The following is a 144,179-nucleotide window of genomic DNA, read 5'->3' as shown; positions in this document are numbered from 1 at the left end:
TTACTCAAGGCTATAGGAGCGTGGATGACTACCACAAGGAGATGGAGATTGCCATGATTCGGGCAAATGTAGAGGAGGATAGAGAAGCTACCATGGCAAGGTTTTTGAATGGGTTGAATCGTGACATTGCCAACGTAGTGGAGTTGCAGCATTACATGGAGTTGGAGGACATGGTGCACATGGCAATAAAGGTGGAACGACAGCTTAAAAGGAAAGGAACTCGGTCATTTCAAAATCTGGGCTCCTCTACTTCATGGAGGTCAAATGGGAGGAAAGACGAAGAGGCTGTTTTCAAGTCCAAAGCCGAACCACAAAAAAGGAGAGATGAAGCTCCCGCATCAACAAAGGTAAAAATGAATCCCGCACTCGTAATCGTGATATTAAGTGTTTTCGTTGTTTTGGGAGTAGGTCATATTGCTTCACAATGCCCAAATAAGAGGACCATGATCGCACGTATTGATGGAGAGGTGAAACCGAAAGCGAGGAAGATGATGACCGCATTCCATCACTTGAGGATGCTTGTGATGAGGAAGTGGAGTATCCAGTGGAGGGCGAGTCACTTGTGGCTAGGCGTGCTTTAAGTGCCCAAGTCAAAGAGGATGACATGGAACAACAAAGGGAGAACATTTTTCACACTAGATGCCACGTCAACAACAAGGTATGTAGTATGATTATAGATAGGGGGAGCTGTACTAATGTGGCTAGCACTACTTTAGTCGAAAAATTGAATTTACCTACCTTGAAACACCCTAGACCATATAAGTTGCAGTGGTTGAATGATTGTGGAGAAATTAAGGTAAATAAGCAAGTACTGGTTTCTTTTTCAATTGGGAGGTACAAGGATGAAGTACTTTGTGATGTTATTCCAATGTAAGCGGGTCACATTTTATTAGGCAAGCCATGGCAGTTTGACAGGAAAGTCAATCATGATGGGTTCAAGAATATGTATTCTTTTGTTAAAGATAATAAAACCATTACTCTTGTACCGTTGACTCCGAGACAAGTGTATGAAGATCAAGTGAAACTGAAAAGAGAAAATGACCTGAAAAATTGTGAGATTGAGAATGCAAAAAAAGATGATGAAAAAGAGAGTGAAAGAATAAAAGAATGTGAACAGAAAAAAGAGAGTGAAAACATAAAAAAAAAGTGAAAAGACAGTTGAGGGTGGAAAAAATGAGAGAAAAACAAAAAAACAAGGGAGTTTTTATGCTAAGGCAAGTGATGTCAAGAGTGCTTTTTATACAAAACAGCCTATATTTGTACTCTTGTACAAAGAGGTGTATTTTAATACTAACGAACTTGATGAATCTTTGCCTAGTGTTGTTGTCTCTTTGTTGCAGGAATATGAGGACGTGTTTCCTAGTGATGTTCCTAGTGGATTGCCACCTATTAGAGGAATGCGTCAAATTGATTTTGTGCCAGGTGCGACAATTCCTAACCGACCAGCCTATAGGAGTAATCCGGAGGAGAAAAATGAACTTCAAAGTCCAGTTGAGGAGTTGCGTACTATAATTCAGAAGAACTTGAAAAATTGGGAGGATCGTTTACCATTCATTGAGTTTGCGTATAATCGGAGTGTTCATTCTTCTACTAATTTTTCACCATTTGAGATTATTTATGGTTTTAATCCACTAACTCCTTTGGATTTGCTACCATTACCAGTTAATGAAATGACTAGTTTGGATGGTCAAAAGAAGGCTGAGATGGTGAAGAAACTCCATGAAAGTGTACGGCAGCATATAGAGAAGAAAAATGAGCAATATGAGACCAAAGCCAACAAGGGCCGTCGACAAGTCCTCTTTGAACCGGGTGATTGGGTTTGGGTGCATATGAGAAAAGAAAGATTTCCAGGTCGTAGGCGGTCTAAGCTGCATCTTAGAGGGGATGGTCCATTTCAAGTCCTTGAGAGAATCAATGATAATGCATACAAGTTGGATCTTCCAGGTGAGTATAACATTAGTGCTACATTTAATGTTTCTGATCTTTCTCCTTTTGATGTAGGTGACGATTCGAGGACGAATCCTTCTGAAGAGAGGGGGAATGATGAGAATCAACAAGCATTCAAGGATCCATTGCATGTTCCAGTTGGGCCTATTACAAGAGCAAGATCCAAGAAGCACTTAATGGGCTGATTCAAGAGATTTGGGTTGATTCTAACGCAGGACATTCCAAGCTTGGCCCAAAGGAAGATGAAAGCGTAATAAATTTAATTCAAGCTATTTAGGGCTGATCTGGTTTAATTGGGAGTGATTTATGGCGTGAATTAATGGCTGATTGACTTTCCAGCTCTATATCAGTTAAGACAGATTTTTTCCTATTTTGGATCTGTTAATTTCAGACCAAATCAACTTTTATTTAGGGTTTTATTATTTAGTACGTTTTTTAGGTATTTTCCTTATTTTTAGGTGAATTTAATGCTTTTTAGGTCAAACTTGATTCCTGGTATGGTAAGGTATCAATTAGGAGTTATTTTAGAATATATTTTCTTGTCTGTCAAGTTTTATGGAGCCCTTAAATAGACTCTGAAGTTTGTAAACGTTTTTTATTATATTATTGAATAAAAATCAGAAAATGTGAGGCTTTGCTCTCTTTTGGTTTTTCAAGAACTGTGAACTTATCAAGGATTCTTCCTTGTGGCGTTCAAACTTTATACCTTTGGTTCGTGATTCTTTATAATCATTGGGTCAAGGTCAACTTATACATTTGGTTCGCGTTTCAATTATAAACGTTGGGTCAGGGTTTCTATCAAAAATCTGAATTTTAGCTTTCTTGGGCAAGTATTCCAATATTTTTGTTGGGTCTCAAAGCGTGTCGATTGAGGTTCGCATCAATGTGCATTGATAATAACTTAATTTTGCATATTTATATCATTGTTAGAAAGCATTATCATACTCATTTTAAGGTAATTCATGCATTTTATATTTGGTTTTGGAATAATGGTGAATAATCAATTTTGTGCTTAATTGAATCTTATTGCGTGAATTTATCTTTTGTAGGAGAATGGAATTAAATAAGTGGATTTGTGCAAAGAAGAAAGCTAATGGACTTTACTTTTACAAGGGCCATGATGAAGTTAAAGAAGACCAACCCAATTAAATTTAAGTCCAATTGGAGCAGGGAATCAAAGGAAATTTGCATCAAATGCAAGTTTAATTCGGATTAGGATTCCAGCCTGCATATCAGTTAGTATTTTTGGCATAACTTTCGGCTCAAATGTCCAATCGAGATGATTCAAGTTGGGTTGCAAATTTAATTTAAAGGGCTACAACTTTGTAGTTTACCAAAAGTTCTAATTCTGACGTTAAATGGGCCAAAATTGTCAGTTAAGTGAAGCCTAAAAATCTGAAATTTTCCTTAAACGGAAATTTAACTTGTAATAGGATTCATTGACCTATTTAAAGGCTCTTTAGGGCAAAATTCAAGGGAGGCCAATGCTAGGGCTAGGGGCTGAACATAGAGAGTGCGGTTACTTCTTTGGTTTTCTTCCATGACAGTTAGTTTTTATTTTATTTGTCTAGTTTAATGTTTAGTATTTTATTCTTGTGTTTTATTTTAATTACTATGAGTAGCTAAATTTATAATTAGAGTTGAGAATGAAACATTGTTAAAGATTATTAGTAATATTTATGTGATTTGATTTTTCCCACAATAGTTGTTCTTTAATGATTTAAATTATTATTGCTTCATATCAATTGACTAAGATGAGATTCTAGATATGAGTTCAATTATGTTTTTCTCATGATTTAGGATTTGTCTTAATTAATTGAATGCTTGGTTTATTAATTCTTGATTATAAAATTGGATATCGTTTGTGATTTATCTGTCAATGGATACAATTTATGATTTGATTTTTAGAATTGGATATATCTTGTGATTTATTTGGCTATAAATACAATTGATGATTTGATTTTATACTTAAGAAGCGAAGAAGAACATGCTTTTGATTTTTAAAATAAGGATTTTAATGAGAATATTTTCCATGATAGCAAGATTGATTTCTAGATTATCATGTAGTGAGTTGGGAAAAATTAATGATCATAAATATATGCTGATATGACTTACAAGGCGGATTCCAAAACCTTAATTCATTTCCCTTGATTGTTTACATCTTTTTATTGCTTTATATCTTTTGCTTAGTTTAGCTATATGCTTAATTTTATTATTTGCTTAGTTTATTTACTTTCAAAACAACCAATTTTTATTAAACTAGATTAGGATTAATTTGGTTAAGATTTAATTAATTTTCCTACATTCATTCAAGTCCCTGTGGGTTCGACCTCGTTTTTGTCAAACTATACTTCGGTACGGTTCATACACTTGCGAGTATTTTAAAATTTCACAACAATGGATCTTTGGGACTGTAGGGGCGTGTGTTTTGAGAAGAAAACTCCAAATTTTGCCTTATTCAGGCTTTGGCCGGACCACTTGCAATATTTGTCTATGCACTCTACAATGGTTGTAGCATTCCTCCTGGTGGCTTTTGAAAACAAGACTATATCGTCGGCATACATGACATGCGTGACTGCCAGGGCATTTATACTTGCTTTAACACCATCCAGATTCTTGATGGCAAGCTGGTGGTCAATAATTCTCGAAAGAATCTCCTGGTTGATAATGAAGAGGTAGGGGGAGAGGGGGTCACCTTGTTTTAACCCTCTTGCTGGCTTGAAATGAGCTGATTTTCCACCATTCACCAACACTTCGAAAGAAATCGAGGTAACACACGCCAGAATCCAACTAACAAACATATCACAGAACCCAAACTTTGAAAGCACGGATTTGAGGAAAGCCCAACTGACCCTATCATAAGCCTTTTGGAGATCCAGCCTGTTGCATTCACTCTAAGAAAAGAGATCTTCTCCAAAAATAAATAAATAAAACACTGCAAAAGGAGTTATAGTAAATATTCCATTACCTTAACAACACAAGTATAAATATACATTACTTATGTAATAGTAACAAATTAAAAAAAAATGTCCATAGTCCATCAACTTCGCACTAAAAAATGGGTGGTGAGTTGCATGCAGATTTGGTGTTGGAGTGTGAGTATATTCCCTTATCTCATCCCCTTCTCCTATATATATATATGTGTGTGTGTGTGTGTGTGTGTGTGTGTGTGTTTCTCAAATTTAAAAAAAAAAAAAAAAAAGGGTGGCGAGTCTTATCATCATTTTCAAACAATTATGGCTTTAGATTTATCAAGAGTCCTAAATCGCCACCTGCTCACACACAGTAGCCAAAATGTTCTAGTTTCTCCTTGAAAAGCCAAGGAGTTAATTCGTCTAGTTTTGTTCAGGAAGAATGAATTTTATTCTAGGATTTCATTCCAGATTTTAACAAATATATTTAATTGATTGAGCCTTCTGCTCCCAATCGCAAAAGGACTTGAGTTTCACTTCAAAAGCCCAAAGCGCAAATTTGACCAATGTTTGCTCCAGCACAAGAAATCTATCCTGGACTCCATTCTGATCAATAATACCTAAGAAAATGTTTCTTGAGCCCTAAATTGCTATGGACTCAAATGGGCTTGAGTTTCTCCTCAGAAGCCTAGAGAGCAAACTTGTCCAATTTTTGTCCATGAACAAGGACTCTTGCTTGGGACTTTATTCCTGAAGCTTACAACTTCAACTAGGGTCACAATTGGGCTCAATTTTGAGGGGAGGGCTTCAACATATGAAAGAAAAAAAAAGGGGAAGTTCAATTTAATGGAACACCGAACATCTATGGAGAATTGTAGTGCAAAAATTGTGTAGTTAAAGAATTGTTTTTGCTCCCAGTTTTTCAACAGTCTGACCCGGTTTTTAAAACTATATATATGCCTTCCCAATTCAATCAAAGATTGCAAATTGATGGGGTTCAAGTAATAGTTAGTAGTGATAGTATTTTTTTTGTGAGACATCATGGTTATAATTCTAACCCCACCTTCCACTCCTTGTTGTCTACCTATCTCAATTGACTCTTAATTGAACTCCTACAAATATCTTTTAGAGTTGGCAATTTATTTAAAAATTGGGATCTAGATTTGGTACAATAGTTAGGGTTATTTAGGGGTGGAAAAACCAAGGAAGTCAATCTTGTACCGGAGGTTGTACCGGTTTGGCCAGCAGAATGATATATTTTGGTACCGGTCAATACCGGTGTACAGTTTCGGGTTTATCGCTATTTATTTTATATATATATATATATTATAAATGTGCTACGTCCACAATATTTTCTCAATACTTTTACAACAAATCATATGTGGCTATTTTTTATTGGTTCTAATTTAAACCTACCACTAAAATAACTTTTTTACCTCACTAATAAAAACCCATAACAACTTAAAACTAAAAACTTGTTGTGAAATTGTTGTAAAAATATTGTAAAGATTTTTTTTTAGGTACACGTATCTCAATTTTCCACTATCCTTTGCCAACAATTTTTTTTTAATAATTCACTTTTTTTTACCTCCACTCATTCTCTTTTACTTTTACAATTTATCTTTCTTTATTTTTTTCTTAATTCTATCTCCTCCATATGTTTACCTCCACTAAGTCTTGTCTCATTTCAAATTTCAACAAGCTCCTTACCTTTGGTCAGTCATCACGTGGGCACCCAAAGCAAGACTCTCTGAGAAACACTTAAGACAAAAAAGTGAAGAGGAGGAAGAAGAAGAAGAAGAAGAAGAAGAAGAAGATTAGAGGAACACAGAGGCAGAGACCACGAAGAAAAATGGAAAGCTAAGCAGAAAAGAGACCGAGATACAAGAGATATGCATCAGATCGTTAAATTTGTTAAGAAATTATCTTAGGTGAGTGAAAAACTACAAATAAATCTGTGTTTTTGTTTTGGGCCGGTATCTATTTTCTGGCCAAAATTCGGTATTTTTGCCGGTACAGCCAAAATGCATCCGGTACTACCGGTATTTGAACCGGTACGAAATGAGGATGTTTTTGTACCGTTTCAGGCACAAAAACGGAAAATATCGGCCGTACCAACCGGTACGGTACGAAACTGACTACCTTGGGAAAAACCAACCCAAACTCATTTGCCCACCTAAACCCACTCCACCCACTTAAATAAGACCCAAACCCATCCATTAATTGGGTTTTAAGTAGGTATCCAATTAGACCCAATTATGACCTTAGTATCATTTCTACAAAACATCTAACTCTAAAATACCTCAAAACCACTAAAAAGACCAAAATACCCCATGAAACCTCAAAAATTACCAAATTCCCCCAAAAACTAAAAGAAATGACATAAATACACCTGAAACCTAAAATTTAGCAAAATAGCTCCTAAACATAAAAAATGACCAAAATACCCCCTAAACTAAAAATTACCAAAATACTCATTAAACCTAAAAAATTACCAAAATACGCCCAAAGCCTAAAAAAATGACAGAAATACCTCTATAACCTAAAAATGACCAAAATACCATCGAAGGCTAAAAAATTGACAAAATACCCCCAAAATCTAAAAAATGATTGAAATACCCCAAAAACTTAAAAAATGATCAAAATACTCTTAAAACCTAATTGAACTAAATACCCCCTATCGGGGGCGAAAAAGTTTTCCTTCTGACAAATGAGATTTATATTGGGTCGGGGGCCTAAATCAAAACTTGACGATGGGCTCGATGCACAGTCCTAAGGCTATTAGTGAAGATCCAAAGAATTCACTGTGTTTTATGCCTTAGGCCTAGATTGAGATTGATAAGAACGGCCCATAAACAATCCATACAGTAGACACGTCAGCGTGATTAAAAAGCATATTGCAAGAAATAGCCCAACAGTAAAATGTTTATGCAGAAAATAGCCCAATGGTAAAGTGTTTCTGCCGAAAATAGCCCATCAATAAAATGTTTCTACAGATAAGTAACCCAACAGTAAAATGTTTCTGCTAAAAAGTAACCCAACGGTAAAATGTCCCAGCGGTAAAGTAAGACAAAACAGAATAAACTTCTAGCTGTTAGCTATTTCACTTAAGGAAAGTATCCACATTTTCAAACTCATCATCCGTTAGCTCTGGAGAAGAGTATTCTAATACAACAATATAAGGGAAAAATTCTATAGCAACAGTTACATCATAACCTTCAATAGTAAATGAATAAGTAAATATCATGGGTTCCATTATAACAAATAATGAGGAAAACTTAGTGTGAGATGAAGGGAGAGAGGGAGAGAGAGAGATTCAAGCTAGTGCAACAAGATCACTATGGTGCCAAGACATGCTCGTGGATATAGTATAGGTAGTGAGTAGAGAGAGTCATTTGTGAGTAGTATGAGTAATGAGTGAGAGTGTATAGTAAAGCTGATGGGACTTTCTGCTAGGGATAGATAAGTGTTTGTGAGTAGAGCTATGAGGGATGTTCGTGAGTTAGGAGCTGGAGAACTTAGTTTCTAAGCTTGGAGCTAAGAACTCAGTGACTTAGGACTTTGCTGGAGCTTAGGGAAGGCTAAAACAAAGAGGCTAAGGACTTTACTAGAACTTAGTGTATATTGGTCCCCCCCCCTCCCTTTTGTGTTAATGGAGGGTTTTTCTTTATAGTTGAGTTTTTGGGGGTAAATAATCTCTGCTAAATCTTTCTCAATCTTCAGAAAATCCTTAAAAAATCGTTTCTAAGATTTTAGCTAAAAGTGGTAAGCTCAACTTTTAGAAGGTTCTTACTATTTTGGGTAATAACAGCTGGGATTTTGACTTAGCATTGAATGCTGATTGGCCTTGGCTGATGGGATTAAACCATGCATTAGGCTAATGATCTTGGTTATGCTGCTACTAGAATCAGAGCTCCCTAGGGCAAATTGTATCACCCCAAGCTGGGTGTCAATCTTGGAGCCCTTGCTGGGAACTCTGCTGGGATCCCCTTGGTGCCCTCCAAATCACATTTCCCTAAGTTTTATCATTTAGGGTTCATGTGCTTGGTCCATGAACTAGAGAATACCCATTCTTGGTATGAAAATAAATTGATTTCAAGTTGTTTCAGGAGCTTTCATGGCCTAGTCATGGTTGCTTTTGGTTCTTAACCGAATGGGCTGGAGAAGAAGGAAGGGACAGCTGGCTAAAGCTTCCCAACTTTTTGTCATGTCACTTTCAGTTTTATGTCACATGAGAAATGATGGAATTTTAGCTTGTGAAGGAAGAGTTTAACTTTTGATGGACACATGTCCTCTTTTGGTCTAATTGAACAAGTTGGAACTTGATGGCAATGGGCTCCAGCTGTTAAGTTGTGCTGAATTTTGGCTGGTCAGCTCACATGAGCTTTAGCTACTGGGATTTGTGTGTGGGCTGGGATGGCTCAACTGGGCTTTGTAGCTGAACTTCTTTGGGCTTGGTTATCCCTACAAAATTAAGAGTTTTGCCATGGGTGATATACATGGGCTTTTGTAGTAGTTGATTATGGAAAAATAGGCATAGTTCCCATAAATTTTTTTGAGAGAAATATTCTTGAGAGGTGAGTAATTTATATTTCCCATGATTTAGGGATCTTAGTATATATTTTGCCAAGAAATAGTTTTGGGCTTCGACCATAATGTAATTGTTTATGCCAAAATAGTATCTGGGTTTTGTAAAATAATGTCAAATTAGTATTTTGGGCTTTGTGAAATAATGCCAAAATAAGTATTTGGGTCTTGTAAAATAAGTGCCAAATTTGTATTTGGGCTTTGTGAAATAATGTCAAATTAGTATTTTGGGCTTTGTAGGATTTTGTAAAAATATTGCCGTGTAGCAACGGGCTTTTAGAGGTGTCATATCGTAACGGGCTTTAAAGGTACGATATCGTAACGGGCTTTAGAGTGTCGTGTCGTAACGGACTTTAGAGGTGTCGTATCGTAACAGGCTTTAGAGTGCCATATCGTAACAGGTTTTAGAGTGTCGTGTCGTAACGGACTTTAGAGGTGTCGTATCGTAACGGGCTTTAGAGTGCCGTGTCGTAGTGGACTTTAGATGTGCCATATCGTAACGGGCTTAAAGGTGTCGTATCATAACGAGCTTTAGAGTGCCATATTGTAACGGGTCTTAGAGTGCCGTATTGTAACGGACTTTTGAGGTGCCGTATCGTAACGGGCTTTAGTAGTGTTGTATCGTAACAGGCTTTGTAAGAAGGTTTTGTCGGGCTTTTTGGGTTTTGCCTACAAGGTAAATGATTTTGGGCTTTTTATAGAGATTGTATAATTTTGTGGCTCAATATGTAGTGATATGGTGAGTGTTTTTGTGAGAACCCAAGTTGGATAATATGTGGGATATAGTGGGTAATATTTGTGAAAGGGCCCAAGGCAATTTATGGGCTTGTGTGGGTATTTTTTTAAGGAGTGGGCAAATGAAATTAGGGCCTGAAAATTCGTACCTCAACACCCCCTAAACCTAAAAATTAACCAAAATACCACCTAAACCTATAAAATGATGAAATACCACCAAACCTTTATAATGACCAAAATACTCCCGAAACCTAAAAATGACCAAAATACCCCTTAAAACTAAAAAAAAGACCAAAATACCCCTAAACCTTTAAAATGACCAAAATACACCCAAAACCTCTCAAATGACCACAAATAACCCAAAACCTCTAAAATGACCAAAAATACCCTAAAACATCTAAAATGGCCGAAATAGCTCTAAACCTCTAAAACAACCAAAATACCCTTTTAAATATCTAAAATGACCAAAAATACCCTAAAACATCTAAAATGGCCGAAATAGCTCTAAACCTCTAAAACAACCAAAATACCCTTTTAAATATCTAAAATGACCAAAATACCACTAAACCTATAAGATGAACAAAATACACCTAAAACCTCTAAAATTACAAAAATAGAGGTTTGGGGTATTTAGGATGTTTTGAGGGTATTTTCGTCAAATTAATGGTTCTAAGAGTATTTTGATCATTTTGTAGGTATTGAGGTAATGTTTGTAATCTTTTAGGTTTTAGGGGTGTTTCATTAATTTTTAGATTTTGGGGCTATTTTTGGTAATTTTCTAGGTTTAGGAGGTATTGCAGTTACTTTTTAGGTTTTAGGGATATTTCAGTCATTTTTTAGGTTTTGGGAGTATTTCGGTAATTTTTTAGGTTTCGGGGTATTTTGGTCATTTTTTAGATTTCGTGGTATTTCAGTCACTTTTTAGGTTTAGGGTGTATTTTTATCATCTTATAAGTTTTAAGGGGCATTTTTGTCATTTTCTATTTTTTGGGGGGTATTTTGGTCATTTTATAAGTTTGGTATTTGGCCATTTTTTTTACGTTTAGGAGATATTTTGGTTAATTGTTAGGTTTCAAGGGTATTTCGGTCATTTTTTTAGGTTTAGGTGGTATTTTGGTTAATTTTAAGGTTTTAAAGGTATTTCGGTCAATTTTAGGTTTCGGAGGTATTTTGGTCATTTTTTAGGGTTAGGGGGTATTTTGGTAATTTTTAGGTTTCGGGAGTATTTTGGTCATGTTCAGGGGGGTATGTTGGTCATTTTTTAGGTTTCCGGGATATTTTAATCATTTTCTAGGTTTAGGGGGTATTTTGGTCAATTTTTAAGTTTTGGGGTTTTTTTTGTCATTTTTTTAAGGTTTTTAGGGTATTTTGGTTATTTTTTAGGTTTAGGAAGCATTTTGGTAATTTTTAGATTTTGTTAATATTTTGGTTCTTTTTTAAGTTTCGAGAATATTTTGGTCAATTTTTTTTTAAATGTTTATGGGGGTATTTCGGTCATTTTTTAGGTGTTGGGGGTATTTTGGTCATTTTTAAGTTAGAGATGTATTTTGGTAATTTTGTGGTTTTTGAGCATATTTGGTCTTTTTTAGGTTTAGGTAGTACTTTGGTAATTTTAAATGATTTTAGGAGTAATTTGGTTATTTTCAACTTTTAAGGGCATTTTGGTAATTTTGATTATTGGGTAATTGGGTGGGTTAGGATTTACTCAAAATAATTGGGTTGTGTTGGGTTGGATTGAGTTTGGGCCAGAAGTAATTAGTTAAATAGGTAATAAATGGGTAAATGAGTTTTATGTATCCAACTCAATTATGCCCACTCCAAACCCACCAATTTGACACCTTTAGGGTTATTGCATCAATGCATCATGCAGTAGTGAACTAATGAATGAGATTGAAAGTTGAAAATTCATTTCACTGTAAGCCCTTAAATTAGACAATTTCTTAACTTTTCAACTCTTTTACTTTTTTACCTTTTAAATTTTCGCATCTCACAATTAGTATTACGTAGTAATTGCACCAAGTAATTATTGCAGACGATCCAAATCTTAAAAATTGTATACTGGTTAGAATGGCGTGGCATGGATGCAAATGGAACGTCAAGTTTGATGCTACCCAGGGGTGTAGCCAAAATTTTTTACTTGGGGGGCCAAATTGTAGTATTAATATATTAACCATAGTTCATATTGAATACAAAATTATTAATTTTGATATATTGTTATATTCTTAAATATTGATCAACATACAAAAATTTTATAGTTTATTATAGACAAATGCAAAAAAATAATCCAATAACATAATAGTTCACATAAAAATTATGCCTAACGATCTTTAATGGAATAAAGATAGCAATACAAAAATGTGAACAACAAAGTCTTAAATACCCATATGCATATCAACACACACATAGTGGCAAAAGAAAAAAACAAAAATAGTACTAATGGTAAATAACAATGATGAGAGAAAGAGAGAGAGAAGAAAATGTATTTGCATATTCACTTCTTTAAAGAGTCAAGAAGATGATGTTACACTAGGATAGAAAGTGGATTAATAAGAGCATTTGCAGCAGTGGAGCTAAATAGTTATATAGCTATTTTAACTCCATCAAAACACAAAAATCAGTCATGCATTAGTGGAGCTAAAGGTGTTTTTTTTTTTTTTTTTATACCTTCATTGCTATAGTGCACATCTATCTACAGTGCACATCTATAGATAGATGTGCATTGTAGCTGAGAGCTAAAAAAAATAGTTTTTTATTCTCACTTCCTATTAAAAATATTATTTATTTGTTTTTTTTCTTCTTTTTTCCTTTTTCGTTCAGAACTCTCAACTCTCTTAGCTCTCTCTCAACTTCCTCTCACCGCTGCCAACCCACCCCCACGCTGCCGACCCACGCCGCCAACCCATCTCGCCCTTACTTGGTTGCTTTTTTTTTCCCCCCTACTGTGGTTGTGGTGTGGTGGTGGTTGTGGTTGTGTGGGTAGATTGGTGTCTGTGGATGGCTGGGTTCGTTGGCATCAGTGGGCTGTGGGTGGGTTTGTGGGTAGATCGGTGCGTTCGTGGTGGTGGGTGTGGGTGTTGCTTGGTGGGTCTAGTGGGTGTGGGCTTGGTTGATTTTTTTTCTTTGTTGTGGGCTGTGGTGGTGGTGGTGGTGGTGGTGGTGTGGTTGTGTGTGTGGCTGTGATGGTTGTGTGCAGTAGTTGTGTGTAGTGGATGTATTATTTTATTATAGTGAATATATTATTTTATTGTGATGTTTTATATTATTTTATTGTGTTGAAAGCTAAAATAGATCTATTGCTGCAACATATGTGTAGGTAAAATAGATAAAGTAACTTTTTGTGATGCCAAATAGCTAAATTTTTAGCTTCGCTGTTGTGGATGCTCTAATTTTGGTTGAGATTGGAGTTTTTGTGTTGAGAAGAAATAAAATGGGGCAATGGGCTGGCATTAGCAGCTACAACAAAGCTTTGTAGGTACCTAAAGATGAAAAGAAATTGAGATTATGTTGGAAAATGGATTGTCAATGATGATAGAGAGTGAATTATTATCCATTGGATTAATTATAAATTTTTTGGATAGTTGAGAAGATCAACTGTTAGTCATTATCTTGTGGACTAATTATAAATCTTAGGAGTAACAATTGAGAGTCCAACTAAAAATCCATTGGACTAACTAGAAATCTAAAAAATAATTGGGGAGAGCGGTCCTAATTTTTTGGGAGGGCTATATCCTATTACGTATAGTTATAGGAGAAAAACAATTTTAGGAGGGCCAAAGAGCAATGTAGCTCCGCCCCTAATGCTACCAAGGCAGCAACAAATTTATGTAGTTCATTGAAACCATTATGGATATCCCCCACCAACTCTAGTAGAGTTTTTTTTTAATAAAAAAATTCACATTTTTTGGGTAGTAATAACTCTTGACATTATTTGGAAGTTAAGAAACCAAGTCTATTATGGATGAAATAGCTATGATGCACCGACGTGGCAAAATGGCCACCAAACCCATGTCTGACATGGGATGCGGCGGGCAACGCCGTTGCCTGTGCGTCAGTGCCGTGTCCTTTTTTTTTTCGTTCCCGATACGCACCAATTCAAGCCGACTTGGGCCAACTCACGCCGAATCGATCGAAACCGCCGAAACACATTGTACCGGTTGATTCAGGCCGAAATTAAAAAAAAAAAAAAAAAAGGTGCAAAATGCACCGTATGGCCGAAATAACAAAACCCTAAACTATCTCACCTGATTCATTCTTCAATCTTCAGCTCTCTCTCACTCTCTGTGCTCCACTGCTCCCCAGTCTCGCTTGCCTCTCTGCTCTCCATCTCCCCTCTCTCATAGATGCACTCAGTCACACAAACTCAGTCTCCTATTCTTCAATTTCTTTGCATTACTCTTGGACTCAGTATTAAACTCACCTCACCTCACTGACCCACTCTCAATTCAGGTATCAAACTAAAGCTTTCAATCTTGGTTTTTCAATCTCAAGCTCATTATACTCTCACATGCTCTGGCAATTACTCATTGTGATTTGTGAATCTGTGATCTGCTTTTTTTAATTTTTTATATAAACTGTAGTGTTGTGACTTGGGTTTGATTTTTTATTTAGTTAATAGTTATTACCCATTGTGATTTGTGAATCTGTGACCTGATTTTTTAAAATTTTTTATATAAGTTGTACTGTAATGTTGTGACTTGAGTTTGATTTTTTATTTAGTTAATAGTTATTATATATTTGTCAAATTATTTACAGGTTAAATTGAATCTATTGAAATTGCAATGGATGAAGTTACTAGCACAAAAAGTTCACCTTCATTTAATGAAGAAGTGCTTTGCAATATATTAAAAATATAAATAAAAATATTTTTAATGATTTTTTAATTGCCGCACCGGCACACTACTTTTTCAAAAATTACCGAGTCCCATACCCACACCCACACCCACACCCACACCCACACCCGGATCCGGAAATGCACCCGTGCTTCATAGCGAAATAGTGCAGAAATTAGAGAGTGGTGATTGATGAGTAGAATTGAGTGAGTAAAATTGTGATGAAGCCATGTGCACAAACAAGGCTTGTCTAGCTATCATTACAACAAATTATATAGGCTAGGAAATTAAAGCTTGGGCTAAAATCATTGGCAAAATGTTCACCTAAAATGGTTGAAGCTCAAACTTTGAAATGAGTTGTGTATGACTGTATCTCTAGCTGGTCAAGAGGGATTGTCAAAGATTGTCATTCAAGGAGATGCTATATCACCATCTTGTAGTTTTTGTCAAAATGCTCTCAAATTTCTTTCTAGTCTTATGCCTTGGGAGATTGATGCTTAAGTAATAGGGCTGGCTCATAACCAAGCTTTGTTTAGTAACATTGTCTTAACAAAACAACATGAGCTTAGCCAATATTGGGCCAATTATTCATCTTGTTGTGGGTTCTTATGGTAGAGGAATCTCTCTCTCTCCAATTAGCTTATATCATGATATGAAATATGAATAGATGGGCCATGTTCAACATACTAGTTTGAACTTATAAACCACATGAACTATACACTAAAAGTTTCATTTCATAAAATTTAAAAAAAAAAATGTCAGTTGGATGGGCCGGATTGTGATTGGGCCGTATGTTTCTTCAAGGGGTTGGGTCTGGGCTAAGAAAAAGAGAGAGGCGGCCGACGCCATTTTTTTTTATGCAATGGTTGAGTCCCACGGAATTGCAGAATTGCCCACAGTATTACAAATCCGACAAGCAAAAAAGAAAAAGTAATCAAGCTTATTGGTTTTTAGACTTTAGACTTCGGATGCAATTTCTTTCTAAAGCTTTTACATAAAAGTTTATACTTCGAATTGTAGACTGTTTTTTTTTTTTTTGAAAGGAGAATATTCATTTAATTAAAGAGATGAAAGATCATAATACAAAGCATCTATTGCTGGTGGGGGAGAGTCCTCCATCCAGTACAAATCCTCATCTAAAATATTTCTAGCATGTTGGGCCAAAGCATATGCTACACGATTCGCACCCCTCCAAATGCAGCAAACGCTAAACCATTGCAATCCCCACATCAAATGACGAATATCATTCACAACATTGCCAAATAGTAAAGTGTTTACCACTGAAGACGAGATGACATGAATAGCATTGATGTTGTCACCCTTAATTATCATCCTTGAAAATCCAACATCCATTTCAAATTTTGAGGCTCTTCGGCAAGCAAGTAATTTAGCATCATCACTTGTACACACCTTCAGCCCACTAGCAACCATAGCAGTCATAGTAGACTATTATTACATATTCTACTTCTTTTTTTTTGAAATGAAATGAACTACATAAGATTTATTGTAAAATTATTATAAATATATATCACGGACTCATATTTTCACTTCTCTCTCCTTTGACTCATAATAAAGTATAAAAAAGACTATTGCAAATTCTACTTGCTAGTTTTGAACTGGCGAGTAAAAACCGAAAACTCGAAGTCCTGAACTGGCAAATTTCATATAATAAAAAAGAGAAATAATATATTTATAACATTTTTATAACAAATTTTAGGTGTCAAATTGTTACATGTTATTATTGTCGGGAGAAAATAGTAATTTTAGTGTTGAGTTGAAATTTGTGATAAAAATATTTTTAAACCCAGAGAGTCAGGCGGCCTTTTCTTTTCTTTGTTGATCCCCATTCCATCTTTTTCCTTCTTTCTTTTGGGGTTTTTCTGGAAAATAAACCTCAAGTCAATTTTCTTTGCTTAACTTGTTGCAGACTCCTCTTTCTCTCTTTTTCGGTCTCTGATTCATCAATCGACCACTCATGACTCTGATGACTTCTCCACCGTTAGATGTAATTCCCAAATCCACAACTCTCCCTCTATAAATAATCTTTTCAATTCAAATCAATTTTGATCCATAAAGTCACAACTCTCTCTTTCGGAGCTCCGGATCCGAGTACTTGATATTGAATTCTTTTGTTTTTTTTTTTTTTTGCAGCAACAGCAGCCTCAGCCGCAGCCGCAGCAGCAGCTGCAGCCGAAACAGGAGGATGATGAGATGTTAGTTCCGAACACCGACTTGCTCGAAGGCCCTCAGCCCATGGCAGGTTCGATAAGTTAAACGCGATTTTTGATTTTTAAAAGTATATATAAGGGGATAGTGTGACATATTGAATTAATCTAATTAACTCTCGAATTTTGAATAAAAAATGTAATTTTACGATATGTTGTTCATTTTCAATAATCCAAATCAATCTTGTCGTTATCGTTATCGTCGTCTTTTAATTTATAGTTTTTGAATAATCTTTGACATTTAGTCACTTCCTACTCCTAGACTTACTTTTTTTTTTATGAATACAATGAATCCTCATCCAATCCATTAAATTAAATGATCGTAACGTGGATTGTTTGATGACATTAATACGGCGTGCCTGCCACACGGTTATAAGTCACGTTTTTCATTTCTCACGATATAGTCCACAAAATGTGTAAAGGCGTAGCCTTTCAAGCTTTTATAGACTTACACCCCAAAGCAAATTGCACAAATGTATTTGGCATAATTAGGGGTGTCCACGGGTCGGGCTGGGTCACGTTTGTGCCCAACCTGGACTCGACCTGAAACTTTCGGGTGGGTGAAAATGGAACCCAAAACCGACCCGGAGTGCTAGTCAGATCGGGCGGTTCGGGACTCGTCGGGTTTTGGGTTCTATTGCTGGTGATCGCCGGATCCATCAAGATCTGGCCGGATCATGACGAGATCTCGCTGGAACTGGACTAGATTTGGACGAGATTTTGTCGGATCTGATGGGATTTCAAGTAATCTTTGCTGGAGAACTCCAAATACCGCTGGTTTTTGTAAGTTTTCGTCGAAAATCCTTCGAATATCGCTGGAAGTTTTTGGTTTTATGATCGGGTCGGGTGGCTTGGGTTTTGGGGGAGGAAACCCGCCAACCGACCCGAAGGTGTTGGGTTTTGTGGGCGGCGACCCGCAACCAACGTCGGAGTGGTCGGTTCGGCCAGTTTTCGGTTCGGGTTCTGGCGGATTGCTCGAGTTGGTCGGTTTTCCGGGTTGGGTGGATAGTCCTAGGCATAATTCAAGAAACTACAAATAAAACGAATGCAAAGGGCCACAACTTTGTAGCCACAAATGATCCTTGTCCCTCCATTAGACTTACTGGTGGGATCTTAATGGAAGTAGGAGATTTGATATTCGGTCTTTTTATCATAAGATTTGAAATGCAGCTCCTTCCACTTTTCCTTGGAAGGGCATTTGGAAAGCTAAAGTTCCTTAAAGGATGGCTTTTTCACGTGGACAACAGCTCATGGTCAAATTCTTACCTTGGATAACCTTATGCTTCGTGGTCTCCCTTTGGCGAATCGTTGTTGTATTTGCTACTGTAATGCGGAATCTGTGGATCACCTGTTACTCTTTTGTCCGATAACTCATTCTTTGTGGATGTATATGCTTTGACTGTTTGGGATTGATTGGGTCATGCCAGGTTCAGCGGCGGACTTATTATTTTGTTGGTATAATTGGCTTGGGAAGCATAGTTCTGATATTTGGAATTTGGTTCCAGTCTGTTTATTATGGACCATTTGGACTAAACGGAATCGGCGGTCTTTTGAAGATGAGGGGAAAACTGTGGTTCAGTTATTAGAGCTTTGCCAACGGACTCTCTTTAATTGGTCTCGTTGTTAGGGTTTCTCGGATTGCTCTACCCTTATGGATTTTCTTTTGTCTATTAGAATATGTTAGGGGCTGTTTCTGTCTTTCTGTTTCTTTTCTTCCTTCATTCACTACCGTGAACTCCTTGTATTTTTCTTGCTTTTATTTTATTAATAATATTCTCTTCTTACTTATAAAAAATAAAAAAAAAACTACCCAGCACAAACTCATAAAGATGTTAAACCATGTTTTAAGCTCCTGGATTATATTACAAAACATATTGCCAGACTTTTAGGAAAAAAAGAGGAACCGATGATTTTAATGTCTTCAAGAAGAAGTACAAAAGATTCAATATGTATTGTTTGATGTGTGTTTATTGTCTGATACTAACAACTATGGTTGCTAAGTGAATTGATGAAATCAGAGAACTATATATTTGCAATGTAGTCATTTAAGTTATTTTGGCTATTAGTCCCTTTTGTTGAGTACAAATTGCTACAAGGTTGAGGATTTTATTCTTGTATTATAATTTCTAGGTGATGCTTTCTCCAGAAATAATTGGGCCGATGGTGTTGATATTTTAAGTGTGTGTTTAGATGTGGATTAAAATTATAAATTATTTCACTATTCAACTTATTTTTGCTACTATTCATAGCCCCACTGCATTTTTTGGCATTATTCATGGGTCTCACTGTACTATTTCAACTAACTTTTACCTTTATTTACAGTACTTTTAGCAATAAGTTTTCAATTTTAGCAAAATAAGTGGCATCTAAACAGATCCTAAGGGTTTATATTTGACTTTTTATTTTTTTAATTAATTTGATTGAAGTATACCCTTTGTTTAATTGATCCAAATACTCTAAATGCATCAATTTAAATCTTTGTACCAGGCTCAACTAACACTAGTTATTGTATAATACAATTTTTGAGATGTATTATCTTAATTACTTTTGGCTTTGTACTTTTCTTTGCGTATGAATCGGAACTTGGTGTTTGATTAGGTTTTTTATGTGAATTGTTTTAGTAGCTCAAGCAGAAACCACAAGCACAGTGGAAGCTCAGGCCGTAAATGATCCATCATCTGTGAGGTTCACTTGGACAATTGATAATTTCTCAAGGCGTAATAGAAAGAGGCTCTACTCTGATGTTTTTTTTGTCGGAGGCTACAAATGGTATTTGGATCTCTCCATTTGTTACAGCAATTACATCCATATCCCTTACGTTGGCTTATGTTTGTTAACTGATTGTTATGATCTGCGTTTAATTGCCCTTGGCAGGCGAATACTAGTCTTCCCAAAGGGGAACAATGTCGATCATTTGTCTATGTATCTAGGTGTTGCAGATTCAACGAATTTGCCTTATGGCTGGAGTAGATATGCCCAGTTCAGCTTATCTGTTATCAACCAGATCCATAATAAATACTCAATTAGAAAAGGTATACTCTCTCCACTGTTCTCATATAGAAAATTGGTTTTTATTTAGTATATTGATAAAATTGGACACTACTGTGTTTTGTCCTTCTATGATCTTACTATCATATCCTGTGCTAGTGTAGAAGTACTTTGCATACTTGTTTTGAACCTTGATGAACATTTTGGAGAGGATTTAGGATGGTATCATACAAATTCATTTTCTGTGGTTGGTTGGGGCATCCGCTCTTGTAAATGGGTCATCGTATACTAAAGAGAAGTTTTTGTGTGGGCACGAGTGTTCATGAACTGGTGTGGCTTTATGCATCAAATATGGTAAGTATATTAGTGGTAGAAAGAAAACCTCATACAATTGCAACATTCTGTATAACAATGCCGCCCAACTGTTTAGGATGCATTGCTCCAATGTCAATGAACTGTGATTTGATCTGCATGCCTTTGTTTATTGTCTTTTCTACCAATTGTGAATGAAAAAGCATTGTGTCCTCTTGTCCACTTCTTTAGTGTACTTGGTCTCACCAATATTGCCTACAAGACCCACTCAAAAAATATCCCTAACCCAATATTGAAATCCTAAATTAACTTTGAAATGAAGCAATGCAACAAGAATAATAATTTTATTAAGGTGCTGGTGCATTTACCTTTCAAATTGCAAAGATTGAGGATTTCTCTACTTTAAAAAAAATTATGAATGTCGAGGTTTTTCTCATGTGTTCAATAGTAGACCATTTGTTGTCGTTGATTTGAGTCTTTTGATGGTGAAGGTTGTTGGGCTACTAGGTTGAGGGCAGACTTGTCTGAGTTGTTGCCTTGGTGGAGGCTTCATTGGAGGAGAGAGCTGGACATTTAGGAGCTGATGAGATTGATTAGATTTTTGAGAGTAGAGGGGGACAGTCTTCTTTAATGTGCATCCACTATGGGAAACTGGTGGTTGTAGCTCTTTGTTGTTGTTGTTGTTTTTTTTTTTTTTTTGGGAGGGATAGATTTTAAAGATATTTAGTAATGAATTTATGCGACATTCCTAATGTCATTGATTTTACTGATTAACACCTGTGTGTGTGTGTGTGTGGATGGAGCTTAAGGATGTGTTTCCGCTTGCATGCACAATTGGATGGATCTGAACGATATGTAGTGTAAATAAATTTATGCTGCATTCTTTTGTCATTGGTTTAAGTAATTGACACCTCTCTTTCTCTCTCTAGATGGACCTTAAGGATATGTGCGTGCATATGCATGTGCATGTGTGCGCACAATTTTTATTTCTTTAGACCATTACTGTCTTCAAACAAAGCCTTGGCTTGTTTGTTGTTAGTGATTGGTTTTGGTGGGATGACTTCAAAGTAGTTGCCATAAATTGATATAAAGTTTAAAACTTCTTCCCTTTGGTGGCTTCATTTTGAGCATTCATATCACTAGTAGTTGTGAAGTTCATGGATATTCCAATGGAGGGAGGCAGCTTCACATTGTCTAATATTCATTCAAGGTCCAGAATGTATAAATTACTGTTCTCCCCCATCTTTGGAGGATAATGTCCCTCAGAAAGTGCAATGAATACTGCCATGTTGCTTTCTGATCATTTTCCTATTATCTTGGAGTGCGGGTTTATACAGAAGGGTAGGAGTCCTTTTGGGTTCAAAAATATATGGTTAAAAGCTGAGAGGTTTATAGACAAGGTAAAGATGTGGTGGGATTCCTCTAATGTTCATGGCTAGTTTTGTACTTATGAAAAAACTGAAAGCACTTAAAGTGGATCTAAAGAAGTGGAAAGACAAGGAGTTCGGTAATGTGGTAGGGAAGAAGAATTGTTTATTAGAGAGCATCCAGATGCTGAATGTGATCGAGGACAAAGACCCCTTTTAAATGCTGAAAGACTAGGCAATTGTAGAACTTGAGTAGAAGATCTTAATGGAGGAATTAAGTTTTGAGGCAAAAATCTTGAGCACTATGGATTATGGAAGGGGATAAGAACACTGTTTTTCCATCACCATATGCTGTTTATTTGTGGATGGGGAAGTGTTCTCAACTGGCTGGAATTAATGCAAAGATAGTACAGTTTCATCAGCATTTGTATGCTGAAGATGGAGTTAGGCGCCCTTTGTTGGATGGGTTACATTTTTCAGCTATTGATGAAGAGGAGGCAGGTTGGCTTAGATAGACCAAAGTTTGGATAGTAGACCGAGGATTGGCAAGTCAGGGGTATTGTGTGAACTAGATTGGGAAAAAGCCTATGATCATTTAAATTTGGATTTTCTCATCTATATGTTGTGATGGTTTCTTTTCAGTGCTGCGCGAGGGAGGTGGGTTTATTATTGGTATATTTACTCTTTTTTTCTGTACAAGTGAATGTTAGTCCGAGTGGTTATTTCCACTGTTTATGAGGTCTGAGATAGGGCAACCGGGGATTATATTTCGGGATTCACACTTAGGAATTCATATGATACTGTGTTTATGACCTAACATCTACTCCTGTGGATGATATGTTAATAGTTTGAGGGGCTGAACCAGAAATGATGTGGCATTTGAAATGTGTTTTTGTTATTTCAGGCTATTTTAGGTTTTAAAGATAATCAGAATTGGTCTTGGTGGGCAACGCAGAATGTAGAAGCATTGGTAGATATTTTGGGACGTAAAGTATCGTTGTTGCCTTTCACATACTTGGTTCTCCCGGCTTTCAATGAAGTTATATTACTTGTCAAAAAAAGGGGGGGGGGGGGGGGGGAAGGAGGTGCAATATTTCAAGGGTCAAAGAGCAACTTGGCCTGACATTATTTACATCGGGTTGTTATAAAGAAAATTAAATGAAATAGAATAACATATTCTCATGCTAGCTGGATCCCTAATCTGATAAATCCCCATCCACACTGATACTGAATGTGCCCAGCCGACTTTCAATGAAGTTATATTACTTATCAAAAAAAAAAGGGGGAGGAGGTGCAATATTTCAAGTGTCAAAGAGCAACTTGGCCCTACATTACTTACATCGAGTTGTTAAAAAGAAAATTAAATGAAATAGAATAACATATTCTCATGCTAGCTGGATCCATAATCTGATAAATCCCCATCTACATCGATACTTAATGTGCCAAGCTGACTTTCAATTAAGTTATATTACTTATCAAAATACAGGGGGAGAAGTGCAATATATCAGGTGTCAAAGAGCAACTTGGCCCGACATTATCTACATTGGGTTGTTAAAAAAAAGAAAAAAAGAAATAGAATAAACATATTCTCATGCTAGCTGGATCCCTAATCTGATAAATCCCCATCCACTGCTCTCCAACCTCCTCACTTCAAATGCAGCAAGAAAAATCCAACCCACCATTATCCTGCCTGTTTGTTTCAAAGCCTCCCCACTACCTGCCCCAAAGGCCAGGTTCTACTCTTAAATGTCGCTTTTGTCTGTTTCACCACTAATAGGACTTCTCACAACCACGTTGCAACCACTCAACAAACACTGTTTTTAATTCATGCTCTCATTGTGGGAATTGTGGCTTAGAGGCTGTAGCAGTGGTGATGGGTGGTCTTCGATGAGAGTAGTGGTGGGCTTGGCACATTAAGGCAGTGATAAATTTCCTTTAATTTTGTCACAAAGATCTAAATGGGGGATGGGTGATTGGGTTAAATGCAATGGTGATTTATTTTGTAGAATGGATGGTGCTGATAAGTTTTGACAATGGTTGAATTTTGATGGCACTGAGATGAGCTTGATAGTGTAGGATTGGTTCACCAACAATTTTTTATAGGAAAGGCAAGACAGGCTTGCACCTTGATGGTCTTGGCTGACTTTTTGATTGAGGATCTAGTTTTAGCTTCTTCTCTGTGTTTCTTGCTACACATGTAATTTGATTTTTATTTATCAGTGTTCTATCTTTTCTTTTTTGTATCTTCTATTTATTGCGTGGAAATTTAAATTTGTGACATTTCTGTGGATAATAGTGTATTGAGCAAGGAAGATTTTGTCTTAGAGGTTAGTTGCAAGATTTGGTGCTGTCTTCTTTGTTTTACTTTTTTTGCAAGAGCCTAATAATCAAGTGTTCAAAATTTTAAATGTGTTGAATTCAACCAGAATTTACCCAAGTCTTTATTTTTATGATCTGATGATTGGATAAATGCACTTGGAAGCCTTCAATGTAATGCTTTTTAAAATTCTCTACTTTTGAACCACTTAAAAGATTCTAATTTCTAAGTGAAGTATGTATATATGGCATATGTACTTGTGCTCTCTCTCTCTCTCTCTCTCTCTCTCTCTCTCTTTATATATATATATATATATATATATATCTGTCTATATATATATATATATATGTTTGTATATAATTTCGATAATTATATGAAGTAAAGCACCATAGAGACAGTGACTTGGTGGGTTACATAACTAATTTCAGTATAGCTCATTAGCAAACCTATAATTAACTGAAAAAAAACAGATATTGTTATATAGTAACTAAAGCTGAGATCATGGCATGGTGACAAGGTTTGTGCATGACAAATACGTTGAATGTAATACCAAGACATTTAGGATGCCAAGGACAAAAAGTAATGATTATTTTGCGTGTGATGAATTTACCTAGGTTTTGAGAGCCCTCTCCTAGGGTAGGGTTGTGCTTTTTATTTCAAATTTTATCCATAGTGACAGTTACCCTCCTTTTGCATCTTGCAGAAACACAGGGCCAGTTCAATGCACGTGAGAGAGATTGGGGTTTCACTTCATTCGTGCCTCTTGGTGAACTTTATGACCCTGGTAGAGGTTATCTTGTGAACAACACATGCATAGTTGAAGCTGCCGTACGTAGAGTTTTTAACAAGTACATTATCAATTTGTAAAATAAAAGTCAGTTAAAATTCTACTATAGACAAGCCCAAACAATATATAATGACTATGGTAGTGTTTTGAAATCTTCCAGGGGGCTAATATTTGTTCTATGTCAGTAGAACTGGCATACAGCCATGTCTGGTTATCGTTTGACTCATGCTTAACCAGCTTATGTATTGGATTGGGTTCTAGTTTACACCATTTTGTTGGTTCATAATGATGTTTTCCCGGTAAGTAACTTTTTCTTTTTTTCTCCCTTTTGACCTTTGACAGGTTGCAGAATCTGTTCCCCGGGCTCAAACCAAAACAAAAGTCATTCCTTCCACCCTAGAGGCTTCTATACAAGAAATGACTTCTAATAAGGAAACTGAATCCAATGCTAAAAGGGGATATTCAAATGGGGTGTATGCCGAAAATCCTCAGGAGAAAGAAGACTTTGCAGAAGCTACTTCCAAGGACCAAGAGGGTGAAAGCACCCAGACAGACTCTGATCCATTGTTCTCATTGCTTTCTCCTGATTTGAGAGCAACATGTTCTCAGTTGCTCTCAAAATATCCTGAGACGATGAAGGATGCTAACAAGTGGACACTGTCTCTTAGGGGCTTTCTTTTGGGGCAAATTGGGTTTGTAGTGTCCCAACTGCAATCAAAAGGCAAAGAGAATTGTCTAGCTCTTCCCCTTGATGACTTCCTTTCCACACTGAGTGAGGTCGAGGGCTTAAGTGTCAATGTCGGCTGGTTAAAGAGCCGTGTCACTGTATTAAGGGATTTAAAGAGGGCAGGACCCTCTATTCATGCTTCCTTGTCCTCACTCCGCGAGTTGAGAGCTAAAGAAAGCTCTTGTATCAACAAAGTGAAGGAAACAGTGTCAGCTTTAGAGGTACACGGCACTTCAATCGCTCAGCTTCAAGTGGAATTGGCATCCAAGCAAGAAGTCAGTTCTGCCCTTCAAGCTCAGTTGGAAGATGTCACAGTAGAACGCAGTTCTTTGAGGAAAGAAATTGAAAAGTTGGAAGGCGAGTTAGGAGCTCTGAGCCACCCAGACTTCTCTTTTGAAAATATTGGTTTTCTCACAAACATTATTTAATTTTCAAGTTGTAATATTTTATGGTCTTAAAAGGCTACATGATTGTATTATAAATTTTTCTATGCTTTATTCAGTTAGAATATTAAACTTTGCTTGCATATCATGAACAATAGAATATAAAGTAACTGAATAAAAAAAAAACTTTGTTTCTAATGATTATAACATCAGTTTAACATCATGGAAACAAAAGATATTTTTACAAGATTAAGCATGGTATTTCTTAAGGTGAGCTCTGCTAATGGGGCTATATGCCTTTATACTTGCCTAATCTTTCAGCCAATAATGTCAACTCTGATGTGCTTCTTCCACTATGTGAGGTCCTTCCCATTTTGGGGAAAATTTGTATTTGGCAGCTCCAGCCACTTCTTGTATATGAGGAGCAGTTTTCCAAACAAGTTCGAGGGTATGTTTGGTAATTATTTTTTTTATCAGTTGTCTGTTTTCAAGGGCTATTTTCTGTTTCTAGTCACAAAAAACTTGTTTGGTAAGCTCAAAACTACCATTTTTGTTTCTAATTTATAAAGAAAAATGAAAACAACCAAAGGGCTCTTTTCAGTTGTGTTTTTTTAGGCTTGTGAAAACACGGGAAAAACATGTCATTTTACAACTTTAGTGAACCAGCTCTCTGGTTTGAACTGTGCAACTAAACTTACTTTGAATTTTATTTATTTATTTTTTTCTCTTTGCCGCTACTTCACATAATTTTTTCTCTCTTGGCCGCTACTTTCTACTAAAATTTCCCACACAAATCCTGCTATATATATCTTATTTTTTGCTACGCTTCCAATTCATCACAGAGAGACTAGAGAACGAAACCAAAGATAGGGGTACCAGGTATAGTAAAACCCACTCCCTCTCTCTCTCTCCCCGCCAGTTTTATTCTTTGTGCCTCTAATTTATCTCTGTCTCTCTGTCTCTCTCTTTCTATTCCTAATTTCATATTTCTATTTTCTATTAGCAGATTTACTAAATCTTTTACAGCTTTTGGTGATCCATCAATCAAAGGTACACATCTAAAATAATATTTTACCATTTATATAAATAAGACCAACTATAACTTCGAATAAACTACTATTACAAGGACAACTAGCTTTCCAGAATCCATCTTAGGGATTGATGTGATAGAATACTACGTTTGGTTTATTTTATAGGTATATAATAGTATTAGCACATTTGGTTTATTTTATAGGCATATAATAGTGTCCTAGTTTATAGGATTCTAGTTTTATGGGTATATAATAGTGCAATTGCAGTGTAAGATTTAACAGGTGTCGTATGGTTCATAAAAAAAAATAGGTGCCGTATGAAACACAAAATATGTGAGATTTAATAGGAGTCGTGAAACACAAAATATTGCAGTTTTTTTTTTTTTTTTTTTTAATTCTGTGATATGTTTTTGTATTGTAATGAATTTCATAACAAGGTGATTTCACATAATAAGCTATCCTTGTGCAGCAACTATGTAATGGTTTAAGTTTGTTCTCTTTTTCAATAGTTTATAAAAATTGTATCTAAAATTTAATGTCAATATCTCCTTTTATTTTTGTATTTGTTGATCCAGTGGTTTGACATTTGTTCTAAGGTTGTTCCTTAGTTGTTTCCATGTTTCATTGTATTATAATAGATGAAAGGAAACAATTCAATTGATGACGATAACCTTTGGACACCACAACTTTGAGAAACTATTTATTGACATAATTTTAAAAGACATCAATAAAGGAAATATGGTAGATGGGCAATTCAGTTCCGATACTTGGAAGAAAATGTTAACTACATTAAATGAATTGGGTAAACGGAGTTTTACAATGACTCAATTCAAAGGGAAGTTTAATAGGATGTGTTTATTACACCACGAGTTTTCTACACTCATTAATCAAACTGGTTTTGGTTGGGATGCTGAAACCAACACTGTTAATGCACTTGAGGAGTCATGACAAAATTATTGTCAAGTAAATATCTTTGAATACAATACAATGTTTTATTTTGACACGTTATACCCCATCATTTTTTTTTCTCTTATTAGATGTCTTTATATTTTTAGGCACATCCCAAGGCAAAGATGTTTCGAACTAAAGGACTTTCAAATTATAATCTTCTTGGACTTATATTTAATAAGTCTACAGCTACTAGGGTCCTACACTGTGCATCCATCCAAGACCCTCCTAATTCAGATGAAGAGAATGCATTGGAAGACAGACTCATTCAGGGGGGGAGTTCATGTTAATTTAGAAAGTCCTACCTAAGACCCTGTCATGGCAATCCTTGATTCTAACATTACAACCCAATTAAGCAAGCATCCTAGTGATAGTTGTGATGAGCGTCCTAGTAAGAGTAGGCGAGATATAATAAGCTCCCAAATGAATGATGCCTTACAATTAATGGCTGAGGCCTCTAAGGCTAGGATAGAGGCATCTAAAGCATAGACTGAGAGGTATAAGAGGTATATCATTGATGAAGTTAGTAGCAATACTGTACCTACAAATGACTTCTCCTTAGGCAAGTGCATTAATTTCCTTGAGACCATGGAAGAAGTCAAGGATGAAATATTTATGAAGGTTGTTGAGAAGTTCAAGCAAGATCCTGATGATAGAGAGATCTTTGCTAACATGAGTCTCGCTAGGAGGATGGTTTGGTTGGGTAGGCTATAAGGGATTATGTCAAAACAATAATTTCCTATTAAATTATATTTATTTTAATGTCGTTGACTATGATTTGGTACTGTTTTATTGTTATTTAATCTTGTTAAATGATTGTTTATTATTGTTTTATGGTAATATTTTTTATTTATGTTGATTATGTTAATAAAAAGCACTATTTGAGATCAAATTTGCTGTTTAATTGTCCAGGATGAATGTTGAATCAAATTATAATAGCAGTTCATCCTCTTCAGATGAGGAAGAAGACGATGATATGTTCTTCCTGCTAATGTTTGTTGAGAATAAAAACAACTATACTCCTAAGGAGCTTCAACGAATCTATATGTTGACTAGTGATGCATTTATAAAAGAGATATTGAATGGCAATCCTCGAACATGTTATGAGTTATTCTGCATGGATAGACCAACATTTACAAGTCTTTGTAACTATTTGAGAACACATAAGTTCTTAACAAACTCACTTTGGATCACAGTGGAGGAGGTAGTTGGTATGTTCCTATTAATAGTGGGACATAATGTGAGGATAAGGCTAATAGCAAATTGTTTTCAACACTCAACTGAGACAGTGGACTAGCAATTTAAGGAAACTATAAGAGCAATATGCTGCTTGGGAAAATTCATTATACGTCCTTCTCAAAGCAATGAAGTGCATCCACATATTGCTAACAATACAAAATTCTTTTCATATTTCAAGGTAATCCCAAATTACTGTTCATTTTATCATACAAATATTATTTGCTCGCATGTGTGAATACTTGTGTTTATATTTTATCTAGAAATGTATAGGTGCAATTGATGGAACATATATCAGTGCATAGACTCCAGCATCAAAGTAAGTCAGCTATAGGATTAGAAAGGCCATAATCGCCCATAATATAATGTGTGCATGTGATTTTGATATGAAGTTTACATTTGTTTACACGGGTTGGGAGGGTACAGTCAATGACTCACGAGTTTTTTTTTTATTTTTTTTTATGGGAACTCACGAGTATTTTTTAGATGCACTTCAAAGGCCAAAAAACAATTTCCTATGGCCTCCATCTGGTAAGATATATTGTTTCCTCACTTACATATTTACAATTTTCAAGTTTAATCCATTCACCATGTCATACTTCACTCTATCTTATTATATTTTTTGTTAGGTGGCTATTATTTAGTGGATTATGGTTATCCATGCACCTTGGGGTTTCTACCTCCATACCACACTGAGAGATACCATCTACAAGACTTTCGAGATGGGGATCATCCTGAAGGTGCTAAAGAGCTTTTCAATTATAGACATTCCTCTCTTCGTAATGTAATTGAAAGATGTTTTGGCGTTTTAAAGGCACGATTTCTAGTCTTCAAAATGATACCTCGTTATAAACCATGTCGACAAGGGAATGTGATGAGAGCTTGTTGCACAAGTCATAACTTCATTCGAATGGCAACAAGAAATGATCACTTGTTTACTCAATTCAATATTGATAACCTTACTATTGAAGGTGAAGGAAGGAATAATTCGGGTGAGCCATTGCACACTGTTGACTTAACTGATCAAGCAGCTGAAGCTATGGCAACTTACAGGGATCAAATCGCAAGATTGATGTTGGCAAATAATAGGCATCATTGATGCCACGTTATTTATTTATTTATTTTTGAATGAAACTGATTCCTTGGCAATGATGCCATGATGTAAACTTTAGTTATTGATTATCTTTTATAACACTTGATTAAAGTGTTATAGTTTTAGTCTTACTTATATGATTAAAGGTTTAGGCTTGAATGTTATATACAAAACATTTGATTTTATAATTCTTCTAGGTGTAAGGATTTTAAATACTTTGGAGCAAACATTTTTTTGAATTAGAATAGATATAATTAAAAAAAAAAATTAACCAAACAAAATTCAACTTTTTCAAAAACAACTATCAAACAAATTTCCTGAATTTTGTTTTTAGAAAATGTATTTTTCCTTTCAAGTAACCAAACGTGTTTTTCATTTTGAAAACAGAAAAAAAAATTGTTTTTTTCTTTTTCCCTTGAAAACAAGAAAACGAAAATAGAACACGAAAATAGTTACCAAACATGGCTTAAGGTGTCGATGTCGTGTGAGAGATGGAGTACCATGCTGTCAAGCGGTGTACATCCTTATTCAGGAATGGTGTGTCATTGTCAGAAATAATTTACTTGGTACCCCAAAACGACATATTATATTCTCCCTCAAGAAATTAGCCACTGAGCTACTTGTTGCTTTCTTGATGGCCACAGCTTCCACCCACTTAGTAAATAGCTCAGTGGTTACCAATATCCATGTACATCCTTCAAAAGGGGGATTTAAAGGACCTATGAAATCCAGCCCCCAGCTGTGGAAAGGATGTGGAGCCACAGTTGGATGTAGACTTAAATGGCTAGTGTGTATCTCATCACCTCGCCTTTGGCATTCATGATACTTCTTAGCAAAGTGACAGAAATACCCCCGAAACCTATAAATGGCCTAAATATGCCCTAAACCTGAAAATTGACCAAATTACCCCATAAACCTATAAAATGACGAAATACCCCCGAAACCTTTATAATGACTGAAATACTTCCGAAACCTAAAATTGACTAAAATTACCCCTAAAATAAAAACAAATGACCAAAATACTCCCTAAACCTAAAAAATGACTAAAATACCCTTGAAACCTAAAAAATAACTGAAATACCCTCAAACCTACAAAATGACCAAAATACCCCTAAACCTTTAAAATGACCAAAATTCACCAAAAACCTCTCAAATGACCACAAATAACCTAAAACCTTTAAAATTACAAAAAATATACTAAAACCTCTAAAACGACCGAAATAGCTCTAAACCTCTAAAACAACCAAAATATCCCTTAAAATATATAAAATGACCAAAATACCACTAAACCTATAAGATGAAAAAAATACACCCTAAGCCTCTAAAATTACCAAAATAGAGATTTGGTGTATTTTGGATGTTTTGAGGGTATTTTCGTCAAATTAAAGGTTCTAAGAGTGTTTTGATAATTTTGTAGATTTTGAGGGAATGTTGGTAATTTTTTAGGTTTTATGAATGTTTTATTAATTTTTAGATTTTGGGGCTATTTTTGGCAATTTTCTAGGTTTAGGAGGTATTTTAGTCATTTTTTTAAAGGTTTCGGGGATATTTCGGTCATTTTTTAAAGGTTTTAGGGGTATTTCAGTAATTTTTTAGGTTTCAAGGTATTTTGGTCATTTTTTTAGATTTTGGGGTATTTTGATTATTTTTTAAATTTTGGAGGTATTTTGGTCATTTTTTTGGTTTAGGTTGTATTTTTATTATCTTATAGGTTTAAGGGCCATTTTTGTCATTTTTTAGGTTTTGGGGGTATTTTGGCATTTTTTTAAGGTTTAGGAGGTATTTTGGTCAATTGTGGTTTTTGAGCATATTTGGTCTTTTTTAGGTTTATGGAGTATTTTGGTAGTTTTAAATGATTTTAAAAGTACTTTGGTCATTTTCAGGTTTTAAGGGTATTTTGGTAATTTTTATTATTTGGTAATTGGTTAGGTTGGGGTTTACCCAAAATAAATGGGTTGGGTTGAGTTTGGATTAGATGTAATTAGTTAAATGGGTAAAACGGGTAAATGAGTTTTATGTACCCAACCCAATTATTTGCACTCCAAACCCACCGAGACCCACCCATTTGACACCCATAGGGTTATTGAATCATATAGTAATGAAATTAATTAATGAGATTGAAAGTTGAAAATTCATTTCACTATAAGCCCTTAAATTAGACAATTTCTTAACTTTTCAACTCTTTTACTTTTTTTAACTTTTAAATTTTCACATCTCACAGTTAGTATTATGTGGTAATTGTATCAAGTAAATATTGCAGACGATCCAAATCTTAAAAATTGTTTACTAACCACCGTTCCCCCTTGGTGCGATGGTCACTCTACAAATATAAATACTTGTGGAGTGTGAGTGGCAAGGGCCGGGGTTCAAGTCTCCAGGAAGAAGCTTCACACACATATATACTTAGATTAGGCTAGAGTAGAAATTCTATCTTTAATAAAAAAAAATTGTTTACTAGTTAGAATGGCATGGCAAATGGAACATCAAGTTTGATGCTACCAAGAGCAACAACAAATTTATGTAGTTCATTGAAACCATATGGCTATCCCCCCACCAACTCTAGTAGAGTTTTTTTTTTAAAAAAAATTCACATTTTTTTTTTGGGTAGTAATAAGTAATAACTCTTGACATTATTTGGAAGTTTAAGTTAAGAAACTGGTGGGTTTCAGTTAGTTCAACTGAAAAAGTCTCTGATAGTTGTATAAGAGATCTGAGGTTTAATCTCCGCCTACACTAAAAACTGATTGGTGTCTTGGTCTGATGATAAAAAGCTATTATTAGAAGCGGGAGCCATATGTTGAAACTCTTAAAAAAAAAAAAGAGTTAAGAAACCAAGTATATTGTGACACTTTGCCACTAAATATATGGACGAAATAGTTCTGAAATTAGAGAGCGATGACTAATGAGTAGAATTAAGTGAGTAAAATTGCGATGAAGCAAAATTGTGATGCAGCCATGTGCACAAACAAAGCTTGTCTAGCTATTATTACAACGAATTATATAGGTTAGGGAATTAAAGCTTGGGCTAAAATCATTGGCAAAATGTTCACCTAAAATAGTTGAAGCTCAAAGGTTGAAAAATGAGTTGTGTATGACTGTATCTCTAGCTGGTCAAGAGGGATTGTCAAAGATTGTCATTGTAGGAGATGCTATATCACCATCTTGAAGTTTATGTCAAAATGCTCTCAAATTTCTTTTAAGTCTTATGCCTTGGGAGATTGATGCTAAAGTAATTGGACTGGCTCATAACCAAGGCTTTGTTTAGTAACATTTTTTTTTTGATGCGTAGTAAGATTGTCTTAATAGAACAACATGAGCTTAGCCAATATTGGGCCAATTATTTATCTTGTTGTGGGTTCTTAGGGTAGAGAAATCTATTTCTCTCCAATTAGCTCATATCAATGATATGGATTAAGTATAGATGGGTAAACTATTTGCTCAAAGTTTCATTTCAAAAAACAAAAAAAATTGTCAGTTGGATGGGCCGGATTGTGATTGGGCCGTGTGTATCTTCAAGGGGTTGGGTTTGGGCTAATAAGAAAAAGAGAGAGAGGCGGCCGACACCATTTTTTTTATGCAATGGTTGGGTCCCACAGAATTGCAGAATTGCCCACAGTATTACAAAATCGACAAGCAAAAAAGAAAAAGTAATCAAGCTTATTGGTTTAGACTTCGGATGCAAATTTTTTGCTAAGACTTTTACATATATATATATATATATATATATATAAAGTAGACTGTGATTACAAATTCTACTTCTATTTTTTTTTGGAAATGAAATGAACTACATTTACAAATTAGAGTTACTGGCTAAAGATTTGGTGAGTAAAACTAAAAAATTATAAGTCATGAACTTGCAAAAAAAAAAAAAAACCACTACAATATTCAATTATTCACAACAAATATGATGTGGCACATTTTATTGTCAGTTCTAATCTGAACTATAAAATTATATTTTTACCCATTAATAATGGCTTTCCATGTAAAATCTACCTAAAATTATTATGAAATTATTATAAACTTATATCACAGGGTATATTTTTACTTTTCTCCTTTGACTCATAATAAATTACAAAAAAAGGAAGACTATAGCAAATTCTACTTGCTAGTTAGAGCTGGCGAGTAAAAACCGAAAACTCGGAGTCCTGAACTTGCAAATTTCATATAATAATAACAATAATAAAAAAAAAATCGTCGATTAGTGACTGGCCTTTTTTGGATAGTAAATTCCGAAAGTGTCCTCTGTTTTTTTTTGGTCTCGAACTAAACCCAGAGAGTCAGTCGACCTGCCTTTTCTTTTCTTTGTTCATCCCCATTCCATTCCATCATTTTCTTTCTTTTCTTTTCTTTTGCATAACTTGTTGCAGACTCCTCTTTCTCTCTCTCTCTTTTTTTTCAGTATCTGATTCATCGATCGACCACCGGTCATGACTCTGATGACTCCTCCACCGTTAGATGTAATTCCCAAATCCACAACTCTCCCTCTATACATAATCTTTTCAATTCAATTCAATCCAATTCAATTTTGATCCATGAACTCACAACTCTCTCTTTCGGAGCTCCGGATCCGAATACTTCATATTGAATTCTTTTGTTTTCCTTTTTTTATTTATTTATTTATATTTTTGCAGCAGCAACAGCAGCCTCAGCCTCAGCCGCAGCCGCAGCCGCAGCCGCAACAGGAGGATGATGAGATGTTGGTTCCGAACACCGACTTGCTCGAAGGCCCTCAGCCCATGGAAGGTTCGATTTCTGATTTTTGATTTTTAAAAGTATATAAAAGGGGATAGTGTGACATAATTGAATTAATCTAGTTGATTCGAATTTTGATTGAAAAATGTATTCGCTATATGTTGTTCATTTTCAATAATCCAAATCAATTTTTATCGTTGTTATCGTCGTCTTTTATAGTTTTTGAATAATCTTTTGACATTTAGTGTCACTTCCTAGACTTAACTTTTTTTTTTTTTTGATGAATACAATGAATTTATTGATTAAAAGATAAGCTAGATTGTGCTGGATGTGTAACCAACTAATCCTAAGCTATTGACATCAAAATTCAATAAAATTATTGAATCCTCATCCAATCCATTAGATGGGATTGTTTGATGACATTAATACAGCGTGCCTGCCACACGGTTGTAAGTCCACAAAATGTGTAAAGGAGTCAAGCTTTTATAGGCTTACACCCCAAAGCAAAATTGCTCAAATGTATTTGGCATAATTCAAGAAGCTATGAATAAAACGAATGCAAAGGGCCACAACTCTGTAGAGCCACAGATGATCCTTGTCTCTCCACTAGACTTACGCATACAACACCAATCCAATATCATAATGCATTGCTTTTGCAAATTATCAATAGTAAATATCTTTATCGCCAATGAGTTGTAGCTCAATTGACACATCTCCTCTACTTATAAGAGTTAAGAGGTGGGTGAAGTCGTGGGTTCAAGACTTGTAGTGGTTGGAGGCTTTGGATGAGCTGTAGTCTTAAACATCCTAGGTTTATTCCATACTATGAGTTCTCCTAGATTACTTGATACACGATTCTGGCAGGTGGGGTTGTGCATGCCCCTCGGGGCACATTATAAGGATTCATCAATTTGGAATCCTATTATAGAAAAGATGGAGAAATGGTTGGCTGGATGGAAAAGACTCTATTTGTCGAAAGGTGGTAGGCTTACTTTGTTAAAGAGTACCCTATCGAGTCTTCCCACCTACTTTTTATCGTTGTTTACTATCCCTCAAGCTGTGGTAGCAAGAATAGAAAGGATTCAAAGGAATTTCCTTTGGGGGGCCTTAGAGGATGTGTTTTAAGTATCCTTTAGTTGCTTGGGATAAGGTATGCTTGCCTATTGAATGTGATGGTTTGGGAATCCGGAGGGTTGGGTTGTTTAACAAGGCTTTGCTTGGGAAGTGGTTGTGGCGGTTTGGGAAAGAAAAACATAGATTATGGTGTCAGGTTATAGTAGATAAATATGGGGAGGCAAGAGGAGGCTGGTGTACTAGAGGGGTAAGTGGTGCCCACGGGTGTGGGATGTGGAGGAGTATTAAATTAGGAACAGAGAAGTTCTTTAGCTAGATTCTGTATAATGTGGGGGACGGTAGCTGTGTTAGTTTTTGGCATGACCGATGGTGTGGGCCTACTCCTCTGAAGGAACTATTTCCTTCTATGTATGATTGCTCTGTCTCTAAAGAAGCATGAGTCTCTGACTTGGTTGTATCAAATTCAGAAGGAGAGAGGAGCTAGAATTTATTGTTCCGACATGGTCCTTAAGATTGGCAGGCAACCACTGTCTATTCATTCTTTGAGTTTATTTATTCCTTTATGCTGAGGGGTGAGGGAGATGATCAACTGGTCTGGAGATTGACTACATCGGGTGTTTTTGATGTGCGCTCTTTTTATAAGCTATTATCTAGTCCTACCACTGATGCCTTTCCTTGGGAGTGTATATGGCGTATTAAGGTGCCTAAACGGGTGTCTTTCTTCTTATGGACAGCAGCTAATGATGGGATATTCACCATTGACAACCTTATTAAGAAAGGTCAGTTTTTGGTTAATAGGTGCTGCTTATGTTGCTGCGATGGGGAATTTATGAATTACCTTCTTCTTCATTGTAAGCTCTCTCATGTCTTATGGTGTGAAGCTTTTGCAGTGTTTGGGATTCAATGGGTAATGCCAAAGTCAGTGAACTCTTTTTTCTTTATTTGGAGAAACTGGTTTGGAAAGTATCGTTCAACCATTTGGAATAGGGTCCCGGCATGTGTAATGTGGTTAGTCTGGCAGGAATGTAATGCCCGGATTTTTGAAGATAAGGCGAGAACGTTGGAACATCTAAAATGTCTACTTTTTCGTACTTTGTTTCTTTGGGCTTGTGTTTGAGGGTGTACGAGTTGAACTGCTTTATCTGATTTTTTAGTTTCTATTTCCTTTAGTTCTTGATTTTCTTGTATTTGGTTTATTGTTCAACGTGTTCACCATCGTGAACATGATGTTCAATTCTTTTCAATAAAAGTCTTATTACTTATTAAAAAAAAGAACTCATCTCATTAACTAAGGATTCCAGTGCCTCACTCCATTGCCTCTCATTCCTCTTAAGTAGGATGTGACTAATGCATTCTTGTTTGATGATAAGACAAACAAATAAAGGAACAATCTTTAAGGCAAGAATCCCTTCACCGTATGTCATACCAAAATTAGATTTGTGGGCCATTCTCCACCACAAAATTAATATGCCTAGGGAAAGATTCCCACCCACCTCTAATACTCTTATTAAGGCTGACCCGACTCACGCCATCTTTGTTGATTAACTCGCCCCATCCTCCTTATATCTCCATGAGTGAGCCTTTTCCATCCCAATCCTCCATAGCCATGTTCCAAGAAGAGGTTGATTAAAAGTGCCCAAATTGTGAATACCCAAACCATCCTCCAATTCACCAAATGATACTTAGAAGTATCCCCTGCTCCTTCCCTTAAATAGTCTCCAATATTGATGTCTAGGGTTCAAAGACCCCCCTCTCCCATAAAAAGCACACTTGTGCTGCATTCTCATCTTCTTCCCCCCCACAATTCATTTGGTGCTTGTTCTCTGCATCCTTTTTCAAGACTTGTTTCATTATAAGAAGGGAGATTTAATGCCTTACTATTAACAAAGGACTCTTAACTAAATGAGAGAGTAAAGCGTGTCCACTGTGCCAAATCTCAAGTTTTTATTTTTGAAGATCCTTTATGAATGGGATCGAAGTCCTTCACTCCTCATATTCTTTGATGGATTTTATAGACACTATATATTTGTGCTGTTATTATTACGGCTGGTTTCATGTGTTTCCTTTTCTATTCTTATTTTTAGCTTGCTATTTTTTTCTTTGATTTGTATACGTCCGGTATACTCTTATGATTTTTAATAAATTTCAATTCCGTATTAAAAAAAGAGAGAGGGTAAAGCATGCCTATTAAAACCTAGAAACATGCAAACAAGTTGTGGTATGATCCTTCACCTTAGAAGACAGGGATGACACCCAGGGTACACATTCAATCATACAGGGACTGCAATATATGGTCTTTGGTTACATAAGTAGGACACCCAATTCCATCAAATACCCTCTTGTTTCTTTCATTCATCAGATTTCACATAACACATAGAGGAATGGCTTCCCACAGCTTAGCTGTTATGTGGCAATGAAATTATCTTTGCCAACACCTCAAAAGCTCCACACAGATTTAGGCATCAGCCAAACTAGCCCAAACATTGCAAAGATTGACCAGAGATTTGTTGCCAAAGAACAATGAAGTAGCTGGTGATTAATAGATCAAAGCTTCTTTTTCACGTATAACGCCAATCAACCACTGCCTTTTGTGAAGGTTATCAATATTCAAGATTTTCCCTAGACCTGCACAAAGAGTGATGACACCTTTTGTGGGACCTTGGCTATCCAAATGCTCTTTTATGGAAGGAAACCTATGGAACCCCTAAGTGTATTATAGTAGAAATGAACCTCAAGCAACCTTTTTTTTTTTGGGATTTACAAGGCTCGGTACCTACCTGGCAAAGAAGAGCAACTCAGACAAAGAAGCAACTGATTCCAGTTCCCAATCTTGAAAAGTCCGAATGAAATGAGGATTCCAATGTTGAATCTCACCATTAGAAGGGTTACTTAGATAAGATGCTACTTAGCCCTCCTCAAGCTCAAGTGTCTCATGATTATTAGAGTTATCCAAATGAAAACTACCTTGCACAAACTCATAAAGATGTTAAACCATGTTTTAATCTCCTGGATTATATTAAAAAACATATTGTCAGACTTTTAGGAAAAAAAGAGGAACTGATGATTTTAATGTCTTCAAGAAGAGGAAGTACAAAAGATTCAATATGTATTGTTTGATATGTGTTTATTGTTTGATACTAACACCTATGGTTGCTAAGTGAATTGATGAAATCGGAGAACTATATATTTGCAATGTAATCATTTAAGTTATTTAGGCTATTAGTCCCTTTTGTTGAGTACAAACTGCTACAAGATTGAGGATTTTATTCTTGTATTATTATTTCTAGGTGATGCTTTCTCCAGAAATAATTGGGCCAATGGTGTTGATATTTTAAGTGTGCGTTTGAATGTGGATTAAAATTATAAATTTTTTCATTATTCAGCTTATTTTTGTTACTATTCATGGGCCTCACTGCATTATTTGGCACTATTCATGAGCGCACTGTACTATTTCAATTAACTTTTACCTTTATCTATAGTATTTCATGGTATCCAAATAGACCCTAAGGGTTTATATTTGAATTTTTATTTTTTTAATTAATTTGATTGAAGTATACCCTTTGTTTAATTGATCCAAATACTCCACATGCATCAAATTTAAATCTTTGTACCAGGCTCAACTAACACTAGTTATTGTATAATACAATTTTTGAGATGTATTATCTTAATTACTTTTGGCTTTGTACTTTTCTTTGCGTATGAATGGGAACTTGGTGTTTGATTATGATTTTTATGTGAATTCTTTTAGTAGCTCAAGCAGAAACCACAAGCACAGTGGAAGCTCAGGCCGTGGATGATCCACCATCTGCGAGGTTCACTTGGACAATTGATAATTTCTCAAGGCTTAATATAAAGAAGCTCTACTCTGACGTTTTTTTGGTCGGAGGCTACAAATGGTATTTGGATCTCTCCATTTGTTACAGAAATTACATCCATATCCCTTGCGTTGGCTTATGTTTGTTAACTGATTGTTGTGATCTGCGTTTAATTGCCCTTGGCAGGCGAATACTAGTCTTCCCAAAGGGGAACAATGTCGATCATTTGTCTATGTATCTAGATGTTGCAGATTCAACGAATTTGCCTTATGGCTGGAGTAGATATGCCCAGTTCAGCTTGTCTGTTATCAACCAAATCCATAATAAATACTCAATTAGAAAAGGTATGCTCTCTCCACTGTTCTCATATAGAAAATTGGTTTTTATTTAGTATATTGATAAAATTGGACACTACTGTGTTTTGTCCTTCTATGATCTTACTATCAGATCCTGTGCTAGTGTAGAAGTACTTTGCATGCTTGTTTTGAACCTTGATGAACATTTTGGAGAGGATTTAGGATGGTATCATACAAATTCATTTGCTGTGGTTGGTTGGGGCATCCACTCTTGTAAATGGGTCATCGTATACTAAAGAGAAGTTTTTGTGTGGGCGTGAGTGTTCATGAACTGGTGTGGCTTTATGCATCAAATATGATAAGTGTATTAGTGGTAGAAAGAAAACCTCATACAATTGCAACATTCTGCATAACAATGCCGCCCAACTGCTTAGGATGCATTGCTCCAATGTCAATGAACTGTGATTTGATCTGCATGACTTTGTTTATTGTCTTTTCTACCAATTGTGAATGAAAAAGCATTGTGTCCTCTCGTCCACTTCTTTAGTGTGCTTGGTCTCACCAATATTGCCTACAAGACCCACTCAAAAAATATCCCTAACCCAATATCAAAACCCTAAATTAACTTTGAAATGAAGCAATGCAACAAAAATAATAATTTTATTAAGGTGTTGGTGCATTTAACTTTCAAATTGCAAAGATTAAGGATTTCTCTACTTTAAAAAAAGAATTGTGTATGTTGAGGTTTTTCTCATGTGTTCAGTAGTAGACCGTTTGTTGTCGTTGATTTGAGTCTTTTGATGGTGAAGGTTGTTGGGCTACTAGGTTGAGGGCAGACTTGTCTGAGTTGTTGCCTTGGTGGAGGCTTCATTGGAGGAGAGTGCTGGACATTTAGGAGCTGGTGAGATTGATTAGATTTTTGAGAATAGAGGAGGACAGTCTTCTTTAATGTGCATCCACTAGGGGAAACTGGTGGTTGTAGCTCTTTGGTTTTTTTATTTTTTATTTTATTTTTTGGGAGGGATGGATTTAAAAGATATGTAGTAATGAATTTATGCGACATTCCTAATGTCATTGATTTTACTAATTAACACCTGTGTGTGTGTGTGGATGGAGCGTAAGGATGTGTGTCCGCTTGCATGCACAATTGGATGGATCTGAACAATGGTCATTGGTTTAAGTAATTGACACCTCTCTTTCTCTCTCTTTAGATGGAGCTTAAGGATATGTGTGTGTGTGTGCATGTGTGTGCACAATTTTTATTTCTTTAGACCATTACTGTCTTCAAACAAAGCCTTGGCTAGGTTGTTGTTAGTGATTGGTTTTGGTGGGATGACTTCAAAGTAGTTGCCATAAATTGATATAAAGTTTAAAATTTCTTCCCTTTGGTGGCTTCATTTTGAGCATTTTTATCACTAGTAGTTCATGGATATTCCAATGGAGGGAGGCAGCTTCTTGTTGTCTAATAATCTGTCAAGGTCCAGAATGGATAAATTACTATTCTCCCCCATCTTTGGAGGATAATATCTCTCAGAAAGTGCAATGAATTACTCCCTTGCTTGCTTTCTGATCATTTTCCTATTATCTTGGAGTGCGGGTTTATACAGAAGGGTAGGAGTCCTTTTGGGTATAAAAATATGTGGTTAAAAGCTGAGAGGTTTATAGACAAGGTAAAAGATGTGGTGGGATTCCTATAATGTTCATGGGTTGCCTAGTTTTGTACTTATGAACAAACTGAAAGCACTTAAAGTGGATCTAAAGAAGTGGAAAGACAGGGAGTTTGGTAATGTGGTAGGGAGGAAGAATTGTTTATTAGAGAGCATCTTGATGCTGAATGCGATGGAGGACAGAGACCCCTTTTAAATGCTGAAAGACTAGGCAATTGTAGAACTTGAGTAGAAGATCCTTTCTTTTTTGATAAGTAAAAGTTTATTGATCTCAAAAAAGGTGGAACACCCTAGCACACAGGGAGTGTACAAGGAGTCAAACACTCAAGAACAAAAATTACAAGAATCTAAGAAATCAAGAAAGGATGACAAGGATTGGTTCTGCAAGGCAGCCAACCAATCCATTAAAGTTCTAAAGAAAAATAGCTTGAGGTTTGATATGGATCTCTCATTATCTTCAAAGCATCGACTATTTCTCTCCCTCCAAAGGCACCACAATAAGCAATGGAGAACCATAAGCCATATATACCCATTTCGATGGCGGCCAAAACTACTTTGCCAACATGCTAGAATCCCCACTACAAATTGTGGCATAACCCAGCTCACTCCAAACAACCCGAACACCATAGCCCACATATCCATTGCAACCAGACAATGAAGAAAAAGATGATCAACCGATTCACCATTACACTTGCACATATAGCAACAGTCCAATATCCAAACCCTCATTCTTCGTAAATTGTCAATCGTTAAGCATTTCCCTAAAGCAGCAATCCAAACAAAGAACGCTACTCGAGAAGGAATCTTCTGCTTCCAAATGCTTTTCCAAGGAAAGCAATCGTCATTAGAGCCTACTAAGAGATTGTAATAATCCCTAACCGTGAAACCCTTCTCTTTATCAGATTTTCAGCACATCTTATCCTCATCAAACCCTCTCACTGATGCACCATATATGGTATCCATGAAACTGGCCAATGCCTCTAGTTCCTGAGCATGCACACCCCTAAAGAAACTTACATCCCAAAACAGGATTCCGTTGTCAAACTTCATACCCTCAGCCACACTAACTTCTTGATCTCGGCAAAATCTAATAATTCAGGATAGCTGACAGCAAGAGATGTTTCACCACACCAACGATTTTGCCAAAATTTCACTCTAGACCCATCCCCGATATCATATAGAATGTGGCGAGAGAAAAAAGGCCATCCCCGACTAATATTTTTCCACAAGTCAACACCATATGAACCATTAGTAGGCCTAGTACACCAATTACCCCATCCACAACCATATTTCACGGCTATCACTTGCCTCCAAGGGGCAGCCCTCTCCATCCCAAATCTCCATAGCCACTTCCCAAGCAGAGCTTCATTAAAAAGTCGTACCTTTCGTATCCCCAAACCACCCGAAGCAATGGGAGTGCAAACAGTAGCCCATTTAACCAAATGGAATTTTGGTTCATCACCAATGCCACCTCATAAGAAATCCCTCTGAAGTTTCTCAATTCGGTTAGCTAAAGAAGCAGGAATAGGAAATAAAGATAGAAAATAAGTGGGTAAATTAGATAGAGTGCTTTTAATTAAAGTGACTCTACCTCCCTTGGATAAGTACAAATGTTTCCATCCTGCTAATCTCTGTTCTATCTTCTCCAAAATTGGGTTCCAAATTGTCTTATCCTTGCATTTAGCTCCCAAAGGTAGGCCTAAATATTTCATTGGAAGGGTACCTTGTTTACAACCAAGTACATTAAGCAATAAGTCAAGATTATGCACCATACCAACAGAAACCAGCTCTGACTTGCCCAAATTTATCTTTAGACCAGAAACTACCTCAAACCAAATGAGAATCATACAAAGAAACAAAACCTGATCCAAATCTGCATCACTAAAAATTAAAGTGTCATCCGCAAAGAGCAGATGTGACACCTCCAAGGATCTTCCCTTCAAACGACCTACACCAAAGCCTGACATGTGACCATCATGAACAGCCTTATCCAACATTCTCCCAAGGGCTTCCTTCACCAAGACAAACAACAAAGGGGACAATGAGTCACCTTGTCTCAACCCCCTAGAGCTCTCAAAAAACCCACAAGGAGTGCCATTTATCAAAATAGAGAAGCGAACTGTAGATATACAAAAGAAAATCCACTGCCTTTATTTAGCAGAGAACCCACTCTGTTCTAGTAATTGCATAAGAAAACCCCAGTTGACATGATTAAAAACCTTCTCAACATCTAATTTGCAAAGTAACCCTGACAAACTAGTTTTCACTTTACTGTCGAGGCATTCATTAGCAATAAGCACAGGGTCAAGAATCTGCCTGTTCCTCACAAAAGCATTTTGAAAAGAAGAAATTATATCTTCCATGACCGTGCGAAGTCTGGTGGCTAAGACCTTAGCAATGATTTTATAAATCCCCCCAACAAGACTAATGGGGCGAAAATCCTTGACTTCAATTGCTGGATTTTTTTTAGGGATGAGAGTGATGAACGTTGCATTCAAGCTTTTCTCAAATTGATCTTTAGCAAAAAAATGGTGAAAAACAGTCATAAGATTAGTTTTAAGAATACCCCAACATGCTTGGAAGAAGGCTATTGGAAACCCATCTGGTCCAGGCGCTTTGTCACCAATAAAATCTTGCACTATCATCGGATATCCTAGGAAATACCAAGACTTAAGGTCGAACAATTTGCTGCTCCAAGTATAAATTCATAAAGAATTGAGTAATACAATCAGCTATCATACCTTGATCAGAAGACAAGATTCCATCAACCATAAGGCTTTCAATACCACTATTTCTTCTATTGGAATTAGCCATTCTATAAATTTTTTTTGTACTTGCGTCCCCCTCCCTCAAGTGTTGCACCCTAGACTTCTGCCTCCAACTAATCTCATCTAAAAGAGTAAGCTTTTCAATCTTGGTACGGAGATTAGCTTGTTCTAACTTCTCCTCATCTGTTAAAGGTTGAGTCTCCTCTTTAACATCCAAGTCATTCAATTTGTTCCATAACTGCTGTTTCTTTAAAGTGATATTGCCAAACTCCGCTTCGTTCCATTTTTTTAGGTCCAACTTCAAAGCTGCCAACACCATATGCTGTTTATTTGTGGATGGGGAAGTGTTCTCAACTGGGCGGAATTAATGCAAAGATAGTACAGTTTCATAAGCATTAGTATGCTGAAGATGGAGTGAGGCGCCCTTTGTTGGATGGGTTACATTTCTCAGCTATTGATGAAGTGGAGGCAGGTTGGCTTTAGATAGACCAAAGTTTGGATAGTAGACCGAAGATTGGCATGTCAGGGGTATTGTGTAAGCTAGATTTGGAAAAATCTAATGATCATTTAAATCTGGATTTTCTCATCTATATGTTGTGATGGTGTGTTTTCAGTGCCGCGCGAGGGAGGTGGGTTTATTATTGGTATATTTACTCTGTTTTTCTGTACAAATGAATGTTAGTCTGAGTGGTTTTTTCCACTGTTTATGAGGTCTGAGATAGGGCAACTGGGGATTATATTTTGGGATTCACACTTAGGAATTCGTATGATACTGTGCTTATGACCTAACATCTACTTCTGTGGATGATATGTTAATATTTTGAGGGGCTGAACCAGAAATGATGTGGCATTTGAAATGTGTTTTTGTTATTTCAGGCTAATTTAGGTTTTAAAGATAATCAGAATTGGTCTTGGTGGGCAATGCAGAATGTAGAAGCATTGGTAGATAGTTTGGGATGTATAGTATTGGTGTTGCCTTTCACATACTTGGTTCTCCTGGCTTTCAATGAAGCTATATTACTTAACAAAAACAAGGGGGATAGGAGGTGCAATATTTCAAGTGTCAAAGAGCAACTTGGCCTGACATTATTTACATCGGGTTGTTAAAAAGAAAATTAAATGAAATAGAGTAACATATTCTCATGCTAGCTGGATCCCTAATCTGATAAATCCCCATCCACACTGATACTTAATGTGCCCAGCCAACTTTCAATGAAGTTATATTGCTTATAAAAAAAAAGGCGGGGTGGAGGTGCAATATTTCAAGGGTCAAAGAGCGACTTGGCCCGACACTATTTACATCGGGTTGCTAAAAAGAAAATTAAATGAAATAGAATAACAGATTCTCATGCTTGCTGGATCCCTAATCTCATAAATCCCCATCCACTGCTCTCCAACCTCCTCACCTCAAATGTAGCAAGAAAAATCCAACCCACCATTATCCTGCCTGTATGTTTCAAAGCCTCCCCACTACCTGCCCCAGTGGCCAGGTCCTACTCTTAAATGTTGCTTTTGTCTGTTTCACCACTAATAGGACTTTTCACAACTACGTTGCAACCACTCATCAAACACTATTATTAATTTATGCTCTCATTGTGGGAATTGTGGCTTAGAGGCTGTAGCAGTAGTGATGGGTGGTCTTCGATGAGAGTAGTGGTGGGCTTGGCACATCAAGGCAGTGATAAATTTCCTTTAATTTTGTCACACAGGTCTAAATGGGGGATGGGTGATTGGGTTAAATGCAATGGTTATTTATTTTGTAGAATGGATGGTGTTGATAGGTTTTGACAGTGGTTGAATTTTGATGGCACTGAGATGAGCTTGATAGTGTAGGACTGGTTCACCAACAATTTTTTATAGGAAAGGCAAGTCAGGCTTGCACCTTGATGGTCTTGGCTGACTTTTTGATTGAGGACCTAGTTTTAGCTTCTTCTCTATGTTTCTTGCTACCCATGTAATTTGATTTTTACTTATCAGTAGTCTATCTTTTCTTTTTGTATCTTCTATGTATTGCGTGGAAATTTAAATTTGAGACGTTTGTGTGGATAAAAGTGTCTATATTGAGCAAGAAAGGTTTCGTCTGAGAGGTTAGTTGCAAGATTTGGTGCTGTCTGCTTTGTTTTACTTTTTTTGCAAGAGCCTAATAATCAAGTGTTCAAAATTTTAAATGTGTTGAATTCAACCAGAATTTACCCAAGTCTTTATTTTGAAGATCTAATGATTGGATAAATGCACTTGGAAGCCTTCAATGTAATGCTTTTTAAAATTTCTCTATGTTTGAACCACTTAAAAGATTCTAATTTCTAGGTGAAGTATGTATATGTGGTGTATGTACTTGTTCTCTCTCTCTCTCTCTCTCTCTCTATATATATATATATATATATATACATATATGATTTCTATAATTATAAAAGAAGTAAAGCACCATAGAGACGGTGAGATTATGGCTTGGTGACAAGGTTTGTGCATGACACATACGTTGAATGTAATACCAAGACATTTAGGATGCCAAGGACAAAAAATAAAGATTAATTTGCGTGTGATGAATTTACCTAGGTTTTGAGGGCCCTCTCCTAGGGTAGGATTGTGCTTTTTTATTTCAAATTTTATCCATGTTGATAGTTACCCTCCTTTTGCATCTTGCAGAAACACAGCACCAGTTCAATGCACGTGAGAGTGATTGGGGTTTCACTTCATTCATGCCTCTTGGTGAACTTTATGACCCTGGTAGAGGTTATCTTGTGAATGACACATGCATAGTTGAAGCTGATGTTGCTGTACGTAGAGTTGTTGATTATTGGTCACATGACTCGAAGAAGGAGACTGGTTTTGTTGGACTTAAAAACCAGGGAGCTACATGCTACATGAATTCTCTTCTTCAGACACTGTATCATATACCTTACTTCAGAAAGGTTAGCATACTTGGTCTTTGTAATTTGTCTTATTGCTGTTATTTCACAGTGATACTTCATATTTAATATAAATCTATACTTTTAATTTCAGAATGTGTATCATATGCCAACCACCGAGAATGATATGCCGACAGGGAGCATCCCTCTGGCTTTGCAGAGTTTATTTTACAAGCTCCAATACAGCGACACTAGTGTAGCAACAAAAGAGCTGACAAAGTCTTTTGGATGGGACACATATGATTCTTTTATGCAGCATGATGTGCAAGAACTTAATAGGGTTCTTTCTGAAAAGCTGGAAGATAAAATGAAGGTATACAGAGGTTCCATAATATTGAACTTCTGCACTTTTTCTTATATGTTCACTTTGGTGGTTATTTGAATTTGAAATTGTTTTGTTAACCCAGGGAACTGTTGTGGAGGGTACAATACAGCAGTTATTTGAAGGGCACCATATGAATTATATTGAATGCATCAATGTGGACTATAAGTCAACAAGAAAAGAATCATTTTATGGTACATATTTGGGGTTACAGCGAAGTACCATATTATCATAGATGGATTTATGGACCTTATGGAACTTTTTCATATATTAATTGTAGATCTTCAGCTTGATGTCAAAGGTTGTCGGGATGTTTATGCTTCTTTTGACAAATATGTGGAAGTGGAACGTCTTGAGGGTGATAATAAGTATCATGCTGAACGGTATGGTTTACAGGTAAATTTCTCTGATATATTGTTGTTTCCTTGTGAATTTTTGTTTTAATACATCTGATTTTTCTTGCGTTAACCTCTACTGTATAGTCTGTATTCATACCCTTCTTTCGGATTTCTCTAAATGTAGCTGGCATTTGTTCTTCTTGAATTGGATCACCTAATCCATAGATGTGTTTGCCTGAATGAAAAATCCTAGAGGATTGTTTTTAAAGAATGTTTCCAACTTTTTGACCTTTCAGGATGCTAGGAAAGGTGTTTTGTTCATTGATTTTCCGCCTGTCCTTCAACTTCAGCTAAAAAGGTTTGAGTATGATTTTATGCGGGATACCATGGTAAAGGTGAGTAGTAGAGTGGATTCAAATTATTTTAACTTTCATGGTATATTCGTTTGATTCCTGTATATGCTTTGCAATTTTGTTTTCATGAGTAGTTTTGCACAAAGAAACTTAGGTGTCCAAATGCACAAAATAGAAAGAAAGAAAACAAGGGTATGCCCCCGGGGCATTTCAGTTCCTACAGTTTGCTACTGGATGTGCATACTTGAATATTAGTTCACCATTATATTCACATGAAAATTTACTTGGCTTCTGTACTGTAGTTGGTATCACTGACAAAATCATATTCTGGTTCATAATCCTCAAGCCACACGTCTTCAGGGCCACATCATGTCATTTAATTTAAAAAGATAACCGAGTGGAAAAAAGTCATACTCACCATACTTTTTTTAATTTTTTTTAATTAGTAAGAATAATTTTATTGAGGAGAGACTTCTTTATGAAAAAAAAAAATGAAGTAGCCTAAAGAATTGCAATTGAAGAATATTTACATATGAATTGACTCTATAAAATTTTGAACCGAAGTACTATTTGTGAGACCCAAAGCAAAAGTCCACTCATATAGAGAACCAATGAAAGATGCTAGCAATTGAGTTGCTGTGCACTCCACATCTTCAAATGTACATCCATTTCTTTCCTGCTAGATAGTCCATAGCACACATAAGGGTACAAGGTTCCACACAGCTAACAAACTATTAGGGCCTTCCCTTGGAATATGATTCCAGGCTGTTTGATGTGGGTTGTGTGGACAGAATGAAATTGTTGTTCCTTTGAGAACATTGAGAAGATGTTGGTAGAGGTAATAGATCTGTGCTAGCGTGGTCTTTTTGATTGGTCTTGGTGCTAGGGTTTTATGGATTGTTCTTCTCTTTCAGAGTTTATGTCTTCTCTTAGAATAGCCTCTTGATTTCTTTTTCTTTGTTGTCTGTTTTTGTTTTCCTGTGTTCATCATGAACACCATGTATTTTTTTTTTCTTTCCTTTTTTCGTCAATAATATTAATCTTATTGCCTATCACAAAAAAAAAAAAAAAACTATTAGAGTCTTCATTCCGCCATCCACTTAATGAATCATGAACCTTCTTCGGTAATGCCCGTCGAATCCCAAACATCCAAAAAACATAACACCATAAACCTTAAGCCACAATGCACTGTATTAAAAGGTGGTCCACAGCCTCCCCATTGCATTGACACATGCAACACCAACTTGCCATTGTATAACCCATCCTCATAAGATTATCACAAGTAAGAATTTTCCCTAAAGCTGCTGTCCACACAAAAAAGAAACTCCACAGAGAGCCTTAACCCTCCATATGGCTTTCCAAGGAAAAGGCATTGAAGATGAACCCCGCAAGGTCTTGTAAAAAGATCTCACAAAAAATTGCCCATTGCTTCTTAGTTTCCATCTCATCTGATCTTGCCCCTCCCTATTGGGAATATCAAATTCTAGCAAATGGAGGAATGAAGCCACCCTATCAATCTCCCAATCATTAAAATTTCTCATGAATTCCACACTCCAACTCCTCCACACCACCTTTTTTTTGATAGATAATAAGACTTTTATTGAGAAAAAATTGAACATCATGTTTATGATGGTGAACATTTTGAATAAGAAAACAAATACAAAAAGATCAAGAGCTAAAGGAAATAGAAACTAAAAAATCAGATACAACACAGTTCGTACACCCCCAAACATGAGCCCAAAGAAACAGAGTACGAAAAAGTAACCATTTTAGATGTTCTAATGTTATCGCTTTGTCTTCAAAAATGCGGGCATTACGTTCTTGCCAGACTAACCACATTAAACATGCCGAGACCATATTTCAAATGGTTGAAAGATGCTTTCAAAACCAATTTCTCCAAATAAAGAAGAAAGAGTTCACTGACCTTGGCATTACCCACTGGATCCCAAACACTGCAAAAAACTTCACACCATAAAGCGTGAGAGAACTTACAATGAAGAAGAAGGTGGTCCATTGATTCCCCGTTGCAGCAACATAAGCAACACCTATTAACCAGAGGCTGACCTATTAACTCCTCCACACCATCACCCCCTCCCCCTCCCCCACCTCCTGTATCTCTAACAAAGATTCCATAGAAGCATCCTTATCCAATGCAGTTTCAAATAGCATCAGAAATCTCATCTTCAAAGGTTGATCCCCACACCAACAATTGTGCCAGAATTGGATTCAACCACCAGAGCCCACCTCAAAATGAAGGCAGTGTAAAAATCAATCTCCCCACATTCTGATACTTTTTTTTTCTTGGATAAGCAAAGAAAATTTTATTCATAGTCTTAAGGAGTCACCCAAGTATACGAGAAGTATATAGCAGGGGACCAAAACAATTAAATACATAAATTACAAGCATCCATCAAATCATAGACCAAAAAAATAGAATGACTTCCTATGATAGACATTCAATTGGATAGAGTTTTAAAAAAGAACAGTTTAAATCGGCTATACTGCTAGACTCTTTTCAAAATCTTCTAAAACACCGGTTGTTTCTCTCTCACCAAATGCACCACTTTTTTTTTTGATAGGTAAAAATATGTGCATTCAAAAAAACACTACCTTATGCAAAAGACATAAGGCAGAGAGATAAGTACACAGGGAAGAGAAAAAGAAAAAAGAAAAAAGAGGAGAAAAAACTAAGAACACATAAGAGAACTAAGAAACATAGGGAGAGATTCACTAGAGGTGAGTCCCCAAGCCCTAGACCAATCAAACAGAGTGCCACTAAGAGAGGCCAAAAGCTGGTCGTCTGAGCTTTCCATGTCCTCAAACGTCCTCCTATTGCGTTCCCTCCAGAGACACCACATCAAGCATAAAGGAGCTAAATTCCAAATGCTAGACGAATGCTTTCCAAGCCAATTCTACCAACTGAATAGAGTATCCGCAATCGATCTAGGCAAGACCCAGGACAACCCAAAAGATCTAAGAACCAAACTCCATAGTCTAGAAGCCTTTCCACAATGTAATAACAAATGATCCGCCGTCTCCCCATTACAGCGGCACATGATACACCAATCGACAAAATCCAACCCTCTTCCCCTCAAATTATCCCCTGTAAGGATCCTATCCCAAACAGCAGTCCACACAAAGAAAGAGACACGCCGAGGAGTCCTAACCTTCCAAACCCCTTTCCAAGGGAAGATAATAGGCGCGGAGCTTCTCAACTTATTGTAAAACGAACGAATATCAAAGACCCCGTTCTTTGTCAACTTCCATCGCATACGATCTACATTTTCGGTGTGAGGAAGATTGGAGCCCAATGTTTGAAGAAAATCATCCACTTCACGCATCTCCCAATCATTAGGACTCCGAATAAAACGAACATTCCAAACCTTCTCCGCTCCTCAATCCCCAACCGTTCAAGAGAAGAGGCCACCGATGCCTCTTTATTGGATGCAATCCCATACACGCTCGGAAAAGACAACTGAAGAGGAGACTCCCCACACCAATGGTCAGTCCAAAGCTTCACTCTATCCCCCACCCCTACCTCAAAGTAAGTATTCTTGCTGAAATCCTCCCATCCCATTCGGATACTTCTCCACAAGCCACACCCATGCGCCCCTCTACCTAGCTTGGACTTCCATCCCCCCCAATCTTCCCCAAACTTAAGGGCTATGACTCTTCTCCAAAGCCTTGTCTCCTCAATCCCAAACCTCCATAACCACTTCCCTAGTAAAGCTTTATTAAAGGTAGTTAATTTCCTTACCCCTAACCCACCATTTTTCAAAGGTGCACACACCTTATCCCACCCCACCAAATGAAGCTTGGATTCCCCCCACAAGAAATCCCTTTGCAACCTCTCAATTTTATTGGCCACATGCGTAGGGATGGTAAAAAGAGACAGATAATAAGTGGGAAGACTAGACAAAGTGCTTTTAAGCAACGTTAGTCTTCCACCTTTTGACAGATACAACTTCTTCCAACCGGCCAACTTACGCTCAAAATTCTCCAAGATAGGATTCCAAACAAAGAGGGGACTTGAAGGACGCCCCCACAGGCATACCAAGATAGGGCATAGGCAAAGATCCAATCCGGCATCCCAAAAGCTCTGCTAAGACATGGATATTAGGAACCTCCCCAATAGGAACCATCTCACTTTTCAGCACATTAACCTTAAGACTGTCACACGTTCGAAAACAAAGAAGAAGCATCCGGATATAAAGAATCGCTCCTCATCGCATCGCAAAACGAATCGTGTCATCCGCAAACAATAGATGCGATACACAAACCCCTCCCCTCGTCTACCGTGAGCCCTAAAACCTCGAATTAAACCAGCCCTTCAAACTCTTTGTAGCATCTTACCGAGAACCTCCATCAAAACCAAAAACAACATGGGCGACAAATGGGTCCCCTTGTCTCAACCCCTCGAACTCCCAAAAAAATCAGCCGGGGTCCCGTTAAACAACACCGAGAATTGGGCCGTAGATATGCAAGTGCGGATCCCCCTACCCCACCTCACCCCAAATCCCATTCTCCTCACCAAATCAAGAAGAGTCTCCCAACTCACATGATCATACGCCTTCTCAATATCTAATTTGCAGATAACCCCTTGAATCTTACTTTTAACCCTTATATCTACACACTCATTAGCAATGAGAACCGAATCAAGAATCTCGTCTACCACCCACAAAACCTGCTTCCGAGACTCGCATATCAACCGATCCAAAACCTCTTTCATGCGATTTGCCACACCTTGGCCAAAATCTTGTAGACACTCCCTACCAAACTAATAGGTCTAAAATCTCGAATATTGGAAGCACCATTCTTCTTAGGGATTAAGGCTAGGAACGTTGCATTTAGAGATTTTTCAAACTTACTGTGTTGATAAAACTCTTCAAACACAAACTCTAGGACATCTCTTTCCACAAGCCTCAACAACCGGTGATAAAAAGCCGAGAGAAACCATCGTGACCTCGGAGCTTTATCTCCTTCCATCTCTTTGACAACTCGAAGGACCTCCTCCTTTTCAAACCTCCGTTCAAGCCACCTCTCCAACCCCTCTATCCGAACAAACTCCAATCCTTCCACGAAAGGCCTCCTCCACTCCTCGCCCTTGTACAAATTTTTATAAAACCATGCCTTGGTCGGCCATCTCGATTCGTCTTCATAGGTAACCCCATTCACTTCCAACATACTAATATGGTTATACCTTCTCCGAGAATTGGCCATCTTTGTGGAAAAATTTGGTATTGTTATCTCCTTCCTTAATACAAAGCATCCTCGATTTCGTCTCCACGAAATCTCTTCCAAAGAGAGAAGATTCTGAATTTGGGATCTCAACCCACCTCTCACCTAACTCCACTACGTAAAGACCATGCTCCCTTCCCTAACGTCCAATAATCTCAAAGCCTCCAACAATTCTTTTTTCCGACGCTCTACATTTCCAAACTCACTCCGGTTCCATCGAATAATATCTCGCCTTCAATGCCTTCACTTTCTTGGCAAGAACAAAGCTGGGGGTACCTGAGATGGAGTATCGATTCCACCAAGAATGAACCCTCTCTTTGAACCCATCCGACTTTAGCCACATGTTTTCGAACCTAAAAGGACTTTTCCCCCTTACAATCCGTCCTGCCTCCACTAAAATGGGGAAGTGATCTGAAATAGGACGAGATAAAATCCGTTGGGTCACATCCGGGTAGTGATCCTCCCAATCGAGGGAAACCAGAGCCCTATCTAACCTAGACATCGAGGGCTGATCCGAACCACTCGACCAAGTAAAACTCCCTCCTTCCAAAGGCAAATCTATCAAGCTAAGCTCCTCAATGAACTCAGAAAAGTTCTCCATTGCCGGGGTGAGACGAGAGCCCCCCAACCGTTCACTTGGGAACCTAACAATGTTGAAATCCCCTATGTAACACCATGGGACCTCCCAAAGTTGCTGAATACCAATCAGTTCATCCCACATATGCCCCCTCAAGTTATTATCATTCGGACCATAAACCCCAGAGCAAGCCCAAATAAAACCGTCCCCCAAGCCCTGCCACCGGATTGAAATGGAAAATTGACCCACTAGAACCTCCAACTTTTCTAAAACCCTCCTATCCCACATCATCAAAATCCCACCAGCTGACTGATCCGCATCCAAAGCCACCCAATCTACATAGGCGCTCCACAACCGCAGATCAACCGACAATCCATGCCTGCGAGTTTAGTCTCTTGAAGGCAAACAACATCACAATTCCAATCCCGTAATAAATTTCTAACTACCAAACGCTTCCGCGAGTCGTTCAAACCTCGCACATTCCATGACACCATTCTTAGTTTCATTAAAACTAAAAAACTCCCTACTGCAGCCTCAGACAAGCAATCAAGGAAAATAAAACTATCGTCCATCATAATTAACCAAGGAAATCAAATTCCTCAACGCACTCTTCCCTTTTTTCTTGGAGGCAACTTTTGGTTGAGCTACCTCTTTCCTGTGCACCAGCTTGGTTGCCTCAATCTCCGTCTCAAGTCTTTGTAGGAGCATAATGCACCTCTTCTCATGTCGACCCAAAGGAAGCCCCATCAACTTACTGAAACTGGGGAGTCTCTGTTTCACCCAATTAGACACCGCCAAAGTGTTAGCCAACAGCCTCACCCTCGCATTTTTATTCAATTCAGCAAATACAACCACCCCTGTGGATTAATAGACATCAAGTGGGGAAGAGCTCTCTCGCTTCACCTGTGGCCTCAACCGCAAAGGCCGTTTCGACCTCGACAAAGCCAATACCGATTGATTAGCCTCAATCCCAACTCTCGGTGGACTTAGGACAGAGGTAGATAGCTCGAGACCTTTAACGTACCTTACACCTCTCGTTTCAAAGATTACCCAAAGTGAGCAGAGACTCAACGGCACTAGGCCCACCGTAAAAGAGACTCATAGCCATCGCCATAGTCTCCGCAGACAACCCAAATGCTCCGAAGAAGAAATGTGACACCAAATCGTGCCTCATGGTGTGAAGAAGGCCAATATCGGCCCTATCCTGGGCCCGCCGTGAAGCCCCGGCGAGAGACCCATCGGAAAAGAGTCACCGTCCGCCACCGAGACGGTCGCCGGCCCACAACTGGTCTCGGTTTGGGTCGCCGCGCTCGTCGCCGTCGTCGGAGCAGTTGTCGCACTGAGGTGACCTTCTCCGATAGCTCCGGTGACTCCTCGGCAGGGGCGAAGTCAACCCCGATGGCATCCTGAGCCTTCGTAGCTTCGTATGATGCTCGGACTTAGCCAAAACTTGATCTTTCGTACTTAAGAGACTCGGTTTCTCCTTGGTGGGCTAACACTCACTTCCACTTACTTGGGCCATTGGGCTCGAATGAAGGCCCACTTGGAACCCATCTTTATCTAAGTCCACAACAAATATTAGCCCGTGAACCACAAGGCTCCCTCTCGATCTCTAGATACACATAAGGAACTCCTCGGACCAACTTTATGCCACGCCACCCTCCTTTTTCCTTCGCAATCACTTCTATGGTCAAGCCGTTACCTCGCCCACACAAGCTTTCCAACACAAAATTTTCCAAAAGCATGTTCGTACCCCTTTGATTTGAAATTCAGCCGGGATTTCCTTTGAATTCCTACCGGTTTTGTTATACCCACATTAAATGCCTCTCCAGACCGCTCCGAGAACTCCGCAACTCTATCTTCTAAAGTCATCGGACCAGCCAAGCTCACCGGGTTCTCGTTTCACAACCGGGTTTTGCTTCTCAAAATGATTTTTTCTTCTGACCTGCACCTCATGCCCACGCACCACATCGGCAAAGGATGTAGAAGATTTAATCCCTGAATTATTCTTAAGGTGCTGAGCCACAAATTTGTACTGCCCAATCCCACTATTCGCATAATTATCGGGTTCCAACATCTTCCTTAACTCTAACCCAAACACCCTCCATCCATTCTTAGCTCTGCCTACTGGAATAATAATGGACCTCCTAGACCCGCCCACTTTAAGTTCCGTCAATCGTAGGAACACGCCAAAAGAATTGGAGCTCCGTTGAAGGGTATAAGCGAAATCACCTTCCCTGAACGAAAAAAAATACTTCGAACTGGACCCAACGACTAACTGTTCTAAGCTCTTCATCAGCCATTGTGCCACTGTTTTACCCATGAAGACCGACTTCATGAAGTACCTACACCGCTCAAAAATCCTTAAAGAAAAATACCGTCCCCCTTCCTCTACAACCAGTTGAAAAAGTTTGGATTCAATAAAAAAACTACGAACGCCACCCATGATCAAGGCAACTACAAACTCTAAGCTCACAATAAGACTGAAAACTATGCTACTCTTTTTTTTTTTTTTTTTTTTTTTTTTTTTCAAACCAAATGCACCACATCAAAAAATGAGGGACAACCATCCAAATAACACCATTAAGATGATGACCAAAGTTTCCTTGCCAACATGTAAGGAGCTCAACCTCAGTTTTTGGCATTGTCTAGTAGTACCAAACAAGGTGAACACCATAGACCACAACTCAAAAACGATAAGAGAATGTAGTAAAATATGATCTACTGATTTCTCCATTACTTTTGCACATATAACACCAATCTAGAATCAGCACCTTCTTCTTACTTAAATTATCAATTGTCAAAATAGTTCTCAAAGCTGTAGTCTAAACAAAAAACGTGACTTTGGAAGGAACCTTTTGCTTCCAAATACTTCTCCAAGGAAAGTACTGAGTACATACACCTAACAAAGTCTAATAATAATTGCTTACCTCAAAGCCCCTGCTCTTAGCGAGGGTCCAACACATCTTATCCTCACCAATACCCCTCAGCGAGACTCCATATATAAAATCCTAAAAAACAGACAAAGATTTTGATTCCCTATCATGAATTGCTCGCAAGAATTCTAAGTCCCAAAAAAGAACCCCATTAGGAAACTGCATGAGATCAGCCACATAAGCCTCCTTATCATTGCTGATTCTAAATAAAAACACACTCAAAGTATTATCCCCACACCAAACACCATGCAAAAATTTCACTCTAGTCCCATCTCCAATTTGGAACTGAATGTAGCAAGAAAATGTAGACCAACCACTACTAGTAGTTTTCCATAAACTTACCCCATAGGTGCCTGGAACATAATTAGAGCACCGATCTCCCTCCTTAGTTCTGTATTTAACCCTTATAACCCTTCTCCATAACGCTTCTTTCTCATACCGAAATCCCCACAACCATTTTCCCAAAAGCGCTTCAATAAAGTATCTCAAATTTCGAATTGCTAGACCCCCTGAATCAGTTTCAGATTTTGCAAGATCATTAGAGCTTCTTGTCTTAGTATATAGGAGCTTAGAATATACAACCTCTTATAGTTTTGGGCTCCATGGATGGTTTTTCTTTTGTCTCATATTTCTAATTACTTGCCTGTGAACACCTGTAATTGAAATTGCCTGTTCCACTTTTTGGTGACAGATAAATGACCGCTATGAGTTCCCTTTGGAACTTGATCTTGATAGAGAGAATGGCAAATATCTATCGCCAGATGCAGATAAGACTGTTCGCAACCTCTACATACTTCACAGGTATTAATATTCTCAGTTATTGGGTTTGATAATATGTCCTTTACTTATTGGGAAAAATCTTTGATTTATTTGGTAAAATTTTTCTAGACAGTTTCATAGATATATGAAGTAATTCTTCTGTTGGATAACATCTCATGGGAATATAGTCTGGAACACTGATGAAATGGATTAACGACATTCGTCAGTTTGTTTACTCATTAATTTGTTCTAATGAAATGAAAATTGCCCATCTTATTAGCAGTGCTTCTTTCAAGCATTCTTCTGCCAGAAGTCCGAGAAGGGTATTGTTTAAAGTTTGTTGATTCACTCAAAGTTCTCTAGACATTTGAATGTATGATCTAGATTGGTTAGCTATTAGATGGAGAGTTTCATCTATATATTATGCTAAGATTGAAATACTAAAGTGGTGGTTACTATGTGTCTACATATAATTTCTTTGCCTGTTCTAGTATATTATTAGGTAATTACTTGAACATTGCTACCATGATGCTATGCCCCTCGCCAACTCTGATTAAACATTTTTCTCTCTATTAAAGCAAGTGAAGCCAATGTGGATATGGATCCATCTTTGTAGTAGTAGATCTATCTACATTCTTAGATAGTGACAGCTAAGAAGCATGTGCACTCCAAACTATTTGTCATATTCGTGTCAAACACTCAAGGGACACTATTCCATGTATGTTCTTAGTATGTTGGGAGATTTTTAAAATTTTTTATTTATAATAATTTCTGTTGAAAGATTTTAATAGTTGTTATTTATTTTGAAAACTTAAAATGAAATTGTTCTTAAATATATTAATTAATTGTTGTATCCCCACCATGTTGCGTCCTATTTTTTCAAGAATTGCTGTGTCATTGTGTCTTGTGTTGTGTTGTGTTCATGTCCAGGTTTTTTTAGATTGACAGTCATACTATTGCAGGTTTTGGTGACTAGTCTGTAGACTCTTTCTTTGTTGATGACCTTACCTATCTCTGTTGGAATGACATTTGTATAATTTTAAAATTTTTTTAGAGGGTACTCTTTTATTTCTGATTAGTTGTTATTTTTTATTAGTTTTACCTAGAGTTTCCCATGACTAATGGATAAAACATAAAAATGCAACAGCGGTATATGAAACTTTTGTGCTATTTCTTTCTTTGATTACTTAAAATAATATTCATTGATGCATTTACTGATCGTAACATCCACTATTCTTTCTTTACAGTGTTTTGGTTCACAGTGGTGGGGTGCATGGTGGACACTACTATGCATATATCAGGCCAACCCTATCTGATCAGTGGTAATGCATATCGAAAAATTTTAACTACTTTCAACACTTTCAATACTAATTGTTATCTCAATAAACTTTTGTTTTATATTTTTGTTTTTGCAATTGACCTATTGACCTTAAAAATGTTTACTCAAGTTTTGTTTGTTAAGTGGTTATGGAAATTCAATGAGGAGAGTCAACATTTTTGGAGACTTGCTTTTGATAAAAAAATATGGGGAAGCATGTGGTGACTAGACCTTTGAAGTGGTAGTAAGACCTTATAGGTGTAGCCTGTGAAAAGGTGTAAGACCTGATGGATAAATTTAATGTCAATATTTCTTCTACTGTAGGGTTTTGGCATTACTGGACCTCTGATTGCTAAGGACAGAGATGTATCTTCTATATTGAATTCAAGATGGGAGGATGGACCATGTTATTGGAATTTGAGATTCATTAGCGCTAAACTTACACATAAAACTTCAATGGATTTTTTGTACTCTCATCTCAATTTTGATAGTAGAGCAGGTCATATTAGATGGGATTTGAACAAAAATGGTAAGTTTTGTCTGTTCTAACTATGCAAGGTTGAGGGGTACAACTTTTTTTTTTTTTTTGATAAGTAACGATAAAAATATATTAGAGAAGAACACAGCCCCGTACATAGGAAATGTACTAAAGAGGCAAAAAATCAAGAAACCAAATTACAATGATCAAGCAAAACAGAAAGGGGAAGACAAGAAAAAGATGGTAAAACTAAACACCATTCCAGAAGAGTAAAAAAGAAAAAAGACTTAATCTCAAGAATGGACCGATCGTGACCCTCAAAACTTCTAGAATTCCGTTCCCGCCAGATACACCACATCAAACAGTGCGGCACCATCCTCCAAATCACTATATTGTGATGACGCCTGAAATTGCAAGCCCAACAATCCAATAGATCCACTACCCTTTGCGGCATCACCCAACAAATACCAAATAAGCAAAAGACCATACTCCGCATCTCAAAAGCTATAGGACAGTGAAGGAGGAGATGATCAACAGATTCCCCACACCTTTTACACATATAACACCACTCAAGAACAACAAAGTGCCTTTTCCGAAGATTATCAATAGTAAGAATCTTGCCTAGAGCAGCAGTCCAAGAGAAAAAAGCAACCCGGGGGGGAACCTTCGATTGCCATATCATTTTCCAAGGGAAGGGAGTGGCAGTGGGGGGAGGGGAAAGGGAGTGATAATACCCACTCACCACAAAACCACGGCTGCTAGCTAGCTTCCAACAAAGCTTGTCAGAACCTACACCCCGCACCTTTGTGGAATAGATTAAAGCCATATACGAATCCAAAGAGTGTGACTCTTGATCATTCACAAAACGGCGAAATTGTAGGTTCCAAAAAATACTCCCATTTGCATAGCACATAACCTCAGAGACCGAACGTAGCTAATTGAAAGAGCATTTGGGGTAGCTAGTTGCCTACGAACGTAGATTTTTTTTATATTTTATTTGTAATTTAATTTCAAATTTTAAATTTTTTATGGACAACTACTTTGGTTAAAATTTAAACTGGGCAATCTTATTAGATGGAATGTGATTATGATCCATTGAAGCTGTATGTGTAAGTTTAGCAGTCTGTGGATCACTTGTTGCTACATGGTTCGTTTGCATATGAAATGTGGTCTTTTGTATTCCTTGCATTTGGGATTCAAAGGGTGATGCAAGAGAAGTTGATAGATATCTATGCATGTAGGAGAGGGCTTTTTGGATGCTAAGTCTGATTTGGAAGGTGATTCACTGCATTATGTGGACAATTTGGGGATAGGAATAATTAATCTTCGGAAGGAGTAATGAGAGCTATTGTTGAGATGAAATCTATATTTTTACATTCTTTGTTCAGAGTATTATGGATCAAGGTTTGCAATAAGGATTACTTTAAGTTCATATCTCTTTGCACTAGTTAAGGATGAACTTACTAGACTGATTCAAGATGAAAGACCCTTGGTGTATGCTTTTTACAGATTACAGTCTTAGTGAATGAAAGTGAAACTAGACATGGAGTTGATACCAAGCTGGAAATTTGGAGGGATGCTTTAGAATCTAAATGTTTTTGTTTAAGTAGATAAGAGTACATGGGGACAAGGATGGAGAGGTTGTAAAATTTGATGGTCAAGAGATAACGAAGAGTAAGTGTTTTCTATATCTTTGATCAATGATTCGTAAGGATGGAGAGATCGAAGAGATGTGAATCATTAGATAAGAGCATGGTGGATAAATTGGAGAATTGCATCGGGACTACTGTGTAATTGAAGAATACCTTCTAAGTTATAGGTAAAGTTTTACAAAAATGTTACAAGACCAGCTATGCTATATGGGTATTGAATGTTGGGCTATCAAGAAGCAACTTGTTCATAAAATGAGCATGTGCAAGAAAGAAAATATAAAAATAAAATGAGCATAGTTGAAGTGAAAATGTTAAGATGGATAAGTGGAAATGCATAGAAAGATTAGATATGAAAAATAATAAAATTCATTAAAGATGGGTGGTTTATTTTGATTTGTAGATCCATGAGGGAGAGATATTGGAGATAGTTTGGTCATGTGCAAGGGAGGGGAATTAATGCACCGATAAGGAAGAGTGGTTTGATTCAAGTCGAGCCAACTAAAAGAGGTAGAGGAATGCCTAAAATAACATTAGTAGAAGTAGCATAAATAAATCGGCACTCTTTTGAGGATACTGAGAAATCCTTGGTTCAATAACAAGCTCTATGCCAGAAGACTTTATTTGATTGGTCTAGGTGTTGGGGTTTCTCGGATTGCTCCACTATTGTCGAGTTTATTTCTTCTCTTAGTATTGCTCTTTAAGTTTTTTCTTGTTCTTTGTTGATATTTGTTTGTTTGTTGCTTTCATTGTGTTCACCATCATGAACACCTTGTATTGGCTTTCATTTGTTTTCAGTTTGATTTAATAATATTCTTATTACCTATTAAAAAAAAAAAGTTAATTAAGGTGGCAATAGAGACTATGATTTTGGATAAGAGAAAATGGCAGAGAACAATGTATGTGCAGACCTTGATTAGTCTATTGAGGACCTATAGTTGACTCCAAAGTTTTGGGCTATTTCTTTGTTGTTATTTGAATATTGTACTATGTTTTGGTTATCTTATGATTCCATGGATCTCTTTGATCTTGGATTGTATTTCTTTAGTAGATTCTTACCATCTTAGAGTGTTTTTTTTTAAATAAAATCATTCATTACTTATTAAAAATATGGTTTATGAAAGTTTTCAGCGACAGCCATTCTCATTCCTCCATAATGCTTTATCTGTGATTTACTTAAAATGAAAAAGTTCTTATTGATTTATTGCATTGCTTGCTATGCGACTATACTAAGATGATAGCAGAGCAAATCTACCCCCCTCTCTCTCTCTCTCTCTCTCTCTCTCTCTCTCTTCAATTGAAAGGGAAGATAATCTTTGCAGTGTTACTTCTTTTATCTTCATTTTTCCTAGTGACTTCTTTCAGTGCTGGGTTTTAATTGGTTCAAGGTTTTTGTCATTGGTAAATGAAGTGAGCTGTGGATTCTTGGAACTGGAGTGATTGAAGATCATTCATGTTTTTTGATATGTAGTCAAGTAGCTTTGGTTTCCTTCTGTCAACGATCCTCCCAAATATTTCTTGATATTTCCATTGATTTGTTAGATGTAATACGCCATGATTTGTTGCTCTTAGGTTTAAATTTGATGATGAACGAGTGACAAAAGAAGATGTTAAGAGGGCACTAGAGGAGCAGTATGGTGGTGAGGAAGAGGTAATGTTTTTCTCCACATTGCTTTTATGTAATTTGTATATTAGTGTATTCTAATTTTTTATTGATTTTTTAGTTGATGCATTTTCTATTATTTACTACGTGCAACAGTTGCCACCGGCAAATCCTGGGTTCAACAACTCCCCATTTAAGTTTACCAAATATTCAAATGCATATATGCTTGTATATATACGTGAAAGTGACAAGGAGAAAATAATTTGTAATGTGGATGAGAAGGACATTGCAGAACACCTTAGGGTAAGGTGTTTGATACACTTATTTTTGACTTGAATGTTTTAATACTTATTTTTTTAACAAAGTCTTGCTTTGAACATCACATACCAGATAAGGTTGAAGAAAGAACAAGAAGAAAAGGAGCAAAAGAGAAAGGAAAAAGCAGAGGCGCACCTCTACACCATCATAAAGGTTACAGCTTCAGCTTTTGAAAATTCCTGCGTGTGTTTATACTACATACATACATACTGTCCTCTCTCACAGTTGCTGCTTTTTTCTGTTTATATGTATATACGTCACTCATGGAACGTTATTCATTAGTTCCATTATTGCCTGTAGGTTGCACGTAATGAGGACCTAATTGAACAGATTGGAAGGGATATATATTTTGATCTTGTAGATCATGACAAAGTTCATAGTTTTCGTATTCAAAAGCAGATTTCGTTTAACCTTTTCAAGGTACTTTGCGAATTGTTATTTTTTATTTTCTACAAAAAATGTAATTCTTTTTGAATAGATGGAGTTATGTCTGCTCTGTTTGGGTTATGATGTATTTTCGTTGAATTTTAACTGTATTTGGCATCATTTTTACATGTAAACAAACACACACACACGCACGCATATATAAGTAGTATGACTGTGCGACACATGGGTCAATACAACATCATTTGTAAGTTAGAGTGAGATTTCACTAACACCATTGAAATTGAACAATAAATAGATAGTGAATTAGAAGAATCAAATTTACCTAAGTTATATGACAGGAAGCATATCATGTTACACTGAAAGGTCATCAAAACAAAAATTTATGGTAGATTAAAACAATATTAAAAATAATGAATTTTTTTAATCTCTTGAAACTTTTGATAAGAGATATATAATTGGAGTAGTGTATTAAATTTCTTGGAACTTTGATAATAGATTTTCACATGAAGTGAATTATCTTAAAACATTTAATGTACTTGTAGCAAGCCACATTGTAGCATGACATAAGACTCAACTTTCATTACATACAACATCCTTTCAGTCCCTGTAAATGACATTTGGTGAAGTAAATTCCATTATAAATATTGATGCTTTGATAAATAAATCTGCTTATAGTAGTTTTCAACCCCTGTAGGCTAAGAGTTCGTTTGGGAACAACTTATTTAGCTGAAATTGAAAACTGTTTGCTGAAAGTACTATAGATAAAGCTAAAAGGTAGCTGAAATAGTACAGTGAGACTCATGAATACTACCAAAAAGTGTAATGGGACCCATAAATAGTAGTAAAAATAAACTTAATAGTAAAAAAAGCTGGCTTTTTAAGCCAATGCCAAACGCAACCTAAGTATGGGGTGGTGGATGACTTGATTCTAAATTGTTCTAAAAAAATTCATGCAATAGCTCATTTTTAGATAAAGTTGAAACTCTGTTTTACATGTTATAATTTTTGGAGTAGATTTATTCCCTTACTCCAATAGTAGATTTTTATAAGCTAATTCTGGTTAGATTTGGGGATCAGTGTAGTTTCCTTCCCCTTTTGTAAGCAGGAGGTCTTGAGTTTGACTCTTAATTTGGCATTGGACTTTACTGATAATAATACTGATTATTGATAAGTAACATTTTTTCTTTCTTAGATCTTATAGTTGCTTATCATTATTCTGGATTTCTAATTGAGGTCAATCTAGAGCAACTTTTTATTTTTATTTTTATTTTTATTTTTTATGTTGTTTTGAATGAGATCCATACTAGATATATGTTTTTCTCTCATAAAAAGAATATTCAAGATTAAGTGCAACAAGATATTCTATAGATATTGTGATTAACTACCGCTTGTCTCAAAAGCTTAAAATGTTAGTAAATGGGGAATTTAATCATTTATCCATACTATTCTAACATTATTCCTCGCATATGGGCCCAACCTTTCCCTTAATAAGTGAGGTCCAACACATGAGATTTTTAACCTTTTAAAATGGGAGGCAGTGTGCAGATGAAGTTTGAACACATGGCCTTCTACTCTCTACCATGCTAAGCTACCACTTGTCCCAAAAGCTTAAGTTGCTAGAAAATGGTGAATTTAATCATTTAATCATATTATTCTAACTGTTACTGTTAAACTACCTTTATTTTTTTCAAATTTTATTATTAGATTATAGTATTCTTAATTTTTTTTCTTATGCTATGTTAAGCTACCACTTGTCTCAAAAGCTGAAGTTGCTAGAAAATGGTGAATTTAATTATATTATTCTAACTGTTATTGTTAAACTACCTTTATTTTTTTCAAATTTTATTATTAGATTATAGTTCGTTCTTAATTTTTTATATTTTTCTCAGGAAGAAGTTGCCAAGGAGTTGGGTATACCAGTGCAATTTCAACGGTTTTGGCTTTGGGCAAAGCGCCAAAACCATACATACAGGCCAAATCGACCACTGACACCTCAGGAGGAAGCACAATCAGTAAGCACTTGTTGACTTTTACCTTCATGTGTCATGGATTACACTTGAGTAATGTTTTTTGAGTTGTGATTGTTTATAAATTTGTCGCTTGACCTCTTTTTCATCTGCTTAAAGACTTAGGATATAGCTCAGATACATAAAAGAGTATGAATCTAGGAAATATTGTGGGGCGTGATGTGGGCATATTGGGGATTAAATCTCTTTAATAATGATTGAGGACACCGGAGATGTCTAAGGAATGGAGGAAAACTGCTACAAGACCAATGAATTAGAACAAAAGAGATATTTGAAGTTGTACCAATTGTCATGGGGTAAGATTTATCACACTGGGAAGGTTTGGGTAACAATGAATGTGTATAGTTTAAGGATCGCCACTGTTGTTTATCCTAATCATGGATGTACTTAGTAAGATGGTTAAGAAGGCAATATTGGAAGGAAGGTTGTTGGGGTTTATGGTTGAGGGTAGAAGTGGCAGTGTGTTGAATATGTCACATTTTCAGTTCATAGATGATACTATTATCTTCTGTGGAGGTGACATGGAGTGTGCAAGGGTCTTCAGGTGTATGCTGCTATGTTTTGAGTCAATTATGGGGTTGCAGTTGATCTTGAGGAAAAGTGAGATAGTTCTAGTGGGGGTTGTTCAAAGAGTGGAGGAATTAGCCATGGATTTGTGTTGCAAGGTGAGCTCGTTGCCCATGAACTATTTGGGTTTACCATTGGGTTCTTCCTTTAAGGCTTGAACTGTGTGGAATGACATTGTAGAGAGGATGAGAAAAAAGATTAGCTGGGTAGAAGAACCTATATCTTTTTAGGGGTAGCAGAATCACTCTTCTGAAGAGTGAGAGGATGGGAAAAAAGATTAGCTGGGTAGAAGAAACTATATCTTTTTAAGGGTAGTAGAATCACTCTTTTGAAGAATATGTTACCTAACTTACCCATTTATTTCTCTCTTTATAATGTCAATTTTTGTTACCTCATTTTTTATTTTTATTTTTTATTTTTTATTTTTTTTTTTGTGGATAAGTGAATAAGCTTTTTATGAACTAAACTACTTTGTGGTCAAGAAAGTAGACATGAAGAAGTGTAAAGAACAATAAAAGATTATGTACAAAAAGATAATGATACTAAGAACTTAGGAATTGAATTGCTATTAGTAAAACCCTACATCCAGGACCAATCAAAAAATGATATTGAAAATCTCAATTGTATCCATGAAGATTCCACACCCTCAAATGTATGATGATTACATTACCACCACAAAGTCCAAATCAAACATAATGGGACCATGTTCCAAATATATCCAAAGACTGTTTGCCTACCCAATTTTGCCAATCAAACAAAAGGTCAGTGACTGTTCTGGGTAGCACCCTATAAAATCCAAAGGAATGAAACACAAAACTGCACTACACAAATGCAACACTACAATATAACAAAATATGCTCCACTGTCTCCCTGCTATAGTGACACATACAACACCACCCTCCTAATGTGTATCCTGACTTAATGAGATTATCACAAGTGACCCATGCTACAGCCTATTTTCCAAATAAAGAAATAGACCCTCCTTAGAGCCTTAATGCACCAATTACTCTTCCAAGGAAAAATCATAATACAAGGGGCCCTTATGGCAGTATAAAATGAGTTTACATCTTTTTCCTTTCAGTCTCCATCTCAATTGATCTCTACCCTTCCAATGAGCATAGTTATCAAAACCGAATTGGAGATGAACTTGAGTCACTCAATTGAAAGACCAGTTCATTGGTTCACTATTTCAACTAGTGGTTCATTGGTTGAATTGTAAGTTTATTAATTAACTAATTAATATATCTATAATTATAAAATGTAGCTAAAATAAGGTAAAAATAGACCATTCATTTAAATTAAAACTAAAAGAAAAAGATATCTTAACACTACAATTTGGAATAATCTGTATCACAATTCCCATCCATTAATAATTTTAATTGTATAAAAAAATATATTCCAGAATAAAATAAAATCATAATTTATAAAATATAAAATAATTTTAAAAAAGTTTATGAAGCAAGAAAAAGTACTTGTTAGAAGAGATTAATGGACAATGGAGAGACAAAAGTCTTGACAAAATTTTCTTCATCGTCCTGTTTGGTCTATGGTGTGGACTCTATTTGGTCTTCTATGGTTTATACCGCGAAGTGTTACTGATTTACTTTTGAGTTGGCAAGGTTCCTTCGGTGGACATCAGAGCATTGATTATGGAGGGCTGTACCACATTGTGTCTTATGGTGTATTTGGCGAGAACGGAACTCAAGATGTTTTGAGGGGAAGGAATGGTCTATTTTGGAACTTTAGTCTCTCCTTTTCCACACCTTGCTGGAGTGGATTTCTTCCTTTAATCTTTTTCCTTGTTCTAACTTTTTAGAAATGCTTGATCATTGTAATTTAAGTGTTTGATGTACTGTTATCCATTTACACCCCTGGTGTACCCGGATTTTTGGTTAATACAATTCCGTTATTCATAAAAAAAAAAAAAAGGTCTTGACAAATTGACTATGCATGTCGGTCAGTGGGTGGGCAGTACAAATTGACTATTTTACCAGGGTAGAAGCTAGTTACTATAGTATTAGCCATTAGGCACTCTCAAAAAGTCAAAAAAAGCATCCGACACTTCTGAAAAGTTTAAAAATTTGTTAGCAGCTTTTAGATTGGTTGGCTATTTTGCGAAACCAATCATTCTCTTCCTTTCTTGATTTTCTTGATTCTTGTAATTTTTGTTGACCCCTGTACACTCCCAGTGTACTAGGATGTCCCTTTTTGATATCAATAAAACTTTGGACTTATCAAAAAAATTTGTTAACAGCTTTTGTTTTCCTTACCTTTAGTTATCCTATATGGCAATCCTTACCCATCAAAAAAAATCCTATATGGCAAGCCTTTTATCCGTGGGTCAAACCAGTTGCATTTTATTTTGCAGTTACATGGGTTAAAGTGGGATAATTGTGTAAACTGTATGAATGTGTAACCATTTCGAGATATATCAGGGATCACAAAATTTCTGGTTAAACTGATGGTACAGTTCGGTTTAATAACACTGCCAATGAGAGAGATTAGAGTAAAGAAGATTGAATAAGGACACTACCACCTATATCTCTCAATCATTAAAATCTCTCACAAAACTCACATCCCAACTCCTCAGTTCCCTGTCACTGTAACAAGGAATTAACTGAAGCATCTCACTATAATGAACAAATGTACAAGTCAGGAAAGGCCATCCTCAATAGTTGGTCACCACACCAACTATCATGCCAGAATTGGACTCGGCTACCCTCCCCCACCTTTAAGTGGATATAGTGTAGGATCCTTTTTGACCCCATGCTAATACCTTTCCATAAGCCCAACCATGAGTTCCCTGAACATTTTTCATGCACCAATCTCCCTGATCTCCATATTCGTAGCTACTATACTTATCCATAACTGCATTTCCTCCATTCTAAAGCGCCATAGCCATTACCCGGAAGAATTGGTTGAAGGTTGCTAACCTCCTAACTCCCAATATGCCATTAGCAGTAGAAGTGCACACTATATCCCTCCCCACCAATGCTTAAACTCATCACCCATACCACCCCAAAGAAAATCTTTACAATTTCTCAATTCTGTTTACCACACTAACAAGAATGGTGAACAATAAGAGATAATAAGTGGGCAGACTCGAGAATGTACTCTTCAATAACATTAACCATGCCCTGTTTGACTAACACAATTTCTTCCTACCTAATAATCTGTGTTCCATCTTCTCTAATGCTTAAACTCATCACCCATACCAACCCAAATAAAGCCTTTAAAATTTCTCAATTCTGTTTACAACACTAACAAGAATGGTGAACAATGAGAGATAATAAGTAGGTAGACTCCAGAATGTTCTCTTCAATAACATTAACCTTGCCCTTTTTGACAAACACAATTTCTTCCAACCTAATAATCTGCATTCCATCTTCTCTATAATAGGATTTCAAACCGACTTTGGCTTGAAGGACGCCCCCAAAGGCATACCAAGGTAAGTTGTTGGTAAACACCCAATCTTACATCAGAGGGTATCTGCAAGTTCTGGCCTATTCTGAACCTCACCGAATACCACTAGGAACCATCTCACTCTTACTTTGGTTTACTTTGAGGCCTGTCACAGCTTCAAAATAGGTCAACACCATTCGAATATAAAGAATTTGCTCATAATTTGCATCAGAAAATAATATTTTATCATCAGCAAATAATAAATGCAAGATGCACAAACCAACAACAACATTGGAGCCCACCTTGGAACCCCGAACATAGCCTCTCTCCTTAGTTCTTCCTAACATGATATTGATGACCTCCACCAAAATGAATAACAAAAGGGGATAATGGGTCACCTTGTCTTAGACACCTCAAACTACTGACAAAGCTAGAGCCCTAGATAAAATTGTGTTAATTAAAAAACAGATCAGACTATAACATGAAATTGGACTGAGAGTTTAATATAATTAGACAAGATGAGGATAGTAAAATTTGATTTTCAGTACGTATTAAAGAATGTTCACCCTAGTTATTTCTTTGTTCAATCATTCATAAAGATGGTCTAATCAGAAATGAAAATAATTTCTGTTATTTATCTTGTGAAAATTGTAATATTTGAATGGCTGATATTTTGTTTGGGTCTTGTCTTGTTTTTCAAACAAAATCAGAGGAATCTTTCATCATGATTTAAAATTTCATTTATCTAGATTAAATCCTTTTCTTCATTTTTTTTGGGGATGTTATCCATAGGATTAGGGTAGGATGGATGAAGTTTATGAGTGCAATTGAGATACCATGTGACCTTAGAATACTTATTAGGTTGACAATAAAGTTTTGTAATGTTAATGTTATAGGACTGGCTATGCTTTACGATATTGATGTTCTGATATCAAGATGTCATTTTCATAATTATAATTAAAATGAGAATTCCTTGGTGTGTGAGGCCAAATTCCAGAAATGATAGTCATGATTGAAGATATTCATTGAAAGTTGGGAGTAGTAGTACCTCCTGAGGAAAAGTTTAGGTTGAGTCTACTACAATGGTTTGGACATGTGCAACAAAAACTGGTGAATGCATTATGGTTTTTTATTTTATCTATTATTATTTTAAAACAATTTTAAGTAAAATTTTATTGAAGAAAGGAAAGGGGCTGACGCAGGCTGTGAACTGTCCCATTTCAAAAAATACATATCCAAAAGAGAGACTAAAAAAAGGAAAAAAATCAACAAAAAGGATACCCGCCTGGGCACTCATCCAATTCTTATGCTCTTTGATTAGAAATGTAGGATTTTCAATTCCGTTAAAGGCCCTCTTGTTTCTTTCATACCACAAATCCTACATGATGCAAAGAGCCAGGGCTTGCCACACCTTAGCTACTTTGTGGCAATGATAATGTCCTTGACATCATTCTAGAAGATCAATCATGGATCTAAGAATCACCCCATAAAAAACAAACAATGCAAAACAAATGACCATATATCTGGTGAATGCATTAGTGTGAAAGACCGATTTTGATTCAAATGATATTATAGGTTAGAGGGAGGTTTAAATTAATATGAGTGAAAGTTGCAAATTTGATGGGCATATAGATGATGAGGAGCGTGTTCCCAGATAGTTGAGAAAGACTTAAATGAAGTGGGATTTTAGGTTGTACATCTATGAGGGTGGATTAATATTAATGCATTTGGTTTCTATGGCTTATTTTTTTGGATTTTGTAGTCCCTTTAGCTATCAGCTGATGTGTCTTGGCCTGCTTTTATTTTTTGCCCTTTTTTGTTGCTTTGTTTCCTTTGCATATATGTTTACGGTATATTGTTTTTGAGTTTTAATGAAATCACATTACTTATCAATATATAGCATTGAATTTGGTTCATCTGATTTTGTTATTTGATGGCATGATGAGCTTGGGCTGGATTACTATGCATTTGCTTTAAAGTTTGAATAGTTTTTTGACAGACTGAATGAATCTAGCAGATCTATGATTTGTAGGACTTCTGTCTTTGAAAATTGGCACATCACACAGACATAATTCTAGCACGCATTTTGAAATGTATTATGGAATTTCCTTCATTTTCCAAATTTATGTACAGCATTATATATGTATTTCGCGTTTTGTCAAGAAACTTTATATACAGCTCTTATCTCTGACCTAAAAATCATGATCTAAATAGTTCTCCAATATATGCTTCAGCTGCATGCAAACAGACACTAAAGAACAAATGAGCATATATTTAAAGTGTGTGATATAACTGCTAATTGTGTAGCTATTCATGTTCATTTGATATAACTATGCTTAAGTGTTTTGCCGAGAATTTGTTATTGAGATAATTATAGACGTGGAAGTTGTATTTACTTCATAAGAGCACATGGTTGCCTTAGTCTGTTGATGGTAGGAAAATATGTGTTTTATGACACTTTTGTGCATTGTAGGTTGGACAGTTGAGAGAAGTTTCCAATAAGGCAAATAATGCAGAGCTTAAGTTGTTTCTAGAAGTAGAACTTGGGCAGGTAATGTTGTCTTTCATATCTGAGGAGGTGATTTCCCTCTGGTTGTTTGAGTAGATCTTTTGATAAATATTATTGGAATTGGTTTATCATTGAGTGGCATGGATTCTCCCTTTTGTGCTGTTACTGATCTGCATAATCACTCAGGATTTGCAGCCTGTTCCTCCTCCTGAAAGGACGAAAGAAGATATTCTGCTATTCTTTAAGCTATATGACCCATCGAAAGAGGAGCTCCGGTAGTTTCTCTTTCCTTCTTTCCTCCTTGTTAGAGTTGCAGAAAGCACTCATGCTTTTCTTCTATAATGTCAGATATGTTGGGAGGCTTTTTGTTAAGGGTAGTGGTAAGCCAGTGGAAATATTGCCAAAACTAAATGAAATGGCTGGATTCAGTGCTGATGAAGAAATTGAACTTTATGAGGTAAGTTTAAACTTTTCTTTCTTTCTTATCAAATTTCAGCAGTTACCTTACTCATCCTATTTGATATTCAGGAAATAAAGTTTGAACCTACTATCATGTGTGAACGCATTGACAAGAAGGTGACTTTCCGTGCGAGTCAGGTATGTTATAGTCTTATAGACGACTAATTGCAAATGCTTGGCTTTGGGAATTGTTTTCAGATGTAGTTCGCGAATTTTCTGTTTGTTTGTTCCTTACCTTTTCTCTATAGTTGTCTTCTCTATCAAATTGCTTATCTACTTTCTTTATGGCCTTATTTTCATTTGCATTTTTCAGCTCGAAGACGGGGACATCGTTTGCTTTCAGAAATCCCCTCAAGTTGGAAGCAGTGATCAATGTCGCTATCCAGATGTTCCTTCATTCTTGGATTATGTTCACAATCGTCAGGTACAGAGTGAACCTTTACAATTCGGAGATCAGGATTTTCATGTTTTTATGCTACATGTTGAGCTTTTGCACTATTGTTGTGGGTATGTGGTCTTCACGGTGCACCAACCTTGCATCCTGCATTTGCTGATGTTGCCAAGTTTGAGCACTTGTTTTTTAACAAGTACATTATCAATTCGTAAATTAAAACAGTCAGTTAAAATTCTACTATAGACAAGCCCAAACAATATATAACGACTATGGTAGTGTTTTGAAATCTTCTAGGGGGCTAATATTTGTTCTATGTCAGTAGAACTGGCATACGGTCATATCTGGTTAATCCTTTGACTCATGCTTAACCAGCTTATGTATTGGATTGGGTTCTAGTTTACACCATTTTGTTGGGTCATAATGATGTTTTCCCAGTCTGTTTATTTTTGCCAGATTCAGGTGGGTTGGCTGGTCTTCTTTATAAGATCGCTGGTTAGGATGCATTGGGTTGGATGTACTCATGTTTTGGTTGAAAAATTTCTACCCATACCAGACCTGTTTGATAATTGGGTCAGGTTCAGATTGACACAATTTTTTTTGGGCCAGAAAATCCCTACCCAGCCATTTATATTCATTAGTTGGGGTGCATGTGGCCAGGTTTAGCCCAATGGCCTTAAGATGAAATGGCACTGATGCCAGACAACATCAAATGGGGGGATAAAGGGGAAAATTGAACAAAATAAAATGATAAACCCTAAGAATCTCCACTTAGGGGCTTGCCTAGAATCAACATCAAGCAAAGAAAAATTGGGAATCAGCACCTAAGTTGCTAGGAATCAGAACCCAACAATTGAATTCTTCCAATTCAAAATTTCAATTCATCAAAGTCTCCTTCATAGAGTACATAGTTTTATATAGAAATACTAAGCCTTATTTCTAACAGGCATAGGAAACCCTAATTGTCTTATTACAAAAATAAGCCTAACTTTAAATAAAAGCACTCATAAACCTACTGAAGTACTAGGTCCTAAAATAAAATATCAATAAAAATACTATTGCCTTGCAGAAATAAGATAAAACTAAATTTATGATTAATTTGTTTTTGTGTCTCCTGCATCAGAGTGAAAAGGAAAAAGCGGCAAGTGACATTTTTGTGGGATAAGTCTTCAATTTGTGAAGGTTATCTTTGTGCAGTTATGGTTATTTTAAATTTTAGTAAGGATGGTGAGATGTGGGTTAGTGGGAAATTTGAATGTGTTTGTTTTTGAGTGGGAAGGGATGGGCAGAATTTATGGTAGTTTTTCCTTACAAATTCCAAATTTAGGATTTTGAAAATTCGTATGTTTTACTTAGTTGACCCTATTATTTAAACTTTTCTAAGACTTTGTTGGGTAGTTTTTTATTTTATTTTTTTTAACAGCTGAAAAGTGTACATTAAAGCGAGGAATCCTCGTAAAGAATAGTATAGATTTATAGAAAATATCACATTTAAAAATATAAATTTTAATTTCTTAAAATATTCTTATACTTGCTAGTTTGGATAATTTTACCATTGTGGATAATTTTTTTAAATCATAAAAATATCCTTGAACATTAATAAACATCTGTGGAAAATAAATATTTTTGTTCTGAAATTAAATCTACGTTGTTAGTTTTTAAGAAAGAAAAAAAACTTAAAAGGTGGATTTAAGTATTAAATTAGCAATCATCACATATATAAGATGTGAGAATTGGCGTTCCTACCTAAAAGATGAGAGTTAGAATTCTTGCTTTTGATGGGAGTTGAAATGTTAATGGGATTTATAATTCTAGAAGATTTTGTCAAACTAGCCGTGAACTTGCGCGTTGCGTATGATAATTATTTTTATGGTGGTTTTATTAAATTTGTTTATACAATTTAAACTAATTTAATAAAGAGTAATGTATTTTGTAATTATATTTTTATTTATTATAAGAATAATCATAAATGTAATATAGGAACAATTATAAATTATAAATTTAATAATTTTTGTCGTACTAAAATGAAAAAAATACAATTTTTCTCAGGAATACAAAAGGCAAGTTAACAAAAATATTTATTTTTTAATAAAAGCTATTTATAACATTTTGTATATCATTAAAAAGAATATAAAATTTGGAAATTATTCTTTTAGTTTTAAACAAACTTTCTCAAACTTATTTTTTCTATCTACAATCCAAAACACTGAAAAAAGTAACTAAAAAAATTAATAAAACTTAACTATGATTAATTGGACCAATTAATCATAGTTAAATTGTTATTTATAATTTACTAATGTTATTTTCTTTGCAGAAATTGTAATTTCGTCCACCCAAAACATATTATCAGATAAACAATTATTAGCAAAATCTAAGAATTAAATTTCCATATATGCATGGTTATAAAATAATAATAATAATAATTAAAGTAAAATTGTGAAAGATAAAATTTGTCTCTCATCCAATAATTTTTGTTTAGCCAACCTTTGCTTTTCTCTAAATAAATGACATTATAAAGTACTTCTAATACAATTATTAAGAGTACTTTGTCCACCACAAAGGATTAAAAAATAAACAAAAATTATTAAAGTCTCATAGTTTAACATCTAAATTGAGCACTATAAAAATAATGCTATCAAACTATAATAACTACCAAATTATATGCTATATTTAATCATTTATAATGCAATAGGATAACATTTAACAATCAAAGAGAGAAAAGAAAAAAAAACAACAATTAAAAAAAAACAAAACAAAATCGCATTAACCTAAAGTAGATTAAAAAATATAAAAAATTATCAACCTAAAGCGAAAATGCAAGAAAAATAAAAAATAAAAATCCATCCAAAAATTGTGTGAGAGAGAGAGAGAACTTTTTTTTTTTGGTAAGAGAAAACTATGCATAGAATGTAAGAGATGGTGACAAATTTATAGTAAGAGGGTGTGAATAAGAAGAGACAAAAATAGAGGAAGATGAATGAAAAGATGAAGAATGATATTAATGTAGAGGGTAGTGGGGAAATGAGAAGGTGAGGGAAGGAGAAAGGTTGGAGAAGTAGTGGGGAGATGAAATTGTAAGGGAGGGAGAAAAGTTAGAGAAGTGTAAATATGAAATAAAATATATTAAAAATAATTATAAGAAAATAGAAAGAAAAAAGATAATGATGTGGACACTGATGTGGCTCAATGTGACCACAACAACATTAAACGCTACGCTTCAGCTTTTAGTAATATATAGATATAGATGAACAACAAAAATTTCATGAATGATCAATAGTTAACAATTCCATTCGAAATTCCTAGTAAAGAACTAATGGCTTCCACTAATCCATTCGCAAGAGCACACACTGTTGTTGACAATGTTGTTTTCCAGAGCAAAACCCACGGTTCACTCCTTTCCCTCCCTTTGCCTGCTCTCAAACAGACTTTTAAGGTTCATATACATGTTTTGGTTTCTCAATAGTGTATGTTTTGCTGGCACATGTCTTAGTTTGAATTCTTATGGTGGTATAGGATATCATCGATCTAGTGATCTTGATGTATGCTAAAGGTGTTCCTAAAGTATGGATAAAAGTTGCTTCCTGTAAGGGGGGTTCCCTCTATAATTTTCTTTAGTGTCTTCCATTTAATGGTGGATGCTTCTTTTGATTATGAGGGAGGGTATAGCTCTTTTTTTTACTATCCTTAACAGACTTGTCAAGTTTGATATGCTAATTCTTGGAAACTCATTATAATAAATAGCTATGGTATGCATTTGGTGATGTGAGGCAGTGCTTTCTCAAAAATAGATGTTCCCAACATCAGGTAAATGGAAAGACTAGTTTATGGATGCCTAAGGAAGGTTCACTTTTTTTTTTTTTTTTTACATTTATATTATGCCATCTTTTGCCAAAATTTAATTAAGCGCCAAGTTCATATTTTCTGATGGTCTATGCACTGCAAGAATATTATGATATTCTGCTTTAATATTAAAAACGAACTAATAATCTGTGTTCTGAAGCTAATGTTTTTAGTAGGAAAGATAAAAGTGCTGGCATCTTAGAGATGAATTATTATAATATAACTATTCTATGAGATTTATTTTCTTTTTCATTTCTTTCTTTATTTATTTTTTCTATTTATTGGATATAAATTAACTTTAACTTTATAAATAATTATCAATAGGTTGTTCGCTTTCGATCATTGGAGAAACCAAAGGAGGATGAATTCTGTCTTGAGTTGTAAGTTTGTCTTATACATGGAACTTTCTCTGCAGCTATTTTGTAGTTTGTATTGGGTGAATCAGTTAATTAGCTTGTGTTCCTCTTTATCTGTAATTTTCTAGGTCAAAACTTCATGATTATGATGACGTTGTGGAAAGAGTAGCCCAGCATCTTGGCTTGGATGATCCATCCAAAATTAGGCTCACATCTCATAACTGTTATTCCCAGCAACCTAAACCCCAGCCTATCAAGTACCGAGGAGTGGAACATTTGTCTGACATGCTAGTCCACTATAATCAGGTAATTTATCATATGGGTTTTACCTTGTTTTGGACTTGTGACCCTCATTTTTTCCAATGTGACCCAGTGGCTGATAAAAGCATGTATCCTCTTTTCTTCCTAGACTTCTGATATTCTCTATTATGAAGTATTGGATATACCCCTGCCAGAATTGCAAGGCCTAAAAACTTTGAAAGTTGCTTTTCATCATTCTACAAAGGATGAAGTAAGTGAAGATAACAATTGATCTCTTAGTTATGTTTTGGTTGTATCAACCTGAGTTCTGTGCCACTTAACGCGTTACTGTTGTGTTGCCAGGTAGTGATTCATACTATTAGATTACCAAAACAGAGCACTGTGGGAGATGTTATTAATGACCTAAAGACGAAGGTAAACTTGTGATTTTTTGCATTCCAAAACTGGACGTGTGATTCAAATTTTAATCAGTCATACTTTCTTATCCCCATTGTTGCTATTTACCAAATACATATGCATCAGAAAAAAGAATTAAAAAAAAAAAAACCGTTTGTTGCGACTATATTTGGAACAGGTAGAGTTGTCTCATCCCAATGCAGAACTCAGATTGCTTGAAGTTTTCTATCACAAGATCTATAAGGTAAAGGATATTGTTCGAATTTATATTCTTTGTGAATGGAAATGTCTAATTGTGAAGATGAATTACTTCTCCATTATATCTAGAAGCACGTGATGATAAAATTATAACGTACCTTTTGAATCTCTTCGTTTCCTATATGGAAGCATTTTACAAGTTATTGTTTATTTTACTCATTATTTCAACTAACTAAATGAATGCGTTTTAAAATTTCTTGTCTGTAAATTACTATATGAATTAAACAATTGTTGATTAAGTACTCAACTCATGCAACTACAAGTTTTTTTGTTTGAGTATTTAAATAATTATTTCTAAAATTTGTAGCTATCTAGCTTGGCCATCATCAAAATGGTTATATTTGGTTAATTGTTTTCCATTGCTTAATTTGGTGTCTTTGGAAGGAGAAAAATAGTAGGTGTTTTGAAGATAATGAGAGATCCATACCAGGCCTCAAGTTATTTTTCTTTAGAACTTTATTGGGTTGGTTGGTTGCTTTGCAAAATCAATCATTCCCTTCTTTTATTGATTTCCTTGATTCTTGTAAATTTTTTACTTGAATTGTTGACCCCTTGTACACTCCCTGTGTACTAGGGTGTTCCTTTTTTGATATCAATAAAACTTATTTCTTATCAAAAGAAAAATTTGTAGCTATCTAGCAGTTGTAGAAGATATTGTCAATCCCCAACTTTCTTTTGTTACTTGGATTCCATGAGAGTCTAAATAGTAAATACTGGTGATAAATGTTGAAATGGTGTTAAAAATTTACTCAAGAGTTGATCTCAATTATTTTCTTAATACTTGTCCAAATAATTGGTGTTTCATCCAAATTATTGGTATTTTCTTATATTTTCCTCTGTAACTTTCTATGGAATTCATCAGCTTTGAATTTTAGTTCTTCCTTCTTTTTGCACCCTGAAGCACATTGAAGCACATTTGATTCTATCCCTATGATTTTGTTCTCTCTCTCCCCTCGACCTGTTGTCCTCTTCTTTCAAGTTCTTCATTTTCTCTTTATTCTAAACACATTGCAGTGGCAAGATTCTTCCATATGGCAATGCTCTTGTTAACTTCTCAATACTTACATCCTGAATTGGAATGATAATGCCTATGAAGCACGGGTGCGGGTGCGGGTGCGGGTACGGGTACGGGTGCGGGTACGGGTGCGGGACTCGGCAATTTTTGAAAAAGATGGGTGCGGGTGCGGCGGGACTCGGCAATTAAAAAATTATTAAAAATATTTTTATTTATATTTTCTATATATTTTTACTATTAAAATATTTTTAAAAAACATATTACTAATTTATTATGCCTTGATTTACAAAACAAAGAAAGAAAAAAAGCAAGAAACACAAAACACAACACAAAACCAAAAAGAAAACACAAAAGAAGCAACAAATATTCAAAATAAAATTAAGGAAGGATAGATTTAGGGTTTTTGGGTCTCATTTAGAGCCGATTTCGGGTGTTGAAGCATGAATTTCGGCCTGTTTCGGGCATGTTTCGGCCGTTTCGGTCGCCGGCCGATACGGCCCGATACGGCCGAAACAGACCGATTCTGGCCGAATCTACTCGAATCGGCGCCGCGTCGGCGCGATTCAAGCCGCGTCGGCGCGAGTCGGCTGGAAAAAAAACGAAAACACGTGGCCGACGCGGCCCGACGCGGCACCGAGGCGCGAGCAGCGGCGTCCCTCGCGCGTCGCCGCGTCGCGCCGCGTCGGACGCGGGTGCGGCACCTCCGGCGCCGCGTCCGTGCTTCCTAGGATAATGCAGGATAGAAATCAGTACTATATTAGGATTCTTGAATAGGTTTTGATGTTGAGGGGTTTAGGTAGGATTAGGTGAATAAAAGACTGGTTCTTGAATTAATCTTGAGGGAATTTGATGGTTGTTTGGTGATGAAACAACAAATGAACAAGATACAAAGAAAGATAAATTGTTGGCAATCACACTGTCAAAGCTTAAATAGGCTACTTGAATTTTATTAAATTCTATCTATGTTAATTTTATTGACTACATAGAAGCCTTTACATAGGCTATTGCCCAACTTTTTTCTAGAAAGGATAGGAATCCTAAGTAACCTTTTCTTAGAAAGACTAGGACTCCTAATAACAAAGAAAAGTAATTAAGATTGTCCTTACGCAGCCTATTCCAAAAAAAAAAAAAAAAGAATTTACCAGACTTATTTTAGTATATCTTAATTAAAACTGAATTAGCAACTTTCTAACCCTAATAACTATTAAGACTTAGTAATAACTAAATTAGCCTATGAAAGGTTTTAGGAAGACTCCATATTGAATTGAATTTTTTTTTTTCTCAACTCTTTTCTGCTGCATTACTACAAAAGACATTCCCAACATTGAGCCTAGGTAGGATAAAGTGAGAGAGCATATGTGATGGTATAGACCATATTTTGCATTACAGTTTATGACATCAAGCATGAACCAAAAATAGTATGGGCTTCAAAACCTTTTATTCTTCTGTTTCGTCTATAACATAGAAATAAACCTGCTTTGTTAAACATAAGGGTTTTACAATATTACATGTATAAAATTTTCTGTAATTCTGTGCCTGTTGATTTGCAGATCTTCCCGCTCAGTGAAAAGATTGAGAATATTAATGATCAATACTGGACATTACGTGCTGAGGAGGTAAGTTTACTTTTCCGCTAGGCAGGTGCTTGAATAAAGTTATAAATTCTTTACTGGATGTTGTTTCAGTTTGGTCAGGAGAAATGAGATGTTGAGGTACTGGTCAATACAGGTGTACCATTTGAGTTATAGCTATAATAATGTGTATATTTTTTGTTGTATGTTTGTGAAATTAAAAATATTTTTGTGTATATATAATAAGTTGTGATAAGGAGTCTTCTATAGTGGAGGTGTGCATATCCCTAATTGGGATCCTTCATTGGGATGTTCAGTTCTCTAATCTGTCCACATTGGGAGTTGGAGACTTTGACCGCTTTTATGGATCTGATCTATTCCACCTCCATGAAAGGCTATGAATCAAGGGTGCGTTTCGGGATTCGGGTGTGGGTGTGGGTGCGGGACTCGGCAATTTTTGAAAAAGTAGGGTGCGGGTGCGGCGATGAAAAAATTATTAAAAATATTTTTATTTATATTTTTAATATATTGCTAAACATACATTTTTCACATTATATAAACATATACCAAATTTAAGAGCAATAGTAAATAATAACTAGAATACAGAGAATGAGAGATAGCCTAGTTGAAGAGTGAAGGCAGAGAGTGGGAGAGAGGCGCAAGAAAAATGAAGAGGGAGAGGGCTGGGTCTTGGTTTTTTTCCAAACGGTGCGTTTGCACCTTTTTTTTTTTTTTTTTTTTTTTTTTTTTTTTTTTTTTTTTTTTTTTTTTTTTTTTTTTTTTTTTTTTTTCGGCCGAGTTAAATGGTGCGTTACGCACCTGTTGTTGTTGTTGTTGTTTTTTTTTTTTTTTTTTTTGAATTTCAGCCATATCGGCCGATTTCACCGGTATTGGTGTTGCGCCCGATACGGACCGATTCGGGCCGAATCGGCGCGTATCGCGCCGAAAAAATTATTTTTTTAATGTTCGACGCGGCACGGACGCGCAGGCAGCGGCGTCGCCTGCGCGTCCCCGTGTCGCGCCGCGTCGAACGTGGGTGTGGCGGCCCAAACGCCGCACCCGTGCTTCCCAGATGAAAGGTGAGGGTCCTGATAAACTTTGTTGGAGAGTCGGGGTTTTGAGGTTTGTGGGTGCTACTTTTCCCTCTACTTGAATATTGGCACATCATTTGCCTAGAAGATGGTGTGGTGATCGAAGGTTTTCCCTAGAGTAGCCTTCTTTTTGTGGACTGCCTTAGGAAGATTTTGTCTTTTGACAATGTATGGAAGATAGGTAGTATTGTTATAGAGTGGTTCTGCATTGTAAATGATGGGGACTCAGTGGACCATCTTCTTCTTCACTGTCCTGTAGCATATGAGCTATGGACATAGGCATGGAGTTTTTTGGTCTTTCTTGGGTTATGCCTTTGAGGATCCTTGAATTATTAGCAGCTTGGCAAGGTTCCTTTGTAGACACAAATATAAATTTTTGGAGGTCCGTGCTGCGTGGCATTATGTTTTGTCTTTAGTGGGAATAGAATACGTGATACTTTGACTGATGGGAACAGTCTATTATTGAGATTAAATCTCTCTTTTTTCATACTCTATGGGAGTGGAGTGTCACTTTTAATCCTTGTCATTGTCCTAATTTGTTAGACTTGCTTGAGCATTGTAATTTGAAAAATTGATTGTACTGCGCGTCGAGCACACCCTAATGTACTCGGGTGTTTCCTTTTTTTTCAATTAAATTTCGTTACTTACTCCAAAAAAAAAATAGTGCTTATATTTTTATTTTTGTCTTGTTTAAAGCGCTGAGCGCACTTAAGCGCAAAGGCCTCCTGGAGCCTAAGTGCAAAGCGCAGGCGTGCGCCTAATCGATGTGAAGCGCACATTTAAAAAAAAAAAAAATAGTAATGATCAATACAACAATCAAGTGATCAATTAATCATATAAATTACAGTAAAACATTTTATATAATTTATATAACATTTATATGATTCTATTGTGCTTTACAAAATAAATGCAACCATGATATTTGATGGCCGTGATTACAAAACATGGTTGAATCCAAATAGAAGTATAAAACCAAGAAGGAAAAGACTAAAAAGTACTAGAATGTTAAGTAATGTTATCTTTGTGAGTGTCTGATTTAGTGTTTGTTTGTGTGGTTATGGTTAAAAGTTCAAAAATATCTAAAGAGATAGGATTAGGTGTATGGTAGCACACCACACTCTTAGTTTTTGTATATTAAATCAATGGCTTATATCAAACATATTTAGATCTAATGGCTAAAAATAAAATCAGAATTTAAAAAAAAAAATTACAAAAAGCTCAAAAAAGCACGCTTTGCGCTTAATAAAAAAGCTCTAAAAAGTGAGCTTTTGTGAGGGCGCTTTGCTTTAGAGGGAAAAAGCCCCAAGGGCTTTGCGCTTTGCGCTTAAGCGTGCTTTTAACAACACTGTTGTGGACGAGTATTATGCCTTGATTTGAGTTTTGTGAAACATGATATGGAGATATGACCCTGGCCTGATGTTTGCTCCAGAATTGCCTGTACAAGAGGTGGTTAGATGGCCATAAAATTAGAAGATACCTTATCACTTGCTAATTCTCCTTATTTAACGCATGTAGGATAGTTGAACTTCTTAATACTCTTTTGATGCATGCTTGACACCTTGGAGTATATATTAAGAGGCATTATAGAGTTATAGTATAAGTGCAATGAAGCAAGAGAGAGAGAGATTAATTTTGTAAGTGGATTCCTCCTCCCCACCTCTTAGCACTTGTCTTTGAGATGGCTTTTATCAACTGATTTGCCATAGGCTGACCAAATAAACTTGAATTGTATAGCGAAACTAGTGCCTTAAATTTGGTGCTTTTAAGTATGCTGAATGTCTACTTTCTTTGTCCACATAAGATTCTAATCTTGATTGTTTGCTGCCACAGGTTCCCGAAGAGGAAAAAAACCTTGGTCCTCATGATCGCTTAATTCATGTTTATCATTTTATGAAGGATACAGCTCAGAACCAGGTGGTAAGTACTTTTGGATCACCATGGGATGGTGTTATTTTTGAATCGCATGTGCTATGAATTTGTTTATCACTTGGTTAATTTAGATTTTTTTATTCTTGCACCAATTAGGGGAATATAATTTTTGATGAGTAAAAATTAATTTTATTAATATGAAGAATTAGAAAAGATTCATAGGATATGCCTTATCCCACTTCTGGAAGATTACAATCTCAAATTTAAGCTATATTCTTAGAACTTGAGGGGATACTTTCTGAAACAGCCAGCTAGTCATACAAACATCTCAACATGGACCATGTGATGGCATGGTTTGGGCATTCAATACCATCAAATGTTCTGCTATTTTGCTCATGCCAAACTGTCCACAAGATGCACAATGGAACAGCATTCCAAATTTTAGAACTATAAATTTTTATCGTTGAAATCTCCCTTCCAAATTTTAGAACCATAATTTAGAAGGTGCTTAACTGATACCCCATTGTTCTTGCACATGCAACACCAATATATTGTCCATTGTTGTTGTTCATACAAAGAAACCAACCTTTAGAGCTACCTTTACATCCCATATATTCCTCCCAGTAAAGCTAACCCCTGTTTAGCCGCTAAAGGCTTCATTAATGGACTTATGGCTTCCCTTCTTTTCATGGTCTCCAAGATATTTGATGCTTGCCTTGTTTAGAAGGGAAGTTAAAGTGTCAAGGAAATTATTCATTTAAACCAGCACTTCATGAACGGACTTCAAACTTTACTGCTTCAATTGTCTCTAAGATGCAACTGAAGCGTTATTATCTACTGCAATTGAAACAACTTAGGAATTCCCTAGGCTTAGGGGCCTTCCATGTCCCTCCCCCCCAACCACCAAAAGAAAAAAACAAACACCAAATGTTTCACCATATCTTGCACGTATAATATGCCTCCATAGATGACCCCTCCCTGGTAGGGCATGACTCAATGTGCTCAACTTTCAAATTTCCAGCCCCCCTTCAAAAGAGAATATACAGTCCCCATATGTACTAAGTTAAACTTTCTAATATCTCCCATAACACCACCACCCCCCCCCCCCCCCCCCACACACACACACACACACACACACACACCACCGAAGAAATAAAAATATGTTTGGAGCCTCATCAAGCTTATTAGCAATATGAATGGACTTTTAAGCAAATGAGGTATATCTTAATTGACATTTTCTTCTTCTTTAATAATGGGATAAGAGGGTGATGTCATGGGTTCAAGACTCACTGTGTGTAGAATACATGTATGATGCAAATGTTAAATAACAAAGACTATTTACTTTAATTTATTAAAAAAAAACATAGTATTATTAAAAAATTATCAAAAAAGTCAATGAGCTCCTACTAAGACATTTCCTCTCCTACTTAGACATTTCCTCTCAAGTTATTCTTTTTTAGAACCTTATTGGATTGGTTTTCAGTTCTGAGAAACCAACCCTTTTTTTCAATTTTGGATTTACTTGATATATGTAATTTTTTTATTTGATATGTACGCCCTTGTATACTCTTGTGTTTATTACTTATAAAAAAAAAAAAAAAAACGTGGAGGGTTAGGTGACTGAGGTCATGGGTTCTAGACCCATTTTATGCATGTCTAACTTACCAATAAAAAATTATTTAAAGTTAATATTAGTTTGAATCTCTTTGAGAGTCATTAAAGTGTGAAAATTACATGCTCAAAAATAAATAGGTAAAAGTTGGAAAAAAAATTAATGTGATTTTTTTTTACTAATGTTGAGTGGGTATAGTTTGCTCATAGAATGCTAATGATATTTAACAAGAGTTAATAAACTTTATCACTGAACTATAAAGTTTACTCAACAATCACTATTTGGCTAAGCGAAGTCAGTATAATTTTTGTTAAATTTTTTTTAAACTAATTAACAAAAGCTAATAATCAGGAACTTACAATATCCACACCTGAATACAATTCAATAGATAATAATGGCAAAAATTGTTCCATTATATAACTCATAGCAAAAGTTAAGCAACAAGGTGTTATAAAACTAAATGATAAAAGATCTGTTGGCAAGCAGAACATATATGTATATTTTATTATGTACATGAATAAAAAAAAAAAAAAAATTAACAACAGTAATGCATAGATCTTGAATTTTGCTAAATGAACTATTGAAATCTTATTCGAACTTAATGAGGATAACTTTGGTGTAAAGTATAATATTTATATCAGGGGTGTAACGTAGGTAGTGTTTTAAATTTCTTAGAATTTTGATAAAATAGTTTCAAATATAGTAACACTTGGAAACGGCATCATTTGGATTATCTGGAAGAAAATACTAAACAAAACTCTTATCCAATAATATTACGAAACATGGCACATAAATGAATTGGCCTTTTTTTTTGATTTTTTATGTATATAAAAAGTCTAATTCAATGTTGTGACACTGGCGGAATCCCAGGCCTTCTCGCCTAGATGTCAATTTCCAATATATGTAATTGGATGTATTTATTTACTTTATTGTTTTTTGGATCTTACAGCAGGTTCAAAATTTTGGAGAACCATTTTTCTTGGTTATCCGTGAGGGTGAGACATTAGCTGAAGTTAAGGAGCGCATACAGAAAAAGTTGCAAGTACCTGATGAGGAGTTTTCTAAGGTATTTTTCTCTTCTTGAAGTCTTCTCAGTAACTGTCTTACCCAGGGACAAACTTATTTTGTGTCCATCTTGTTTCCTAGCATGTTACTTAATGTTGCTTCACATGGCTGTTTAACAGAACACCATGTTCTTATTTTGCTGTTGAATGTAATCTCACTTTGTTCCCCTTATGAACATTCTTGTTCCGCTCAGTGGAAGTTCGCATTTTTGTCATTGGGTCGTCCAGATTATCTCCAGGACTCTGACATTGTGTCCAGTCGGTTTCAGGTCTCTCTCTCTCTCTCTCTCTCTCTCTCTCACACACACACACACACACATGCACGCACGCACGCACAGGGCAGGTATGCACATGTTCTCCATCCCACTCAACATGCCCACAGTGGTGTCATTTACATGTGGTTTTAATTGTCTGTCCTCATTTCTTTTTATCACTTTTCAATTTTCAGAGAAGGGATGTTTATGGTGCTTGGGAGCAGTATCTTGGGTTGGAACACACAGACAATGCTCCTAAAAGGTCATATGCAGCTAATCAGGTATGCGAATGCCTTGGAATATGTTTAAACAGGTATTATGTTGAGCTTGGAAAGTGTGTCAAATGAAAGGAAGAGAAAAATTATATATAGTGTTGGATACTTTTGTGTTGAACAATTATAACCCTTCCTAAATTGACCTTGACACTGTATTCCCCCCCGGCCCCCCTTCTCTCTCTCTCTCTCTCTCTCTCTCATTAGGAATAATTTTTTAAAGTAAATTTTTTTTCTCTGATAGAAAAATGGGACCAAATTGAAGTAATAAACCTTTGTGAATGAATAATTGCATAAATTAAGATGACAAGTGCTTACATCTGGCACGTAAACTCACACCTCACTGAAACCATAGTGTTAGTAGTGGGTAGTTATAATATGAACAATACACCAATTGGTACCAGCTCCCTCTCTATTAGGTAAGGTATGGAAGTTTATAATCCTTTTGGATCATGAACAATGTTTAAGGGAGAATTAATAATCTAATTGTATGTATTAACTATGCAATTTTGTATATGCTTGAGAAAGTTTTGGACTTCTGGTCCCCTCCCTGCCCAATTTACCCTCCACACTTCTGAAAGTTTAAGTAAATTTTTTAGTAGTAATTGGAGCCTTCATGGTGACTTCATCTGGATTTTGCAGAATCGTCACACATTTGAGAAGCCAGTGAAAATCTACAATTAGAAAAAAAAGAAAAGGATGATTCTCCTCCAGTTCATTTAATGAGCCAACCTCTGATGGAAGTGCAGCTTTGTGTAAAGAGTGATTGAAGCACTATAGAAGCTTGAAGAGTGATTGAAGCGCAATAGGAGCTTGGCATCAGTTTTCACAAGAGTAATTATTGATCTGATATGTATATTTTTCAGAGATGGGAAGAGAGAGAAGAAGAAAGATGGCAGGGGGGGGGGGGGGGGTTAGGAGGTTTTACCTTGAATCTGTTTTCTGTGGTTGAGACTGCTCTCCCTCTTGCAGCTTCCCAATCTAGGGTGATGTAGGTATCATTTCATCTTTAATTCCATTGTAATCTAGTACATAAGATTTTGGAGTGGGGAGGGGATGTATAGAGGTTATAGGTGTGTTAATGTTAATTCCTTATTTCTGTCTGATTATCCTGTTATGTTGTCTTGCCTAGATGCATAAGAAGATCAGGGATGTGTATAATATTTAGTCTGATTTTGAGCATTTGTGTAAACGGAAGCTACTTAAACATCACTCATTTGCAACCCCGTCTAATTCAACTAGAAGAATCTTATTTGATGTTTTTACTTTTTACCAATTCTTTGTTAGTGGCTCATTGTTATTGTGTCCTTGCTGTCTATGCTCTATATACTGGTGCATCCTTAAGCTCGCATGATTCGAGCTGCATTATAGTTCTTTTAAAAAAAAAAAAAAAAAACTTATAAACTGGTTGGAGAGAGAGAAAGAGAGCAGTGCACTAGGTTTATAACCAATACCAATTCTCCCTTGTGTGTGTTTGTTTCTCAAAAAGATTAAAACTAAAAAATGTTGTGGTATAGTGTGACAAAGTTTGAGTCTCTAGACTCTAGGTGTATAACTGGTACAAAATATTTTATTTGTTCTGTTTTCAATGCAATTACCACTGAACCTAATCCCTTTAGGTGGAGAACTCTCCCACGTGTTGCTAACTGATTGATAAAAACTGTTTGCACCTGACATTCTAATTGACGATTCGGCCTCAGGTGGATCAAGCATATAGATTGTCACATTTGCATGTTAAATAACAAAAAAAAAAAAAAACATATATGTTTGTGAATGTAGATTTGCACATCACTCAAGAATATAGTCACAACAACTACAATCGGTTGATCTAAATATATCAATAATTTTAAATCCACTAGATAGTACAAAAATGCTGGTAAAATTTATACTTGAAGCTTTACATGATTTATTACAGATGATATTATTTTATTTAGAGTTTCACCAAGTCAGTTTTATATAATTCAAGACAAATATTTTCTTTCATTAAGTCGTGTAATAATTAATTGACCCTATGTTTTGCACTTATTTAAGTTTTCATAAGGAGAATGTGAGGGTATTATAGTGTTACATTTTAGGGTTGTGTAAAAAACCTGCCTAACCCTCCCAATCCGTGCGGGTCCAATATTAAAGAAAGTTGGGGAGGTTGGTGGGGTAGACAATTTAATTAGTTGGTTGGGTTGAATAGCAAGTTGAGATATTTGTAATTAAACTAATAAAAATTGTAATTTTTTATTTCCTTTTTTATTCGAGGGAGAAAAAACTATTCAATTTATTTGGTATTTAGTCAATTGAATTTGCCAACCCACTCAACCCTCCAAGTCAAAACTTCTAAGAGATTATACCAAGATTATACCAATCCGTTGAATTTAGAGATTGGTGGGTTGACAGCGGACTAGAATTTTCCCAACCCATCATTAGTGGGTTAGTTAAAAATATTGGTCTCTGCCCACTCAAACTGAACCATTCACACCCTTACATTCTATTTCCATTACCCTGAAAACCATGCTTGACACCTTAAGTTTGGGAGAAGTCACTTGCCGTTAGTGGGCTATGAGTAGACGTTGGGGTTTTATTATCTTTATATAGAAGAATAGATAGAAATAATACAATTTTTTTTACAATAACATTTCTTTTGATAAAACTTAATAATGTAAATTAAATAAATTTTATTTATTTATTATATTATTTATGTTTGATTATATTTCTGTTTTCTTTAGTTCGGGTTTATGATAATCACTTGAACATTCACAACCCAAGGCATTTCGGGGGCTTAGTATAAAATTAGAAGTGTTAGTCCATGTTAGAGTTTTGTAACCACCCACTTATTGGCTCATCGACGGACTTAAGAGTCAAGATTCAAGCCAAGTCAGTCTCCTTTAAACCTAAAAACCATTTTCACATTTTCATGACAATAACACATTCGTGGTTCACACCCAACTTCTACTCTTCTTTGCAGTCGTAGTCGCAATTGTAGAATCAATGTTTTAAATTTCGTTCCATTTTGGCCATTTTAGTGCTTAATTTGGTGCACTTACTCCCTTGTTTCGTTTCGGTCTAAATTCCGGTTTGGTCCAAATGAATTTCGATTATTCCGATCTCTAAATTCCAGCCTATTTTGGATTGTGTTGGATTTTTTAAAACATTGAAGCCCAAAATTCATTATTTGACTCATTTAATTCATATATCATATTTTATATTTTGTTTTGGTTAATTGGAAGTAATGAAATATAAAGTTATAAATATATAAATTATGTAAATTTGTGTGTATATATATCCATTGCGTAATCCCGAAATGGTGTACCAAAACACATCGGTGCTAGAATATTTGGAATTGGGAAAGAAGAATAGATTTCATGCATGAAACATGGAGTAAATATAAACCGTCTGTTGATTCACCCACAGCTCATTTCTTTACCATCTCTCAAACAGACTTTTGAGTTTCATACACATGTTTTGGTTTCTCAAAAGTTTGTAGTTTTCTGGCATTTGTCTTAGTTTGAATTCTTATAGTGGTATAGGATACCATCAATCTAATTATCTTGATGTCTGCATTTGGCGATGTGAGGTAGTGCATTTGGAGGATAGACTGGAGCTTAACCGCAACAATTTGGTTTTGCAAAAGGCTAGTTAGGTAGTAAGTTTTTTTTTTTTTTTGGGCAGTCGGGCAGCTATTTTATTTATTTATTATTATTATTATATAAATGAAGAGAACATAGATAGACATATGGTAAAATGGACATGTTACAAGTTATTTTTCTTGTCTAAAATTTACTCTATCTAACGTCAAGTTATAGTGTGATATTTATATTATAAAAAGTGCTTTAGATCCTTTGAATTTACTAATAGTGGGATACAATAGTAGAATGCGAATTTACTAGTAGTACGATACAATAGTAGAATGCTTTTACAAAAATTAATGAATTATTGCTTGGTATAATGCTTTCTCAGAAGATAATGCATCAATACCTTGGTAGAATACTTCAGCCCGATGCACTATTGCTTGTCTTGTATTGGATATATTTTATATATATAAAATGAGTCCAAATTTGGCAAGAGATTGCCATATCAGTATTTTTCTTAAAATTCCATACATTTCACCACACCTAATAACATCTCAATAAATTCCTAATTTAGTTAGATTTATATATGGGTATTAGATTTTTTTTTTTTTTTTTTTGAGAATGATATGAGTATCAGAATTGATTGGGTGTGATTGTATTTATTTTTAAATATGTAATAAAATGATGTGGCATGTTAGGATTGGAAGGATAAAATATGAGTTTTACACTACATCTTTACATAATTTAATCTCATGTAAAATAGTTTTTATCAAACAGAGAGGCAACGATTCGGTTTTGCAAATAGCCAAAATGGCTAGTTAGGTAGTGGTCTTTTCTTTTGGACAGTCGGGCAACTTATAATAGGGGCAACAATTTGGACAGCGAAAATGGCTCGTTAGGTATTTAGCCTTTTCTTTTAGGTAGTAGTTGCTATCGAATTATATTGTCAATTCGGTTTTTTTAGTGTGCCGAATTGCACTGTCATTTTTGCATTTGCCATGTCAAATATAACTCAACAATTAGACATTGTTTTACCGATTTTTTTTTTTTTTTTTCTCTTTCCACCAAATAACATCACCTATAAACAATATTTCTTTCTCCTTTTTTATGGCTATTTTGTATTCACTCCTTTGCTTTGTTTATTTTCTAAATCTCCATGTCATAAAAAAAAAAAAGATTCTTATTTGATTTTAATTAATATAATATAAGATTATATGTGATAAAGAGTACTGAGATATCAGATATGTGATAGAATCATTACACAATACAGGGTAGACGTTGATTTTGATTTTGATTTTGGCTGCAGCAATAAATTGAAGTTGATGGTAATGTGTTCCAAACCTTTTGTCTTTCATAAAGAAGATGTCCATGATGAAGTGATTAGACTATATATAATATGGGTTATGCTAATGAGTGACCTTAGGGCAATGGTTAAAAATTCATTTTAGGAAAATTTTGACACAACTTATGTAGGAAATGAAAAAAATTGTCAAAATATTAGTTGTTTTTTTTTCCCCATAAAAAATTTCTTTAAATGAATTGTTAACCAATATCTTAAGGGCATGTAGGGAATGAACACGAAATTCTCAATCTGTGAGAAAAAAAAAAAAAAAAAAGAGAAAACACACGCCAAAGAAAAATAATCACACGCACAAGACAATATTTACATAGTTCGGCAATTTGCCTACGTCCACGAAGTTGCAGGGATTTCACTATTATCAGGGAAAAAAATACAAAGTGCGGCTACATTTTTCACTCTCTCAAAAACAACAACAAGAAACCCTAAAAACCACGCAACATTATTCGAGTCAGGTCAAGTCGTCAACTGGATCAAATACAACTAGGCTCCACAAAGCCCAACAAATCTCCCACTTGGAGACTAGTTTAATCACCAACATTAGCCGCTATCTTCCAAAAACAATCCCTCATCCCTGCAACTTATCCTCCTGTCTTCAAGCGAGAAGACCAACTGAAGTTGCACACAGCTTCAGTTTCTCAATAGTGACACCCTTAGTTAACATGTTTGCCTAGTTCTTAGATCCACAAATCTTCTTAAGTATTACCAACTTATCTTCAACAAGGTATCAGATAAAGTGGTATTTTGTCTGTATATGCTTCAACTTTGAATGAAAAACTAAATTTTTAGCAAGAAAAATCGCACTCTGACTGTTATTATGTAGAATGCCCATCTCTTGCTTCTTACCCAATTCATCTAAGAAGCCTTGTAGTCAAATCATCTCCTTTCCAGCTTTTGTTGCTGAAATATACTCAACTTCTATAGTAGACAAAGTAACAATATTTTGTAAATTTGAAACCCAAGATATAGTTGTACCACCCAGAGTAAATACAAACCCAATAGTACTCTTTCTATTATCAATATCACCAGCAAAATCAGCATCTACACAGCCCTGCAAACTTGCACCCGTGAAGCAAAGACATGTATCTGATGAATCCCTGAAATATCTCAGAATCCACTTGACTTCCAATGCTTCTTTCCTGGCCTACTTATGAATCTGCTCACAACTTCCACTGCATGTGCATTGTCTGGCCTTGTACAAACCATAACATACATCAAGCTGCCAATAGCTTAGGCATAGGGCACCTTGCTCATATAGTCCCTTTCTTCTTTTGTTTTTGGTGACTGTTCTTTGCTTAGTTTGAAATGACTAACCAAGGGTGCATTCACTAGTTTAGCTTCATTCATGTTGAATCTGCTGAGAATTTTTTCACATACTCTGATTGTGAAAGGTTCAATGTAGCATTAGCCTTGTCTCTAATGATTCTCATACAAAGGATTTGCTTTGCAGCTCCCAAATCCTTCATTGCAAACTGTTTTGACAATTGCTTCTTCAGATTATTAATCTCCTCAATGCTATGCAATAAGCATATCATCCACATACAACAGTAAAATGATGTAAGAATTGTCAAAAAACTTAACATAGCAACAGTGATCAGTTCACATCTCTTGAACCCAATTCTATGTATAAAACTGTCAAATTTCTTGTACCACTGTCTAGGAGCTTGTTTTAGGCCATACAAACTCTTTCTTAGTTTGCAGACTAGATTCTCTTGTCCATGAACAATGAACCCTTCTGGCTGAATCATGTAAATGTCTTCCTCCAAGTCACCATGAAGGAATGCCATCTTCACATCTAACTGCTCAAGATATAAGTTTTCTGCAGCCACTATTCCTAGTACCAGTCTAATTGTTGACATTTTCACAACTGGAGAAAATATCTCTGAGTAGTCAATGCCCTTCTTCTACTGGAACCCTTTAACAACTAATTTGGCTTTGTAACGTTTACTACCATCATGCTTATTCTTTATTTTGTATACACCCACTTGTTGTGCAAAGCCTTCTTTCCTATTGGCAATTCAGTCAGTTCCTATGTCTGATTCCCCAACAAGGAATCCATCTTATCCTTCATGGCTAACACCCACTTGCTTGAATTCTCATCTAGCAAGACTTCATTATGACACTCTGGCTTACCACCATTAGTTAACAGGAGATAATTTAGTGTGGGTGAATAACGCTATGGAGGTCTAATGATCCTGGAAGATCTGCAGACTTCAGCTACAGGTGTACTCTAATCTACTTGTGGATCTACTTGTGAATCTACATTCTCCTTATCTTCTTCACCCATTTTCTGGACAGTACTTTTAGTCAATTCATCTAAGTTGACAAACTCATATTTATTTTGATCTATCTCTGTAACATCTAGCACTACAATTGACCTCTTCTTATACATAACCTGTTCATTAAATATCACATTTCTACTTTTGATGATTTTCTTGTTTTGTTCATCTCAAAACCTATAGCCAAATTTCTCATCATCATAGCCAATGAAAAAACATATTTTAGACTTTGCATCAAGTTTACTATGAGCATAAGAATCAATATGAACATAAGAAACACAACAAAAAACTTTTAAATGGGAAAACTTTACCTCTTTACCGCTCCAAACCTCCTCAGGAAGTCTAAATTCATGGGAACTGATGGTCCTTGGTTTATTAGGTAAGCTATTGTGCTAATAGCATTAGCCCAAAAAGTTTTTGATAGTCCAACATGCAACCTCATACTTCTAGCACGCTCGTTGAGAGTTCTGTTTATGCGCTCAGCCACACCATTCTGCTGTGGTGTTCTAAGAATGGTCTTCTCCATCCTAATTCCTTGTGCAACACAATACTCACTGAACCCTCCATCTATGTACTCTCCTCCATTATCTGACCTCAAACATTTTACTTTCAAACCTGTTTCTATCTCAACCATGGCCTTCCACTTCTTAAACGTTTCAAATACATCAGATTTATTTTTCAGAAAATAAACCCATACCTTTTTTCTTGAGTCATCAATGAAAGTGATGTAGTACCTTGAACCTCTAAGAGATGCAACTGAAGAAGGCCTCCATAAATTAGTGTGTACTAACTCCAATTTTTTAGCCTTCGTCTTGCCAGTTTTCAAGAAGCTCACATTTTTTTGCTTTCCTAAGATGCTGCTTTCACACATGTCAAAATCAATGGACTTCAATTCAGGTAGTTTTCCTCTTGATAGCAGCATCTTCATCCCTTTCTCACTCATGTGACCAAGTCTACGGTGCCATAGGCTTGTATCAGTACTTGCTTCAGCAACTGCAATTGTGTCTCTTGGACTTGAGGTCATATATAGAGTACTAGTCTTCTTTCCACGAGCCAATACTCTAGCTCCCTTTGTAACCTTCTAAGTACCACCAACAAATAGTATTGCTTGCCCTTCATCATCAAGTTGTCCAACAGAAATCAGATTCCTCCTCAAGTCAGGAATATGTCGAACCTTCTCCAGTAACCAAATAGACCCATTAAGCAACAATATCCGGATGTCTCCCATACCTATAACATCCAAGGCTGCACCATCAGCCAAATACACCTTACCAAAATCACCTGCAACATAATTCTGTATGATTTCTCAGTGTGTAGTGGTATGAAGTGAAGCTTCTAAGTCCAAAACCCAATCATCAAGTGGACTGCCTACTGCAAGAAGTAATGCATCTTGTACCTCTTCTGTTACAGCATTAGTAGAATCATCTTCATTCTTCTTCCTAGGACTTTTGCATTGCCTCCTAAAGTGACGTGTTTTCCCATAGTTCCAGCATTGTACTTGTTAGCCTGATCTAGATTTACTTCTATTTCGATTAGAATTTCTAGATTTTGATATGCCGTGATTTGAATTTCTTTCATTACCTCTGCCTCTTGTCTCAAGGTTTAGGGCAGAATTAGATCCTGAGGTTTCACTTGCATCTCTTCTTCAAATCTCCTCAGCCAGAATTAAATCTCATATGTCATTGTACTTTAGCTTTTCTTTTCCTGTAGAATTGCTTACTACCATCCTCATTGCCTCCCAATTTTTTGGCAAAGAAGCCAAAATGATCAGTGCATGGATCTCATCATCAAAATCAATTTCTACAGATGACAATTGATTTGTGATAGTGTTAAATTCATTCAGATGTTTTGCTACTGATGCGTTCTCTACCATTTGCAGATTGAACAGTTTCTTCATCAAATGCACCTTGTTGTTTGCTGACAGCTTTTCATACATACCAGACAAAGCTTTCATCAGATCTGTAGTGGTCTTCTCCTTTACAACATCGTGTGCAACAGACCTAGACAGAGTTAACCTGATAACTCCCAGTACTTGTCTGTCAAGAAGAGCCCATTCCTCATCCTTCATAGTTGCAGGTTTTGCCCCTAGAAGTGGTAGATGCAACTTCTTCCTATAAAGATAATCCTCGATTTGCGTCCTTCTGAATCCAAAGTCTATGCCATCAAACTTTTCTATTCTAGACGCCTTTTAGCTTCCTCTGTCATTGCTCCCACTAAAACCTAACCTTAGGCTCTAATACCAGTTATTGGGGGGATAAACACCTTAGGGAGCTTCCTTGAGTAATTAATATAACATATAGAGACATACTTTAACCCAAAAAGCCTAAATCCAATGGATATGTGCTCAATTATGTTATATTAATCTTTCATTCTTGTCATCTTTTTTTAATACGAGACTTCACTCACAGGTATAACCCAATAATCTCCCTCTCACGTATGAGTCTATCTTTCTATGGGCTTCAAGGCTTCTTTGTGGGCCATGAACAAGTCCTACTCACTCTCCTTTGCCTAATGAGTTTTTCACTTCATCAACGTGCCATCCATAGGTCTCTCGTATGCCATCCATGGAACCACGTGTCAACCACTCAATCACATTCATGGGAAACCCACACATTCATGTCCATGGGAACCTCGCACCACACCATTTATTGGGCTTTGTGGAGCCTAGTTGTGTTCGATCTGGTTGACGACCCGACCTGACTCGAATAATGTTGCGTGGTTTTTAGGGTTTGTTGTTGTTGTTTTTACAAGAGTGAAAAACTGTAGCTACACTTTGTACTTTTAACCTTTATAATAGTGAAATCCCTACGATTTCGTGGACGTAAGCAAATTGCCGAACCACGTAAATACTGTCTTGTGCGTGTGATTATTTTTCTTTGACGTGTGCTTTTTGTATTTTTTGTTTCTCACAGATTGGGAATTTCGTGTTCATTCCCTACAATTGGTATTAGAGCCTATGGTGGTGTGCGGCGAAGGTGGTGAGGTGTTCATGGTCCATACTCAGCAGGGATAGAGAAAGCCTAAACGGCCCACACACAAAAATACTGGAGAAGAAAAGAAAAAAGCCCAACAAAGGAATATTGCTAATGGTGCTAAATAATGGTGTGGTGCGAAGTTCCCATGGACATGGATGTGCGGGTTTCAAATGGATGTGTGTGCGGGGTTGACATGTGGTTTTATGGATGGCGTATGAGAGACCTATGGATGGTGCATTGATGAAGTGAAAAATCGATTAGGCAAGGGGGAGTGAGTAGGACTTGTTCATGGCCCACAGAGAAGCCTTGAAGCCCATAGAGAGACAGACTCATATGTGAGGGGGAGATTATTGGGTTATACCTGTGAGTGAAGTCCCACATTGAATAAAGATGAGAAGAATGAGAGATTAATATAACATAATTGAGCACAACCCATTGGATTTAGGCTTTTTGGGTTAAAGTGTGTCTCTATATGTTATATTAATTACTCAATGAAGCTCTCCAAGGTGTTTCTCCACGTGGCAATTAAATGCTCTAATGGTTCAAAAAAAGCCACTTTAAGCTATCCTATTTCTTGCAATCTCCTATTCTTCGCCTCTCCCTTCTCCGCAACATCACCACCGCCGGATCCATTATCTCCTTGGTTATTTTTTTTTGAAGTGGCACAACAATGAGTGGGTAGGAAAGGCTTCCAGCAGGATCTCGGTGGCAACAACACGATACTTCGTGGAGTGGCTTGACTGGATTGAGGGTAAGCAAGCGTTCACTTTATCTGGGTTTCTCTGCCGATCGAAGATGGCATAAATAGTGATTTTGGGTTGAGGGATGGGTAACCTGTGTGTTGTGATTTCCGATGTGAGTAATTTCTTTGTGGTGTCAATGGTAACAGAAAGGTTATGAAGATGGGATTACGACAAAGAAGTAAATTTTTTTTTTTTTCGTTTTGTATTTGTTTTGTGGGTTTCTGATGGGTACTAGTGTTAAGAATATGAATCCTAGTAAATCACCATTTGTTGAAGCTATTGAAGATAAATTTAGGAAAAAGATAAAGCCGCACATAACATCAGATAACTAGAGTTTATCCCTTTTTGTTGTAATCTTTTTATTTTTCAAATTATCCTTATAAATGAAATCCATACGGAAGCCTGAAGATTGATTTGACTACTAGCTTTCTTTACACTCTGCTTTTCAAACTAGAAGAACACTATGGCAGGGAATGACTTTATTTTATTGTTTTTAGAACCCATTTTACTGCTGCTTGGGTATTTTTGCTTCTTAGGATGCAAAATGGTGAAAAGATTAAAGATTTCATCATTCATTTTCATTTTTTTGACAGTAAAAGTTAGTCAAATGGGTCGAATTTCTGTAAAATTTTCTGGCTGTGATTATAAGTTAAACAAGTCTTCAGTTTTTTAAAGTGGTATTAAGCCTTTATACCCGCATTCTTATAGTAAAAAAAGGTTATTTTTTGTTGATTCCTTTGAAAAGCTCAAGGTCATAGGTGATGAAGTTTGAAACGATGATGAGTTTGTAAAAAAAAACAAGGAGAGAATGGGTCCAGCGGTGGTGATGTTTCAGAGAGTAGAGGGAGGCAAAGGGTAGAAGATTGCAGAAATAAAGATAGTTTGAGTTGGCTTTTTTTGAACCTTTAGATCATTTAATTGCCACGTGTCTTTTATCTGTACAAAAAAGGGAGAGAACGAGAGGGTTTCTAACGGGAGAGGAGCCTGACCCTTTTTTTTTTTCCTATAAAAAAACATTGTGCTTATTTTGGTTAACGGGTATAATTCATTCAAATTGTAATAATAAATTATTATTATGTTTTTGGGATTTAATTTTAAGACATATGGTTCATATATATATATATATATATGATTTTTTTAACAATTAACTGGTGAGGAAATGTTATGTGAGGATTTTTTATTTTTTATAATTCGATAGTTATAATAAGGAAGATATATTTAAACTGTATGCATCTCCAATGAAAATACTAGGAGGTGACAATTAAGCTCTAACGCTCTTAGCATTGGAGGATGAAATCTTAAAGTGGGTAAAACACAACTCTTTGAATTAGAGGTTGGCAAATTAATTTTGATCCAAATCAGAAATGATTAAAGTATAATTCGGAAAAAAAAAATTATGTGAACTCTACGGTACAATATTGTAAAAATGATACATCTGATCTAATTTGAGCCTAACCTCTAATACAAAAATAATTGCAGAATTTTATTCTTGGTAGAAAGGGGAAAAGTAAGGATAATAGATGAAAAATTGTTAACCATTACATATATATTTTTTGAGAATCTAATTAATTATATTTCTCTATGATCTTTCATCTATGAAAAATAAAATTTCAAATATGCCAGAATTCCAAAACAAAATCTGTCCAATTCTCATATGTGAGAAACCAGGGTGACAAGTTAACAAGGAAGTAAGGACACTTTATTTTGGGTATGGTACTTGTATAGAATATAGCACACATCTAGGATACTTTTGCAAGTGTGTGAACCGTTTTTTTTTTTTTTAAAATTACGGGAGAGACACTTATATTTTATTTCTTTTTAGTTTAGATCTTGAATACATAACTAGTTATTTTTAATTTACTCTTTTGGATTTTATTTTGGTTTATATTTTAATTTCTAAATATCATTTATTAGTCATGTATTCACTTTATCATTATTACCCTTTAATTGATATATGTTTAACATTATATGAAAAAAAAATACTTAACAATATTTTAAAATATAAATCATTTTTTTTAAAAAAAAATTGTATGCATATATCTTTGTCATGTTGTGTCTTAATTTTTCAAAAATCGTGTGCAGTCATGTCAAAATTCAATGGTGAATTTGTCAAAATTCATCTTCAATAAAAGGACATTGAGTAAAGTTGTACCCTTAAGTTTCAACCAATTTTGTAGGCCAAAATGAGAAATTAGCAATAATTTCCAAACAATGTAATTAGTAGACACTGTTACAAAAGTATATTTTTTACTAACATCTCGATTTTAGGCCTAAAAATCGAGTCTTTGAGGGAGGGTCGATTTTTATGGTCTGATCCTGTTTGATGTGGCATTTTTTTCCACGTGGCGTCCACCTGGAAATCGAGTCTCTAAGACTCGATTTATAAGCCAAAAAAAATTTTAGTCTAAGTCTCTCATGTACAAGTATACCCAGAAATACCAAAAAAAAAAAAAAAAAATTGAATGCGAGAGATTTGCCCATTCTGTGCATCCAAGCCATCCCAAAAATGGCGAACCACCTGAACCACCACAACTCCACAATTGGCCCAAATAGCGGCTTCTGCTTACAAACCAAAATCTACCAGTCTCAGACCAACCACTCCTCTTCCTCCACTCACCACACCACTCCCATCACCGACTACCTCTTCGCTGACCTCAACTCCTCTCCGCCTCCAACCGCCGCAACTCTCATCGACGCCACTACTCGCCGCCGCATTTCCTTCTTGGACTTCGCTCGCTAAATCCAAACCCTAACTTCCTCCCTCCAAAACCGCCTCCACCTCTCCAAGGGCGACACGACCTTCATTCTAAGTCACTGAATCCCACTCTCCATCACCCATAGCACAGAAACCACCACCACCACCACCACCTAAAATCCATACCCACAAACTCAAACAGACTGGACTCCACCACCTACTGACCCACCAAAACCCAAACCCATACAACCCGCTCACTGTTTCCCACAACCCAGTCACCGATTTGCATAACCCAACCACCGATTCATCGATTCCACAGCCCAACAACCACTGTGACCCACACCTCAACCTCGAACACAAATGTCAATGTCCACCATAGATGCTAATCTCCACAAACCCACACCCTCCATGCCAATCTGAGAGAGATGGACCGAGACAGAAAAAGGAGAAAACAAAGAGTGGGGAGAGAGGAAGAGAAGGTGTAAATTTTTTTTTTGGGTATTTCTGGCAAGAGTGGGGAGAGAGGAAGAGAGACTTATTAGACTTAAATTTATTTTGGCTTATAAATCGAGTTTTAGAGACTCGATTTCCAGGTAGACACCACGTGGAAAAAATGCCACATCAGACGGATCAGACCATAAAAATCGACCTTCAAAGATTCGATTTTTAGGCCCAAAATCGAGTCTTTTAGACTCGAGATGTTAGTAAAAAATATATTTTTATAATAGTACCTACTAATTATATTGTTTGGAAATTATTGCTAATTTCCCATTTTGGCTAATTTTGTAACTAAATTTTGTTCTTTAAAAAATATGTAAGTATTGTGTAATAATATACAATATTGTATGTGTATTTTGCAAACTATATTTTGAAGTTTGAAGCAATGATTTTGTTATAAGTTTGGAGAAGCTCATGACTGTTATCTAGAAAAGATATTGATGTCCTACAAACAAAAAATAATAATAATAAAATAATAAATCCTTTTTTCTTAATTATCAATCTTCTTGAAAAATATAATGAATGAATTTATGTTATTATATTGAAAAGTGGAACAAAAAGTAATAAGAAACTTTTTAGAGAATAACATAAATACAGGCAGCCGATTAGTGCTTTGTCTTAATATTTTGATTTTGTACTTGGTTAAATACTTTAATACTCATATTTTACAGGTGCTATTTGTTCACTAATTCAGTGGTGGGATGGCACTTGATTCTGCAATTTCTATCTCTCATAGTTATTTCTTGTCAGCTGCAAGTATGATTTATGCCCAACACTTACCAAAAGGAATCTTAGAGCCACCAGTTGATTTGAAGTATCCTGGAATTTTTTTGTTTCTTATAGGAATTAGCGGTAACTTCTACCACCATTACCGCCTCCTCTCCAAACTAAGAACAAAGGGTGACAAAGAATATAGGATTTCCTATGGTGGTTTGTTTGATTTTGTGATACGCCCACACTATCTTTTTGAAATTATAGATTTCTTTAGGGATCTCATTTATCTCTCAAACATTGTATGCATTCTCGTTCACTGGTGGTAATATTTTGTACTTGATGGGACGGAGTTATGCCACCAGGAGATGGTACCTCTCAAAATTTGAAAATTTCCCGAAGGATGTTGAGTCCCTCATTCCATATCTTTTCTAGAATGTTAAACTCAAGGGAAAGCATGATAAGTGGGCACCTTAATATCTTATTCGAATAAAGTCTTTCATGACAACCTATTTATAGGAGTTTATGTTTAATGATTATGATGATGCCAAAAATCGTCAGTGAGCCGAATAGTCTTTACTTGCCCTTGGTAACTTGCGCAATACAAATAAAAAGAAAACCTTGCAGAGAGTACCGATGTGGTACTGGCCAGAAAAGAGAATTTTCTATCACTCTAGAGTGCCAGAGCTAGGGTATCATTATGCGTACCTTGATTTGTGAGGGCTTTGGGGTTTTTATAGTAGCGTAGAGCTAACCTCAGTTTCTTGATGAAGAAGGTATTTCCTTATAGAGAAGATCCTTTCTAATGTCCATATATCGTGGGATTCTTTCCTTATAGGGATCCCTCCGATTACGGTTGAATGTAGAATGCAAGGCATTCCTAATATGCCAAGAATGTATTGACCTCTTGGGCAAATTAATCAATTAATTAGCCAAGTAAATTAATTAAATCAATTTAACATGCAATAAGCATGGTAGCACAAACAAATCATTAAATAACTAAATGCAGCGAAAATAAAATTTGACACGAGTGATTTGTTTACGAATGGGGAAAACCATCGAGGTAAAACCCAATCGGGTGAATTTAAGGTCACCACTCCCGAGAATCCACTATTATTAAAACAAATGGTAACAAGTAAAGGAATCCTAGTACCTTATACCAACCTACAGTTGAACCCTTACCCTAATACACAGTTGGACTTGTAATGTAGTGACAATCTCTCATTTCAATGCATGACTCCTAGTACGTGGCTAACCAATTGATGCGCAGATCCCAGTACGTGACTTACTCCTTTGCGCGAATCCAAGTACGTGACTAACATACCAACTTGAGAAGGATGTTGGCTGCAAAGTTTTTCAGTTCATCCACACGATGAATATCAAGAAGCTCATTGGTTACAAAACCCTACGACGTACAAATGCAGCATCTTCTTTAAGAAAAAGATGAATTAGGGAAAATTGTCTTCGGTTACAATTTGAGTGAATAATCATTTTGCATAATCTTTGATGGCCCTTAAAATAATCCTTATATATGTCTAGGGTTGTGAGAAAAGAAATCCTACACAAACATACATGGATATGTGCAGGGGTGTAGCTAGAAATTTTTACATGGGGGGCCGATTTGAAGTATTCATATCAAAACATAAATCATAAGTCTATTGAATATGAAATTTCAATTTTGATATAACTTAAACATTAATGAACATACAAAAACTGTCTAGTACACTATAGACATATACAAAAATATCCACACAAAAAAAAAAACATATTTCACATCAAAATCATGCCCTACGACGATTTTTCATGGAATAGAATTCATCCATAATCATTTCTATGGTGAAATTCCAAGCAATTTCCTTTTCTATATAAACTATCATATTATTTGCCAAAAGTTCATCCTCCATTCTATTGCGAAATCTTGTTTTTAATAGTTTCATAGTTGAAAAAGCTCATTCTGTAGTTATTGTAGAAATTGGAAGAGTCAACACAAGATGAATCAGTCTATCAGTTAAATGATAGAATTTAGACTTCCCTGAAATTTCTAACCCCCTACATAGCTCAGATATCGTACCCATATTCTGAAAATCTAGAAGCTTTGTCCCATCAAGCTCATAATGTTGCAATTGATGCTTCAAAAGACAAATTTCCTGCTCAGTGAAATCTTGAGGATAATAATTTTCAGCCAAATTGCAAATATCACCAACTTTGAATGATCTAAAAGCATCCTTAGGATTTAATGTTGAACTAAGAGTGAGAAGATCTGCTGTTAGCTCACAAAATCTACTATTCAATTTTTTCAATTGAAAATCCATTGCAACTGTAAATATGTCAATTTTTAAATGATGTTCTATTGTTGTCAAAGCTTCATCTTAATGACGGTATCTACCTCGAGCTTTAGTGTAATGAGCATTCTAATCAGGAATATCAATTTCATGTTGTCCATAAAATGATTTAACACTAGCAAGTAAAGGCTCCCTTCTATCATCTCTCAACTTTTGAATAAGTGATTTTGTATTTGAAACTAAATGCATGGCATTTAAAAGATCCATAGAATGTTGCTGCAAAGCTTGGCAAAAAATATTAGTAATTTCCATAATCTCTTTCATCATATGCAAAATTAAAACAAATTCAAAGGATGTTTGATAATGCAAAGAAAATCAATAGGCTGGATGCTTCAAACTTGAAAGGACCACTTGCTTTGTTGATGGCCTGAAAAACAAAGGAAAGTGATCAAAGGTGACCGGGATCGCCGGCCAAGAACCCTCCGATGGCAAAGTTAGTTTTCTCTCTATATTTTTGGAGTTCCAATTTTTTGGGAACTGTAAACGTACCTTTTATCAGTCTGAATGATGTTTATATAGTGTCCTGAGGACAGTTATTGAAATTGTAACCTCCCCTAGATTTGAGGAGGTTGGAGGGTTCTTGGATAACTCCCATAACCATTTAAGAGTTATATTTTCTCATACAACAGTCACCGGAAGTTATGCGTATATTACGGAGTGGTGAAATGTATTTAGTAATTCCCAAGTGTAAAATTCTCGTCCAGGGGTCCTCGTGAGGACGAATCCCTTTAGGACGGGGATGGGCGCTTTCCTTGGACGAGTGATGTGGGTTTGTCTTCGTCCATGGACGGCCATGGCGTAAGCCCCGTCTTGGTACTTTCTTCTGGACGGCTGCTGGTGTGCTTTCTTCTGGATGGCTGCTGGTGTGGATGACCATGGACAATCTAGAGTATCTTCATTCCTCATCAGTTGCCCCTCGTCCAGGGGTTATGCAGTATATCACCAGACTTTAGGACGAGTTTTTCAAAAACATTTATTACTTATACCCTTTTTTTTTTTTTTTTTTTTTTTAAGTAGCGCACCATGTGTCATACTTTCATAGGTGGTTGGTCACGTCGACTTACCACTTCGAGGAAAACACCACGTGTCACTTTTCCATTGGTCTCGTTGTTGTGAATACCGAGACTTTTCTACCTATAAATAGTGGTTTCTCTCTTGTGCCCCTCTCACTTTTTCAGATTTTCTGTTTTGACATTCTCGTTCATCGCTTCATTTAGGAGTATTCTCAGCGTCCTTAGTATCTTCTTTCTAGAGCCAGGTATTCCCTTTACTCTAACTCTCAAGCTTTCCTTTATAAGTATTAGGATGTCCTCAATGGCTTCCTGTTCGTCTAGCGATAGTGTAGACAAGGCCATAGACGAGTATCACGATTCTTTTAGTTATGATACTTCCAGTAACGATAGTAGTAGTAGTGGCCACACAACAGAGGAATATACCTCTGGTGTTCTAGGAATTCCCATCAAGACCTTACAAGAAAATGTTAGGACGAGGGCAGCCTCTGGGGCTGATACCTCGACGAGCGTCTCGCCGTCCTCCCTTTTGGACGAAGAAGAAACTGTATATAGTTGTGCTATAGAAATCCCTTCTAAGACGGACGAGAAGAGGTTAGATGCTCTTAGGAGTTGGTTCCAAATTCCTGACGACCTAAATCCTAGGTTAGCCGTCCGAGGTGAATGGTGTTGCCAACCTTGTTTTGGAATAGGTATTTATGAAGCTTATTTGCTAGGGGGGCTTAGATTTCCTTTGAATGCCTTTGCTAGGGAATTACTCACTAGGCTGGGCTTGGGAGTGTGTCAACTTAACCCCAACGCGTGGAGACTTATTGTCTCTATGCAAGTCTTATAGAGGGCGGTATTTGATGGGAACCATCCTATCATCGTGGATGAGTTCTTGTACTGTTATAAACCCTCCGAGATAAGTCAATGTCTAGGATTTTATCAGTTTACAGCTAGGGGCAATGACTGTAGGTTGATTAAGTCTTTGCCTTCGTTTGACAGAAACTGGAAGACAGAATTTTTCTGTCTTTGGTTTCTGGGCGGGGCATCCTATCGAGATTGGTAGAGATGCATTTTCCCCTCATACTGGAGAATTAGGGAACCTTCGTCCAGAAGGTATGTTATGTTTTTTCCTTCATTTTTTTTATTTGTTTTGTTATATTTCATCTTTAAACAGTGGCCTAACCTTAATTTTCCTCTCTCTTCTCTCTTTTTTTTTTTTAGCTGCTAGACGTCCTTCTTTGAGTAAGTTCCATCGTGACCACGTCCACAAGGCTCGTCTACACCCCGAGAGAAACTTTCACTCATTGGTGACTCTTCGACGTTTGCACAGGTGGGGACTTGGCCTTGATCCGTCCGTCGAAGCCCTTGCGCACGAGCAAACCGTCCGTAGACGTGAGTGTTTTTCTTACTTAAGGTATATATATATATATATATATATATATATATATTTTATTATTTTTATATATATGTATATCTGTACATGTGTTTTTTTTTTTTTTTTTTTTTTTTTTTTTTTCAGGAATGGCGACCATGAAGGGAAATAAGGGAAATGAGGTGATCGACGAGACGGCTAGACCTGAAGTTCAAACCCAGCCTCGTCCTGCTGCTGGAGACAAGAGGAAAAGCTTGTCCAAAAACTTGGACCTGGGAAGCTTGCCCAGTTGTCGGGGGAAGAAGACCAAGCATGGGTCATCTAGGCCCGAAACTGCCAGGCCTGATCCTCCTTTCTCCCAGCCGTCCATCCCAGTCGTCGATATCGACTCGTCTACGCCTGTTAGCGTCATTCCGTCCAAGTCCCCTGCTCCTGCTTCGTCCTAGCCTCCTCAAAGGATTTCTACAAACTTATTGGAGAATGAGGATATGGCTTGGGAATGATTCTAAGAGGCTGTAACAGGCGAGGACGTGGCTGCGTGCTACGGCATGTCTTTGAAGGAGTTTGAGCACTCCGGCGTCCATGACCTTTTTAAGGTGACCATCTTTGCCTCGTCTTGGTTTAGCCATGTTATCCACTGTTATTTTTATCTCTTGAACCTTCTTATCTTCCATGTAGGCAATGTCGAAGTTCATAGTTGCGTCCAGGCAGGCCACAGAGATGGACAGGATGAGGATCCTTCTAGAGAAAGAATAGAAGAGATTAAGAACGACTGCAGGACTTGGGCCGAGGTGGCAAACAAGGCCAAGGACGAGGCTGAGGAGTTGAGTGCTTTGGTGGGGGAGCTGAAATCCGATGCTGCTAGGAAGGACGACCGTCTTAACCTTCTTCAAAAGAAGAATGACGAGCTGAGTCTTCTCCTCAAGAAAGCTAAAGACGAGGCAGTGGAGGAGTTCAAAGAGTCCAAGGAGTTTACTGACCTGCTGGACACGAACTACGCAGCAGGGTTTGAAGATTTTAGGATGGACGCTATAGACAACTTTCCTGGAGTTGACTTTAGCACCATTAAACTCAACCTTAGCACTGCTACAAGTTCTCTCCTTCAAACAGACTCAGACGATGTCAACATTGAGGACGACGCTTCCACCAAACCAGCTCAGGACGACCCCAACGTTGATGCCCCCCCTCTTGAAGACAATTTTTTAAACTAGTGCTATTGTTGTTTGGTTTTCTTTTTTGGTCCGTTGTTTTTGGACCCTTTTAATTAAAAAAAAAAAAATGTATTCGAGTACAATTACCTCGTCTAGAGTGTTCTGGACGAGCTTATTAACAATTGCCTTTTAAGGCTTATTTTATAAGGGTTTTTGGACGGTCGTCTATCCTCTTTAGACTAAATAATATTTTTTCTTTATCCATCACCTATTGTATGGACGAGCTTATACATTATTTTTACCATTTATGCTATTGTCTTTTAAACAATGTTCTAAGTGTTGAATGATCGTCTATGTGATTTCTTTATGGACGACCCACTTAGGACAATAATGATGACTGCATTACTTTTGCTTGTCCTTTAGGCAATTATTACTCGTCTTCTCACAAGAAGTTTATAACGTTTTTATGTTTTACTCGTCCTAAGACATTGAGGCGTCTTGACTAGCTGCTCGTCTTTGGAATATTATGCCTTAACGCCTGCCTTCTTTCTTAAATGAGTGGGCCTTAGCTTTTTCTTTTTGCTTTATACTCATTTAAAGGAAAGCTTGGACGAGTATGCCTTAGCTTTTTTCTCTTTGCTTTATCTTTATTTCAAGGAAAGCTTGACGAGTATGCCTTGGCTTTTTTCTTTTTGCTCTATCCTTATTTAAAGGAAAGCTTGGATGAGTATTACTGTGTCCAGAGATTTTCATTCGTCTTAGGCTTTTGCCCCCCTTGTGGGTATTATTATGGAAATTAGATTTATGCATTGAATACATTAGAAATCTAAACCATATTATTATATGAACATTGTCCACAGGTATGGCACACGTTTATAAGCTAGTGCTTTATTAAAATACTTTAAAAAATACACAGCCTTGTCTTTCATAAGCTGGTCTGTAAAATGGTGCAAAAGTTTAAGAACTAATGCACTTTTTATTCTTAATACACACTATAGTAGTAGTAAGAACAAAATATAAGCGAACACGCAAATCATAACTGTAACTTTGTCACTGACTTCCCTTGTCCCTGCTTATCACTGATAGTACCTCCTCAGGTGCTCCACGTTCCAGGGATGCTCTAACTTCCGCCCGTCCAGAGCTTCCAGGTAGTAAGACCCCTGCCTCTTGCAGTTGATTACCTTGTAGGGTCCTTCCTAATTGGGTCCCAATTTTCCATGAGCTGGGTCCCTAGTTGCCAAGGAGACTTTTTTGTGGACAAGGTCCCCCACACTGAACCGTCTGGGTTTCACCATGACATCATGCTATCTACCCATAAGATTTTTGTATCTTGCTATCCTTTGATCCGCATCCATTCTTACCTCGTCAATAAGATCGAGGTCAAGACGAAGTTGTTCCCCATTCTCTTTCTCCTGACACTCCATCACTCGATGACTAGCTATATGAACTTCCACCGGTATGACAGCTTCACTTCCATAGGCTAGTTTAAAGGGGGTTTCTCTTGTCGGAATTTGTACAGTCGTCCTATAGGCCCAAAGAACACCTGGTAGCTCATCTGGCCATATCCCTTTTGCCCCCTTGAGCCGAGTCCTGATGATTTTCAGCAGGGATCGGTTTGGTACTTCTGCTTATCCATTCGCCTGTGGATGGGAGGGTGAGGAGTAGTGATTCTTGATCCCAAAATGATTGCAAAAGTCTCTGAAGGGTGCGTTGTCAAAATGACGTCCGTTATTCGACACTAGTACCCTAGGTACTCCGAACCTACATAGAATATTATTCCATACAAAATTTTTGACATTTTGTTGAGTGATTGTTGCAAGAGGTTCGGCCTCTACCTACTTGGTAAAGTAATCAATCCCTACGACCAAAAACTTCATTTGTCTGGTTCCCATGGGGAAGGGACCTAGGATATCCAGTCCCCACTGTGCAAAGGGCCATGGAGCCGTCATTGGGGTCTGATACTCTGACGACTGTCTAGGGACATTGCTAAAGTGTTGACACTGGTCACAAACCTTGACATAGGCCTTAGCATCTGCTTGCATTGTAGGCCAATAATAGCCTGCACGGACGATCTTATGGATTAGTGATCTTGCTCCTGAATGATTTCCACATGCTCTTTCATGAACTTCCCTCAAAACATAGTTTGATTCGTCAGGGGCCAAGCACCTTAAATAAGGTTGAGAAAAACCTCGTTTGTACAACACTTCATTTATGAGGACATACTTGGCTGCCCTAACCCTCAACTTCCTAGCTTTATCTTTGTCTTCTAGAAGCCTTCCATCTTTAAGATAAATTACTATCGGACTCATCCAATTTTCTCCTCCTCCTATTTGCTGTATGTCAAGAATGTCTATGCTTGGCATATATTGGACGTTGTCGCACTCGTCCGTAACTCCTACTGAAGCTGCTTTTGCTAAGGCATCCGCTTCCATATTTTCCTCCTTGGGGAGTTGAACAAAACTTATCGCTGAAAACTTTCGGGCGAGTCGTTTCACTCTACTGAGGTATTTCTTCATCCGATCCTCCTTAGTATCACACATTCCATTTACTTAGTTGATAACTAGCTGAGAATCTCCTCTGATTGTTATCGACTCCGCCCCTAAGGACTTAGCCAATTCCAATCCTTTGAGTAGTGCTTTGTACTCAGCCTCGTTATTGGTGGTTTGATACTGTAGACGGGCCGCGTACTCCAGCTTGTCACCCTCGGGGGACTCCAGTATAACTCCAATCCCTCTTGCATATAGTGTGAACGATCCGTCTACATTAATCACCCACCTTTCAACTCCTTCGTCCTTGCCCAGGTCATCCTGGCTGGGGGTGAATTCTGCGATGAAATTTGCTAATGCCTGCGCCTTGATCGCACTCCTTGGAAGGTATCTGATATCAAACTCGCTAAGTTCAACAGCCCACTGTATTAGCTGTCCAGCAATTTTCAACTTTTTCATTGCCTTCTTTATGGGGTGGTCTGTTAGGACGTTGATAATGTGAGCTTGGAAATAATGCCTCAGCTTCTTGGAAGCCGTAATCAATGAAAAGGCTAGTTTCTCCATCATCGGGTATCGTCCTTCTGCTCCTCTCATTGCACGGCTTGTGTAATAAACCGGTTTCTAGATTCTCCATTCTTCTCTAACTAACGCTGAGCTTACTACGTGTAGGGACACTGCCAAGTACAAATACAGCTCTTCTCCAGGTACAGACGGACTCAGCAGCAGTGCTGTCATGAGATATGTTTTCAAGTCTTGGAAGGCCCTTTGACATTCGTCCATCCACTCAAATGCATTCCTGAGGACTTTAAAAAATGGCAAACACTTATCGGTAGCTTTCGACACAAACCTGTTAAGGGCGGCGACTCGTCCGGTAAGAGACTGGACTTCCCTGATATTTTTCGGTGGTTCCATATTCAGTATCGCCTGGATTTTATCCGAATTTGCTTCGATTCCTCTGTGCGAAACCATGAACCCCAAAAACTTCCCCGACGAAACTCCGAAAGCATACTTGCTTGGATTTAATTTCATGTTGTATCGACGCAATGTATCCAAAGTTTCTTGAAGGTCATCCAGATGATTGTCCTTGTCCTGGCTTTTCACCAGCATGTCGTCTACGTAAACCTCCACATTTTGCCCGATTTGAGGATGAAACATATGCTTAACCAGCCTCTGGTAAGTCGCCCCTGCGTTTTTCAAACCAAAGGGCATCACTTTGTAGCAATACAACCCTTGGCTTGTAATGAATGAGGTCTTCTCTTGATCCACTTCAGCCATCTTTATCTGGTTGTAACCTGAGAAGGCATCCATGAAGCTCAGCACCCTATGACCCACTGTCGAGTCCACCAACTGGTCAATGCGTGGCAATGGGTAACTATCCTTGGGGCAAGCTTTGTTTAAATCAGTGAAGTCCACGCACATTCGCCACTTGCTGTTAGCTTTCTTCACCATGACCACGTTCGCTAACCAATCCGGATAATAAACTTCTCAGATGAACTCCGCGGCAACCAACTTTTGTACTTCTTCCTTGATGGCATTGTCTCGTTCAGGAGCGAAAACCTTTTTTTTTTCTGACGCACTGGTTTTGAATAGGGACACACGTTCAGGCTATGAGTAATAACACTTGGATCAATGTCAGGCATGTCTTCATGACTCCATGCAAAGACATCGAGGCTTTTCTTCAGAAACCAAACCAAACCAAAGCGTGCTTTTCCCCTTCTTCCATGCTCGCCCCAATTCTAGTGAACTTCTCAGGCTGGTTCTCGTCCAAAGGAACGTCTTCTAATACTTCAGTGGGTTCCGCTGCGATTCTTCTTCCGTCTATACTCATTGTCTGCATGTGCTCGTCCATCGCCAGCATAGCTAAGTAGCATTCTCTGGCGGCCAGTTGATCTCCTTGTACTTGGCCTACTCTGTGCTCAGCTAAAAATTTGATGGACAAGTGGTAGGTAAAGGTACTGCCTTCCAGCTATTCAGAGTTGGTCTTCCAATAATTGCATTATATGACGATGCACAATCAACAACAAGGAAATTTACCTCATTGGTTATCTGCTGTGGATATGTTCCAACGACCACTGGTAATGTAATGGTGCCCACCGGTTGCACCTTCATTCCTCCGAATCCCACCAATGGCGAATTCACTGGTTGAAGCTAATCTCATCCTAGCCTCATTTGCTAGAAGGCGGGGTAGTAAAGAATGTCTGCAGAACTGCCATTGTCTATCAACACCCTCCTGTTCATGTAGTTAGAAATGAGTAAGGTGATGACTATCGCGTCATCGTGTAGGTGGTGAAGTCGTCCTGCTTCCTCATCCGTGAATGTAACAGCCTGCTCGTCTACTTCCCTCGTCTTAGGAGGTTGTCCAGACAACTGGATGTTCTGCACCACCTTCAGGTATGTCTTCCTCGACTTGGATGACTGCGCTATTGAGTTTCCTCCTATGATTACCCTTATCTCTCCTAGTGGAGGTCGTGATAATTCTTCCACCTTAGCTTTTAGTTTCTCATCTCTTTGATCTCGTCCAAGGAAGTTCCTTAGCTTTCCTTGTCTAATGAGATTCTCTATCTGCTGCTTCAAGTCAAAGCACTCGTCCGTGTCATGCCCGTGATCTCTGTGAAAGCGGCAGTACTTGCTCCTATTGTGCTTGTTAGGGTCTCCTTTCATCTTATCCGGCCACTTCAAGGACGGATCATTCTTGATCTACATAAGAACCTGCTCTAGTGGCATGGTCAGGGGCGTGTATTACTGATTCCTCGCTGAGGAACTCGCCTTCTTACCATCCTTGTCTTTCCTCTCGTCCACCCGAGCTTTCTTTGGACGAGGTCCCTAATCTGAGTAACGATGGTGACCCGCTTCCGGGCGTTCTGTCCTTTTTCTTTTCTTGGCTATGATAGCGTCCTCAACATTCATGAAATTCTGGGCCGAATGGACAAGCTTGGCCATAGTCTGTGGTTCTTACTCATAGAGCTTATGAATGAACAAGTCAGAATTGACCCCATTGTGAAAAGTGGCCAGCAATAACTTGTCATCCATTTCGTCCACCATCAAGGCTTCCCTATTAAACCGGGTAATAAAGGATCGCAAACTCTCATTTTCCCCTTACTCTATAGTCAGCAGACTAGAAGAGGAAAGCTTGTGGCACCGTCCTCCAATGAAACTATTGACAAACAACTTACTCAACTCTTTAAACGATCCCACCGAGTTTGGGGGTATTTTACTGAACCACACTCGCGCTGGTCCCTTAAGTGTGGTGGGAAAAGCTCTGCACATAATCTCGTCTGGGAACCCTTGAAGGTGCATGGTTGTCTTGAAAGTAGCAATGTGGTCACACGGGTCGCAATTTCCATCATACGAATCCAAGGAAGGCATTTTGAATTTTGGAGGTAGGGGATGACTGTTGATGGAAGTCGTGAAAGGGGAGTTCGTTCGGTGAACCATATCATCCACTGGGTTTGCCCGCCTCATGTTCTCCCTCATCTCTTCCATGGCTTTTCTCATCTGGTCCATCTCTCTTTCCAAGTGTGGCACTCTTCTTGAAGCGGTACCCCTTGTCTGATTTTCGAACTCGACATTTTCTCCTCCGCCTTCCTGACTCTGGGCTCGTCCCTCCGTGTGCCCATCCTGGCGCTGCCTCCTAAGGTTGATCTCCCTATTCAACTCCTGATTCTGACTGGTCAGTTTTGCCATAGCGGCAGCCATGGATTGTATATGTTGAATAGAAGGCGGTTGCATGACAGGCGCTGACCTGCGATCGCGAAGGGGATTGCTAGATGCATCCTTACTTTCCTGGTGGCTTGGGCTGGTAGCCCTTGATCTTGTTTGAACCATTCAGCCTTTTGTCTGGGAAAGGCTAATCCTTGACAACAAAAACAGAGTCGAATGAAAAGAACAGTGAATAGTGTTTTTTTTCTTTCCCACAGACGACGCCAACTGATAATGCAAAGAAAATCAATAGGCTGGATGCTTCGGACTTGAAAGGACCACTTGCTTTCTTGATGGCCTGAAAAACAAAGGAAAGCGATCAAAGGTGACCGGGATCGCCAGCCAAGAACCCTCCGATGGCAAAGTTAGTTTTCTCTCTATATTTTTGGAGTTCTAATTTTTTGGAAAATGTAAACGTACCTTTTATTGGTCTGAATGATGTTTATATAGTGTCCTGAGGACAATTATTGAAATTGTAATCTCCCTTGGATTTGAGGAGGTTGGGGGGTTCTTGGATAACTCCCATAACCATTTAGGAGTTATATTTTCTCATACAATGGTCACCGGAAGTTATGCGTATATTATGGAGTGGTGAAATGTATTTAATAATTCCCAAGTGTAAAATTCTCGTCCAGGGGTCCTCGTGAGGACGAATCCCTTCAGGACAGGGATGGGCGCTTTCCTTGGATGAGTGATGTGGGTTTGTCTTTGTCCATGGACGGCCATTGCGTAAGCCCCGTCTTGGTGCTTTCTTTTGGACGGCTGCTGGTGTGCTTTCTTCTAAACGGCTGCTGGTGTGGATGACCATGGACGATCTGGAGTATCTTCATTCCTCATCAATGTTAATACCTAATAAGCTCTCTCGGCATCACCACATTGTTTATAATTACCCCCTTCATTAGAGATAGTATTGATAACTTTGCAAGTTGCATCAAACATTTTTATCAAACTACAAATAGAGTGAAAATGAGATCCCCAACGTGTATCTCCAGCCCGTTGCAAAGTACCAATTTGGTTTGCTCCTCTTCTAGTCTCAATTTCATTAGAAGCAATCATATTCTCAATTTGTTCCCCTTGAGCATATTGCAATTCATCATTACGCTTGCTAGAACCAACGACAATATTGATAATATTAGTCAAATGATCAAAGAATTGATGAACAACTTTTACTTCTCTAGATGCTGTAACTAAAGCTAATTACAACCTATGAGCCATGCAATGTACATAATAAGCATATGGAAATTCTTTAAGAAATAGAGCTTGTAATCCATTCCATTCACCACGCATATTACTAGCTTAATCATACCCTTGACCTCGAATATTCTCAATGTGAAGGTTGTAACGAGAAAGGACAACACAAATCTCATTCTTTAGGGTCAACGCAGTAGTATCTCTAACATGCACAACATGAAAGAAACGCTCTTTAATGAAACCATTTTTTTCAACAAACCTCAAAATAATGGCCATTTGCTTTCTCTTCGACTCATCCCGGGCTTCATTAACGAGAATGCAAAATTTTGCATCTCCAATTTCTTCACGAATAGCATTTCGCACATTACTAGCAAGAATATGCAAAATCTCCTTTTGAATTGTGGGTGATGTATATTTGGCATTTCGTGGAGCAATTTCCAAGACAACACTAGCTACTTTGTTATTGAAAGTTGATGCAAATTTTATCAATTCAATAAAATTACCTCTATTTTTTGAATCAAGGCTTTCATCATGACCTCTAAAAGCACAAGCTTGGAATGCTAGCCATCGAGCACACTTTATTGAGGTTTTGAGCCATACTCGATTATTCTCTAATTCTTTTGACGTTTGTTTCTCAATTAGCTTGACAATATGTTGTGAATAATTCTTTAAATCCTCGCAACATTTCACATCAATTTTATGTGGGGAGTTTGGATCTTTCCCTACATGACAAATTAAAGGACAATTCATTCGTTCACTCACCTTTTTCCAATTATTAAAACCTGTTGAAATGAATGCATCTGATCCGGGATGACCTATTGGTTTCTTACCAAAAAGGTAGCAAGGTAGACAATATATCGCATCCACTGAAGGTGAGTATTCCAACCAACCCCTATGTGATTCAAACCATGAAACTTGAAATCGACGACGATGAGTATCATTGTTATATGGATAGTCTATATTTTCAGGTTGATATGGACCTTCTTTGAGATAAGTTCGTTGGATTTCATCTTGTTTATTGATAGGGAATTCACATATTTGTTTACGTGATCCTGGATTATGATCTATCTCTTCAGATTGAATTCTTGAACATTTGGAGGGGTGCTCATCAGACATTGAAGTATCAACATTTGTTTCTACAGCCACAAGTATCTTAATTTCTAAATTGCTAACATCTTTTTTCTTAAAGAATGCATCAACTTTTTTTCGTTTGCTCATAATTCTTTTAGCTTAAAGAATATGACTCAAAAATTAACCTGAAAAGAACTTTAAAAAATAAAATTTTAATTAGAATTTTTTACTTAGTTATATGGATGTTTTTCATACTTAAGAAAAAAAAAAATTTCCACTATAATTTAAACAATCAACCCATTTTCAATATAACTTTAATTAATAATAACCCCTCAAACAAAAACAAAAAATAAACAAACAAGTATTGGTACACAACATAAACCAAACAATTTAACAACACCCACAGCTACATGATATCTAACTAATCAAAAATAGGTAATAAATCAAAACAATTTTACCTTATAAACTTTGTCTTCACAAAGTGCAAAGATGGGTGTGGGCTGTGTGGCAATGCCTATTGCCTACAACTGTAGATCTTCCCTTCAAGACTAATTACAAACAGTCTCCCCATGCCTTCAATCATATATTTCTCTAAAAATCTATGAAATTATAAAGAGCATGTGAATATTTAGGTGTAGATGGTTGATAAAATAAAAAAAAGACACTAAAAAGAAATGAAAGTCTAATGCTTAAGAAAGAGAAGAAAACTCACCAAGTAGTCACCAAGTTCCAAATCCTGAAATTTGATAATGAAATATGCTGGGTGATTTGTTTTAGAAAGCAAGAAGAAAGAAAAAATTGGTCAGGATTTTTTTTTATTTTTTTATTCAGGAATGTGAGGACTGATGCTGAGTTTTGGGGGCTGGTAGTGGTACTAGTGGGAAGTGAAAGTGTATCATAGAAGACAAAAAAGAAAAAGAAAAAAAAGAAGTAAAGGGAATAAGGGATTCTGTGGGGTGGGTTTTTTGAGATAATGAGATTGAGAAAGTGAAATTTTGTTGTTAGTGTTTGGATTTTTGAGTATTTAAATGTAAGTGGGCCAGCTTTTTGTTTTATTTGGAGTACATAAGGCCTAAAACTAAAGCTGGGGCCTGGGAGAAACTAAAGTTGGGGCTTGAGAGAATAGTTGAGATATGGGTATGGGGGGCTGGATGTCTAACATTGAGGGGGCCCAATTAATTTTCCTACATACTCTAATGAATTTTTTTTTTTTTTTTTTTTGCAAGGCCACGGCCCCCCCAAGGGACTACGTGGCTCTACCCCTAGATATGCGTGAAAGCAGATCTGGAAATATGATTTTCGTAAACCTGATAAATAGGCTATTTGTCGAGTTGTTGTTGAGCTTCGAGGAAAAAGTTTCTTTTAAACCTCGATAGATTCAATCTGTCGAGCTATCTGTCGAGTTTTAAAATACAGTAATTCTTCACTTGTTTCTTGAATAAATTTGCATGACTTTAACTCTTGACTTGAACACAAAGTTGCTTGAAGATTTAAACCATCCTAGATTTACCCAAATACAAATAAAGCGCGTTTTGTCAAAGGATTTACCAATTCTGAATGACATATGTACATAAAAACTTCCACTTATGTCCTAACAATTCCTATATTAGGTTCCTTGGAGACTACTCAGGCCATGTGGGTGCCACGTGGCTTTGCCACCAGTCTTCGTCGAGTCCGCCCACCTTAAAGAGTTCGTCCCCTTTAAAGAGTCCGTCCACTTTTAAGGGTCCATCCGTCTCTCTGCCTTCCATTCAAGACGTGATTCCGTCTAATAGGTCATTAACTGTCAGGCTATCCAGACTGTCCCTCTAGGTGTCACCGTTGCTTATTACTAACTTAGCAAATTGGATTCGTCTGCAATGGGATTTATCCCTATCAGTTTTCCTCTCACTCCATGGGTCCGTCGCTCGGTATCCCTAACGGACATGTGGGGTGATGGTTTCACTTAGTTCTAGGGAGTCGTGTTTTGATTGACAAGGCAATTGAGAGCCATAAATGCTAAGGTACACGTGGCAAAATTTTAGTGGCTGGTTACTCGGATCAAAGCATCGCTTCGTCTTCTGTGCCGTTTTCCCTATATATATGTTGCCTTTCCCATTCATTTCCACTTTCCACTATCATTTCTTCAGTTAGAGTGTAACTATCTCCTGCTAGAATTTGTCAATCCGTTTTCTCGACTTGTCCGTTCACCACATCGTCTCCATCTCTTTTTTGCACTGTACACCTATAAGTGTTCTCTGTCCTGTGCATGCCTTTTATTTTCTTTTTTCATTTAAGTATTATACGTCCGTCGTGCATATAGACCTATAAAGTCTTAGGATTTTATCCGTCACTTGTAGGTGTAATAATTTCTAGTGAAGCGTCGAGTGAACAATCGTGTGTCCATGAAGGAGCATGCTACGATGATGTGTACCCGTCAGGTAAAGGCGACCCCGGCGCCTACGATGATGTGGGTGCCACGTGGCTTTGCCACCCATCTTTGTCAAGTCCATCCACCTTAAAGAGTTTGTCCCCTTTAAAGAGTTCGCCCACTTTTAAGGGTCCGCCCGTCTCTCTGTCTTCAGTTCAAGACGTGATTCTGTCTACTAGGTCTTTGACTGTTAGGCTATCCAGACCATATCTCTCAATGTCACCACTGCTTATTATTAACTTAGCAAATTAGATTCGTCTGCTATGGGATTTATCCCTATCAGATTATTTCATTAATAATTTCCATTTTGGTGTAGACAAAATTTGATCTCATGTTTTTATTCGACAAGAAAAGACTTAACATACCAATTGAGATAACTAAAAAAAATAAGTATTGATGTATTAGTTACTTGAATTCGATGTATTAGTTCTAATTCCCAAATTGTTCGTGTTTTTTTTTAAGAGGGTTTTAACCTATGACATTTGCTCCAAGACATCTATTTGTTTTTGGTGTAGGCGGGAATTGAATTGTTCGTGTTCATGTGAGGAAAAATTGGAAAAAAGAGAGGTGTATGTATAGCTATAAGATAAGTAAGCCAAAAAAAAAAAAAGCAAATGAGTTAGGGACCAAAAAAGGCGTATAGAGGTAAACAACATGATGGAAACAGAGAGAAACGACGACCCAAGCATTGAACGTTCCAACTTCCAAAGAAATATAAAGATCATCACCCTGATTCTCCTTCTAAGGATTATCATGAACTAGACCTCCAAATCCCAACAGCTAATTCTTACGTGGACAAACTTATAGTCATAGAGGACATTCCAATCCACCAACCCATTGATGTCCAAATCAAACCCAACATGCACCTTAACCTAAGTCCATGAATCAGCCCAAACCAATAAGTTAAAATGGCCAACCCATCAAAACAATATATCATATGCTTAAATCAAATCATCATATCAAAAGTTATAGCTAGATAAAGATTTTAAGGTTAACATGTACCCGTACAAATCTAAGCAAATCACATGTAATTTTCACTAATTAATTATAATTGGTTTGTAAAAAGATCTAAAACCAAAGAACTTAGGCTTTGACTAGACCAATTTATCAAGTCAAGTTATTCTCCCTATGAAGGAGGAGAAGATGGCCACATAACAAACTGGAACCATTTTTGTGTAATAGGCACCTATCATAATTTTAATCCATTAGATTTTTTGTTCTGTTAACCAAAAAGGGGTAAAACAAAATATTATTATCACCTACAGAGATTAAAAACAAAAAAACAAGAACAAAAATGATAATGCTACAACTAACATATGATCAAAAGTAATTACAATAAGATCTTTTAACTATTACAATTAGAAATTATAACTTTACTCACAATTGAATGTAATTATTTGGGACATGAGGATACCAAAGAAGCTTAAATTGTTTGCTTGGCGAGTTTGTGATTTGTCACAACATTCTGCCCACGAGGCTAATTTGGCCAGGAGACACATACCAATAGACCAATGGTGTGAAGGATGCCATATGAAAGAGGAAACTAGAATTCATGCATTGTGGGAGTGTGAGAAGGCTACTGAAGTGTGGGCTCATTTTGCAAAATTCCAGCAATAAATGTTAATGTCTCCCCCAGATTTATTGTCATTATGTTCACATGTACTTGATGACCAGGGCTATTAGGGTGTTGAACTGTTTATTGCTCCTTCTTGGAAGATTTGGAGTGCTTGGAACTGGTGGATTTTTCACAAAAGACACAGAAGATTTGGAGTGCTTGGAACTGGTGAACTCCACATTAATCACTCCAAAGCCACAGATATTGTTCTTTCCATTCATGAGAAGTGTAAAATCAAATTCTGCCTCCAAGTTCAAACCATTCTTCAAAATGCAATATATAGTGAAAAAGTTACAACAAGGATAATTGTTGATGCAAAATGCTCCAACAATAATTAATTAGAGGCACATCTTGCTACACGATTGTTACAAAAACACTAACTTAATAAGCTTTTTGAGAACATGATAGGAAGGACTGCCACCTTTAAAAATAGAAAAATAGATATCCACCAAATACCAATATTACTATTTACAGTTTAGAAAGTTGAGAAATACAAAATCCTAGCTTCCAACAAGGAGAACAATCAAACTTATAATCCGCCAATACTAATAGTACTATTTACAGTTTAGAAAATTGAGAAATACAAAATCCTAGCTACAAACAAGGAGAACAATCAAGCTTATCTACACCAAACCAAAAAATAAAAAATAAAAATAAAAACCTCAAAAATTCAATAATAGCTTGGATGCATTGCAAGGTCGCTTCATTTGTCATCTTTCACATGTCATGTACGATCATCCGGTACACTGCGTCCGCAATATCAGCAAATAAATGAGATTCTCCAACATGTGCAATAGGACATCTACGGGAGACCAAAAGAATTATAAAAAAAAAGAATATATAATCTTAAATACTATAGTGCCTAAGTCTGTCAGATTAAAACATCAAAATGGTAGAACAGGCCTAGTCCCTGAATGTGTTGGCAACCTCGGGAAAAATCATGCATTTTTTAAAACAACTTTCTCAAAGAGTAGCATGATAACTTATAAAATACTCAATCGATTGCTTTCTCAACTAAAAATATTTTAAAATTAAAGTTTGTAGGAATATTTGATTCCATGGGATCAATGTAATTAATTTGGGCAAGTGAAATGCTTTACTTACAAGCCTAAAGTGTGCAAACACCAGAAAACCAAAAAAACAAAGATGAAGAAGAAGAAGAAGAAGAGAGACTTACATTGAGAGGGGGAGAAAGATGCAGCCCTAGATGTAGCTTGTAGAAGGCAACTTTCTTTTTGGTGGCAAAATGATCCAAACATTTGTAATCAACTTGAAGAATATAGACATTTTTGGGGATGAAACTCACAAGAGTGTATATCTTATCATAAACCTCGAAAATATGCATAAGGGTCGAAAATTTAGACATTTTTGGGCACAATCGTGACTTTGTGAACCACATTATCATTAGCATTTCTAGTTACATATATACGAGACTTGACAGCCAAGAAAGTAAAATTTGAACTGAGGCAAAAACAAAGGCCATAGGGAAATGGTATGAAGGGAAAATCAAGAATAAGAGAAATAGGCTTTGGATATTTAAGCTGGATTTCATGTACACATTTTAATTGTGAATGATTAAATACAACATAATGCAATAATTAGGGTTTGGGATTAGAAATATAAACATATTTTAAACATTTGATTTAATATTAAAAATAAATCAACTTACCAAAAAATAAATCTTTCGAAATCCTTCCTTTTCAAAATTCCTGCAAAACATATCACAGATTAGTTTAAAAAACCATAAAGCACAAAATTGAAAGAGCAAAGGAAAGTTCAAATTCTAAGAGTCACATTCCAATTCAACTCACACCATTTCAAGCTAATATATTTGAAGCTTAAATAGCAGCGTCTTGATTTACTCTGTTCTAAGTGTTGCCCCAGTATTCCACATCTCTACTCTGTTCGTAATGAATATTCCATGTGTATAACTGAGTGTAGTTAGCATGAATCACAGATCTTGTTATCTATTTTACAGAGATTGTTATAGTAGTTAGGATTAGTTTTACCGCCTAATCTGTTTTGGCTTAATCTTTTTGTAACTCTATAAATAGAGTACTCTGCTCTGCAATTCAATGTGCTGCATAATAAAATTCAGTTTTCTAATTCACTCTTCTAGTTTTGCTCTGAAATCCACTGTTGTTGTTTTCTCATTTTCTTTCAAAACTTTCACAAAAATTACGAACAAAAAAATGGTTAAAAAAATCTTGGAAAAAAAAAAACCCTCTTTATATTAACAATGAGGCGTTATAAGCAATCTGACCACTGATAACAGTGTCCAGAAGTGCTTGAACAACGCCAGCATTGCTAACACCGCAACAGCAGCGGCGTTTTCTTCGTCTTCTTCTCACAAATCTTGTTTCATGAGATCCGCAGAGACGAGCAAGGTGGTGAACACAAGAGATCAGATGAGGCCGTAGAGAGGGTGTCTTAGCCATAGAGGTTGTGAATCACAAGAAACAAAGGGTTTTAAAGGAAAAAAAGAAGAGCAAAGAAAAAATATGACAGAGACCAAAAGAAAAGAGACGGAACACCAAGAACAAGGAGAAGATGGAAGGTTTTTGTGGGCGTATGAAAAATGAAACAAGAAAGAACAACGAAACAGAGAGAGTGTTCTGTTACTTAAAGTAGCGGGAGAGTTTGAAGTAAAGAAAAACAAAAAAGAAAAAAAAAAAAAGAATGAAAAAGAAAGCAGCAGGGATAAGTGTGAGATGGCACTCACCTATTGGTCGATAGGATTGTGATTGATACCTATTGGCTGGAGGAGAGATTCTTTTTAAGATCACATTTAAAATTTGCTTGATTTCTATATTAATAGAGTTAAAAATTTTAGCATTTAATAACTCAAAAAATTACTTTATTTATTTTAATACATAACACACTCTACATCAATGGTCTTATTTTTACCATTAACCACACATTATGCATTTTTATATTAATTTTTTTCTCACTTCCTCTCTCTTCCTCTTTGCCATGAAACCCAACTAAGTGATAAAATAAATTTTTTTATGCCTTCTTGCTATAGTGAACTATTAGTCTTTGGCAGTTTACTGAAGGAAGAAGGCAAATTTTTTTTGCCTTTGGCTCCATCAATGTTGGGCACTAAATTGGAGTTTGAAGTGGTAAAATAACTAAAGAGCTATTTAACCGCAAGCAATGTTGATGCTTTTACTCACTATTCAAAATTCTGTGAGAATTTTTCTCAAGTACCTACTACCTAGCATGTCTTCTTTTTAAATTTTAATTCCAAAATAAAGAGAAACGATAGGTTACAATATTTTTATAATATTTTCACAATAAATTATAGGTGATAATTTGTTATTAGTCTAATTTAAACTTACCATTGATTTTTTTTCATTGATAACAACCCGTAATAGCTTATCACTTATAATTTATTGTGAAAGTAATCAAAGTATTATAAAAATATTGTGAATATAAATCACCCTACCTGATTACAAAGTGACAACTAAGACAGTCCTATACAAAATCACAAAATTGCAACAGTTTTAGTTGAATATCCACTATATATTAAGAAAGTGAAAAGAAAAGGAGTTATCCAATTAATATCAAATAGTTTTGGTTCTCATTGTGTTTTTGGTAATTTGATGGTTACTAAGGGTGGACAAGATTTGAATCTTTGATATTTTGGAAAAATTAGGAAGTGCCAACTGCCAACTAGTTGAGTTATAATGCTCTAAGTATACTTATTCTCATTTTAATTGTCCAATCAAATTAGCAATTTTGAACTTTATTTTTGTACCTATTTAGCAAACTGGAAAGTCTCAGCTTATTGAGAATTCCAATTTGGACATTCAAAACCTTCCAAAATGTAAAATGCATATTATTGTTCATTAAAAAGTGACAAAATCATCCCACATTCAGGCATTTTTAATGCTACAATGTTAACAAAATTTTTACATTTGCTGTCAGAACCTTCAAATTTAAGCAGCGCGGTAGCACATCTATCCCACTAATTATTTATTTTATTATTATTATTATTATTATTATTATTATTATTATTTAATTCCATCACTCTTTCTCCTCATATTAAACAACTGCACAAATATAACTCCTCTCTTTCTGTTTTGATAGGCTCAACTCTCTCCTTCTTGCATGACCGTCTCAGGCCTACTCTCTTTTGGTGGTAATTTTTACTCAAATTCATTAACCCGTCTATGACCCATCTAATTTGAGTAATTTTTTATCCAACCCAATTAAACATTTTGGTTAAATGGGCAAAGTCCTATTGATTAATTCAATAAAATAAGCCTTGATAGATAAAACCACTAGATTAACATTTTTTTTTTTTTTTGAGAAAGAAAACTTTGAATTTCATTAATAAATAGGCAAATCTGCCTGATAAACAGTGTAAGTGTGGAGTGGAATATCCTCCATCCAAACAAAAAAACCACTGACATGACATGTATGTTTAGCTAAGCTGTGAGCTACAGAATCACCATCTCCCCCGACATGTGAAAACCTAATGCAATTAAACCCATTTGCAAAGAATTGAGCATCCCATATTAAAAGACCAAAAGAAGCTAATGATGGAGAATCATTCTTTAAGGTATTCATAACAATCTCCGAGTTGCCCTCAAGAATTTCTTTTTCAAAGCCCAACTCAAGGGAAAATTCAAGAGCTCTACTAGCTGCAACTGCTTCCAACTCCACAATTGAGTGAGGTAGCTATATATTCTGCGATAAAGACGCCATGACTATCCTAGATTATCACCCCAATACCTGCTCTTCCTTTATCCTGAAACATAGAGCCATTGAAATTTATTTTATACCAACTTTCAAGAGTCGGAGTCCACCTAACTTGAGGACAAATCATTTGAGGTGCTGGAGGTTTTTTTGGTTGAGTAGCCCGATACTTCATTAGTGCATCAAAGGCTTGCTACGATATGAGATCCAAAGGGAAATAACTCTAAGAACCACAATGCATCCTTCAATTTTAATTCCTCATGGTTGACTTTGAAATTGTTGTATATGTGCTCCACAGTAGGGAATAATGTCTCTATTGCAGGTATAAGTCCCTGGTAAACAAACAAATAAAACATATTAGTGCAACTAACCAACTATGTAAATCGTGTGTGAACTAAGGTACAGTTTCATACCTTCTGTCTATCAAAAATAAAGACCAACTGAAGCTCTTCTAGACTCATAATATCATCAGCAAACAACTCTAAAAAAAAAAAAAAATCCAAGAGTCCTTGTTTTTCTGTTCCACAATAGCCATGGCAACTGGAAATATGTCGTCATTTGCAACCTTGACAGTGATAGATAGTAATTGCCCACCAAATCTTCCCTTCAAATAACAACCATCCAAACCAATAAATGGCCTACAGCCACCTAAAAAACCTACAATCTGAGCATTGTACCTAACATACATCCTCTTAAATTTTGGTTAGGAATTCTCATCATCCATTTCTGTTTGAAATATAACTCTACTTCCAACATTTGTAGTGGTTATCATCTATGCATAGTCCCTAAGGAAACCATACTGCAGCTACTCATCTCCATTGATCAAATCCTTGGCTTTCTTCTTTGATCTATACACTTGGTTAACACTTAGGTTTACAAATAAATTCTGCAAAACGTGGTTGTGCACACCAAACACCTCCCAATTTGGATTTTTACCAAAATCCTCCAGGAACTTCTTTGCAATATAAATTGATGTTGCTTGTTTGTTTTTAAATGATTTAGGGCAAGTAAAATTAGTAGTTAATTTCTTTATTGGAAATGTTAGCTCTTCGCTTATCATTGATGCATAGAATCTCCATCCACCCTCATTCTTGTAATGAACTGAAATTTTGGTCCTCTCATTCAACTTGATTTTGATAGCAATAGGTTTATTTATTTATTTTTTATTACATACACCCTCAAAGCAACTCTGAACACCTTTTCATTAGGAAACTTCATCTCCTTCTTCAATACAACATTTCTCATGTCACTTTTAGCATTAAACTATGGTTGCTTAGGTATCTACTCATCATCAGACCCATCCATGCTTACCAAGTCATTCTCAAGAGTTGGCTCAATCCACTCAGTATGATCCACACTAGCTAGCTCAGTCCATTCACTATTTTGTGGGGCTGCATGGGGTGCATCACTTGATTGTGGGATTGCATGGGGTGCATTGCTTGACTCTAGTGGAACAGTCGTTGTATCTACAAAAATGTCATCACCAAAGTCTTCCCCTTCTAAGCCTTCATATATCCAATCATAATCCACACCACCTGATCCATTATGATCTTCAACCTCTAAACCACCAACTTCATCATGTTCTTCATCTTCTTCTTCATCCACTATGCCTTCATCGTCATCACTCTCCAAAGTATCATGAGCCACCCTCTCCCTCTATCAGCAGCTACAGGAGACTCTCCATCATAAGTTACACTTTCTCCTTCAACATCAACTACCCCTCCCCTTCCATCAGTTGCAGCTACCCTCTCACCTTCAATTGCAATAATCCCTAACCCTCCATTTACAACTACACCTCCTCTTGAACACGATGTTCAAGATGTTCAATAGCAGTAGCATCATATCAATGTCCATATAGAGTGTAATTGTGTCAATTGGCCATTCCCTATGAATTGCACACATGTACACCATATCATCATTTGAATTTATGTGCCTTAATCCACGCTCCAAATCACCTCCAGGAATTAAATATTGATACCTTCTGCTTATAGGAGCCCCAACCTCAGAACATATATCTCATATTTCATAGTAACACAATTTGTCAGGGTCAACATCTAACAATCTACGTATAGTCCCACCTACATATTGTAGGTCTAAGTTCCACACAAAACATCCCCCAACATTAACCACAAAATCAAATGTGAAATCATCCATCTACAAATCAAATAATGAGATTGTTTACATACTGAAAAATAGATAAAGACAACAAGACCAACAGACATATACATAAAGTGCATTTTAATAGTACTTGTTTGGTTTTTGGGAGACAACACACGGATAAGAGACCACATATAGCACATGCAAAAACATTTTCCCATCAAATTCCTAGGGACCACACAAACCACAATACATAAATGACCATAATCATAAAAAAAACACTTGATTTTGTGTAGTATACACATTTAGAAACATCCATAATAATATTTTCTAAACTTCCTAATCAATTCTACATATAAATAACCAAATGCACAAATTTAACCATGTAATATTCACAAATTTTGTGAAAAAAACCCTTAAGAACCTGTATGTGAGTCCAAAGAGATGTTAACACATACCTTGTTTTTCTTTACCGAAACTGAAAGCCTTAGCTTCGATATTCAAAAAATTGAAAACTTCAAGCCCAACAACTTCAATCAGAGGAGGTTCAAGAGAGAAGAATATGAATGTTCATTCTCACGAAAAGATTTCAAATAGCGTGTTTTGATTTGTGTTATGTTATGTTTTGGGGTTAAAATGTGTTTTTCTAACAACAGAGGGTGAGGTGGGTTACGGAATATTGACGGACCTTACCTTAGGTGAGTTAAGTGACACTTTTTAAAACACAGGTAGGCAAAGTGATTTTGGGCTAAACTACAAGTGGGCTTAGTGTAATTACCCCTAATATTTTTTTTAAAAAATCTGAAATTATCGGTCGGGTAGGGTAATACGGGTTTTTAATCCCTTAACTTGCTACCCTAACTAAATAATTAGTTCTTGTTAGAGAAAGACCCGATTCCAACTGACTATGGGTTTCGGGTCCACTCGCTGGGCTTCGGGTTGGTCGAACCCAGTTGGATTGGGCAGATCATTGAACCATTGGACAACCCTAGACTTATGTGGACTAATTTCTATTGTTATTTAAGCTTTTTATTTTATTTTAAAGGGGTTAAAGATTATGTTTGTTGGACCAAAATTATTTTTGGAGAAATGTTATGTCCACAATATTGTCACAACAAATCTTATGTGAAAAACTATTACTAGTGGATAAAAATGTGATGTTAGTATTAGATCCAAATTAGAATCAATAATAGTTTATCACATAAAATTTGTTGTGAAATTATTGTAAATAAGTTGTAGATATAGCATTACTCTTATCTTCGTTGAACCCAAATAATTGTGATTTTCAAGTTAGGGTGTTCAACATATTTTTAAGGTGGTCACAGTAGGTTAGTTTAGTAAATAATTTTTATTTTTGCAAGTGTATATATATATATATATATATATATATTGCAAGTCAGGGTGGTCTTGTGACCACCTTGATATTAACGTTGCCTTGTGACCACCTTGATGTCAATGTGGAGCAGACAATGCATATTATATAATAAGGAAAAATCTTGTATAAGAGTCTCATGAGACCAATGTCTCATTGACATGTAGGTCCTACATGTGTAGGACTCACATATCAGTGAGACATTGGTCGTATAAGACTGTTTTAGGAGATACTTTTCTTATATAATAGATGTTAAAGCTATAAAAATTTAGCAAAATGCTATAGGGATATGCTAATATTTAATTTGTTTATTTTCATGGGTTGGAGAGGAAGAGAAAGATGTTATAGGGAAATTAATATGTTGAGTTGTTTATATTATTTTAGTAGATAGTTTATGTTATTTTAATGGGTTGTATATAAAAAAAAGAAAATTTAATGTATGGTGTATCGTAAATTAAGGCGTTAAAATAAATAAAGTAGTGTTTAAGGTGTTTAAATTTAAAAGTTTTAGCACATGTGATGTGAATGCCTTGGTGTTTTCCCTTTTTGTGTGAATGCAATGCAGCCACGAGTCGAGATGAACGTGGACCCAGCTTCTCTATATGGCACTAATTAAGCAACCCAATCACATTTTCTCCAGAACATTGCAGAGAGAGAGAGAGAGAGAGAGAGAGAGCTCAAACCTCGAAAGGGTAGCCATGGTGATGTCTGTGTTCCTGAGTTTTATTTTCCGACCACCCACATCACTTTTCATCAAGGCCACGGCCGTTGTCATTTTAGCATCATTTGCTTATGTTGGGTTCTCGGAAGCAAGTGGAAAGCACTTGAACTACTCCAAATTTTGGAATGCAAATTCTCTCAAATCTACAACAAAGCAAATTAAACTTTCTAGTAGAACAGGCATGCTCTTTCTCTATACTCCGGCGTTTCTTGCTGCTCTCACATCCTTTGTGCTTTTCCCACATCATGATTTCCGAACTCTATTGCTTAAGTCAGTTCTAGCCCTTCATTTCTTTAAGAGGATCTTTGAGGTACAAATCCCATCCCTCTATCTCTCTCCTTCACACAGACACAAAAGTTTATTTTGTTGAATTATCGCAACTGTTTTTGTTTTTTTTAATAACTCATATAGATAATTAATTTTTTTTAATGGTCATAATATTTTTCAAAACAATTGAGATAAAAAGGTCTTAATGATTTTAGACGCATAAATACACTAATTTATTGTCTCTACCTAAAATCACGACAACTCAACAATTATTACAAATTTTGTGTAAATAATAAATTTAAGAACACAACAAAAATACATAATATTTTAAAATTAGCTTATCATCTCATACACATCGGTCCACCACATAACATTTCAATCCTTTTTTACATAAAAAATCAATTGGTATTTTAGTTTAATATGATAAAAACTCTCTATCAAGAGTGAACGTCATATGTTAAAACTCTCTCCAAAAAAGAAAAGAAAAAGTACTATATTAATTTGAGAATGTGATTTATCCCGACTTCCCACTTTATTGATTTTTATTTATATGTTTTGACAATTTTAATTTGTACTTTAATTTATGTGTTTTGCTACTTTTGAGTGAAATTTATAGTGCAACTTATCTTTTGGAAACAATTTATTTAGCTAAAACTGAAATTTTTTTGTTGAAAGTATTGTAGATAAAACTAAAAGGTAGTTGAAATAGTACAGTGAGACCAATAAATAGTACTAAAAAGTACAACGAGACCTATGAATAGTAGTAAAAATAAGCTGAATAGTAAAAAAAACTGGCCTTTTAATTTGTGCCAAATACACACTTTGCATAAGAATCTCATTACCTTACCTCTCTCCTATAGTCCAATGTGTTTGTTTCTTTAAAAAAAAAACAATTATGTTGTTTCATAATTACTATTTAATAACAGTTTTTTTTAACAGGGCAAATAATGAGACCATCAAATAGGAATGGCAACGGGTCGGGTTCGGGCCGGGTTTTTGCATACCCAGACCCGACCTGCGGGCCAAGACCCGAAACCCGGACCCGGCCCGATTATTAATCGGGTTTTTTTCCCGGGGCCCATACCCGCCCCGCCGGGCCCCGTTTATCTTCTTGGGCCCAAATCTAGCCTAACAAAAATTTTTTTTTTTTGAAGCCCATTAAATTTTTTCCCTATATTCAAGCCTATTTAAGCCATTTAACATGGCCCAAATGCCAAAATTTGGCATTTAGGCCACATTATAGGGCAACCAAATTAAACCCAATTATAAGTTAATCATAAATCAATAAATCACAACTAAGATTTTAAATCAACAAATCACTTAAAAAGCTACAAAATAAATCCCACAAGTCTAGGAAATTACAAAATGTCTTATCCTCCAACTAACAAATGAAAAAGACTAAGAAATTCTTACAAAATGTCTTATCCTCCATAACCGGGTTTTTATCCGGGGCGGGTTTCGGGTCGGGTTTCGGATTTTTTTATAAAACCCGGACCCGACCCGAACCCGCTTCGGGTTTTTTTTTTTAAAAACCCATACCCGACCCTATTCTTTATCGGGCTGGGTAAAATCCGGCCCATTAGGGTCGGGCCGGGTCGAGTATCCGCGGGCCGGATCTAAATTGCCATCCCTACCATCAAACACTCTATAATCAATTATGTTTTTTTTTCGCCCCCCCCCCCCCCCCCCCCAAAAAAAAACAAAACAAGAAGAGACAAAGCACTTTCATGACTTCATCATATATATATAACTTAGATGTATTAGGAGGCTTAATTGTTCCTTTTTTCCCCACAAAAGACAATGTGCTTATTTTTTTGTTAACTAGTATAATTTATTCAGATTGTAATAGTAAAATTATTATTATGTGTTTGGGAATTTTATTTTTCCAAGATACATAATGTAAATGTATGGATTTTAATAACTTTGGGGATGAAAAGTTACAGAGAATATAACCTTAAAGTGGGAGAAACACAACATTCTAAATTACAGGATGGCAAATTAAATTTGATCCCAACCACTTGATAAAAATGTAACTAGAAAAAAATTTGTAAGCTCTAATTGACTGGTACAATATTGTAAAGATACAAGGGGTCTAATTTAAGCTTAACCTTTAATACGAATATAATTGTAGATTTTGATTCTTTGTAAAAGGGTAAAAATAAAGGTAATAGACCAAAAAAAAAAAAAAAGTAATTATTATATTTCTCTATTATTTTTTATCCACTCATACCCTTGAATGAATTTGATTCGTTTGATTGTGGGTTATTATATCAATTGAATATTTCAAATAAGAATGGATTATATAATATTTGTGAAGAAGAGTCTACCAAACTTTGAAGCATAGTTACTAATAAATATGGGACGAAATATCTATGATACATAATACAAATATGTTTCATTCGATCCAAGATTTTATTATACTTTGTAAAAATACGACATAAAAAATGGAAACAAAAAAAAAAAAATTGTAAATAGACATACGATCGAACTAGGTATGAATTTGAATGAAAAATTCGAGGAAACAAAAAGGTTGTATATGTAAGTCATTTCTCTTATTATATTCCAATTTAAGCATCTCATATTATCTACCTTATTAAAAAAACAACTAACATTATATAATATATTAGCATATATTTTTTGTTGTGGTTTAGAGCAAAATGCATACCAAGTCAATGAATGAGATGATGTTTTTTACTCTATGTTAGTTTATTTAGACCCTTGTATACTCAAATTTTTTAACCTAATTAATTAATCAAGTTGTTACGTAGGTTTATTATTCAAATCTAGGTTAAACACATACAATCATATTACTAAGTGCAGGAAAGTAAAGAAGACAAGCAATATGATGACCTACGAAAACTAATGGAACCGTCCAATTTTAAGGCAAAAAACTTGGGGAAGATTTAACCTAAACAATTTACAAGGCAATAAATCTAAATCTAAAACTATCTCTTATAGTACTTACTTATGTGACCGTACACAGCTCCAAATCCACAGACTCTTCTATTTGAATTTATTGAGCTCAAACACCCCCATTTGTGGCTCTAAGATCTCACTTAAAGCTTTAGACAATTAGCAATAGTTGATCTTGTATGCAGCAACTTGTCTTCACTGGTTCTTGTATATGGATCTTCTTTCTGGTAGATTCTTGTTGAGTTAGAAGGTTACAAAACCTCTCAAATCTCACACAAGTAAGTCACAAGTCATTTTAGGTCTTCTGAAACGTGATTTAGGGTTTTCCTTTTATACCCAGCATTGTTGGACTCAAACTCTAAACCTTTCGTGGGCTTTCAGGCTTGATTTAAAATCTACATAAAACGTATCTCGACTGGTCGAACCTATTCTCTCAATTGGTCAAGCAAGGCAGTTTCTAAAATCTTCTTTCTACAACTTGACTGTTTTTGAATCTTGACTTGAACCAACTTGACCAATGTCTAACATTATTTTAAGAAATGAATATCTTAAACACACACGCATACACAACAATAACAACAATTATTTTTTGTCTCGTATAAATATTAAGATCTAATTATTTGAATTCTAGAAAAATCTGGTGAATAGACTATAAACTTCAAAATTATAATAAAAATATGAAAATACTGATGTTTACTGTAAATAGTAAAACATGTAACTAAAAATATTAATTTTGACAATTAATTTCTTTGTCGAATATAATTAATGACATACCTTAACAAATCTGTTAACTTTTCCCTTATACTATTTATTAAAGTATTTAAGTCAAGTTGAAGGATTCTTGTATTAGTATAATATGGAAAACGCTCAACACATGTTTTATATGTTTAGTTATTGAAACATGTATTTTCGAAGCATTCTTGTTTCGCGTGCTAAATTAAATTTTTTTTTAATTTTTTAATTTCTAGAAAGTAGAAACTATGTAAATGTGATATGACGAATTTTATGCGTATTTTACGTACTATGCTTTCAAGTATTTGTAGCATATATAAGAGGAAGGTAGACGGAATATTTAAAGGATAGGTGAAAATGAAAGAAAGACATTTACATTTATTGCTCAAAGAGCAAACCTAGTTGAAAAGTTTAATCATTTAAAGAGATTATTGTTAGACAATGATTTTGTGTATAAGTTTGGAGAAGCTCATGACAGTGATCTAGAAAAGATACTGATGTCTTACAAAAAAAAACGTATTCTATTTTATAGATCATTCTTGTTTGGAGAATATAATGGATGATTTTATGTTATTGACAATTGGAACAAATAGTGTTAGAAATACTGAATTGAATAGTATTGTATTTCTCAAATAAAATAATATACATGAGTGCCTTTATATAGGAGGCATATGAGTGATGTACAAGTAAATATGAGTGCAGTACAAGTAGTACAGTGTGCAGTACAAGTAGTACAGTGTGCAGTACAAGTAAGTGATCTAAATGGGCCAAGCCCACATATGAGTGTACGTTAACAGCCCCCCTCAAACTCAAGGTGGATGTGAGACCAACTTGAGGTTGTCAACCAAATCACGAAGGCGTCCCTTAGGATAGGACTTGGTGAAGATGTCTGCAAGTTGATCTTTGGAGGAGACAGAGAAGAGCTTGAGAGCACCATGAACAAGATGATAACGGATAAAATGACAATCAATCTCAATATGTTTAGTCCGTTCATGGAAGACATCATTATGAGCAATGTGAATGGCACTCTGATTATCACAATAAAGAGGTGTAGCAGAGGATGTAGATACACCTAAGTCTGTAAGAAGCCATCGTAACCAAAGAAGCTCAGATGTAGTATCAGCAAGAGCACGATATTCTGCTTCGATCTTGGAGCGGGCCACAAAGGTTTGTTTCTTACTTCGCCAAGAAATTAAGGAAGAGCCAAGTAGAAAACAATAGCCAGTGGTGGACCTACGATCAGTGGGATCTCCTGCCCAATCAGCATCAGAGAATGCACGAAGTACAAGAGGAGATTGAGCTGAGTAGAAAAGGCCATGGAAAAGAGTGTCCTTCAGGTAACGAAGAATGTGCAGAACAGCAGCATAGTGAGTCGATCGTGGAGCGGACAAATGCGGCGACGATGAACGGCATAAGAAATGTCTGGACGAGTAAGCGTGAGATAAACTAGGCTGCCAACTAATTGTACGTAAAGAGAAGGATTAGACAATGGTTTCCCCCGAGGGAGTCGGATGCGCATTAAGCTCGGCGGGGTGTCAACGGTTTTCTTGTCGGTGAGTCTAGCACGAGACAAAAGATCGAAGCATACTTGGCTTGAGTAATATAAAGACCATCGAGGATCGAGTGATTTCAAGCCCCAAGAAATAGCTAAGATGTCCAAGATCTTTCATCTCAAAATGCTGACTAAGAAAATCCTTGAGTTCTTGTATGCCACTAATGTCATCACCAGTTATGATCATATCATCCACATAGAAGAAGTAGAATGGTGCCTTTATCGGTACGACGAAGAAATAAGGCGGCATCATAAGGACTGGCAGTGTAACCCAAGCGAGAAATAGTAGAGCTAAATTTTGCAAACCAGGCTCGAGGAGCTTGTTTAAGACCATACAATGCTCGGCGAAGGCGGCAAACCGTGTTGGAGTCAATGGAGAGACCTGGAGGAGGTTGCATGTAAACTTCTTCACTCAAGTCCCCATTAAGGAATGCATTTTTAACATCCATCTGAAAAAGATCCCATTTTCTAGTAGCAGCAACAGCCAGGAGGGCACGAACAGATGAGATGCGGGCAACTGGTGCAAAGGTCTCTTCATAATCAATCCCATACTCCTGTGTAAAACCTTTTGCAACAAGACGAGCCTTATAGCGCTCAATGGACCCATCTGAGCGAGTCTTAATCTTGTAGATCCACTTACAACCAACCATAGACTGTCCAGGAGGGAGAGGAACTAAGTCCCAAGTATGGTTTTTGGTTAATGCATCAATTTCCTCTTTCATTGCAATCTGCCATAAAGGGTCAGTGGAGGCCTCACGATAGGTTTGAGGCTCGTGGAGTGTAGCAAGTGCAGTGTAACAATGGTAATCAAGTAAATGTGTAGGAATGGATCTTACCCGGGTTGAGTGATGAGGTGGAATGTCTTGTGGAGGTGGAAGGTCTTGTGGAGGATCTTCAGGCGGAGTAGGAGCGGGGGACCCAGGCTCGAGTTGGGATAGCTCGTCATCAATCTGCTCATCTTCGACCTGGCCAGAAGAGACATTAAAAGGATCGGGTGTTTGTATAGAAAAGTCTAAAGGAGGATCAATTGGAGTTGGAGAAGGAACATGAGACTCCTCTGGAAAAACTTCAAGTACAGATGAGGTAGTGAGGGAAGAACGAAAATGTGAGAGTTCAACAAATAAGCGGTGTTCCCAGAAGACAACATTACGAGAAACACGAAGGCGATGAGAGACAGGATCATAACAGCGATACCCTTTTTGTGTTTCGCCATAACCAAGGAAACAGCAAAGTCTAGATCGAGGCTCAAGTTTGTTGTGCTCATGAGACTGAAGAAGAACGAAACAAGCAGATCCAAAAGAGCGAAGGTGATGATAGTCAGGGGGTGACCCAAAGAGGCGTTCATACGGAGTTTGATTATGGATGACAGTGCTTGGAATGCGGTTAATGGTGTGAACAGCATGAAGAGCAGCTTCACCCCAGAATGGAGGACGAACCTTGGCAGAAAGAAGAAGAGTACGAACAGTGTCAAGAATATGACGAAGTTTACGTTCAGCTCGACCATTTTGCTGAGAGGTACTTGGACAAGTTAGATGATGTACAGTGCCATAGGAGTGTAACAGAGCTTGAAAAGCATATTGAGTGTATTCAAGAGCATTATCAGAACGAAATATTTTAATTCTTTTGGAGAATTGGGTTTCAACCATTTTTGCAAAGTTACTGTATATTGGCAAAATTTCAGAACGAGATTTCATAGGAAATATCCAACTGTAACGAGAATAATCATCGATGAAAACAACAAAATATCGAGATCCACCAATACTAGCAACAGGAGAAGGTCCCCAAACATCAGAATGAATTAACTCAAAGATACTATTAGAAATAGAATCATTATTATTAAAAGATAAAAAATTTGTTTGTTTTCCTAATGGCATGAAGTACAATCAAAATTGTCTTTGGACACGAGAACCTAACAAACCCTTAGAAGCTAAGCTGTTGTACCCGAGAAGAGGGTGCATGACCAAGACGAGAGTGCCAAAGTGAGAGAGAAGGTAGGGAAGACACCGCGGCGGCAGCGGCGGCAACGTGACACTGGAGCAACGAGTTGGAAGATGAAGATTATCCACTGGAAACATACGCCCAACTCTAGGGCCAGTCCCAAGCTCTTGCCCCGTCCTCGGATCCTGCACAATACACCCAGAATAGTAAAAAATAAGGCGATAACCTAGTTCAGCTAATTGTCCCACAGAACACAAATTATAGGATAGGTCAGGAACATGGTAGACCCCAGGAACAGAGAGGTTGGAGGTTGAAACAAAACCAAGACTATTCCCATGCATGGTGGAACCATCAGCTATGTGAATATTGAGGGGATGTGGAGCAGGGTTAAGTTTGGAGAATAAGGACGAGTGAGGTGTCATGTGATTGAAACAGGCAGAATCAAAAAGCCAAGTTTGAGACTTACCAGGTAAAACTGAGAGAGCAGTGGAAAGAGATGCATTACCAGCCATACGAACAGCTTAAGCTATGATCTCCTGTAGGTAGTGGGTGAGAGGTTGATAGTGGATCCAGAAGACTGGGACTCAACTGAAATGGGAGGCATTGGCGGAGTAGACTCAGTGTTAGCAACTGCAGCAGTAGATTTGTTGCGACGGTAACAAGTCTCAATAGTGTGGCCAGGGCGCTTGCAATAGTTGCAGAACTTTTTATTGGTCTGTCTGCGACGATTGCTAGAGCTAGAAGAATCGCCTGAGTGCTGAGGTTGCTCTATGGAAGGAGTAAGGGCCAGAACATTAAACTTATCCTGGGCTCGAAGAGTTGCAAGGCGAGCTTCTTCTCTGACTAACTCATTCACAGCAGTATCAAGAGATGGAGGAGGACAACGATTCAGAAGCTGACCTCGAATGGGCTCATAGTCCTTGTGGAGTGACATCAGGAACTCATAGAGACGAAATTCATCTCTAATAGCAGCATATTGTTGGGCATCTTTTGAGCATGCCCAAGTTGGATCAGAAAGGTCAATTTGGTCCCAAATGAAGCGAAGCTGATCATAGTAGTCATTGATGGACTGCCCCGGTTCTTGCCTGAGTTGATGCAATTCAACCACTAACTAATATTTCATGGATCCGTGTGTGGTAGAGTATCTTTTGGCCAACATATCCCATGCTGATTTCGCATCATCAAAGCTGCCCCGCAAATTGGAGATGGAGGGAATAGAAGTATTTCGAATCCATGTGAGGATCATGTGATTGTGACTATCCCATTCAATCATGCGATTGAGAAAAGCAACATCTTCTTCACTTGCCCCCTTCACAGGAATAGTGATTGCACCAGTGCAATAATGCCAGAGCATACGACCCTTAAGGAAACTGCACATAGCTTGAGACCAAGATAAGTAATTCCTAGTCCCCTCCAATACAGTATTGATGGGGTGAGGAAGAAAAACATCCTTTTTATCCATTTAGAGACACAATATGTAAAAACAGACTGCAAAAATGAAATCTACGCGAAAAACTGAGTAAGGAGAACCTGGATTGAAAAAAAGTCAACTCCAGAAAAGTCAACGGTCAAAGTCAACTGTAGCTGACGTGGCAGGCTAACGTGGCTTGCTGACGTGGCAGATGACGTGGCAGATGACGTGGCTAGGGCTGATGTCAGCAGGATCAGTATGGCGCGTGAAGGAGCGTGAGCAGCGCGTGGCGGCGCGTGGCAGCGCGTGGCGGCTCGGTTCGGCACGTGGAGGCGCGTGGGCGCGTGAACTGCAGTGCAGAAACTTCTGGCGGCTCGTGAGGGCGCGTGGAGACTCCGATGACTGTGAGGTTTTCACGAAAAGATAGATCGGAGCAAGACGATCTTCGTGGTACCTTCGGAAAATTTTTCGGAGCAATATTCACGGCGGTGCCGAAAAAGGCAGTGGTCTTTGCAGTGTTCGGACTCCTCAACGGCGGCTGCTGTAGGTCCGGAACCTGAGGACGATGTCTGGAAGACTCGAAGGTTCAACGGCGAAAAGCTGCGGCAGTTGTCGTGACAGCGGAAGCAATATTGAGAACGGAGTTACACCAATAAAGACAAGACTGCTAAGAAAAGGTCAGAGCAGTGGCTCTGATACCATGTTAGAAATACTGAATTGAACAGTATTGTATTTCTCAAATAAAATAATATACATGAGTGTCTTTATATAGGAGGTATATGAGTGTTGTACGAGTAAATATGAGTGCAGTACAAGTAGTACAGTGTGCAGTACAAGTAAGTGATCTAAATGGGCCAAGCCCACATATGAGTGTACGTTAACAAATAGTAATAAGAAACTTAAAAAAAGAAAAGAAAAAGATCTAATATATATAAAGGCAGTCAATTTAGTGTTTTCTCGTTTGATTTCGTACTTGATTAAATACTTAAATACTTCACCCTGTTTTATAGGTGCTAGTTGTTCACCAATACAGCGGCGGGATGATGCTTGATTCTGCAATTACTATCTCTCTTGGCTATTTCACGTACACTGCAGGCATGATTTATGCTCAGCACCTATCACAAGACATTTCAGAGCCACCAGTTGATCTGAAGTATCCTGGAATCTTGTTGTTTCTTATAGGAATTAGTGGCAATTTTTACCATCATTACCTTCTCTCTAAACTGAGGGGAAAAGGTGACAAAGAATATAGGATTCCAAAGGGTGGTTTGTTTGACTTAGTGATATGCCCACATTATCTTTTTGAAATTATAGATTTCTTAGGGATCTCTTTTATCTCCCAAACGCTATATGCATTCTCCTTCACTTTAGGAACTATTTTTTACTTGATGGGAAGGAGTTATGCCACCAGGAGATGGTATCTCTCAAAATTTGAAAATTTTCCCAAGGATGTTAAGGCTCTCATTCCATATATTTTCTAAAAACTCAGTTAAAAGATTGATAGTTTGAAGATATATTTTTGAAGATTGATATTTTTGTTTTTAGATTCGTATTGTAAAGATTTGTTGTTTGATAAGTGAGCACCAAAGTGGAGTTAGGATAGTTACCAATGGTTATAAAAGCTCGGATTTGTGTGAATACACAAGAGCTTGTTTAGACCCTCAAATAAAAAGATTATGACTCGATTACTTTTACTCTAACTTATCTAAGTGCGGAACAAGAGTAAATGATGCGCAATCAACCGATAACAACTCTAGTGCATAAACATGAACAACAATTATAAAAGTAAAACACAAGAGTAAGGGAAGAAAGATGCAAACACAAGATAATACACCGATGTGTTATCAAAGAGGAAACCGAAGAACTTGACGAAAAACCTCTCCGCCTCCCTCCAAGTGGTAAATCGATCTACTAGATAAAAAATTGGGATACATGAATAGCAAGAGACTCTCCAAGCCTAATTTGTCTAATGCACCTAAGCCCTCTAAGCTCCTTCTCCAACAAGGCTTCTCGGAATCGTGTCTTGTCTAGCTTTCCGGATCCCGTAATATGCCTGATTGCATCCGCCAAGCCTCATCGGCTTCTTTTAGCAAATTCTCAAAGTTTCCTAAGCTCTAAAACACTCTGAAAAGGTGTGGGTTGTGTTTGGACACAAATCTCCTCTCAAGGTATGACAATAAGATAGGGAAGGAGAAGAGGTTAGAATGATTTTTCACTAAGGATGAGTAGCTCTCTCTCTAAAAGGATGAGTGTGTGTGTGTGTGTGTGTTGGGGTTTATGCCCTAAAATCCAATTTATTGGCATGTCATAAATAATTAAATTGTTTAATTATATGAGATTATTTATAAATAAACTAATGGGACATTATCTTTAGTCTATGAGATGCATTGTATGTGATTTAGTCACAGAAGATATAAATCACAAGTTCCTTTAAACTCAAAATGTAGTTTGTAGTCGGTAATGAAATTGGACGTTTCATCTGCGAAGACTATAACATATCAATTAAGATGATTTGTCTTGATCATGGAAATGGAGATTTCTAGTTGGTATGTTGATATGTTTTAAGAGTTAAGACATATTGAATTGGCCCGCTGTGAGATTTATTATTCTCCTAACGACTATCAAATGAATAATAAATTTCACTACTTCTATTTACATGAACTCTTAATCTTGAAAGAATAATGGACCTGATCATGAGATGTAGGTTGCTTTGATATATTAGGAGTGAGATCTATTAGTCACGGTCAAAATCTCAGTATGTTGGACAATCACATTTAGTGTTGATGGAACATGTATTTTCAAGATGGAATTCATAGTCTCTTAACGGAGATACAAACTATTCCCTGGAGATACAAAATATTCAATTGAGATAAGTTTAATGGGTTTGGTTATTCAGAGAGTTGGGCCCAACCACTTTAGTAAGGAGTTACTAAAGTATATATTTATGGAATTGAATTTCATAAATATATAATGAATAACTTAAAGGATTAAACCGGGTACTCAAGGATTAAGATGTAATAATTTTCAAAGTGGCAGTCTACATTCATGATTTTGTATTACTACGAATATTTTATAAAGGGGTTGCATGTACAATAAAGTCTTGGGATATAATTTATAGATAAGGCCTAGAGTGTAACTGTATTTATATAGTGGTATTGAATATAGTTAATGGTAACTTTGGACTTGTCAAGAGTTGACAAAAAAGCCCAAGGCCTATTGGAGCTAGTGTCTAATTGATCCCTTTTGGTCCCACTCCAAGCCACACACAAGAGCCCAATTGGATTGAACATACAAGGTATGAAATGGTTTGTATGTGAGTGTTGGACACTCTCCTATTCTCTCATTGAAAATTGATTGAGAGACCACACATCTTAGACATTAAGTGGAAATGGAGTGAAGATTGAAAATGTTCCCAAGTGCTTCTGATCTTCGGTTTTGAAATTCACCGCTCCAAGGTGCGCTTTCTTGTTCTCTAATTCTGAAACTTACATAATACACGTTATCAATTGCGAATAAAGTAGATCCGTCAATTTTCCGCTGCGCATGTTTTATATGAGATACAAATACGTATTTTCATGTGTTTTTCCAATAGTGTGTTGTAGGAAAACCTATCTAGGGTTTTTCTCTCTGAATAACCTTCTATACTTTTGTGGGTAATAAAGGTATATATAGTTTAGGTGAAGGTAAGTAAGTCACACTTAAAAATTCTCATGGCAGAGAGTTTTGCGGGTATCTCGTGGGAATGCCTTATCCGCGAGACATTCACGAAATCCGCCAGGCTAGCATGACTCTTCAGCTTCCAGCATGTGCTTCTCACGTGGCTCTTTCGCGGGTTAGCTTCTCGCATGCTTCTTGCAAAATCCAGTTGTTCTTCAATTCATGCTCGATTCTTCACCAACTTAATACTAAACCCAATACAATAAAATCCCACAAAATACAAGGAACAAAATGATAGGCCAAGAATGTATTGACCCCTTGTGATAAATTAGTTGATTAATTAGCCAAATTAATTAATTAATCCAATTAACATGCAAAATGCGTGGTAGCACAAAAAAATCACCAACTAAGTTAATATGTAGCTGAAAATAAAGTTGACACTGTGATTTGTTTACGAATGGGGAAAACCTCCAAGGCAAAAACCCCACCAGGTAATTTTAAATTCACCACTTCTGAGAATCCATTATTATCACAACAAGTGGTTACAAGTAAAGGAATCTCAGTACCTTATACCAACCTACAGTTGAACCCTTACCCCAATACACAATTGGACTTATTCTGTAGTGACAATATCTTCTTTTCAATGCACGGCTCTCAGTACGTGACTAACCAATAGATGCGTGGATCCCAATATGCGACTTAATTACCAACTTGAGAAAGATGTTGGCTGCAAAGTTCTTCAGTTCATCAACACGATGAAGATTACGAAACTCCTTGGTCACAAAACCCAACGTCATATAAACGCAGTAGCTTTTTCAAGAGAAAGATGAACTAGGACAAATTTTGTCTCCAATCACAATTTACATGAACAAAACTTTGCTTCACACTCGTGCAATTGTGCAACCTTTGACGGCCCTTAAAATAATCCTTATATATGTTTAAGGCTGTGAGTAAAGAAAGCCTAAACATGCAAATTGGAGTGAAATCAGATCTGAAAAACTGATTTTCATAAATCTCGATAGATAGGGTATCTATCGAGCAGTTGTCGAGCATTGGGCTAAAGCAGCCTTTTAAACCTTGATAGATGATATCTGTCAAGTTAGCTGTTGAGCTTTAAAATCCAGAACTTCTCGATTTGTTTCTTGGACAAATTTGCATGGTTTCAATACTTGGACTTGAACTCTTGTTCCTTGAAGTATTAAACACATTCTAGATCTACCCAATTACAAGTAAAGTGTGTTTTGTCAAAGAATTAGCCAATTTTAAATGGCATATGTTTCTAACATGATTTACATATGCCCTAAGACAAAATTAAAGCAATTACAACATTTTTTGTCATGAAATAAAGCCAACATAAAACACAGTTGTAAATCACAACTTTACAATCTCCCCCTTTGGCTATTCCGTGACAAAACACCCTATAACAAACTTTAGACTTAAACGTGAGTTTGGGAACAATAGGAAAATTCACTTACACCTAAATCTAAAACTTGTGATGAACTTGGAACATGTATACCTGTAACCTAAAACACTTGTACAAAACACATTAAACCTTTAAGGTAAATCAAGTGATAAAAGTGAAAGTATAACATAACAAGTAAAATGTGATCAAGTAAACATGATGTGAAACATATGAACAACTTGATCAAACACATGATAGTCATATGGAAATGACCACAATGATCATATAGCAAAGCAAATGATCATCTGAAATTGCAACCAATAAAGCACAATGGTATAAGGATGTATGCATGTCCAACACATAAGCACGATGTGATGAGAGCAACAAAGCATAAATACTCAATGAAACTCAAAGCGCCATAAAGCAATGAGAAAACAAGCATAATGTAAAACAAAACAAAACAAAACAAGGTTTTCTCATAAAAGTTGTCTTCTCCCCTTGGTATATGCATCTCCCCTATGGCTTTCTCCCCCTACGAATGTGCACATGAGTCATATAGAAATGAGAATACACACCGGTATATTCTCCAGTATACTCTTCTCCTTTTTGTCACAAATAGACAAATGAATGAAGAGGAAGGAGGAAAAAAGAAGAAGATATGAACAAGGGTAAAAGACAATGCATGAGGGGTGCAAGATGAATGAGAAAATGAAGCTTAAACGAAAGACAAAAACAAAGAATGCTACAAAGCATAAAGTAAACATGACATGCTAAGGATAATGGAACAAAGTATGGACCAAGGCATGACATAGACACAAGAACATGTTATATGTGCTAAAATGTCTAAAAAGACTTAACCAACATGAGTGAATGCAAAACATGTCAAGTGTTAGAGTGTGTGCGGCAAAGGTGCATCTAGTGTACATCTAGTGTGCATGTGAGATGCATGACCAATGCATGAGCAAGCACTCATAGGGCAAAGTGTGTAAAACACACAACCAATGATCAAAACATGATAAACATGCATAATCACAGCAATCCCCAAAAATTGGTACTCATTAGAGTCCAAAACAATGAGAAAATGTCATTTGGGCATTTTATCAAACACTTAGAGTGCACATACTA

General features: G+C 36.5%; 4 protein-coding genes and 1 pseudogene across 9 annotated transcripts; 4 read left to right on the top strand and 1 right to left on the bottom strand.

Annotated features, from left to right (window-relative positions):
* The first annotated feature begins 16,804 nt into the window (after positions 1-16,804).
* LOC142615676 (uncharacterized) lies at positions 16,805-26,314 on the top strand. Of its 2 annotated transcripts, none has more exons than XM_075788433.1 (6): positions 16,805-17,015; positions 17,162-17,270; positions 19,857-20,004; positions 20,110-20,267; positions 24,923-25,047; positions 25,349-26,314. In XM_075788433.1, exons 1-6 carry the CDS (start codon positions 16,986-16,988, stop codon positions 26,159-26,161), a joined length of 1,383 nt encoding a protein of 460 aa, XP_075644548.1. In that variant the 5' UTR covers positions 16,805-16,985; the 3' UTR covers positions 26,162-26,314. The 2 variants fall into 2 exon arrangements, with proteins under 2 accessions (XP_075644548.1, XP_075644549.1); XM_075788434.1 differs by having other exon boundaries at positions 16,829-17,015; positions 19,860-20,004.
* Positions 26,315-34,689: 8,375 nt separating this feature from the next.
* LOC142615675 (ubiquitin C-terminal hydrolase 12-like) lies at positions 34,690-88,411 on the top strand. Of its 5 annotated transcripts, none has more exons than XM_075788432.1 (32): positions 34,690-34,881; positions 35,056-35,167; positions 39,939-40,086; positions 40,192-40,349; positions 47,383-47,648; positions 47,740-47,958; positions 48,053-48,161; positions 48,248-48,363; positions 48,602-48,700; positions 58,101-58,210; positions 59,416-59,490; positions 63,186-63,264; positions 63,373-63,519; positions 63,607-63,687; positions 63,835-63,954; positions 65,811-65,933; positions 72,391-72,468; positions 72,622-72,701; positions 72,775-72,883; positions 72,955-73,023; positions 73,199-73,309; positions 77,441-77,496; positions 77,601-77,778; positions 77,882-77,983; positions 78,076-78,147; positions 78,308-78,373; positions 80,953-81,018; positions 83,895-83,981; positions 86,495-86,611; positions 86,804-86,878; positions 87,058-87,144; positions 87,778-88,411. In XM_075788432.1, exons 1-32 carry the CDS (start codon positions 34,852-34,854, stop codon positions 87,817-87,819), a joined length of 3,387 nt encoding a protein of 1,128 aa, XP_075644547.1. In that variant the 5' UTR covers positions 34,690-34,851; the 3' UTR covers positions 87,820-88,411. The 5 variants fall into 5 exon arrangements, with proteins under 5 accessions (XP_075644547.1, XP_075644545.1, XP_075644544.1 ...); XM_075788430.1 differs by having other exon boundaries at positions 72,613-72,701; positions 83,895-83,978; positions 86,498-86,611; XM_075788429.1 differs by having other exon boundaries at positions 72,613-72,701; positions 86,498-86,611.
* Positions 88,412-101,916: 13,505 nt separating this feature from the next.
* LOC142615083 (uncharacterized) lies at positions 101,917-102,388 on the top strand (annotated as a pseudogene).
* Positions 102,389-115,297: 12,909 nt separating this feature from the next.
* On the bottom strand, positions 115,298-116,410 carry LOC142616436 (uncharacterized). Its single transcript, XM_075789294.1, has one exon. It carries the CDS (start codon positions 116,408-116,410, stop codon positions 115,298-115,300), a length of 1,113 nt encoding a protein of 370 aa, XP_075645409.1.
* Positions 116,411-129,110: 12,700 nt separating this feature from the next.
* On the top strand, positions 129,111-139,539 carry LOC142617618 (uncharacterized). Its single transcript, XM_075790533.1, has 2 exons — positions 129,111-129,492; positions 139,006-139,539. The coding sequence occupies exons 1-2, from the start codon at positions 129,160-129,162 to the stop codon at positions 139,474-139,476; spliced, it is 804 nt and encodes a 267-aa protein (XP_075646648.1). The 5' UTR covers positions 129,111-129,159; the 3' UTR covers positions 139,477-139,539.
* Positions 139,540-144,179: the final 4,640 nt, after the last annotated feature.

This window comes from Castanea sativa, chromosome 11 (assembly GCF_040712315.1).
Source record: "Castanea sativa cultivar Marrone di Chiusa Pesio chromosome 11, ASM4071231v1".
NCBI classification, from domain to species: domain Eukaryota; kingdom Viridiplantae; phylum Streptophyta; class Magnoliopsida; order Fagales; family Fagaceae; genus Castanea; species Castanea sativa.
Note: the sequence above shows the minus strand (reverse complement) of the source record. Positions and strands in the feature narration are given on the sequence as shown.

Excerpts from the sequence above, each read along its gene's own strand:
- LOC142615676 (XM_075788433.1), top strand. The coding sequence starts at position 16,986 with ATGACTCTGATGACTTCTCCACCGTTAGAT. Across the intron at positions 17,271-19,856 it reads AGGCCCTCAGCCCATGGCAG|TAGCTCAAGCAGAAACCACA; the intron begins GTTCGATAAGTT and ends GAATTGTTTTAG. Across the intron at positions 20,268-24,922 it reads TAAATACTCAATTAGAAAAG|AAACACAGGGCCAGTTCAAT; the intron begins GTATACTCTCTC and ends TGCATCTTGCAG.
- LOC142615675 (XM_075788427.1), top strand. The coding sequence starts at position 34,852 with ATGACTCTGATGACTCCTCCACCGTTAGAT. Across the intron at positions 40,350-47,382 it reads TAAATACTCAATTAGAAAAG|AAACACAGCACCAGTTCAAT; the intron begins GTATGCTCTCTC and ends TGCATCTTGCAG. Across the intron at positions 48,364-48,601 it reads CTGAACGGTATGGTTTACAG|GATGCTAGGAAAGGTGTTTT; the intron begins GTAAATTTCTCT and ends TTGACCTTTCAG.
- LOC142616436 (XM_075789294.1), bottom strand. The coding sequence starts at position 116,410 with ATGAGCAAACGAAAAAAAGTTGATGCATTCTTTAAGAAAAAAGATGTT.
- LOC142617618 (XM_075790533.1), top strand. The coding sequence starts at position 129,160 with ATGGTGATGTCTGTGTTCCTGAGTTTTATTTTCCGACCACCCACATCA. Across the intron at positions 129,493-139,005 it reads TCTTTAAGAGGATCTTTGAG|GTGCTAGTTGTTCACCAATA; the intron begins GTACAAATCCCA and ends CCTGTTTTATAG.